We start from the raw sequence: 144,179 nt of genomic DNA, 5'->3' as shown, positions 1-144,179 counted from the left end.
AGGAAATTGAGTTATTTTTTTCTGTCTGACCACAGTGCTCTCTGCTAACACCTCTGTCTGTGTCAGGAACTGCCCAGAGTAGGAGAAAATCCCCATAGCAAACATCTCCTGCTCTGGACAGCTCCTGACACGGACAGAGGTGTCAGCAGTGAGCACTGTGGTCAGATAGAAAAGAACAACTCAACTTCCTCACTAGTATATAGCAGCTGATAAATACCCCTTTAAGCATGAAAAAAATAGAGCAATAGGGAGTCACATCAGAAATGAGTGTGGTAATAGAAGTATAGGGGATATGAATTTATATTAATTGAGGTTATTACTGAGGGTGTTTGTGTACTGATTGGGAAATAATATAAAGTGAATATATAAATAGCAAATGTAATAAAGTAGGAAGTACATAAATGTAAGGAATGTCAGAGTAAAAAGTATTGATAAAAATACAGATGAGCTATGAGTGTAAATAAACTACAGGAGAAAAGAACATTAATCAATATAAATTGATAAAAGTAGGGAAAGGGATACAAATGTAAAAAACAGTACAGGAAAAAAGCACATGCAGTAAGATAAATCATACATAAAAGGTAAGTAAGGAAATTATATAATGAATAACCTATATACAGTGGGGCAAAACGTATTTAGTCAGTCACCAATTGTGCAAGTTCTCCCAATTAAAAAGATGAGAAAGGCCTGTAATTGTCATCACAGGTAAACCTCAACTATGAGAGACAGAATGAGAAGAAGAAAAAAAATCCATAAAATCACATTGTCTGATTTTTAAAGAATTTGCAAATTATGGTAGAAAATAAGTATTTGGTCACCTACAAACAAGCAAGATTCCTGTCTCTCACAGACCTGTAACTTCTTCTTATAGAGTCTCCTCTGTCTTCCACTCGTTACCTGTATTAATGGCACCTGTTTGAACTTGTTATCAGTATAAAAGACACCTGTCCACAACCTCAAACAGTCACACTCCAAACTCCACTATGGCCAAGACGAAAGAGCTGTCGAAGGACACAAAAAACAAAACTGTAGACCTGCACTAGGCTAGGAAAACTGAATTTGAATCTGAATCAGCTTGATGTGAAGAAATCAACTGTGGGAGCAATTATTAGAAAATGGAAGACATACAAGACCACTGATAATCTCCCTCGATCTGGGGATTCATGCAAGATCTCACCCAGTGGTGTCCACATTAGGGATGAGCGAATAGAATCTGACAAATCCAAATTTGTAAAAAATTTCAGGAAAAATTTGATTTGCAACGAACGTGAATATCTCCGCGATTCACTTCATTTAACTCCATTTAGTGCGGTCCAGGCTCCAGGGCATCTAAAATGGTGGATCCACATGTGGGGACATGGGGCAAGGAATCCTGGGAAGGCAGGAAAAAGGGTAGGTGGGATGACCCTGAATCACATGCAGCCTGCAGCCAGCCAGCCACCCATGTCAGTAGCCAGCCACCCATGTCATGTCACAGCCCTATATAATGGGCAGACATCTTGCGGCCATTCACTTCAGCCTTTTATTGCAGAGAGATAGAGAGGGGCAGACAGCACTGTTTGTTGCACAGAAAAGCATTTTTCCAGCAGTGATTCACCTCTCAGTCACATCAGCGTTCTGTTGCAAAGAGAGAGGGACAGAGAGTAGTGTGTGTTGCACAGAAAAGCATTTTTACAGCAGTGATTCACCTCCCAGTCACTACAGTGTTCTATTACAGAGAAGGACTGAGAGCAGTGTGTTGCACAGAACAGCAGCGATTCACCTCAACCCCAAATCCTGCCTAGAAGCACGGATAGGGAAGGGAATGAGACTGAAAGGGTGCAATTTTGGGTGTAGTACACAGCGACTGTGTGCTGCAGCACTGGTGTGCACTGCTGGAGTTGTACACAAATACTTTTTTAAGCGTATCGGAGCGCATTGTCCTCCCCTCATAAGTGCATACCACGTACGTATATCTAAGTGGTGTAGTATTTTGTTCCTGTTAAAGTCTTAAGGGCCTAGATACTCTGAAAGGCCAGCCAAAAGTACACACTCGCTGGTGTTGTACACAAATAATGTTTAAAGCGTACTGGAGCGTTTTGTACTCCCTTCATATACGCACTAAGTATGTCAGGCAGAGAAATGCCACAGAGGAGTGGCAGAGGCCTAGATTCATCAGGCAGAGGTCACAGCACACTAGTGGTGAGGGGCAGCAAGAGTCGCAGCGAGAGGCCTGAGCTCCCGGTATCAGCTAGCGATCGTGTCTCGACCAGCAACCCATCTGCCATCATCGATTGGTTACACGGTCATCCACTTCATCACAAGTGACATCTGACACCCCCAGTCAACAGTCAGTGGATTCCTCAGACACAATCCTCAGTTGACATGGCCCGGGAGCAGTCCCTGTCCTCCCATTGCCTCTGTCCTAGGCTGTTCCCTCCCCCACAGAAGTATCTTATGCTGTGGGTTCAGCTCCACTATTTAGTGAGGAAGATCTAGAGGACAGTCAGCAACTACTGCCAGCCAAGAGGTGGAGGAGACATCCGTCGCTTCCTCCGCTAAGTGGGCAAGTAGTGATAGGAGAGTGGTGTGGGAGGTGGTGTTGCGAGCGTTCAGGCTCCTGAAGCAGACACTATTGAGGAACCTGAGGAGATCAGTGACGTGCAGACACAACTCGATGATAATGAAGCCGATCCCACTTGGGAGCTGGGTGCAGAAGGGGCTTCATCATCATCAAGAGAAGAGGGCTGCAGGTTGCCTGTGAGGCAGCAGCTGAGCCAGCAAGGTGGTAGCATGGTTGACAGTCAGAAGTGGAAAGTCTGGAGCCAAACGTGCCCTGGGTAGATCACCTGCTTCGTGGCATCCTACTTTCCCAGGAGGTAGTGAAACGGGTTCCTGGAGTCGGCAGCAGTAGCAGTCAGTCAGTGTGGACTGTTGGTGGGAAAATCAGCTACTCGGCGGTGGTTTTTAATCAAGCATCCGGAGAAGGTTAACATGGCCACATGCAAGATGTGTCGGCAGAAGGTGAAGCGTGGCCAGGGTCCAAATGTTGGCACCACGGCCCTGCGTCAATATATGCAGCCACCAACTCCATGCTGTGTTATTCAGTCACTATATGGTCTCCTCATGCTGCCGCCAACTCCAGGCTGTCATTAAGCCACCATATGTTCTCCTCATGCTGCCGTTACCTCCATGCTGTGTCATTAAGCCACTATATGGTCTCCTCATGCTGCCGCCAACTCCATGCTGTGTCATTCAGTCATTATATGGTCTCCTCATGCTACCGCCAACTCCAGGCTGTGTCATTAAGCCACCGTATGCTCTCCACATGCTGCTGTTACCTCCATGCTGTGTCATTCAGCCACTATATGGTCTCCTCATGCTGCCGCCACCTCCACGCTGTGTCATTCAGCCACTATATGGTCTCCTCATACTGATGCCACCTCCTGGCTCTGTCATTGTGCCGCTCTACGACAGTGATTCTAATAGCCACGCCTCTGATCTTCATGTCATAGTGAATAACAGAATTATTTCACTAACCCAGCACACACACTATGCGTGTTACAGCAAGGAAAAGTGTTCTACACCTCTATTGAGGCTCTCTGTAGGACAGAAATAGCCATTTTTAATAGCGATTCACCGCAAATAAATTCATACCGAAACAAATTTTTGGGGAAAATTCAGCGAATCGGCCGAATCAAATTTTGTAGTCAAAAGGATGACAAGAAAGGTTAGCAAAAATCGAAGAACCACACCGGGGGGGGGGGGGGGGGGGGTTGGGGGATGGGACCTGGTAACTGCAGAGGGCTGGGAACAAAGTAACAAAGGCTACCATCAGTAACACACTATGCCGCCAGGGACTCAAATCATGCAGTGCCAGACTTGTCCCCTGCTTAGGAGAGGTTCCTGTGTGGGGCCAGCCTTTTTTGGGTAACACTTGCCAAGCAGGAAATTAATAATGCAAGAGTAGGGCCTTACAGGGGAAGTTTTTACGCCCACCGGTTACTATGGACCATATGTTTTTTTCCTTCAAAATTTTAGCGGTATTTGCATCACATCAATACTTGGTGGTACAGGTGGCACATGGTGCTCTTGACACACCTTTCCTTTTGTTTGATTTTTAAAAAAAAATGGGGTCCATATATTTTATCCAGAGCATATTATTAACCCCTTAAGGACCCATGACGTACTTCATGTGTCCGCTCCCGTTCTATAACACGGGGCCACGGCGTGGTCACGTGTCATAGCGGTTCGGGCCAGGCCTCTAACAACGGCCAGGACCCGTGGCTAATAGCGCGCAGCACTGATCGTGGTGCCGCGTGCTATTAACCCTTTAGACGCGGTGTTCAAAGTTGAACACCATGTCTAAAGTGAAATTAAGACAATGCCAGTTAGCTCAGGGAGCTGTTCGGGATCGCCGCGGCGAAATCGTGGCATCCCGAACAGCTTACATGACAGCCGGAGGGTCCCTACCTGCCTCCATGCTGTCCGATCGCCGAATGACTGCTGAGTGCCTGAGATCCAGACATGAGCAGTCAAGCGTCAGAATCATCGATCAGTAATTTCTTATGAGAAACCACTGATCAATGTAAAAGATCAGTGTGTGCAGTGTTATAGCCCCCAATGGGAGCTTTAACATTGCAAAAAAAAGTGAAAAAATTGTGAAAAAAGATCATTTAACACCGTCCCTAATAAAAGTTTGAATCACCCCCCCCCCCCTCTTTTCCCATAAAAAAAAAACTGTGTAAATAAAAATAAACATATGTGGTATTGGTGCGTGCGGAAATGTCTGAATTATAAAAATATATTTTTAATTAAACCGCATTGGCGTACACGCAAAAAAAAATGAATAAAAAGCGATAAATAAGTCCTATCAATGCAAAAAAAGGTACCGCTAAAAACGTCAGATCGTGACGCAAAAAATTATCCCTCATACCGCCCCATACTCGGAAAAATAAAAAAGTTATAGGAGTCAGAAGATGACAATTTTAAAAGTATGAATTTTTTCCAGAAGTGCGACAAAATAAAACCTATAAAAGTAGGGTATCATTTTAATCATATGGGCCTACAGAATAAAGAGAAGGTGTCTTGTTTACCGAAAAATGTACTGCATAAAAACAGAATCCCCCAAAAGTTACAAAATGGTGTTTTTTTTTTTTTGGCTCACAATGATTTTTTTTCAGTTTCGCAGTACATTTTTGGGTAAAATGACTGACATCATTACAAAGTAGAATTGGTGTCGCAAAAATAAGCCATCATATGGATTTTTAGGTGCAAAATTGAAAGAGTTATGATTTTTTAAAGGTAAGGAGGAAAAAACGAAAAAGCAAAAACAGAAAAAACGTTAAGGGGTTTAAAGTTAAAGGAGTACTCAGGTGGAAAACTTTTTTTTTTTTTTTTTTTTTAAATCAACTGGTGCCAGAAAGATAAACAGGTTTGTAAATTACTTCTATTAAAAAATCTTAATCCTTCCTGTACTCATTAGCTGCTGAATACTACAGAGCAAATTACTTTCTTTTTGGAACACTGAGCTCTCTGCTGACATCACGAGCACAGTGCTCTCTGCTGACATCTCCGTCCATTTAAGGAACTTTCCAGAGTAGAAGAAAATCCCCATAGCAAACATATACTGCTCTGTTATGGAATCTCAACAATTTGAAATTGTTGATGAAAATATGATCCAAATCATGGTTGACCACTCGGTCACAAAATATGTGCAATCTGCGGTCCATTCCGCTATGTCCAATATTCCTGAGGTAATTGCAAAATCTGTTGCCATAGCGATATCTTCTAAAATGTCTCCTAAACAAAAAACATCTACCCCCTCAGATCAATTCTGGTCTGCTGATAAGTCCACTTCAAAGTTGGCTGAGGGATGGAAAAGATCGGGGAAAGTCTCCCATAAAAGACAAAGACCTACCGGTCCTTCTCCTAAGAAGCATCTCAAGAAATCCAAGCATTCTACGGACCAGGTTTGTTCAAAGGCTTTTTCTAAAAGAAAAATTACTGATGCTGAATTAGGGCATCCTATACCCTCTACCCACGAGGAGTTTGATAAGAGATGGGTTTCTGAAATTCCCCACAGGGTAAAACCAGATTAATTTGTTGAGTCCTCAGAGGAATTTGAATCTCTACACCATGGAGACTCCTCTGATTATGAGGATATTTCAGAGGATGATAATTTTATTGAAGGAGATGTAAAATCTATTATCCTAGATTGTTCTGGAACTCCATTCTTCGATCCTGGGAATATCAAGCACCCCAGGTCTGGTGAATGGATGCCACTGCCACAGGTGGCTAAATATTTAAATATGTGGCTTAAAAAAACCTTAGACAGACCCACTAGGAGTAAATTAGGGGCTGAATGCCCTCGTCCCACTCTACCTTATAATCTTTGCCATATTCCCGATATAGACCTCACTTTAAACACTTAAGTACCTAGGGCGCATGGATACGCCTTGACGTCCTGGTACTTAAGGACCCAGGGCGTATCCATACGCTGTGGGAATTTCGGTCCCCGCCGCGCGCCGGGCGGGTACCGGGCCGGGGTGACTGCTGATATCAATCATACGGGTCTATGGTGACCCGGAATAGAAGGGGGATCGTGGTTGTCTAAGACACCCACGATCCCCCTGTAGGCATAGGAGTGAGGTGGCAGGGTTGTCACCCCTCCTATCCCTGCTATTGGTCTACTATTGATCGTCAGAGGCAACGACCAATAGCAGACCGGGGGCGGGGGGCTAACTTTCGTTTTCCCTGTCCTGCCCACCCACAATAGGTGGGGCAGAACGGGGAACCGAAGGGGACCTTGCGCCGACGTCCACTTACCCGTCCTGAGGCTGCGGCGACGTTGATCGGCGGGTGGCGTGACGTGCGTCTGAAGAGGACGGCTCCCGGGATCCTACGGAAGCCGGTAAGTTGATCTGGAGGGCTACAGTCTGACACTGTGGTCTCTAACTGTAGCCCTCCAGATGTTGCAAAACTACAACTCCCAGCATGCCCAGACAGCTGTTTGGGCATGCTGGAATATGTAGTTTTGCAACAGCTGGAGGGCTGCAGTTTGAGACCACTATACAGTGGTCTCTAAACTATATCCCTCCAGATCTTGCAAAACTACAACTCCTAGCATGCCCACATAGCTGTTTGTTGTCTGGGCATGCTGGGAGTTGTAGTTTTGCAACACCTGGAGGTCCACAGTTTGGAGATCACTGTGCACTGGTCTAAAAACTGTAGCTCTCCAGATGTTGCAAAACTGCAAATCCCAGCATGCCCAGAAAGCAAACAGCTGTCTCGGCATGCTGGGAGTTGTAGTTGGGTACCTCCAGCTTTTGCAGAACTACATCTCCCAGCATGCCCTTCGGTGATTAGTACATGCTGGGAGTTGTAGTTTTGCAACAGCTGGACGTACACTGGTTGGAAAATACTGAGTTAGGTAACAGAACCTAACTGAAGGTTTTCCAACCAGTGTGCCTCCAGCTGTTGCAAAAGTACAACTCCCAGCATGCACGGTCTGTCAGTACATGCTGGGAGTTGTAGTTTTGAAACAGCTGGAGATTTGCCCCCCCATGTGAATGTACAGGGTACATTCACATGGACAGGTTCACAGTAAATTTCCTGCTACAAGTTTGGGCTGCGGCAAATTTTTCGCCGCAGTGCGTAACACGCCAGTGTGAATGTACCCTAAAAACACCACACTACACTAACACATAATAAAGGGTAAAACACTACATATACACCCCCTTACACTGTCCCCCCAATAAAAATTAAAAACGTCTTGTACGGCAGGGTTTCCAAAACAGAGCCTCCAGCTGTTGCAAAACAACAACTCCCAGCATTTCTGGACAGCCACTGACTGTCCAGGCATGCTGGGAGTTTAGCAACAGCTGGAGGCACCCTGTTTGGGAATCACTGGTGTAGAATACTTCTATGTCCACCCCTATGCAATCCCTAATTTAGTCCTCAAATGCGCATGGCGCTCTCTCACTTCGGAGCCCTGCCGTATTTCAAGGAAACAGTTTAGGGCCATATATGGGGTATTGCCGTACTCGGGAGAAATTGCACTACAAATTTTGGGGGTCTTTTTTTCCTTTTACTGCTTGTGAAAAGGAAAAGTTGGGGGCTACACCAGCCTGTTAGTGTAAAAAATAAAAAAAATTACACTAACAAGCTGGTGTTGCCCCATACTTTTTATTTCCACAAACGGTAAAAGGAAAAAAAGACTCCCAAAATTTGTAACGCAAATTCTCCTGAGTACGAAAATACCCTAGATGTGGGCGTAAAATGCTCTGCGGACGCACAACAAGGCTCAGGAATGAGAGTGCACCATGTACATTTGAGGCCTAAATTGGTGATTTGCACAGGGGTGGCTGATTTTACAGCGGTTCTGACAAACGCAAAAAAAAAAAATACCCACATGTGACCCCATTTTGGAAACCACACCCCTCACCGAACGTGACAAGGGGTATAGTGAGCCTAAACAACCCACAGGTGTTTGACGAATTTTCATTAAAGTTGGATGGGAAAATGAAAAAAATTATATTTTTTCACTAAAATGCTGGTGTTACCCTAAATTTTTCATTTTCACAAGGGAAAATAGGAAAAAAGACCCCCAAATTTGTAACCCCATCTCTTCTGAGTAAGAACATACCCCATATGTGAATTTAAAGTGCTCTGCGGGCGAAATACAATGCTCAGAAGAGAAGGAGCGCCATTGGGATTTTGTAGAGAAAATTTGAATTGAAGGCCACATGTGTTTACAAAGCCCCCATAGTGCCAGAACAATGGACCCCCGACACATGTGACCCCATTTTGGAAACTACACCCCTCACGTAATGTAATAAGGGGTACATTGAGAATTTAAGCCTCACAGGTGTCTGACAGATTTTTGGAACAGTGGTCCGTAAAAATGAAAAATTTAATTTTTCATTTGCACAGCCCACTGTTCCAAAGATCTATGGGGTGTAAATACTCACTTCACCCCTTATTAAATTCTGTGAGGGGTGTAGTTTCCAAAATGGGGTCACATGTGGGGGGTCCACTGTTCTGGCACCACGGGGGGCTTTGTAAACGCACATGGCCCCTGACTACCATTCCAAACGAATTCTCTTTCCAAAAGCTCAATGGTGCTCCTCCTCTTCTGAGCATTGTAGTTCGCCAGCAGAGCATTTTACGTCCTAACATGGGGTATTTCCATACTCAGAAGAAATGGGGTTACAAATTTTAGGGGTAATTTTCTCCTATTATCCCTTGTAAAAATTTAACATTTAAGGGAAAAACAGCATTTTAGTAAAAAAAAAAATTTTTTTCATTTACACATCCAACTTTAACGAAAAGTCGTCAAACACCTGTGGGGTGTTAAGGTTCAGCGGACCCCTTGTTACGTTCCTTGAGGGGTGTAGTTTCCAAAATAGTATGCCATGTGGGTATTTTTTGCTGTTCTGGCACCACAGGGGCTTCCTAAATGTGACATGTCCCCAAAAAACCATTTCAGCAAAAGTTGCTTTCAAAAAGCCAAATGTGACTCCTTCTCTTCTGAGCATTGTAGTTCACCCGCAAAGCATTTTACGTCCTAACATGGGGTATTTCCATACTCAGAAGAGATGGGGTTACAAATTTGGGGGGGGAATTTTCTCCCATTACCCTTTGTAAAAATGGTAAATTTGGGGGAAAACTGCACTTTAGTGTGAATTTTTTTTTCCATTTACACATCCGATTTTAACGAAAAGTTGTCAAACACCTGTGGGGTGTTAAGGCTAACTGGACCCCTTGTTACGTGCCTTGGGGGGTGTAGTTTCCAAAATGGTATGCCATGTGGTGTTTTCTGCTGTTCTGGCACCATAGGGGCTTTCTAAATGTGACATGCCCCCCAAAAACCATTTCAGAAAAATTCACTCTCCAAAATCCCATTGTCGCTCCTTCCCTTCTGTGCCCTATACTGCGCCCACCAACACTTGACATACACATATGAGGTATTTCCTTACTCGAGAGAAATTGGGTTACAAATTTTGGGGGCTTTTTCTCCTATTACCACTTGTAAAAATTCAAAAACTGGGTCTACAAGAACATGCGAGTGTAAAAAATGAAGATTTTGAATTTTCTCCTTCACTTTGCTGCTATTTCTGTGAAACACCTAAAGGGTTAACACACTTACTGAATGTCATTTTGAATACTTTGAGGGGTGCAGTTTTTATAATGAGGTCCTTTGTGGGTTATTTCTAATATAAAGGCCCTTCACATCCACTTCAAAACTGAACTGGTCCCTGAAAAATTCCAAATTTGAAAATTTTGCGAAAAATTTGAAAATTGCTGCTGAACTTTGAAGCCCTCTGATGTCTTCCAAAAGTAAAAACATGTCAACTTTATGATGCAAACATAAAGTAGACATATTGCATATGTGAATCAATGTATAATTTATTTGGAATATCCATTTTCCTTATAAGCAGAGAGCTTCAAAGTTAAAAAAATGCAACATTTTCAATTTTTTCATAACATTTTTGAATTTTTCACCAAGAAATGATGCAAGTATCGTCAAAATTTTACCACTAACATAAAGTAGAATATGTCAAGAAAAAACAATCTTGGAATCAGAATGAAAGGTAAAAGCATCCCAGAATTATTAATGCTTGAAGTGACAGTGGTCAGATGTTCAAAAAATGGCCGGGTCCTTAAGGTATATTTGGGCTGGGTCCTTAAGGGGTTAATAAAATTCTTAAACAAATCAGGGAAAAATCCCAAGAAGGGAGTGGATAGGTCCTTTAGAACTATTCAGGATAGGTTCTTAGACCTCTTAGGTCCTTTGACAACATTTTTTGATTTTTCAGAAAAATCTATGACTTCTGATGCCCCTATTGATCTGCCTACTTTTAAAGGTTGGGCTCAAAGATCCATTTGCATTATTGGTAGTGTTAATGCCACCATATGTACAGAACGAACGTAAGAGGTGAATCCTTATGAAACTAGACCCTCAGACCCCCAACACTTAGCCACTACTGAACCTGATTCTCCCACTGACGGTCTCCTTTTTGGGGACTCTTTTATTAAGGAGATAAATAGTTTATTCTCCTGCCTAGATATAGCACAATCCTCTTTGAGGAAAGTCTTCCAAAATCGTGTTTTTGGCAAGGCTGGGAAGAGAAGGGGCTAACTTCCAAGCCGTCCATTTCAAGAGGAACAATATTCCCAAGCCCCTCCCAGAGTTGAAAGATTTAACCCCATTTCCAATCCCTTCCAACCTCCCCCCTTTTTTTCCAATAGGAGACGACCATGGAGGGCGAGAGGACACCGAGGATATCCGAGATCCCGGCCTCACACAGGTAAGTGTCCTACATCCATTTTCTTCAAAAATTCCATTGGAAGGACGGTTAGCAAAGTTTTTTCCCAATTTGGGCTACTATAACATCAGACATTCATTTGGATTCTGAATACAATTCGGGGATTTCAAATAGAATTCATATTTCCCCCTGTTCAATTCCATTCTCCTCAACCATTAAAATTCTCCAAAGAAAACCAATGTCTCATAGACAAAGAAATCATGGAACTATGTTTCAAGAACGCTATTGTCCAAGTCCCTCTACATAAGCCAGGTTATATAAGCAACCTGTTCTTGGTGCAAAAGAAAGACAGTGGATTTCGCCTTGTTATAAATTTAAAAACTCTAAACAATTTAGTTTATTACCGTCATTTCAAGATGGAAGGCATCTTCTAAGAGATATCTTATTACCAAATGATTGGCTAGCCAAAATAGATCTCAAAGATGCCGTCCTCATGGTGCCTATGCACCAAAACTCTCAACCTTAACTCCAGTTTCTATGGAAGGTGTAACGAGGTGTGCTCCGGCCGGACATACTGTCCGTGAGCGCATCTTTCCCCGTGTGTCTGCTCCCGGCGGGGCTGGGATTCGCATCGCGGGACACGCCCGCATGAGAGTCCCAGCCTGTCACTCACCTCCGTCCCTGGCCTCTGTCCCTCAGCTCCGAGGCAAGTACCCCCGCCTCCTAGTGCGCCGGAGCTTTGAAATTTAAAGGGCCAGTGCGCCCATTATTAATGTTAGCACCTGTATCTGTGTTATAAGTTTTTGCTCCTCCCTAGTACCCCTGCCGGATCTTTGTTTGCCATGCTCCCCGGAGCGCTAGCGGCGTTTCTCTCATTGCAGCGACCCGCTGACCGGGAGTGCTGCACTGACACTGCCGGCGGGGATGCGATTCGCATAGCGGGACGTGCCCGCTCGCGAATCGCATCCCAAGTCACTCACCTGTCCCAGCCCCCGGCTGTCATGTCCTGGCGCGCGCGGCTCCGCTCCTTAGGGCGCGCGCGCGCCAGCTCTCTAAGATTTAAAGGGCCAGTGCACCAATGATTGGTGCCTGGCCCAATCAGCCTAATTAGCTTCCACCTGCTCCCTGGCTACATTACCTCACTTCCCCTGCACTTCCTTGCCGGATCTTGTTGCCTTGTGCCAGTGAAAGCGTTTAGTGTTGTCCAAAGCCTGTGTTCCAGACCTTATGCTATTCCATTTGACTACGAACCTTGCCGCCTGCCCCGACCTTCTGCTACGTCTGACCTTGCCTCTGCCTAGTCATTCTGTCCCACGCCTTCTCAGCAGTCAGCGAGGTTGAGCCGTTGCCGGTGGATACGACCTGGTTGCTACCGCCGCAGCAAGACCATCCCGCTTTGTGGCGGGCTCTGGTGAATACCAGTAGCATCTTAGAACCGGTCCACCGACACGGTCCACGCCAATCCCTCGCTGACACAGAGGATCCATATCCAGCTAGCCGAATCGTGACACATGCGCCTTAGACAAAGCAGTCCTTGTAATTCCTTGCCATGTACCAGACCTTTGTATTCCGTGACCCGACCGTGTTTCTAGCCGCCAGCCTATTGACCTTCTGCTACCCTACTGACTACGCTCCTGTGCCACCTGCCCTGACCTCTAGCCTGTCTATTCCTTTGGTGCCATGCTTTTCCTCAGCCGCCTGTGTGGTTGAGTCGTGCCAGGGGTAGCGACCTGGGTGTCGCCTGCCGCAGCAAGTCCAATCCGCCTTGCGACGGGCTCTGGTGAAAAGCAGAGGCCCCTTAGACTCCGCTCCCTGGCACGGTCCACGTCATCTGCCCCACAGGTCCAGCAGATCCACTACATCACCTGTTCCAGATTAATGTGGTATTACGGATCTACTACTCCCTGGGTACCTGCCATCTACGGTGAGTCTCACAGAAGGGTCTCAAATGGCAATTCACTAGTCTCCCCATCGGCCTTTTTCCGCACCTTGGTGCTCCACAAAACTCCTCAAACCTGATAATATATCTGGACAACATTCTTATTATGGCTCAGACTTTAAATCTTATTCATTTACACATACAATGGACTCTGGCCCTCCTAACCAACCTAGGTTTCATCATAAATACAGACAAATCAATTATTTCCCCTTCAAAAGAAATATAATTCTTAAGATTCTTAATCAACACTCAACTTACGACTCTCAGTCTTCCCCAAGGAGACTCAGGACGATTCACAAAGAAATACACTCAATATTGACCAAGAACTTGGTATCACTTCGTACCATAGCCCGTGTAATAGGTCTTCTCTCCACCTCCATTCAGGCCATTTTCCCTGCCCCTCTCCATTACAGAGCTCTCCAACGTCTCAGAGCTCAACAACTAAGAGACGGTTTAGGTTACTCAGACAAAGTAACTCTTTCTCCAGAGACCAGAGAGGAACTTCAATGGTGGTTGCCTCACATTCTTGCCTGGAACAGAAAGACTACTTTCCACTCAGTTCTGGATTTGATCATGGAATCAGATGCCAGCCTTATAGGCTGGGGAGCAAGATGCGGCTTTTCATCTACAGGAGGCAAATGGTCTTCAGAAGAATCTTCCCTTCATATCAATTATCTGGAACTCCTTGTAGGATTCTTTGCCCTCAAGAGTTTTATTTAGGACAGATCCCATTGTTGTGTCCTTCTGAGAATGGAAAACATCTCAGCGGTTAAACACATAAATCGCTTAGGAGGTACAAAATTAGAACGTCTAATCAATATCACCAAATAAATTTGGCAATATTGTCTAGACAAAAATATGTTACAAGCAGAATACCTCCCAGGTCTTTCCAACACGATCGCGGATTGGAACTCTCGTCATCTCACCGACTCCAGCGATTGGAAATTGGATCCTCACATTTTTTCTTGCATCAATACTTTATAAGGTCCTCTTCATCTGGACCTTTTCACTTCCTGTTTGAATCACCAAATCCCTCATTTCTTCAGTTGGCATCCAGATCTGAAAGCAGAAGGGATAGACGCACTTTTACAAATGTGGCCTTCGAATCACCTTTACGCGTTTCCTCCTTTCTCTTTAGTTACAAGAGTTCTTCTATTAATCTAATCCCAGAAATTTACAGTAGTCTTAATAACCCCTTGGTGGCCAACAGTCTTGGCTTCCCCAAATTCTGAACATGCTCATAGACTTTGCTTGGATTCTACCATCTAATCTTTCAATCCTTCAAGACCCAGTTGGGAATCCCCACCCTCTTTAACGTCCAATCTATTGACTCTAATAGCCTGGCATGTTTCGGGTCGTCCAGATCTGATCCAATCCTTTCTCAATGGGCCAGAAGTATCCTTGAGGAAGCTTGGGCCCCAGGTACCAGATCTGCTTCCAGATCAGCCTGGAAAATGTGGTCTGATTGGTGTTTGAAACGGGATTTGTATCCCAAAAATGCACCTATAACTCACATCCCAAAATATTTTATGCAAATTTTTTGATAAAGGTAGGGCATATAGAACCATTAATGTATATCGCTCGGCTATTTCCTTATACCACTCTCCTATCCTTTACATTCCTGTCAGTAAACATCCTCTAGTTTGTAAACTTCTAAAAGGCATCAAATTTAGACGTCCCTTTTTTCCCAAATACCATTCTACATGGGACGTTAATAAAGTTTTTTCTCTTTATGAATCCTGGGGAGATATCATGAAGGCAGCTGATTGGTCTTCCGAATCCCCCTTCAAAACATTTTATTTTAGACCAGAACCTCATGTGTCCATGGTGGTAATTTAATAACCTTATTAATTTATTTCATAATATGATATTATTTTATTCTATAATTTTATTGTCTTTCTCCATTGTTCATGATTCTTATAGTAATTTGTATAATATTAGCTTTAAATGTGCATAAATGGGAAGTCTCCTGTCTTGTCAAAAAATTGGAGATTTTCCTAGTCTCTATGAAAGAAAATATAGATTTTATTAAAGACAGGAGACAAGCATTTATCCCTCCCCCTGTTCTTGTCCCAACCCAATACTATTAATGCCTTTTCTTCTCGTTCAGCATGAATTCTTCTGAAAAATACTTCAGCTTTACATGGTCTCTTTTCACATCTCCTAGACCTTCTACAGTTGGTTATTTTCTTCTTCCATATTAGTTGAAGATATGTTCTTCTATCAAGTTACTCGACTCAAGATGTTCTTATGTGTCCTGTTTTATTATCCTTGCACCAAAAAAGAGAAAGTTTATCCATGGCCTGCTCCTTTTATGACCTCTGCTATTCATTAATTGGCTATTGTTACCATGCCTAATATACATATTACCAGTTTTTCTTTCAAAATACCTATTGTAAATTGGCTGCTATTTAAAGTAGTAAAGAAGAGTTTGCACAAATCCTTGTCTCCTGTCTTTAATAAAATCTATATTTTCCGTTATAGAGACTAGGAAAATCTCAAATTATTATAGGCTAAAATAAATAAAATAGCCTGTGTTAAAAATGTAATCTGCACAATATCAATGTTGGCTCTTCCTGACAGCTGCAACACCACTCTTGATGACTGTATACAAATAACTGACGTTTGAAGTTGCCATGTTGTGTTCGGTTTTCCAGTTACATTTTCTAAAGGATTCAATAACCTGAGTCGTGTCCCTGAGATGTTTTGTTTTTTGGACATGTGATTGTATAAATCAGACACTGACTCCCATGCTGCACTCTACTATGGCAGCCTTGAATATTCCCACACCCCCACTCTGGTAACAAAGATAACATTGGCCTGCTGTTATTGGAAAAACTGTTTCTTCACCTCAATGCCATCTATTCTCTTCCCTGCCTTCTCTGCTTTTGAAGTATATTGTGTCCATATCTATTCCCCCTCTATTCTCTAAGTTCCTGGATCTACCAATCACCCTGTACCCCCATTACTGACCCCTTCACTTCCTGGCTACAACATTTTCTCTCATTGGACATCCCCACTATCATCATGGGTGACATCAACATCCCCATCAACACATCCCAGTCAGCCACCTCTAAACTTTAAACATTAACCTCCTACTTTGGATTATCACAGTGGTCCACCACAGCCAGACACAAAGAGGGTAACATATTTGTCCTTATTTTCAACTTTCTATGTTCCATATCTAACCTCTGGGCCTGGGCACACCAATCTGATAAAACAAATAAGGCAACATTCTAGGGCTACAGGGTGGCTCTCCAAAAGACTGCAGGCATACCAGCATGCACTCCTCACTTTCAAGACTGCACTTACTTCTGCTAAACATGGCTACTTCACTACTGTAAGTTCTTCTCTATCCCATAATACTAGGTAACTCATTATGACCGTTAACTCCCTTCTCTAAACAGTAAGTAGGGTCCACCTGTCTGCAAGTTCTTTTCAGTACAAATACACCTGTTCTGAGAAGGTCTCAGGGTTTGTTAAAGAGCATTACTGAACAAACAGTAGCATAAACACCAAGGAGCTCACTAAACAGGTCAGGTATAATGTTGTAAAAATGAGAAGTAAAAGTGCTATAAAGACCATCATCAGAAAATGGAAAGAATAAGCACAATCGCAAACCTACCAAGCAAAGGATATCTACCTAAACTCACAAGCCAGGCAAGGAGAAATTAATCAGAGAGACAACATAGAGGCCCATGGTAACTCTGGAGGAGCTGCAAAGATGAATAGCTAAGGTGGGAAAATATATCCACAGGACAACGATTAGTTTTGTACTTCACAAATCTGGCCTTTATGGAAAAGTGGCAAGAAAAAAAGTAATTGTTGAAAGTGAGCCGCAAGAAATCCCATTTAGAGTTTGCCATAAGCCATGTGGAAGTATTGATTCATGGGGTTAATAGTGAGGAATTCAACAGATGTAAAATGTCACTATTGTTAATGTCACAATAAAAGGTTTTTTGACCAAAGTACTATGCATGTTGTGTTGATGAAATGTTAAAAGTCTATTTAAGTCTTTTTGAATTTCTGTGTGTTATAGTAGCATAAAGTCCAAGGGGGATGAATATTTATGCAAGACACTATCTTTTTTCTTTCCCTCCAGCTTTCTAAAACTCAGCATGGAGAAATCAGAATTCATTATTTTGCAGAAAGTTCATTAACTTAAATATTATTCAGAAATATTGGGCAGACTAGATGGGCTGAATGGTTCTTGTTCACCAATATAGTCAAGGTTTTTCCCTTATTTACTGATTCTCAACTCCTCTTTTAGATTGTATGCCCTTGCGGGAAGGGCCCTCTCTCCCTCTACATCAGTGTGGTTAATATGATATGAAACATTTTAACCCTTTTCACATTTACAACGCCCTGTAACTAAGAGCACTTTAAAAATAAATAATAAGGCTTTTAACCCCTTAAGGACTCAGGGTTTTTCCGTTTTTGCTATTTCATTTTGTCCTCATCACTTTCTAAAAATCATAACCCTTTCAATTTTGCACCTAAAATTCCATATTATGGCTTATTTTTTGCGCCACCAATTCTACTTTGCAGTGACGTTAGTCATCTTATCAAAAAATCCACGGCCAAACGGAAAAATAGATTCATTGTGCTACAAAATTGAAGAAAAAATGTCATTTTGTAACTTTTGGGGGCTTCTGTTTCTACGCAGTGCATTTTTGGGTAAAAATGACACCTTATCTTTATTCTGTAGGTCCATACGGTTAAAATGATACCCTATTTATATAGGTTTGATTTTGTCGTACTTCTGAAAAAAATCATAACTACATGCAGGAAATTTATATGTTTAAAATTGTCATCTTCTGACCCCTATAACTTTTTTATTTTTCCATGTACAGGCTGGTATGAGGGCTCATTTTTTGCACCGTGTTCTGAAGTTTTTATCGGTACCATTTTTGCATTGATCTGACTTTTTGATCGCTATAAAAAGTGACCAAAAATACGCTATTTTGGAGTTTGGAATTTTTTTGCACGCCATTGACCGTACGGTTTAATTAACTATATATTTTTGTAGTTCGGAAATTTACGCACGCGGCGATACCACATATGTTTATTTTTATTTACACAGTTTTTTTTATGGGAAAAGGGGGGGATTCAAACTTTTATTAGGGAATCGGTTAAATGACCTTTATTAACTTTTTGTTTCACTTTTTTTTGCAGTGTTATGGCTCCCATAGTGGGCTATAACACTGCAAACACTGATCTTTTACCCAGATCCCTGCAAAGCCATAGCTTTGCATGGATCAGCGTAATAGGGGGTTGATTGCTCTGCATCTGTCACGATTCGGCTTACAGGTTGTGGATCCTCTGTGTCAGCGAGGGATTGGCGTGGACCGTGCTGGTGGACCGGTTCTAAGAGGCTACTGGTGTTCACCAGAGCCCGCCGCAAAGCGGGATGGTCTTGCTGCGGCAGTAGCAACCAGGTTGTATCCACTAGCAACGGCTCAACCTCGCTGACTGCTGAGAAGGCGTGGGACAGAAGGACTAGGCAGAGGCAAGGTCAGACGTAGCAGAAGGTCGGGGCAGGCGGCAAGGTTCGTAGTCAAGATGGATAGCAGGAGTTCAGGTAACACAGGCTTTGGACAACACTAAACGCTTTCACTGGCACAAGGCAACAAGATCCGGCAAGGGAGTGCAGGGGAAGTGATGTGATATAGCCAGGGAGCAGGTGGAAGCCAATTAAGCTAATTGGGCCAGGCACCAATCATTAGTGCACTGGCCCTTTAAGTCTCAGAGAGCTGGCGCGCGCGCGCCCTAGAGAGCGGAGCCGCGCGCGCCAGCACATGACAGCAGGGGACCGGGACGGGTAAGTGACTTGGGATGCGATTCGCGAGCAGGCGCGTCCCGCTGTGCGAATCGCATCCCCGACGGCCATGTCAGTGCAGCGCTCCCGGTCAGCGGGACTGACCGGGGCGCTGCAGGGAGAGAGACGCCGTGAGCGCTCCGGGGAGGAGCAGGGACCCGGAGTGCTCGGCGTAACAGTACCCCCCCCCTTAGGTCTCCCCCTTTTTTTGTCCGACAACTGCTTTACCTGGGACGAGGACACCGGGAGTGAATGGAGGGTTTCCTCAAAGGCAGGCAGTACAGCAGGAGTGGGAATGGGGAGGGAGGGCAGAGGGTGAAGCTTGGCACGGGGCAGTGTGCACCAGGACGGGGGCCATGAGGAGGCACTGAGGCTTGCCTGACGGGACTGGGAGGGGGGGAGAGGCATTTCTTATGGCAAGCAGAGTCCCAGTTCTTGATCTCCCCGGTGGTCCAGTCAAGGGTGGGAGAATGAAGCCGGAGCCATGGCAGACCGAGGAGGACCTCAGAGGTACAGTTGGGAAGGACGAAGAATTCAATCATTTCGTGATGGGGTCCAATACACATTAAGAGGGGTTTTGTGCGGTAACGCACGGTGCAATCCAATCTGACTCCGTTGACCGCGGAAATGTAGAGCGGCTTGACGAGACGGGTCACAGGGATGCAGAATTTATTCACCAAAGACTCCAAAATAAAATTCCCAGAGGCACCAGAGTCCAAGCAGGCCACGGCTGAGAGGGAGGAGTTGGCAGAAGGAGAGATCCGCACGGGCACCGTGAGACGTGGAGAAGCAGATTTTGAACCAAGAGATGCCACACCCACGTGAGCTGGGTGCGTGCGTGCGTTTCCTAGACGTGGAGGACGAATAGGGCAATCCACCAAGAAATGCTCGGTACTGGCACAGTACAGACAAAGATTTTCTTCCCTACGGCGATTCCTCTCTTCCTGGGCCGGTTGAGACCGATCCACTTGAATGGCCTCCTCGGCGGGAGGCCCAGGCGTAGATTGCAAAGGATACTGTGGGAGAGGTGCCCATAGATCTAAGTCTTTTTCCTGACGGAGCTCCTGATGTCTCTCAGAAAAACGCATGTCAATGCGTGTGGCCAAATGGATAAGTTCTTGCAGGTTGGCAGGAATCTCTCGTGCGGCCAGCACATCCTTGATGCTACTGGATAGGCCTTTTTTAAAGGTCGCGCAGAGAGCCTCGTTATTCCATGATAATTCGGAAGCAAGTGTACGAAATTGGATGGCGTACTCGCCCACTGAAGAATTACCCTGGACCAGGTTCAGCAGGGCAGTCTCGGCAGAAGAAGCTCGGGCTGGTTCCTCGAAGACACTACGGACTTCAGCGAAGAAGGACTGGACTGTGGCTGTGGCAGGATCATTGCGGTCCCAGAGCGGTGTGGCCCAAGACAAGGCCTTTCCTGAAAGAAGACTCACTACGAACGCCACCTTAGACCGTTCTGTAGGAAACAAGTCCGACAACATCTCCATATGCAGGGAACATTGAGACAAAAATCCACGGCAGAGTCTAGAGTCCCCATCAAATTTGTCCGGCAGGGACAAATGGAGGCTAGGAGCGGCCACTCGCTGCGGAGGAGGTGCAGGAGCTGGCGGAGGAGATGGTTGCTGCTGTAGCAGAGGCAGAAGTTGCTGTAACATGGCGGTCAACTGCGACAGCTGCTGTCCTTGTTGGGCAATCTGCTGCGATTGCTGAGCGACCACCGTGGGAAGGTCAGCGAGACTTGGCAGCGGCACCTCAGCGGGATCCATGGCCGGATCTACTGTCACGATTCGGCTTACAGGTTGTGGATCCTCTGTGTCAGCGAGGGATTGGCGTGGACCGTGCTGGTGGACCGGTTCTAAGAGGCTACTGGTGTTCACCAGAGCCCGCCGCAAAGCGGGATGGTCTTGCTGCGGCAGTAGCAACCAGGTCGTATCCACTAGCAACGGCTCAACCTCGCTGACTGCTGAGAAGGCGTGGGACAGAAGGACTAGGCAGAGGCAAGGTCAGACGTAGCAGAAGGTCGGGGCAGGCGGCAAGGTTCGTAGTCAAGATGGATAGCAGGAGTTCAGGTAACACAGGCTTTGGACAACACTAAACGCTTTCACTGGCACAAGGCAACAAGATCCGGCAAGGGAGTGCAGGGGAAGTGATGTGATATAGCCAGGGAGCAGGTGGAAGCCAATTAAGCTAATTGGGCCAGGCACCAATCATTGGTGCACTGGCCCTTTAAGTCTCAGAGAGCTGGCGCGCGCGCGCCCTAGAGAGCGGAGCCGCGCGCGCCAGCACATGACAGCAGGGGACCGGGACGGGTAAGTGACTTGGGATGCGATTCGCGAGCGGGCGCGTCCCGCTGTGCGAATCGCATCCCCAACGGCCATGTCAGTGCAGCGCTCCCGGTCAGCGGGACTGACCGGGGCGCTGCAGGGAGAGAGACGCCGTGAGCGCTCCGGGGAGGAGCAGGGACCCGGAGCGCTCGGCGTAACAGCATCCTTAAGAGGTTACAATGATACTCTACTTATATAGGCTTAATTTTGTATTACTTCTGAAAAAAATCCTAACTACATGCAGAAAAATGTATACGTTTAAAATTGTCATCTTCTGACCCCTATACTTTTTTTTTATTTTTCTGTGAACGGGACGGTGTGAGGGCTCATTTTTTGCACCTTGATCTGACTTTTTAATTGTTTTTTATTAATTTTTTCATGATATAATAAGTGACCAAAAATACGCTATTTTGGACTTTGGATTTTTTTTGTGCGTACGCCATTGAACGTGTGGTTTAATTAACATATATACTCGAGTATAAGCCGAGTTTTTCAGCACCATTTTTCGTGCCGAAAACATCCCCCTCGGCTTATACTCGAGTGATGGGGGAAAAAAATCGCAGGCATACCGGTGGGGGTGGTGAGGGGATGAGCCGGGTCGTCCATCGTTGCCAATCTATGCTGCAGGGACCGTCCGATTTCCAGTGGGGAGGGTGAGTCGGTTCGGGCCATCCATCTTGACCGAGAGGCCCTCTTCTCCACTCCGGGCCGGCCCTGGACTAGTGACGCTGCATTGACGCTGCCGTGCAGGGATATCCGGGTGCAGCAGACATCTGTGACATCAGGGGCGTCCCGAAACGGCTCACCCTCCCCACTGGAAGTCGGAATGGTCCCTGCAGCAACGTTGGACGGCTGCTAGGGAAGGACCAACAGAGCTGCAACTGGGGAGGTGAGTAGAGAACAAGAGAGGTGGGTCTAGATGAGGACAGGGGGGTATGAGAGGGTCTCGATGATGAAAGGGGGTATGAGGGGGATCTGGATAATGATAGGGGGGCAAGGGGGATCTGTATGATGGGGATGAGGGGGGTCTGGATGATGACAGTGGGAGTCGGGATGATATCAGAGGAGAGCGGGATGATGACATGGGGAGAATGATGTATTTCCCACCCTAGGCTTATACTCAAGTCAATAGGTTTTCCTGGGTTATTGGATGAAATTAGGGGCCTCGGCTTATATTTGGGTCGGCTAACACTCGAGTATATACGGTAACAATATATTTTTATAGTTCGGACATTTCTACACATGGCGATGCCACATATGTTTATTTTTATTTACACAGTTTTGTTTTTTTTTAATGGGAAAAGGGGGTGATTCTTACTTTTATTAGGGAAGGGGTTAAATGATCTTTATTAACTTTTTTTCACACTTTTTTTTTTGCAGTGTTAAAGCCCCCTCTAGTGGCTATAGCACTGCACATACTGATCTTATACACAGATCACCCCCATGCATTAACATGGAGATGATCAGTGTAATCAGTGGTTGATTGCTCAAGCCTGGATTTCAGGCTTGGAGCAATCAATCGCCGATCGAAGCAGGTAAGGCACCCTCCACTCACGTTCTAGCTGATCGAGACATCGCAATTTCACCGCAATGGTTCCGATCAGCCCGACTGAGCTGATGGGAGTGTATTTTTGTTACTTTAGACACGGTGATCAACATTGAATGCCACATCTAAAGGGTTCTTAGCACGCGGCACAATGATTGGTGCCACACACTATTAGCCCAGGGTCCCGGCTTTCATTAGCCGCGGGGACCGACCCGATATGACCCCGCGTTATATACCGGGACTGGGTGCAGGGCGTACATGTACACCCTCCATCCTCAAGAGGTTAATCCCCTAGGGGGACTTGAAGTGCAATAAAAAATGTTAATAATGCAATAAAAGTTTTAATAAATTACACCGTTTTCACATAAAAAAAAACAAAATAATTTTTGTCACCTCACATTGCACAAAACATGTAATTTAAAGCAATCAAAAAGTTTCATATAGTCCTAAATGGTAGTTAAAGTGGTCTGTATAAGGTGATGCAATGCAATAACTAGAATTTTTTGTTTAGGTAGTGAAACATAACAAAAACTATATAAATTGGGTATCACTGTAATCGTACTAACCCGTACAAAAAAAATTACTGCACAGGAAATCTACCCTGTAAGTAATTTTTTTCTGGCTTCATATTACACTTTATGATAAAATGGTAGGTGCCATTTAAAAGTACACTGTCTCCCACAAAAAGCCCCATAGGGCTTTAGCAAAATAAAAGTGTTATGACTTCTAGAGATGAGGAGGAAAACACAAAAACTGAAAACTTGTTGCATCCTTTAGGGGTAAAAAAACAAATAACAAACTTTAATATTGTATATATTAAATGAATATTTTATGGCATAATGAGGAGTGCCATTGGTCCCTCAAAAAAACAAGCCCTGATATGGCTCTGTTGATGAAAAAGTAAAAGAGTTATGACTCTTTCAATGCAAGGAGGAAAACCACAAAAAGTCAAAAACTGAAAATAGGGATTAAAAACAGTTTACAAACTTGTCATCAGGTGCACCTAACAGCTTAACCAAGTCCTATGTAAAATATTACCTTTCACTCTATTATTTCCTTTTTCAAGGCAGGAGTTATAAAGTTCAAAAGACTACACTTATGTTTCTTTTTTCCTTCCTTATGTACTTTGCCTATCTTATTTAATCGATCATCGTTGATGAATATTTGTCTGCAGAATGCATAAATTATTTCTTTAGAGTTTCTTAAATAGACTATACCATACATGAATTGTGTCTTACTTCCTTAGTATTCATTACTAATGTATAAAGGTCATAGTTTACGTCATTAAGACAGTGTTTGTTATAAAGGGGTTTTCCCACAATATACAATCCGGTAAAGTCCAGCAGTTAGAGCACTAAAGATGGCTTGAGGAAAAGGACTGCCACACCTAGTAGTTAGATTGTTGTCCTATCAATTTATATAGTGGAAAGACACCTCTAGACATGTCTGGCATATCTTCAAGCAGTTTTAGAGCCGTAACTTTTTTCGTTTCTTGACAAAGCAATATGATAACTTTTTTTTTTTTTTTTTGTGGGATGTTTCATTTTAATTGTACGATTTTTTTAAATATAAAATAAAATTAAACAGACCTTAAAGAAAACACAAAAATGAGAAACAAAGGCAAAGCCATCAAAAAGGAGGTAACAGGCATCATGGCCAGAACAGTCCCCCCTCCCTCCAATAAGTATGCAGTCCCCGTAATGGGTGTCAGGAAGAGAGCAATAAACAATGCACTCAGAGATGGCAAAGTCCCCAATTACGCAGCAGTCCACATTGAAGTCGTCAGCAGATCCCAAAAGGCAGAAGTGACAACAGTATACCCCCTTCTCCTTTACATGGGCAGCAAAGCGCTTAACAACCCCCCCCCCCTCCCCTGAACCACGCTCGAGCTCTGTAGTACCTCCTCTGACCCCCAGGGGATCCCACAAGGAATAAAAGTTTCAAAAGAGAGCAAACAAATCATATTAAGAATCAGGTAAGCGCAGGTAAGGGGAGTGGACAAGATACCTGGCGCATGCACCCTAGCCGTGAGGCCATCATATAGTCCTGCAATGAAAGCGTTAAATCTACCTTCAATCCCAAATTTGGTCAGCACCAGTCTCAGCCAGTCCCACCGGACATTATCAAATGCTTTCTCAGCATCCAGAGTAAGCAAGGCGGGGTGGGAGTCAGGCTGGAATGGCTCTGAGCACCATCCATAGCTTCCAGTACCTTCCAAATGTTTGTGACCGCCGATCGGGTTTAAACAAAAACCACCTGATGGGCACCTATAAGGGAAGGCAAAAACGTTGCTAAACAACCCACTAGGATTTTGGAAAGTAATTTCACATCCTGGTTGATCAGAGAGATGGGGCGATAGGAACCAGGATCCAAGGGGTCCCTGCCGGGCTTATGGAGTACCTTAATGTAAGCCAGTTTTGCCGCAGGAGATAGCATGCCAGTACACAAAACCTCATTAAAGTACGCTGTCAAAAGGGGCACCACTTGATCCACTAAGGGTTTGTAGAATTCACCAGGGTAACCATCCAGTCCCGGCACCTTCCGATTGGACAGAGACCCACCACCACCTCCTCCGCCGTCACATCTGCATTGAGCACCTGATGCTGTTCATTCGACAATGTCAGTAGGGCCAGTCACTCCAGAAACTGCTGTCCCTCATCAGTTGGAGCAGTGGGGGGGGGGGGGGGGGGGAGATACAGAGCAGCATGCTAAAACATGTGCAGGCACGAAGGACCCCTTTGCCACCCTTGCAAGAATGTGACCTACCATCCTGAAATAGATTGGCTTCAAAGTGGGACCTATAAATCCTTTCTTTTCTATCTAACCAAAGTTCGTAGGACGAGTTTGCTTCCTGCCATCAAAGTTTATGTTCCTGAGTAAGGGAGTCTAAAAACCGAGAATAGGCTTCTGATAAAGCTGCTCTCGCCGTTGCATGAGCCTCCTGAGTCTTACGTTTAATTGTGTTGCTATAAGATAAAATCTTACCAAGGAATCACTACTTTTGCTGTTTCCCAGTAAAGGGAGGGATTGTCGATATGTGCTGGATTATCAGTCTGAAACTCCAGCCACCAACCCCTGAGAAGACTCAAGAAAGGTTCATCCTTCATGAGATAAAGCGGGAATTGCCACAAGTAATCGGAACCCTTGGGGCACGAGGGTAGAAGCTCCAGAGCCACCGGTGCATGATCCGAAATGATCAGATTCAGATCCAGAGCCAACGTACCCAAACGAGAGTACAAAAGGGGACTAACCAGGAAATAATCAATGCGCAACCAAGAGCTGTGTACATGTGAGAAGTGTGTGTACTCACGACCATCTGGGTGAAGGTGACGCCAAGAGTCCAGCAGTTCTGTTTGCGCCAAGAAAGGGGCATGCACATTATATATGATATATATTGCAATTATAGTCTAACTCTACATGAGATAAGCACCCTTCCTCATCCTGTTCATGTGAGAGTATGTGATGTGAAAAAGACATGAATAAGTGTCAATACTGCAGATTTTTCCTTCCACTGCTGAACTGCCTAAAACCCTGCCAACACAAAGTTTCGGCATCCCCTGAAAGTCCTGTTCCACCACATGCGTTTCCTGTAGGAGGACTATGTCAGGTCGTAGACGTTTTAGAAAACTCAGAAACTTCAGGGTCTTCTGGGGGGAGCGCAGTCCCTTAACATTCTACATAATACCTTACACATAATGTAGGGGAAGCCCCTGGGGGTATAGGAGGAGGATAAGGGCACAGTAGAGGTCAGTGGACAAAAGAAAGGCGAAAGCAGACAGGAAGAAAACAAACACGAGGAGGTGAGGAGAAGCCAACCAAAGAAATTTGTAAATGCCAAGGAAAGAAAGACAAGCCAGGACTGTGTACTGTGACAGAGAGCAATGAGGGGGAAGGGAAACTACCCTAGAGAAAACAACACTCCAAACCGTGAACATAACACTTGAAAAAAAGACATAAACCCCAGGACAGAACAACGCCCAAGGTGTATTCAAGGCAACTGTGGTTTGGGTAATGGACTTCACTTTTTTCAGGCATGTGTGTGACCAAGAACCTCAACCTCGGACCCCCTTCCTGACCAGGCAGCAAATAAGTGGGCTTACAGTAGGAAAAAAACAGTGGGCACTCAGGGAACAGGGCGGGTAGGAAAACAAAATCAGAGATGGGAACCTCTGGAGAACCGGCAGCCAACACATAACCTAGAATAAGCCAGGACCCTCCTTCCGCTAGCCCGGGTATCAGGATGATAATAAACTAAAGTAACTAGGGTACAGTTACACAACATCCATACAGAAATCAAATACCCCTTGGAGCTAAATATACAGCATTAACAAAAACATCCGGGATTCCCAAAAACATCCATGGGGAAAAAAAATGTCAGCATCCAAGAAACGGAATACTCAGTCTGGAGAGGATGATCTGCTTCTTCTACTCCTGCTACACCTCCCTGCTGACTTGCAATGCTTGCTGAAGTCACACCAAGATCTGTGAAGGCTCCCCGTGCGCCTTGATGAATGAGAAGTGGGGGTCACCCTGGATACATGGAGATAGAGAGTGTAATGGAGGGGAGTGGGTACAACGAGTTGGTTCTCTCAGAATGTCCTGAAGGGCTGCTTCCGCAGCAGCTGGGGTCTGGTATGAAGAAAAGGAGCCAACAGGAAGAAACACATTCAAAGTGGCAGGATACTGGAGCTGGAAATGTTTCTTTGCTTTGAACAGCTCAGTGCAGACTTTACCAGAAGCTCTCCTGCGCTTGGCGACATCAACAGAGAAGTCCTCAAATAGCAATATTTTCTTGTTACGAAAAGTGAGTGGCCAAGTCCGTTTGCGGCAAGCTCTCAGGATCTCCACTTTCAAATTGTTGGATTAAAATGACAAAGTGACTTGCCTCGGACAGGAGACATCTGCCTGTGGGGAACGAGAGGCTGCAGCAGCTGAGGGGGGTCAACACAAGCAATGTGCTCTTTCCACTCTGCATTTGTGTTGAAGGCCTAGAGCTTTGGGTATGTCGCTTTCACAGAAATCTTGTAAGTCAGACTAAAGGAGAGACTCACTGACCCCTATTAGACAGAGATTGTTCCTGCATGAATGGTTTTCCAGATCCTCCAACTTCTCACTAACATAACATAGATCCGTTTCAGTTTGGCAGAGCCGGGTGGCCAGGCTGCTATTCTCATCCTCCAGGATGACAATTCTCTGTTCAACTTCATCAAGACGCCTGGCCTGGGAACCCAGATCAGTTTGAAACTGTGTTAACGTAGAGCGCATGGTATTTTCCAGGATTAGCTGTACAGTAGGGGTGATCAACTAGACAAAATCTGCCGCTAAATACTGGAGATCCATGGGGGAAGACACGGAAATCTCCTGGGCACCCGCCAAGGTAAGTATCGGAGGGAGAGCAGCCTTAGGGGGAGCCCATCTTCAGGGGTAGACAGAGGCTGGCTATTAGCAATTTCCATGATCACTGTCTGGGCTTGTGCAGCTTGTGAATGTATGGAGCTAGAAACCAGAGCCATAGAAGTAGCAGTGGTGGCAGGGGGTACCACTGCAGGCGTGCCCCAACTCAGGGACCCTTTGTTTAAGTAGCGTTCCATGCCGGTAGGAGCAGGGGGAGTAAGGCACAGCTGAGAAAATTAACCCCCTTCTGGTGGGCACAGCCAAACACTTGAACACTCACAGGGAACAGAGATGTGGCTCCTTACATCCTGTATCCCCTAGGGCAAAGCTGGGCAGGAAAAGTAGGGGAGAAGGCAATGGTGGCAGCAAAACATGAAAGCCCCTTCACCCACATCCAGCTATGGCGCTGCTGTGACAGATATGCCATCCCTGTCAGCTTCCAGTGCTCCTGCCCATGGCAGGGAGCGTGCAGGGGAGTGCTTGTTGCAGCGCTACACGCACTGACCTTAAATGGCTGCCCCTGTGAGGTAGGCGGCAGCCCCGTATAATATGAGGTTGCCAGTCAGTGTCCATGGAGTGATGGCCCCGGCAAGGAGTAAAACCCCTGAACTCACCACTGCTGCCGATATACTGGAAGTTTCGGGGAGAGATGCGCCCAGGGCCACCTAGCTGGCTGCAGTGCTACACGCGCTCTGTGAAGATGGCATCAGCCAGGATGTGTGCTGGAGCCGGGAGGTGCAGGTCCTCCAGGGCTCCGACACCTTACAGAAGATCGGGACCTCAGCAGAAGTCCCGGACAGGTAGGCAGCGGGTCAGAGGCCCGGTACAATGCGGGTATGAGGTCAAGGGTATCGGAGCTCCGTCTTGCTGCTCCTTACATGCCCGCGCCCGAACTTGAAGTCCTTAATTGTACCATTTTGAGAGAAAATTTTATGTGTTAAATAACTATTATTATTATATGATGTAATGTACATTTCAAGGTGGGGGAATCTGATTTAGTATGGGGATTGCTATTTATTGGGACAGGCCAAAAATGCTTGTTACGTTAGTCATATGTAGATGTACGCCTGTTTAGCGGCTAAGGCAAGCTTAAATGGCTTCTTAGACAAAGGGAAGTGAGAGAGATGGAGAAGATAAATAAAGGGGTCTAGAGCGACCAACACACCCAGAGCATCATATATCAATCTTTGCACTTTCTTCCAGTATTCCGCTATGAGAGGGCAGGACCAGGATATATGGAACACCATACCCAGTCCCACCCCACAACGCCAGCATTGAGGAAGGATGTCCAGGTTCAGTCTTTTCAACAGTTCTGGAGTATGATACCAGCCCATAATGAATTTATACTGGGTTTGCTTATAGGTGGTACAAATTTAAGTCTTAGAGGCCCTCTCCCAAATAACCGCACTGGGGAAGGGTAATGGGAGTGTTGAGAGCCTCCTCCCAATGACCCATGTAGCGATATGAAGGTGGTACTCCCTCAGGAGGCTGAAGAAGCAAGGAGTAGATGTCAGAGGGAAGGCCCCTCACCTGAGGTCCACCACGGCATAATCTTTTGAATCCAATAGGCATAGAGACTACCGTGGAGCCAGTCATGGATGATATATAATGCCCCAACTGCAGATAGTGAAAGCGTTCAGACGAGGGAAGATTCCAACGAGTCCTCAATTGTTCAAAGGGCAGAAGAGAACTTGAGAGAGGGTCTGCGACATCTGCCCAATAGAAAAGGCCCCGAGATCCCCACTCACGAACCATGGCAGAAGACAGACCAAAAGGAAAGTCAGGAATAAAGGAAAGAATGTAGAGAAAAGGAAGGAGAGAACAGTATAAATTTCACGGAGCAGTACCCCCCAAACATATTTAGAGAATCTCATGGCGCCCAGAAGAGGGGATAAATAGATAGTAGATGCCAGAGGGGACCAAAGAAGTGTATTAGGGTGGATGGGGGCTAACCAAAACCTTTCCAACTCCATCCAACGGCTGTATGCATGGTAAGAAGACCATGCCGCAAGATGGCGCAGGTAGGCGGCCCAATAATATTTTATCACATCTGGGACCGCTAGACCCCCGAACGCCCTACCTGCCATCATAACAGACAGGGTGGGTCGATGCCTCTTCCCATGCCAAATGAAACGAAAAATAGCTGAAAAGAGCGAGGGGCAGACATCGGCACACGAGTCGTCAACGTTTCGAAAAAATAGTGGAGTTTCGGAAGGTTTGTCATTTTCATCAGTATCATTTTAATCGTATTGAGCCAGAGAATAAAGAAAACAAGTAATTTTTACCGTAAAGTGCAAAATAAGTAATGTCATTACAAAGTACAAATGGTCACACAAAAAACAAGCCTTATATGTGTCTGTGAATAGAAATATAAAAGTAATGGATTTTAGAAGGCGAGAAGGAAAAACGAATATGCAAAAATAAAATTGGCTGTGTCCTTAAAGCGTACCCGTCAGATCCAACAAAAAAATTTTTTTAATACATCACTCAGTATTAAATCCTGACCGTGTACATCTAATTTTTATGTGTCTTGCACCTTTATTTATTTTTTTTTTTATTGGACTTTAAATTTAGCTCACTAGTCTGAATTCCTCTCAAAGGGAGGGGGCATGGCCTCACTGTGCAGTTCTCCGCCACCTCCCTCAGTATGCTGTCTGCTCACATCTCCTCTAGCATTAGCAAAACTACAACTCCCAGCTTGTCCTCACTGACAGTAGCGGGACACAAGCAGACAGTGGGAGGATTTTTCCTCAAGCTGTGAGCCCTGCATTCACAGATGTCATTCAAGAAAGTGGGTCCATGATGCATGGACACAGCAGGATAAGCATGTGACCAAGCAGGCAGGGGGGACAGTTGTTTGACTCCTTTTTTCAGTATAAAATACTGAAAATTTTCTAATGAAAGCAACTGCAAAACCTATTGGTTGTGCGTGCTTTACAACATATCAAAAGTATTTGTATCTGACAGTGTCCATTTAAGGCCAAAATGGGCTGTGTCCTTATGTGGTCAAAGGGATACTTCGTTGAAAAAAATATTTTTTTCAAATCAACTGGTGCAAGAAAGTTAAACAATTTGTAAATTACTTCTATTTAAAAATCTTAATCCTTAAAGTATTTATCAGCTGCTGTATGATCCACAGGAAGTTCTTTTCGTTTTGAATTTCCTTTCTGTCTGAACACAATGCTCTCTGCTGACACCTCTGTCTGTGTAAGGAACTGTCCAGAGCAGGAGAGGTTTGCTATGGGGATTTGCTCCTTCTCTGGACAGTTCCTGACATGGACAGAGGTGTCAGAAGAGAGCACTGTGGTAAGATTGGAAAGAACTCCTGTTACGCCGAGCGCTCCGGGTCCCCGCTCCTCCCCGGAGCGCTCGCTACACTCCTCTCACTGCAGCGCTCCGGTCGGTTCCACGGACCCGGGGCGCTGCGATACCGCCTCTGGCCGGGATGCGATTCGCGATGCGGGTAGCGCCCGCTCGCGATGCGCACCCCGGCTCCCGTACCTGACTCGCTCTCCGTCAGTTCTGTCCCGGCGCGCGCGGCCCCGCTCCCTAGGGCGCGCGCGCGCCGGGTCTTTGCGATTTAAAGGGCCACTGCGCCGCTGATTGGCGCAGTGGTTCCAATTAGTGTTTACACCTGTGCACTTCCCTATATCACCTCACTTCCCCTTCACTCCCTCGCCGGATCTTGTTGCCTTAGTGCCAGTGAAAGCGTTTCCTTGTGTGTTCCTAGCCTGTGTTCCAGACCTCCTGCCGTTGCCCCTGACTACGATCCTTGCTGCCTGCCCCGACCTTCTGCTACGTCCGACCTTGCTTCTGTCTACTCCCTTGTACCGCGCCTATCTTCAGCAGCCAGAGAGGTTGAGCCGTTGCTAGGGGATACGACCTGGTCACTACCGCCGCAGCAAGACCATCCCGCTTTGCGGCGGGCTCTGGTGAAAACCAGTAGTGACTTAGAACCGATCCTCTAGCACGGTCCACGCCAATCCCTCTCTGGCACAGAGGATCCACTACCTGCCAGCCGGCATCGTGACAGTAGATCCGGCCATGGATCCCGCTGAAGTTCCTCTGCCAGTTGTCGCTGACCTCACCACGGTGGTCGCCCAGCAGTCACAACAGATAGCGCAACAAGGCCAACAGCTGTCTCAACTGACTGTTATGCTACAACAGTTACTACCACAGCTCCAGCAATCATCTCCTCCGCCAGCTCCTGTACCTCCTCCGCAGCGAGTGGCCGCTTCTGGACTACGACTATCCTTGCCGGATAAATTTGATGGGGACTCTAAGTTTTGCCGTGGCTTCCTTTCCCAATGTTCATTACACTTGGAGATGATGTCGGACCAGTTCCCCACTGAAAGGTCTAAGGTGGCTTTCGTAGTCAGCCTGCTGTCTGGAAAAGCCCTGGCTTGGGCCACACCGCTCTGGGACCGCAATGACCCCGTCACTGCCTCTGTACACTCCTTCTTCTCGGAAATTCGAAGTGTCTTTGAGGAACCTGCCCGAGCCTCTTCTGCTGAGACTGCCCTGTTGAACCTGGTCCAGGGTAATTCTTCCGTTGGCGAGTATGCCGTACAATTCCGTACTCTTGCTTCTGAATTATCCTGGAACAATGAGGCCCTCTGCGCGACCTTTAAAAAAGGCCTATCCAGCAACATTAAAGATGTTCTGGCCGCACGAGAAATGCCTGCTAATCTTCATGAACTTATTCACCTAGCCACTCGCATTGACATGCGTTTTTCCGAAAGGCGTCAGGAGCTCCGCCAAGATATGGACTCTGTTCGCACGAGGCGTTTCTTCTCCTCGGCTCCTCTCTCCTCTGGTTCCCTGCAATCTGTTCCTGTGCCTCCCGCCGTGGAGGCTATGCAGGTCGACCGGTCTCGCCTGACATCTCAAGAGAGGACACGACGCCGCATGGAGAACCTCTGCCTGTACTGTGCTAGTACCGAACACTTCCTGAGGGATTGTCCTATCCGCCCTCCCCGCCTGGAAAAACGTACGCTGACTCCGCGCAAAGGTGAGACAATCCTTGATGTCTACTCTGCTTCTCCACGTCTTACTGTGCCTGTGCGGATGTCTGCCTCTGCCTTCTCCTTCTCTTCTGTGGCCTTATTGGACTCTGGATCTGCAGGAAATTTTATTTTGGCCTCCCTCGTCAACAGGTTCAACATCCCAGTGACCAGTCTCACCAGACCCCTTTACATCAATTGTATAAACAATGAAAGATTGGACTGTTCCATACGTTTCCGCACGGAGCCCCTTCTAATGAGCATCGGATCTCATCAAGAGAGGATTGAACTTTTGGTCCTCCCCAATTGCACCTCGGAAATTCTCCTTGGACTTCCCTGGCTTCAACTTCATTCCCCAACCCTGGATTGGTCCACTGGGGAGATCAAGAGTTGGGGGCCCTCTTGTTCCAAGGACTGTCTAAAACCGGTTCCCAGTAACCCTTGCCGTGACTCTGTGCTTCCTCCAGTAACCGGTCTCCCTAAGGCCTATATGGACTTCGCGGATGTTTTCTGCAAAAAACAAGCGGAGACTCTACCTCCTCACAGGCCTTATGATTGTCCTATCGACCTCCTCCCGGGCACTACTCCACCCCGGGGCAGAATTTATCCTCTCTCTGCCCCAGAGACTCTTGCCATGTCTGAATACGTCCAGGAGAATCTAAAAAAGGGCTTTATCCGTAAATCCTCCTCTCCTGCCGGAGCCGGATTTTTCTTTGTATCCAAAAAAGATGGCTCTCTACGTCCTTGCATTGACTACCGCGGACTTAATAAAATCACGGTTAAGAACCGCTACCCCTTACCCCTCATCTCTGAACTCTTTGATCGCCTCCAAGGTGCCCACATCTTTACTAAATTGGACTTAAGAGGCGCCTATAACCTCATCCGCATCAGAGAGGGGGATGAGTGGAAAACAGCATTTAACACCAGAGATGGACACTTTGAGTATCTGGTCATGCCCTTTGGCCTGTGCAACGCCCCTGCTGTCTTCCAAGACTTTGTTAATGAAATTTTTCGTGATCTGTTATACTCCTGTGTTGTTGTATATCTTGATGATATCCTAATTTTTTCGGCCAATCTAGAAGAACACCGCCAGCATGTCCGTATGGTTCTTCAGAGACTTCGTGACAATCAACTCTATGCTAAAATTGAGAAATGTCTGTTTGAATGCCAATCTCTTCCTTTTCTAGGATACTTGGTCTCTGGCCAGGGACTACAAATGGACCCAGATAAACTCTCTGCCGTCTTAGATTGGCCACGCCCCTCCGGACTCCGTGCCATCCAACGTTTTTTGGGGTTCGCCAATTATTACAGGCAATTTATTCCACATTTTTCTACCATTGTGGCTCCTATTGTGGCTTTAACCAAAAAAAATGCCGATCCCAAGTCTTGGCCTCCTCAAGCGGAAGACGCCTTTAAACGACTCAAGTCTGCCTTCTCTTCGGCTCCCGTGCTCTCCAGACCTGACCCATCTAAACCCTTCCTATTGGAGGTTGATGCCTCCTCAGTGGGAGCTGGAGCTGTCCTTCTACAAAAAAACTCTTCCGGGCATGCTGTTACTTGTGGTTTTTTTTCTAGGACCTTCTCTCCGGCGGAGAGGAACTACTCCATCGGGGATCGAGAGCTTCTAGCCATTAAATTAGCACTTGAGGAATGGAGGCATCTGCTGGAGGGATCAAGATTTCCAGTTATTATTTACACCGATCACAAGAACCTCTCCTACCTCCAGTCTGCCCAACGGCTGAATCCTCGTCAGGCCAGGTGGTCTCTGTTCTTTGCCCGATTTAATTTTGAAATTCACTTTCGGCCTGCTGATAAGAACATTAGGGCCGATGCTCTCTCTCGTTCCTCAGATGCTTCTGAAATTGAACTCTCTCCTCAACACATCATTCCTCCTGACTGCCTGATTTCCACTTCTCCTGCCTCCATCAGGCAAACTCCTCCAGGAAAGACCTTTGTTTCTCCACGCCAACGCCTCGGAATCCTCAAATGGGGTCACTCCTCCCATCTCGCAGGTCATGCGGGCATCAAGAAATCTGTGCAACTCATCTCTCGCTTCTATTGGTGGCCGACTCTAGAGACTGATGTGGTGGACTTTGTGCGAGCCTGCACTATCTGTGCCCGGGATAAGACTCCTCGCCAGAAGCCCGCTGGTTTTCTTCTTCCTCTGCCTGTCCCCGAACAACCTTGGTCTCTGATTGGTATGGATTTTATTACTGACTTACCCCCATCCCATGGCAACACTGTTATTTGGGTGGTCGTTGATCGATTCTCCAAAATGGCACATTTCATCCCTCTTCCTGGTCTTCCTTCAGCGCCTCAGTTGGCTAAACAATTTTTTGTACACATTTTTCGTCTTCACGGGTTGCCTACGCAGATCGTCTCGGATAGAGGCGTCCAATTTGTGTCTAAATTCTGGAGGGCTCTCTGTAAACAACTCAAGATTAAATTAAATTTTTCTTCTGCATACCATCCTCAATCCAATGGACAAGTAGAAAGAATTAACCAGATCTTGGGTGACTATTTACGACATTTTGTTTCCTCCCGCCAGGATGACTGGGCAGATCTTCTACCTTGGGCCGAATTCTCGTATAATTTCAGAATCTCTGAATCTTCCTCCAAATCCCCGTTTTTCGTGGTGTACGGCCGTCACCCTCTTCCCCCCCTCCCCACCCCCTTGCCCTCTGGTCTGCCCGCTGTGGATGAAATTTCTCGTGATCTTTCCATCATATGGAGAGAGACCCAAAATTCTCTCTTACAGGCTTCTTCACGCATGAAGAGATTCGCGGATAAGAAAAGAAGAGCTCCTCCCATTTTTTCCCCTGGAGACAAGGTATGGCTCTCCGCCAAATATGTCCGCTTCCGTGTCCCTAGCTATAAGTTGGGACCACGCTATCTTGGTCCTTTCAAGATTTTGCGCCAGATTAATCCTGTCTCTTACAAACTTCTTCTTCCTCCTTCTCTTCGTATTCCTAATGCCTTTCATGTTTCTCTTCTTAAACCACTTATCATTAACCGTTTCTCTCCCAAATCTGTTCCCCCCACTCCTGTCTCCGGCTCCTCGGACATCTTCTCCGTCAAAGAAGTTTTAGCTTCTAAAAAGGTCAGAGGGAAAACCTTCTTTTTAGTGGATTGGGAGGGTTGTGGTCCAGAAGAGAGGTCCTGGGAACCTGAGGACAATATCCTGGACAAAAGTCTGGTCCTCAGGTTCTCAGGCTCCAAGAAGAGGGGGAGACCCAAGGGGGGGGGTACTGTTACGCCGAGCGCTCCGGGTCCCCGCTCCTCCCCGGAGCGCTCGCTACACTCCTCTCACTGCAGCGCTCCGGTCGGTTCCACGGACCCGGGGCGCTGCGATACCGCCTCTGGCCGGGATGCGATTCGCGATGCGGGTAGCGCCCGCTCGCGATGCGCACCCCGGCTCCCGTACCTGACTCGCTCTCCGTCAGTTCTGTCCCGGCGCGCGCGGCCCCGCTCCCTAGGGCGCGCGCGCGCCGGGTCTTTGCGATTTAAAGGGCCACTGCGCCGCTGATTGGCGCAGTGGTTCCAATTAGTGTTTACACCTGTGCACTTCCCTATATCACCTCACTTCCCCTTCACTCCCTCGCCGGATCTTGTTGCCTTAGTGCCAGTGAAAGCGTTTCCTTGTGTGTTCCTAGCCTGTGTTCCAGACCTCCTGCCGTTGCCCCTGACTACGATCCTTGCTGCCTGCCCCGACCTTCTGCTACGTCCGACCTTGCTTCTGTCTACTCCCTTGTACCGCGCCTATCTTCAGCAGCCAGAGAGGTTGAGCCGTTGCTAGGGGATACGACCTGGTCACTACCGCCGCAGCAAGACCATCCCGCTTTGCGGCGGGCTCTGGTGAAAACCAGTAGTGACTTAGAACCGATCCTCTAGCACGGTCCACGCCAATCCCTCTCTGGCACAGAGGATCCACTACCTGCCAGCCGGCATCGTGACAACTCCTCTTTAGTATACAGCAGCTGAAGTACTGAAAGGCTTAAGATTTTTAAATAGAAGTAATTTACAAATCTGTTTAACTATCTAGCACCAGTTGATTTGAAAACATTTGTAAACCTTTGAGGGCCATTTCATATGGCAATATTTATTTAACCCCTTAACGACCACGGACGTAAATGTACGTCCTGGTTTGGCAGGACTTCCCGCACCAGGACGTACATTTACGTCCTGTGTATGACCGCGAGCATCGGAAGGGTGCTCGCGTCATACACGGCAGGTTCTGGTTGCTAGCAGCAGCCGGGGACCCGCCGGTAATGGCCGACATACGCAATTGTGCGGATGTTGGCCATTAACCCCTCCGATGCCGTGATCAATACAGATCACGGCATCTGCGGCATTGCGGCACTTTGATTGGATGATCGGATCTCCCGCAGCGCTGCATGACAGCCGGAGGTCCCCTCACCTAGCTCCGGCTGTCTCCTGGGGTCTTCGATCGAGCAGACCAGAGCAGAAGATCACCAATAATACTGAGCAGTGTTGTGTCCTATGTATAGCACTGCACAGTATTAGCAATATTTGCTATAGATAGTCCCCTATGGGGACATAAAAAGTGTAAAATCAAAGTTGAAAAATGTAAAAATAAAAAGTAAAAAAAGTGAAAAATCCCCTTCCCCAATAAAAATGAAAATTGTCCGTTTTTCCCATTTCACCCCCAAAAAGCGTAAACATTTTTTTTTAATAAACATATTTGGTATCGCCGCGTGCGTAAATGTCCGAACCGTCAAAATATGATGTTAATAATCCCGTACGGTGAATGGCGTAAACGTAAAAATTTACCAATCCTGCTTTTTTGTCAAATTTTATTCAAAAAAAATTAATAAAAAATGATCTAAAAGTTTTATATATGCAAATGTATCTAAAAAAAAATTACAGATAATGGCGCAAAAAATGAGCCCTCATATCGCCCTATATATGGAAAAATGAAAAAGTTATAGGTGGTCAAGATAGGCGATTTTGTACAAAAAGTTTTAGATTTTTTTAAGCGGTACAAAAATATTAAAGTATCTTGCCATGGGTATCATTTTAATTGTATTGACCCACAGAATAAAGAACTCATATCATTTTTACCGTAAAGTGTACAGTGTGAAAACAAAACCCTCCAAAATGTGCAAAATTTTGGTTTTCATGAAAATTTCCTCCCTAAAAATTTTTTTTTTTGTGTTCGCCGTACATTTTATGGTAAAATGAGAGGTTTCATTACAAAGTACAATTGGTCACGCAAAAAAATAAGCCCTTATATGGGTCTGTACATGGAAATGTAAAGGAGTTATGGATTTTAGAAGGCGAGGAGGAAAAAACGAAAACGCAAAAATAAAATTGGCCTGGTCCTTGAGGTGAAAATGGGCTTGGTCATTAAGGGGTTAAGTAACCTATATCAGAATTTGTAATCTAAGCCCAGGAGTGGGCCCAGAAGGCAGAAGAGTTTTTTTCTTTATTTGTATATCCTACTCTTGGTTACAGATAGGTTACTGTTACTGTTTACACTGTGCTTGGTTGGGCACACTTGACATATGCATCAGAAAAGAAAGCTCTGGCATATGCTGAACATCATTGATGTGATAGAGGTTAAAAGAGTCAATTTTAGCCTCTAAAGTATAGTATGCCCTGGAATAACTTTTTTTTTAACTGCACTTTTCAAGATAGTGGGCCACTGCAAAAAAAAAAAAAAAAAAAAATGTATACAACATTGCATACTATTTTGTACATTATGGGCTATGGCTAACATTTACCACTATATGGGTAAACAATGGCATACATCGGAGGTATATGTTAGGGGGAATACTCCTGATGTATACTATACCTCTAAGGTACAGATGCTGATACGAAATACTCACCAAAATATGGTAAAAGGACAAAACTCCCTGACTCCTGTAAGAGGAGTCAACTCTCCAGGGTGCCTAATGTCCTGACTAAAGACCTCTCCTGGTTTCTGCCATCCTCTTCACATCTGGGCACCCCCACCTACCAGGGGCGGACACAGACAGCAGTGGGCCGCTGTGCAAAGAATGTGCCTGCCCCCCCCCCCCATATGTCTATTGTTCAGGAACCCCCCCCCCACTGCTATTAACCCCCCCCCGCTCTCATTACCCCCCCTGCTCCTTGCATTCACCTCATCCTGCCCCTCCTTCCATTCACCCTCCACTTCTATTACCCCCCCTCATGCTTCCATTCCCCCCTCACTGCTTCCATTGACCCCCCTGCTCTTTCTTCCATTCACCACTCCTGCCCCTGCTTCCATTCACCCCCCCCTTGCTTGCATTCACCCCCCACTTCCATTATCCCCTGCTCCTTCCATTCTCCCCATCCTGCCCCTCCTTCCATTCACCCCAATGCTTCCACTACCCCCCTGCACACATTAACCCCTCCTGCTCCATCCTTCCCCCCCTGTGCTTCCATTCCACCCACTGCGCTTCCATTAACCCCCCTGCTTCTTTCATTCACCCCATCCTGCCCCCCATTCCATTATCCTCCCTGCTTCCATTAACCCTCCCTGCTTCCATTAACCCCCCTCCCCCGCTTCCATTAACCCCCTCCCCATGCTTCCATTACACATACACCCCCACTTCCCTTAACCCCCCTACTTCCATTAACCCCCCCTGCTCGTTCCATTCACCCCATCCTGCCCCTCTTTCCATTCTCTCCCCCTGCGCTTCCATTACACACACACACACCTCCATTAACCCCCACCCCCCTGCTTTCATTACAATCCGCCCCTGCTTCCATTAACCCCCTGCTCCTATAATTTAGGTAGATAGATAGATATGAGATAGATAGATAGATAGATAGATATGGGATAGATAGATAGATAGATATGGGATAGATAGATAGATAGATAGATATGGGATAGATAAATAGATAGATATGACATAGATCAGTGTTTTCCAGCCAGGGTGTCTCCAGCTGTTGCAAAACTACAACTCCCAGCATGTCTGGACTGTAGTTTTGCAACAGCTGCAGGCACCATGGTAGGGAAACACTGATCTATGCCCAGTCCACCTATCTATCTATATATCACAGTGTTTACCAACCAGTGTGTCTCCAGCTGTTGCAAAACTACGACTCCCAGCATGCCTGGACAGCCAAAGGCTGTCCTGGCATGCTGGGAGTTGTAGTCTTGCAACATGTAGGCACTTTTGTTGAGAAACACCGCAAACTTGCAAAGCCCTAACCTGCTCATCTTTATAAAGCTACCTACTGTTCACACAGCCCACGGCCCTCAAAGCAGTGTAACCCGAGACAGGGGCCACATGATGATGGGGATGAAGAGGAGCTGAGGCAGTTGTTCCTCATGAAGTTATCGGGGGATGAAGCACGGCCTGATGCAGAGACAGGTCAGAGGGCTTGGAGCTGACTTCCTGCCTGTGCGGGGCACGTCTACTCCCACCAGCCCCTCTGCTCTTACAGCGACAGTTACACTAACGGGGGGGGGGGCCTCCCTCTCAAGGCCCGGACCCAGCGTAGCGATACCTCTATAGCTATGCCACTGGCGGTGGGCCCCCTTACTTGCTGGGCCCTTGTGCAGTTGAACCTGCTGCACATATGGTTTGTCCGCCCCTGCCACCTACAATGTTATATATTCTGTATGAGAATATGTGTGGAACCACAAGCACCCTGTTATTTTCACCAGCTCAAACTGTAAACTTCGGTGTGCATTTTTTTCTGCCTCAGATTAAAATTTCTTGTTGCAGAAAATAAACAATTGACATAACATTGAAACCATGTCAAAATCTGCAGCAATAACGAGTACATACAATACATGGCAGAAATGCCTGAGATTTATGCTGCGTATTTAACCAACAGAAAAATGTGCTGTGTGAACATTTATATCTGCATGTTCTGCAGGGGACCTGCTATGGAGGAGACTGAATTAGTTTAGGGGGTCTGCTTGGTGTCTGTATTACTTTTGGGGGTCTGCTTTGGTGTCTATATTAGGTTAGGGAGTCTATATTAGTTTATCATGCATGCTCTGATGTCTATTTTTAGTATAGGGCATCTGTACTACTTGAAAGGGAACTACTCTGATGTCAGCATTAGTTCAGAAAATCTGCTCTTGGGTATTAGTTTAGGGTATCTGTATTCATTTAGGGGTCTGCTATAGGGTCTTTATTAGTTTAGGGTGTCTGGTCTAGTGTCTGTATTAGTTTAGGGGGTTTGCTCTGGAGTCTGTATTAGTTTATGATGTCTGCTCTGGGATCTGTATTAGTTTATGAGGTCTGCTCTGGAGTCTGTATTAGTTTATGAGGTCTGCTCTGGGGTCTGTATTAGTTTATGAAGTCTGCTCTGGGGGTCTGTATTAGTTTAGGAGGTTTATTCTGGGGTCTGTATTAGTTTATGAGGTCTGCTCTGAGAGTATGTATTAATTTATGAGGTCTGCTCTGGGAGTCTGTATTAGTTTAGGGGGTCTGTATTAGATTAGGAGGTCTGCTCTGGGGGGTCTGTATTAGTTTATCAGGTCTGCTCTGGGGTCTGTATTAGTTTATGAGGTCTGCTCTGGGGTCTGTATTTGTTTATGAGGTCTGCTCTGGAGTCTGTATTAGTTTATAAGGTCTGCCCTGGGGGTCTGTATTAGTTCATGAGGTCTAATCTGGGGTCTGTATTAGTTTATGAGGTCTGCTCTGGGGGTCTGTATTAGTTACGGGGGTTTACTCTGGGGACTTTATTAGTTTATGAGGTCTGCTCTGGGGTCTGTATTAGTTTATGAGGTCTGCTCTGGGGTCTGTATTAGTTTATGAGGTCTGCTCTGGGGTCTGTATTAGTTTATGAGGTCTGCTCTGGGGGTCTGTATTAGTTTATGAGGTCTGCTATGGGGGTCTGTATTAGTTAAGGGGATTTAGTCTGGGGTCTGTATTAGTTTATGAGGTCTGCTCTGGGAGTATGTATTAGTTTATGAGGTCTGCTCTGGGGGCCTGTATTAGTTTAGGTGGTCTGTTCTTGGGTCTGTATTGGTTTAGGGGGTCTGTTCTGGGGTCTGTATTAGTTCACGAGGTCTGTTCTCGGGGTCTGTATTAGTTTATGAGGTCTGCTCTGGGGTCTGTATTAGTTTAGGAGGTTTATTCTGGGGTCTGTATTAGTTTTTGAGGTCTGCTCTGAGAGTATGTATTAGTTTATGAGGTATTCATTTAGGGGTCTGCTATATGGTCTTTATTAGTTTAGGGTGTCTGGTCTAGTGTCTGTATTAGTTTAGGGGGTTTGCTCTGGAGTCTGTATTAGTTTATGATGTCTGCTCTGGGATCTGTATTAGTTTATTAGGTCTGTTCTGGGGTCTGTATTAGTTTATGAGGTCTGCTCTGGGGTCTGTATTAGTTTATGAAGTCTGCTCTGGGGGGTCTGTATTAGTTTAGGAGGTTTATTCTGGGGTCTGTATTAGTTTATGAGGTCTGCTCTGAGAGTATGTATTAGTTTATGAGGTCTGCTCTGGGAGTCTGTATTAGTTTAGGGGGTCTGTATTAGATTAGGAGGTCTGCTCTGGGGGTCTGTATTAGTTTATCAGGTCTGCTCTGGGGTCTGTATTAGTTTCTAAGGTCTGCTTTGGGGGTCTGTTTTAGTTTATGAGGTCTGCCCTGGGGGTCTGTATTAGTTTATGAGGTCTGCTCTGGGGTCTGCATTAGTTTATGAGGTCTGCTCTGGGGATCTGTTTTAGTTTATGAGGTCTGCTCTGGGGTCTGTATTAGTTTATGAGGTCTGCATTAGTTTATGAGGTCTGCTCTGGGGTCTGTATTTGTTTATGAGGTCTGCTCTGCAGTCTGTATTAGTTTATAAGGTCTACCCTGGGGGTCTGTATTAGTTTATGAGGTCTGTTCTGGGGTCTTTATTAGTTTATGGGGTCTGTTCTGGGGTCTGTATTAGTTCATGAGGTCTGATCTGGGGTCTGTATTAGTTTATGAGGTCTGCTCTGGGGGTCTGTATTAGTTACGGGGGTTTACTCTGGGGTCTGTATTAGTTTATGAGGTCTGCTCTTTGAGTACCGTATATAATCGAGTATAAGCCGACCCGAGTATAAGCCGAGACCCCTAATTTCAACCCAAAATCCCAGGAAAAGTTATTGACTCGAGTATAAGCCTAGGGTGGGAAATACATCATCCCCCCCTGTCATCATCCAGACCCGTCATTAACATCCTCATCATCATCACCGCCTGTCATCATCCAGACCCTCATCATCATCACCTGTCATCATCCCCTTGTCATCATCCCACACATCCCCCCTTCATCATCCCCTTGTCATCATCCCCACCCCCCTTCATCATCCCCTTGTCATCATCCCCACCCCCCTTCATCATCCCCTTGTAATCATCCCACCCCCCCCCTTCATCATCCCCTTGTCATCATCCCCACCCCCCTTCATCATCCCACACTCCCCCCTTCATCATCCTCTTGTCATCATCCCACACCCCCCCTTCATCATCCTCTTCTCATCATCCGCCCGCAGTGGTCTTCAACCTGCGGACCTCCAGAGGTTTCAAAACTACAACTCCCAGCAAGCCCGGGCAGCCATCGGCTGTCCGGGCTTGCTGGGAGTTGTAGTTTTGAAACCTACGGAGGTCCGCAGGTTGAAGACCACTGCGGCCTTCGACATCATCCAGCCCCCTCTCACCCCCTTTAGTTCTGTACAGTACTCACCTCCGCTTGGCGCTGGTCCGGTGCTGCAGGACTGTCCGGAGATGAGGTGGTCCGGTGGGATAGTGGTTCCGGGCTGTTATCTTCGAGTATATACGGTATGTATTAGTTTATGAGGTCTGCTCTGGGGGCCTGTATTAGTTTAGGTGGTCTGTTCTTGGGTCTGTATTGGTTTAGGGGGTCTGTTCTGGGGTCTGTATTAGTTCATGAGGTCTGCTCTTGGGGTGTGTATTAGTTTATAAGATCTGCTCTGGGGTCTGTATTAGTTTATGAAGTCTGCTCTGGGGGTCTGTATTAGTTTAGGAGGTTTATTCTGGGGTCTGTATTAGTTTATGAGGTCTGCTCTGAGAGTATGTATTAGTTTATGAGGTCTGCTCTGGGATTCTGTATTAGTTTAGTGGGTCTGTATTAGATTAGGAGGTCTGCTCTGGGGTCTGTATTAGTTTATCAGGTCTGCTCTGGGGTCTGTATTAGTTTATGAGGTCTGCTCTGGGGTCTGTATTAGTTTATGAGGTCTGCTCTGGAGTCTGTATTAGTTTATAAGGTCTGCTCTGGGGGTCTGTATTAGTTTATGAGGTCTGACCTGGGGGTCTGTATTAGTTTATGAGGTCTGCTCTGGGATCTGTTTTAGTTAAGGGGATTTACTCTGGGGTCTGTATTAGTTTATGAGGTCTGCTCTGGGAGTATGTATTAGTTTATGAGGTCTGCTCTGGGGGCCTGTATTAGTTTAGGAGGTTTATTCTGGGGTCTGTATTAATTTATGAGGTCTGCTCTGGGATTCTGTATTAGTTTAGTGGGTCTGTATTAGATTAGGAGGTCTGCTCTGGGGTCTGTATTAGTTTATCAGGTCTGCTCTGGGGTCTGTATTAGTTTATGAGGTCTGCTCTGGGGTCTGTATTAGTTTATGAGGTCTGCTCTGGAGTCTGTATTAGTTTATAAGGTCTGCTCTGGGGGTCTGTATTAGTTTATGAGGTCTGCCCTGGGGGTCTGTATTAGTTTATGAGGTCTGCTCTGGGAGTATGTATTTGTTTATGAGGTCTGCTCTGGGGGCCTGTATTAGTTTAGGTGGTCTGTACTTGGGTCTGTATTGGTTTAGGGGGTCTGTTCTGGGGTCTGTATTAGTTCACGAGGTCTGCTCTCTGGGTCCGTATTAGTTTATGAGGTCTGCTCTGGGGTCTGTATTAGTTTATGAGGTCTGTTCTTGGGTCTGTATTGGTTTAGGGGGTCTGTTCTGGGGTCTGTATTAGTTCAACAAAATAAACAACAACAAAAATAGCCTTCAAAAAATACAAATCTGATGGGTCAGCTATAACATTTAAACAGTACAAGGAGCTTAATAAAATATGTAAAATGTAATAAAAACAGCAAAATGAGAGACAGGTGGCCAAAGAAAGCAAAACTAATCCTAAATATTTTTTTTAGATATATAAATGCAAAAAAACCAAGGACAGAGCATGTAGGACCCCTTAATAATGATAATGGGGAGGTTGTCTCAGGCGATCAAGAAAAAGCGGAGCTACTGAATGGGTTCTTTAGTTCTGTATACACTATGGAAAAAGGAGCTGACATTGGCCAGGTCAGTGCTGGTAACACATCATGTAATGTACTGAACTGGCTTAATGTAGAGATGGTACAAGGTAAGTTAAGTGATATAAATGTAAGCAAATCCCCAGGGCCGGATGGACTACACCCAAGAGTTCTTACAGAGGTAAGTTCAGTAATATCTGTACCCCTGTTCATGATATTTAGAGATTCTCTGGTGTCTGGTATTGTGCCAAGGGACTGGAGCAAGGCGAATGTGGTGCCAATCTTCAAAAAGGGCTCTAGGTCTTCCCCAGGAAACTATAGACCGGTGAGTTTAATGTGCATTGTGGGTAAATTGTTTGAAGGACTTATAAGGGATTACATACAGGAATACATAGGGGATAATTGTATTATAAGTGATAGCCAGCATGGGTTTACTAAGGATAGAAGTTGTCAAACCAATCTAATTTGCTTTTATGAAGAGGTGAGTAGAAGCCTTGACAGAGGAATGGCTGTGGATATAGTGTTTCTGGATTTTGCTAAAGCGTTTGATACTGTTCCTCATAGACATCTGACAGGTAAGTTAAGGTCTTTGGGTTTGGAAATTTTAGTTTGTAACTGGATTGAACACTGGCTCATGGATCGTACCCAGAGAGTGGTGGTCAATTATTCGTACTCTGATTGGTCCCCGGTAATTAGTGGTGTACCCCAAGGTTCAGTACTGGGCCCGCTGTTGTTTAATTTATTTCTCAATGATATAGAGGATGGTATTAACAGCTCTGTTTCTATCTTTGCAGATGACACCAAGCTTTGTAGCACGGTACAGTCTATAGAGGATGTGCATAAGTTACAAGATGACTTGGATAGACTAAGTGTCTGGGCATCCACTTGGCAAATGAGGTTCAATGTGGATAAATGTAAAGTTATGCATCTGGGTACTAATAACCTGCATGCGTCGTATGTCTTAGGGGGGATTAAACTGTCAGAGTCACTGGTAGAGAAGGATCTGGGTGTACTTGTAGATCACAGACTACAGAATAGCATGCAATGTCAGGATGCTGCTTCCAAAGCCGGCAGGATATTGTCATGTATCAAAAGAGGCATGGACTCAAGGGACAGGGACATAATACTCCCCCTTTATAAAGCATTGGTACGGCCTCACCTGGAATATGCTGTTCAGTTTTGGGCACCTGTCCATAAAAGGGACACTGCGGAGTTGGAAAGGGTGCAGAGACGCGCGACTAAACTAATATGGGGCATGGAACATCTTAGCTATGAGGAGCGATTAAAGAAGTTACAATTGTTTAGTCTTGAGAAGAGACGTTTAAGGGGGGATATGATAAACGTATATAAGTATATTAATGGCCCATACAAAAAATATGGAGAAAAACTGTTCCAGGTTAAACCCCCCAAAGGACGAGGGGGCACTCCCTCCGTCTGGAGAAGAAAAAGTTTAGTCTCAAGGGGCGACACGCCTTCTTTACCGTGAGGACTGTGAATTTATGGAACGGTCTACCTCAGGAACTGGTCACAGCAGGAACAATTAACAGCTTTAAAACAGGATTAGATAAATTCATGGAACAAAATAACATTAATGCTTATGAAGAAATATAAAATCCCATCCCTTCCCCAATATCGCGCCACACCCCTACCCCTTAATTCCCTGGTTGAACTTGATGGACATATGTCTTTTTTCGACCGTACTAACTATGTAACTATGTAACGAGGTCTGCTCTGGGGGTCTGTATTAGTTTATGAGGTCTGCTCTGGGGTCTGTATTAGTTTAGGGGTCTGCTCTGGAGTCTGTATTAGTTTATGAGGTCTGCTCTGGGAGTATGTATTAGTTTATGAGGTCTGCTCTGGGGTCTGTATTAGATAATGAGGTCTGCATTAGTTTATGAGGTCTGCTCTGGGGTCTGTATTAGTTTATGATGTCTGCTCTGGAGTCTGTATTAGTTTATAAGGTCTGCTCTGGGGTCTGTATTAGTTTATGAGCACTGCTCTGGAGTCTGTATTAGTTTAGGGGGTCTGCTCTGGGAGTATGTATTAGTTTACGAGGTCTGCTCTGGGGGTCTGTATTAGTTTAATAGGTCTGCTCTGGGGTCGTTATTAGTTTATGAGGTCTGTTCTGGAGTCTGTATTAGTTTATGAGTCCTGCTCTGGGGTCTGTATTAGGTTATCAGGTCTGCTCTGGGGGGTCTATATTAGTTTATCAGGTCTGCTCTGGGGGTCTGTATTAGTTTATGAGGTCTGCACTGGAGTCTGTATTAGTTTATGAGGTCTGCTCTGGGAGTATGTATTAGTTTATCAGGTCTGCTCTGGGGTCTGTATTAGATAATGAGGTCTGCATTAGTTTATGAGGTCTGCTCTGGAGTCTGTATTAGTTTATAAGGTCTGCTCTGGGGTCTGTATTAGTTTATGAGGTCTGTTCTTGGGTCTGCCTTGGTTTAGGGGGTCAGCTCTGGGGTCTGTATTAGTTCACGAGGTCTGCTCTGGGGGTCTGTATTAGTTAATGGGTCTGCTCTGGGGGTCTGTATTAGTTTATAGGGTCTGCTCTGGGGTCTGTATTAGTTTATGAGGTCTGTTCTTGGGTCTACATTGGTTTAGGGGGCCTTTTCTGGGGTCTGTATTAGTTCACGGGGTCTGCTCTGGGGGTCTGCATTAGTTTATGAGCACTGCTCTGGAGTCTGTATTAGTTTAGGGGGTCTGCTCTGGGAGTATGTATTAGTTTACGAGGTCTGCTCTGGGGGTCTGTATTAGTTTAATAGGTCTGCTCTGAGGTCTTTATTAGTTTATGAGGTCTGTTCTGGAGTCTGTATTAGTTTATGAGTCCTACTCTGGGGTCTGTATTAGTTTATCAGGTCTGCTCTGGGGGGTCTATATTAGTTTATCAGGTCTGCTCTGGGGGTCTGTATTAGTTTATGAGGTCCGCTCTGGGGGTCTGTATTAGTTTATGAGGTCTGCTCTGGGGTCTGTATTAGTTTATTAGGTCTGCTCTGGGGTCTGTATTAGTTTATGAGGTCTGCTCTGGGGTCTGTATTAGTTTATGAAGTCTGCTCTGGGGGTCTGTATTAGTTTATGAGATCTTCTCTGGGGTCTGTACTAGTTTAGGGGGTTTATTCTGGGGTCTGTATTGGTTTATGAGGTCTGCTCTGAGAGTATGTATTAGTTTATGAGGTCTGCTCTGGGGGTCTGTATTAGTTTAGGGGGTCTGTATTAGATTAGGAGGTCTGCTCTGGGGGTCTGTATTAGTTTATCAGGCCTACTCTGGGGTCTGTATTAGTTTATGAGGTCTGCTCTGGAGTCTGTATTAGTCTATAAGGTCTGCCCTGGGGGTCTGTATTAGTTTATGAGGTCTGTTCTGTGGTCTGTATTAGTTTAGGGGGTCTGTTCTGGGGTCTCTATTAGTTCATGAGGTCTGCTCTGGGGGGTCTGTATTAGTTTATGAGGTCTGCTCTGGGGTCTGTATTAGTTTATCAGGTCTGCTCTGGGGGTCTGTTTTAGTTTATGAGGTCTGCTCTGGGGTACGTATTAGTTTATGAGGTCTGCATTAGTTTATGAGGTCTGCTCTGGGGTCTGAATTAGTTTATGAGGTCTGCTCTGGAGTCTGTATTAGTTTAACAGGTCTGCCCTGGGGGTCTGTATTAGTTTATGAGGTCTGTTCTGGGGTCGGTATTAGTTTAGGGGGTCTGTTCTGGGGTCTGTATTAGTTCATGAGGTCTGCTCTGGGGGTCTGTATTAGTTTATGAGGTCTGCTCTGGTGTCTGTATTAGTTTATGAGGTCTGCTCTGGAGGTCTGTTTTAGTTTATGAGGTCTGCTCTGGGGTCTGTATTAGTTTATGAGGTCTGCATTAGTTTATGAGGTCTGCCCTGGGGTCTGTATTAGTTTATGAGGTCTGCTCTGGAGTCTGTATTAGTTTATATGGTCTGCCCTGGGGGTCTGTATTAGTTTAAGAGGTCTGTTCTGGGGTCTGTATTAGTTTACGGGGTCTGTTCTGGGGTCTGTATTAGTTCATGAGGTCTGCTCTGGGGTCTTTATTAGTTTATGAGGTCTGCTCTGGAGTCTGAATTAGTTTATAAGGTCTGCCCTGGGGGTCTGTATTAGTTTATGAGGTCTGTTATGGGGTCTGTATTAGTTTATGAGGTCTGTTATGGGGTCTGTATTAGTTTACGGGGTCTGCTCTGGGGTCTGTATTCGTTTATGAGGCCTGCTCTGGGGTGCGTATTAGTTTATGAGGTCTGCATTAGTTTATGAGGTCTGCTCTGGGGTCTGAATTAGTTTATGAGGTCTGCTCTGGAGTCTGTATTAGTTTAACAGGTCTGCCCTGGGGGTCTGTATTAGTTTATGAGGTCTGTTCTGGGGTCTGTATTAGTTTAGGGGGTCTGTTCTGGGGTCTGTATTAGTTCATGAGGTCTGCTCTGGGGGTCTGTATTAGTTTATGAGGTCTGCTCTGGGGTCTGTATTAGTTTATCAGGTCTGCTCTGGAGGTCTGTTTTAGTTTATGAGGTCTGCTCTGGGGTCTGTATTAGTTTAAGAGGTCTGCATTAGTTTATGAGGTCTGCATTAGTTTAAGAGGTCTGCTCTGGGGTCTGTATTAGTTTATGAGGTCTGCTCTGGAGTCTGTATTAGTTTATATGGTCTGCCCTGGGGGTCTGTATTAGTTTAAGAGGTCTGTTCTGGGGTCTGTATTAGTTTACCGGGTCTGTTCTGGGGTCTGTATTAGTTCATGAGGTCTGCTCTGGGGTCTGTATTAGTTAATGAGGTCTGCTCTGGAGTCAGAATTAGTTTATAAGGTCTGCCCTGGGGGTCTGTATTAGTTTATGAGGTCTGTTATGGGTCTGTATTAGTTTACGGGGTCTGCTCTGGGGTCTGTATTAGTTTATGAGGCCTGCTCTGGCGTCTGTATTAGTTTATGAGGTCTGCTCTGGGAGTATGTATTAGTTTATGTGGTCTGTTCTTGGGTCTGTATTGGTTTAGGGGCTCTGTTCTGGGGTCTCTATTAGTTCACGAGGTCTGCTCTTGGGGTCTGTATTAGTTATGAGGTCTGCTCTGGGGGTCTGTATTAGTTTATGAGGTCTGCTCTGGGGTCTGTATTAGTTTATGAGGTCTGTTCTTGGGTCTGTATTGGTTTAGGGGCTCTGTTCTGGGGTCTGTATTAGTTCACGAGGTCTGCTCTTGGGGTCTGTATTAGTTTATGAGGTCCGCTCTGGGGTCTGTATTAGTTTATGAAGTCTGCTCCGGGAGTCTGTATTAGTTTATGAGATCTGCTCTGGGTTCTGAATTAGTTTATGAGGTCTGCTCTGGGGGTCTATATTAGATTATGAGGTCTGCTCTGGGGTCTGTATTAGTTTATGAGGTCTGCTCTGTAGTCTGTATTAGTTTAATAGGTCTGCTCTGGGGTCTGTATTAGTTTATGATGTCTGTTCTGGGGGTCTGTATTAGTTTATAAGGTCTGCTCTGGGGTCTGCATTAGTTTATGATGTTTGCTCTGGGGTCTGTATTAGTTTATGAGGTCTACTCTGGGGGTCTGTATTAGTTAAGAGGGTTTACTCTGGGGTCTGTATTAGTTTATGATGTCTACTCTGGGGTCTGTATTAGTTTATGAGGTCTGCTCTGGGGTCTGTATTAGTTTATGATGTCTGCTCTGGGGGGTCTGTATTAGTTTATGAGGTCTGCTCTGGAGTCTGTATTAGTTTAATACGTCTGCTCTGGGGGTCTGTATTAGTCTATGAGGTCTGCTCTGGGGGGTCTGTACTAGTTTATGAGGTCTGCTCTGGGGTCTGTATTAGTTTATGAGGTCTGCTCTGGGGTCTGTATTAGTTTATGAGGTCTGCTCTGGGGGTCTGTATTAGTTAAGGGGGTTTACTCTGGGGTCTGTATTAGTTTATGAGGTCTGCTCTGGGAGTATTTATTAGTTTATGTGGTCTGTTCTTGGGTCTGTATTGGTTTAGGGGCTCTGTTCTGGGGTCTCTATTAGTTCACGAGGTCTGCTCTTGGGGTCTGTATTAGTTATGAGGTCTGCTCTGGGGGTCTGTATTAGTTTATGAGGTCTGCTCTGGGGTCTGTATTAGTTTATGAGGTCTGTTCTTGGGTCTGTATTGGTTTAGGGGCTCTGTTCTGGGGTCTGTATTAGTTCACGAGGTCTGCTCTTGGGGTCTGTATTAGTTTATGAGGTCCGCTCTGGGGTCTGTATTAGTTTATGAAGTCTGCTCCGGGAGTCTGTATTAGTTTATGAGATCTGCTCTGGGTTCTGAATTAGTTTATGAGGTCTGCTCTGGGGGTCTATATTAGATTATGAGGTCTGCTCTGGGGTCTGTATTAGTTTATGAGGTCTGCTCTGGAGTCTGTATTAGTTTAATAGGTCTGCTCTGGGGTCTGTATTAGTTTATGATGTCTGCTCTGGGGGGTCTGTATTAGTTTATAAGGTCTGCTCTGGGGTCTGCATTAGTTTATGATGTTTGCTCTGGGGTCTGTATTAGTTTATGAGGTCTACTCTGGGGGTCTGTATTAGTTAAGAGGGTTTACTCTGGGGTCTGTATTAGTTTATGATGTCTACTCTGGGGTCTGTATTAGTTTATGAGGTCTGCTCTGGGGTCTGTATTAGTTTATGAGGTCTGCTCTGGGGGGTCTGTATTAGTTTATGAGGTCTGCTCTGGAGTCTGTATTAGTTTAATACGTCTGCTCTGGGGGTCTGTATTAGTCTATGAGGTCTGCTCTGGGGGGTCTGTACTAGTTTATGAGGTCTGCTCTAGGGTCTGTATTAGTTTATGAGGTCTGCTCTGGGGTCTGTATTAGTTTATGAGGTCTGCTCTGGGGGTCTGTATTAGTTAAGGGGGTTTACTCTGGGGTCTGTATTAGTTTATGAGGTCTGCTCTGGGAGTATTTATTAGTTTATGAGGTCTGCTCTGGGGGGTCTTTATTAGTTTAGGTGGTCTGTTCTTGGGTCTGTATTGGTTTAGGGGCTCTGTTCTGAAGTCTGTATTAGTTCACGAGGTCTGCTCTTGGGGTCTGTATTAGTTATAAGGTCTGCTCTGGGGGTCTGTATTAGTTTATGAGGTCTGCTCTGGGGTCTGTATTAGGTTATGAGGTCTGTTCTTGGGTCTGTATTGGTTTAGGGGGTCTGTTCTGGGGTCTGTATTAGTTTATGAGGTCTGCTCTGGAGTCTGTATTAGTTTAATATGTCTGCTCTGGGGGTCTGTATTAGTTTATGAGGTCTGCTCTGGGGTCTGTATTAGTTTATGAGGTCTGCTCTGGAGTCTGTATTAGTGTAATATGTCTGCTCTGGGGGTCTGTATAAGTTTATGAGGTCTGCTCTGGGGGTCTATATTAGATTATGAGGTCTGCTCTGGGGTCTGTATTAGTTCATGAGGTCTGCTCTGGAGTCTGTGTTAGTTTAATATGTCTGCTCTGGGGGTCTGTATAAGTTTATGAGGTCTGCTCTGGGGGTCTGTATTAGTTTATGAGGTCTGCTCTGCGGTCTGTATTAGTTTATGAGGTCTGCTCTGTGGGTCTGTATTAGTTTATGAGCATTGCTCTGGAGTCTGTATTAGTTTAGGTGGATTGCTCTGGGAGTGTGTATTAGTTTACGAGGTCTGCTCTGGGGGTCTGTATTAGTTTAATAGGTCTGCTCTGGGGTCTTTATTAGTTTATGAGGTCTGCTTTGGAGTCTGTATTAGTTTATGAGGCCTGCTCTGGGGTCTGTATTAGTTTATGAGGTCTGCTCTGGGGTCTGTATTAGTTTATGAGGTCTGCTCTGGGGGGTCTTTATTAGTTAAGGGGGTTTACTCTGAGGTCTGTATTAGTTTATGAGGTCTGCTCTGGGAGTATGTATTAGTTTATGAGGTCTGCTCTGGGGGGTCTGTATTAGTTTAGGTGGTCTGTTCTTGGGTCTGTATTTGTTTAGGGGCTCTGTTCTGGGGTCTGTATTAGTTCACAAGGTCTGCTCTTGGGGTCTGTATTAGTTATGAGGTCTGCTCTGGGGGTCTGTATTAGTTTATGAGGTCTGCTTTGGGGTCTGTATTAGTTTATGAGATATGTTCTTAGGTCTGTATTGGTTTAGGGGGTCTGTTCTGGGGTCTGTATTAGTTCACAAGGTCTGCTCTGGGGGTCTGTATTAGTTATGAGGTCTGCTCTGGGGGTCTATATTAGTTTATAAGGTCTGCTCTGGGGTCTGTATTAGGTTATGAGGTCTGTTCTTGGGTCTGTATTGGTTTAGGGGGGCTGTTCTGGGGTCTGTATTAGTTCACAAGGTCTGCTCTGGGGGTCTGTATTAGTTTATGAGGTCTGCTCTGGGGTCTGTATTAGTTTATGAGGTCTGCTCTGGAGTCTGTATTAGTTTATGAGGTCTGCTCTGGGGGTCTGTATAAGTTTATGAGGTCTGCTCTGGGGGTCTATATTAGATTATGAGGTCTGCTCTGGGGTCTGTATTAGTTCATGAGGTCTGCTCTGGAGTCTGTATTAGTTTAATATGTCTGCTCTGGGGGTCTGTATTAGTTTATGAGGTCTGCTCTGGGGTCTGTATTAGTTTATGAGGTCTGCTCTGTGGGTCTGTATTAGTTTATGAGCATTGCTCTGGAGTCTGTATTAGTTTAGGTGGATTGCTCTGGGAGTGTGTATTAGTTTACGAGGTCTGCTCTGGGGGTCTGTATTAGTTTAATAGGTCTGCTCTGGGGTCTTTATTAGTTCATGAGGTCTGCTTTGGAGTCTGTATTAGTTTATGAGGCCTGCTCTGGGGTCTGTATTAGTTTATGAGGTCTGCTCTGGGGTCTGTATTAGTTTATGAGGTCTGCTCTGGGGGGTCTTTATTAGTTAAGGGGGTTTACTCTGAGGTCTGTATTAGTTTATGAGGTCTGCTCTGGGAGTATGTATTAGTTTATGAGGTCTGCTCTGGGGGGTCTGTATTAGTTTAGGTGGTCTGTTCTTGGGTCTGTATTGGTTTAGAGGCTCTGTTCTGGGGTCTGTATTAGTTCACGAGGTCTGCTCTTGGGGTCTGTATTAGTTATGAGGTCTGCTCTGGGGGTCTGTATTAGTTTATGAGGTCTGCTTTGGGGTCTGTATTAGTTTATGAGATCTGTTCTTGGGTCTGTATTGGTTTAGGGGGTCTGTTCTGGGGTCTGTATTAGTTCACAAGGTCTGCTCTGGGGGTCTGTATTAGTTATGAGGTCTGCTCTGGGGGTCTATATTAGTTTATAAGGTCTGCTCTGGGGTCTGTATTAGGTTATGAGGTCTGTTCTTGGGTCTGTATTGGTTTAGGGGGTCTGTTCTGGGGCCTGTATTGGTTTAGGGGGTCTGTTCTGGGGTCTGTATTAGTTCACAAGGTCTGCTCTGGGGGGCTGTATTAGTTTATGAGGTCTGCTCTGGGGTCTGTATTAGTTTATGAGGTCTGCTCTGGAGTCTGTATTAGTTTAATACGTCTGCTCTGGGGGTCTGTATAAGTTTATGAGGTCTGCTCTGGGGGTCTATATTAGATTATAAGGTCTGCTCTGGGGTCTGTGTTAGTTCATGAGGTCTGCTCTGGAGTCTGTATTAGTTTAATATGTCTGCTCTGGGGGTCTGTATAAGTTTATGAGGTCTGCTCTGGGGGTCTGTATTAGTTTATGAGGTCTGCTCTGGGGTCTGTATTACGGTAGTTTATGAGGTCTGCTCTGGGGGTCTGTATTAGTTTATGAGCATTGCTCTGGAGTCTGTATTAGTTTAGGTGGATTGCTCTGGGAGTGTGTATTAGTTTACGAGGTCTGCTCTGGGGGTCTGTATTAGTTTATGAGGTCTGCTTTGGAGTCTGTATTAGTTTATGAGGCCTGCTCTGGGGTCTGTATTAGTTTATGAGGTCTGTTCTGGGGTCTGTATTAGTTTATGAGGTCTGCTCTGGGGTCTGTATTAGTTTATGAGGTCTGCTCTGGGGGGTCTTTATTAGTTAAGGGGGTTTACTCTGGGGTCTGTATTAGTTTATCAGGTCTGCTCTGGGAGTATGCATTAGTTTATGAGGTCTGCTCTGGGGGGTCTGTATTGGTTTAGGTGGTCTGTTCTTGGGTCTGTATTGGTTTAGGGGCTCTGCTCTTGGGGTCTGTATTAGTTATGAGGTCTGCTCTGGGGGTCTGTATTAGTTTATGAGGTCTGCTTTGGGGTCTGTATTAGTTTATGAGATCTGTTCTTGGGTCTGTATTGGTTTAGGGGGTCTGTTCTGGGGTCTATATTAGTTTACAAGGTCTGCTCTGGGGGTCTGTATTAGTTATGAGGTCTGCTCTGGGGGTCTATATTAGTTTATAAGGTCTGCTCTGGGGTCTGTATTAGTTTATGAGGTCTGCTCTGGGAGTATGTATTAGTTTATGAGGTCTGCTCTGGGGTCTGTATTAGTTAATGAGGTCTGCATTAGTTTATGAGGTCTGCTCTGGGGTCTGTATTAGTTTATGAGGTCTGCTCTGGAGTTTGTATTAGTTTATATGGTCTGCTCTGGGGTCTGAATTAGTTTATGAGGTCTGTTCTTGGGTCTGCATTGGTTTAGGGGGTCTGTTCTGGAGTCTGTATTAGTTTATGAGGTCTGCTCTGGGGGGTCTGTATTAGTTTATGAGGTCTGCTCTGGGGGTCTGCATTAGTTTATGAGGTCTGCTCTGTGGTCTGTATTAGTTTATGAGGTCTGTTCTGGGGGTCTGTATTAGTTTAGGGGTCTGTTCTGGGGTCTGTATTAGTTTAGAGGGTCTGTTCTGGGGTCTGTATTAGTTTAGGTGGTCTGTTCTGGGGTCTGTATTAGTTTATGAGGTCTGCTCTGGGGTCTGCATTAGTTTATGAGGTCTACTGTGGGGTCTGTATTAGTTTATGAGGTCTGCTCTGGGGTCTGTATTAGTTTAGGAGTCTGTTTTGGGGTCTGTATTGGTTTGGAGGGTCTGTTCTGGGCTCTGTTGGTCTGCATTATTTTATGAGGTCTGCTCTGTGGTCCATATTAGTTTATGAGGTCTGCTCTGGGGGTCTATAAGTTTATGAGGTCTGCTCTGGGGGTCTGTGTTAGTTTTGGTGGTCTGCATTAGTTTAGGGAGTCTTTATTAGGCTGGGTTCACCCCACATCTTTGCAATACAGTTCCCGTATAAGGTTTTTGATAAAAAACGTGTACAAAGTTTAAAACCGCATACGGCTGGAAATATTATGTCCGGTTGTTCTTTAAGAAAAAAAGGTATTCGTTTTTGACTTTTCATTCCATTAAGAATAAAGTTCCACTTGTTTGACTGAAATTCCAAGAAAAAACTATGCGAAGTCAAAAACTGTATGGTGAAACCCGCATGGAACCATATGTACGGTTTCCATTGACTCCCAATGTATACATTTCAATACGGTTTTTCACCCGGACTAAAAACCGTGGTAGGCTACGGTTTTGGGTACGGGAAAAAACTGAGAAAACCGTACAGGAGGCAAAACGGACACATCTTTTGGCATACAGTTTTCAATACGGTTCTCAAATTGAAATCGTATATGGGAACTGTTTTGCAAAAACGTCGTGTGAACCCAGATTTAGTCTACGGGGTTCTGCTGTGGGGTCTATAAAGCTGCTCATATCTACTACATGTGGCATGTGCTCTGTAAATGGTAAAAGCTTTCCACCTTGACCCTGAGAGATGCCAGCTCTCCACACAGGAGCTTCCCTCTCCGTCATCACACCTTCCTGACTCATCCCCCACAAGCCTATTTCCTCATGCCTCTGTGGTTACGTGCACATAGGGCTGATGTGTCTGCTTCATACAAAGCTGCTCAGTAAAGTTTTGTTGAAGGGGAGGAGAAAAAACAAACAAACACCCAGTGGGAATCCGGCCAGGCGAGGGTAGAAGGAAGTGAAGGAGCCGCAGCCTGAGTCCTGAGGTGTGTAGTGCTAGGTGTGTGGAGGAGGCGCCATTGGCTGCTGTGCTCCTGTATACTGAAGGCGTCACAATGATCTCCTCAGGTGAAGAGCTGGCCTGTCACTATGCTGCCCATTACAATGCACAGTGGCTCCAGCCTGTACAGCAGTGTCCCCAATCCTGCAGCTTGCCACTTGATGTGGAACTACGACTCCCAGCATGTCCTGGCATGGGAGTTGTAGTTTTGCAGCAGCTGTAGAGCTGCAGTAATGCCACCATTTCTCTGGTTCTTGTTCCTATTTTCTATTAGTTCTCTGACACTACAGAGCATAGGACTTAGGATTTCTCTTGGGCTGTGTTCACATTGTGTTTACAGTGGAGTATATGTAAGAGATGTATGTGTGGAAATACAGCTGATGTATGTGTCTGCAGGATGCCTGTGTATGGAATAATGCACTAGGCTCTATACCAGCGGTCTTCAACTTGCAGACCTCCAGATGTTGCAAAACTACAACTCCCAGCATGCACGGACAGCCAACGGCTGTCCGTGCATGCTGGGAGTTGTAGTTTTGCAACATCTGGAGGTCCACAGGTTGAAGACCACTGCTCTATATGGTTAACCTCTTTCTGTCTTATTCCACTGATTTTAGGCAATGTTTGAATTTTTTTAATTTTTTTTTAACTCTTCTTCTAAGGCTGGGTTCACACCACGTTTTGTTGAATACGGTTCCCGTATACGGCTGGGAGGAGGGGGCGGGGCTTAATCGCGGCACCCGCACTCAGCCGTATTCGGGAAGCGTATTTAATGCATGTCTATGAGCCGACCGGAGTGAACCGCAGCCTCCGGTCGGCTTCGTTTTCAGCCGTATGCGGTTTCCCGACTGCAGGCAAAAACGTGGTCGACCGCCTAAGGCTGCATTCACATCTCGTTTTTGTAATTCGGTTCCTGTATCCGGTTTCAGTGTAAAGACCGTATGGAACCGTATTGCAAAACGTATGTATAGACATGTCAATGAAAACCGTACGCCAAACGTAGCATCCGGTTGTGTACGTTTTGCATCACTTACGGTTTTAGCCGTTTTTTTCCCCATACACAATACCGTATTCTACGACGGTTTTATGTCCGGGTGAAAAACCGGATACAACCCATATACATTTTTTTTAATGGTGGTCTATGGGAACCGTACTGAACCGTATGTATGTACGGTTCCAGCCGGTTTGCACAATACGGTTTTGCAGTTTGCACATGCGCCGTGCATGCCGAAAGTTCTTCCCAAAAATAGAACTTTATTTAATTAAGGACAAACATAAAACTGTATCCGTTTATATATTTTTTTAAATGTATTAAACAGTATGCAACCGGACATCCGTTTTCAAACCGTATACGGTTTAAAACCGCACAGAGGTATATACGGTTGTATACGGTTCGGTCCAGTTTTGAGACTTACGTTTGTTTTACAATTAACCTGATACGGGAAGCGTATTGCAAAAACGAGATGTGAATGCAGCATAAGGCTAGGTTTACACTGCAGAATTTCTAGCGGCGCTAGGACCGAGCAGACTGCATTGCTGCCCCCCACAGATTGCAATACATTTCTGGGTGGATCTTTTGGGAGATCTGCTCAGAAATGCATTGCCATCTATGGGGATGGGGCCGCCGGCTCGATCTCCGGCAGAAATTCTGCCCAGATATTCCACAGTGTGAACCTAGTCTAAGAGTTGTATGGGGACTTATGTTTTGCAGGAGAAGTTGTACTTTGTATTAGCGCCCATCTTTTTACCATAAAATGTACTGTAAAACTGTTATCTCTGATATGTGAGTCAGTATGGTTACAGTGATACTGAGCTTATATCCTTGTTTTATGTTTTACTACTTACAAAAATGGCACTTTGTATTAAATAAAATAAAAAAAAATGTTATCACTGTATTTTGACCCCTATAACTTTATTATTCTGTCTACGGAGATGTGGTAGGGCCCATTTATTGAACAGGGTGCTGTAGATTTTGTTGCTTCTATCTGGGATTTATGAGACTTTTTGGTCACTTTTTATTCCATATGGGATCCACATTTTGTATTTCCCTGACAAAACACTGCACAGTACCACTTCTCTTTCCCTTTATTGTAATTGCACAGTACTACTTTTATTTCTCGGCATAGACACTGCACAATTCTATTACTACTAGACACTGAAAAGTTAGGGCACGTTCACACTGAGGAATTGTAGTTAGGGTTCTGCGGTGTGAACCCCTAACATTGGTGTAAATGCGTCTTCAGCGGACCCGTTCACAATGCAGAATTTCAGTGCTGACAATTTCGCTGCTGAAATTAATTCATGCAAAGAAGGACTGTTCATTCTTTGCGCGGAATTCCACATCTCAGCCTGTATAGTATATAAACCATGCACAGTACCACTTCTTCTCTTCTGTATTTTTGGTGCAATCTTGTTATATATTTATGGACACTGCACAGTACAACTTCTCTTGCTCTGTACAGTGGTCCCTCAACATACAATGGTAATCCGTTCCAAACGGACCATCGTTTGTTGAAACCATCGTATGTTGAGGGATCCGTGCAATGTAAAGTATAGGACAGTGGTCTTCAACCTGCGGACCTCCAGATGTTGCAAAACTACAACACCCAGCATGCCCGGACAGCCAACGGCTGTCCGGGCATGCTGGGAGTTGTAGTTTCGCAACATCTGGAGGTCCGCAGGTTGAAGACCACTGGCATAGGAATTTGTACTCACCTGTCCCCTCCGCTCCGGACCATCACCGCTCGTCACCGCTGCCCGGGATGTTGCCGTCCATCGCTGTCGCCGCGTCCCCGAGGTGTCGCCGACGCTCCTGTAAGGCCTCTGCTTCCCTGGCAACTGCGCTCTCCGTCGACGCCATCACGTCGCTATGCACGCCGCTCCTATTGGATGACGGGACGACGTGCGCAGTGACGCGATGACGACGATGGAGAGCGCCGATGATGCAGAGGATCCCAAAGAGGACGCGCCGGAGCCCCGAGGACAAGTAAGTGATCGTCACCGGAGCTCACGGCACACCATAAACAGCTATCCAGTGGCAGCTGAAGAAGTCTGCGCTGCCGGATAGCCGTTTATGCGATGGCCCCGACATAAAAAAGCATCGTATGTTGATGCTGCCTTCAACATGTGATGGCCTCTGAGAGGCCATCGTATGTTGAAATGATCGTATGTCGAGGGGTCACTGTATATAAACAATGCACATCATTACTTCTAAACTGTATGTAGACACTGCACAGTATCACTTTTGTTTGCCTTTATTGTAACTGCACAGTACTTCAGATATTTCTCTGTATAGACACTGCAAAGTTCTATTTTTCTTTCTAGGTATACACACTGGACAGTACTACATCTATTGTTCTATTTACAGATACTGCACAATACCACTTCTATTGGCCTGTATATAGACACTGCACAGTAAGGTTAGGCTAACACAGCCAATGCACTCTAACCCATTAAAGGGGTAGTCCAGAGGTGAAAAATGTATCCCCTATCCTAAGGATAGGGGATAAGTTTCAGATTGCAGGGGGTCCGACCGCTTGGGCCCCAGCTCGATGGCCAGATAGTAGGTGTCGACCACCGCACGAAGTGGCGGCCGACATGCCCCCTCAATACAACTCTATGGCAGAGCCGGAGATTGCCGAAGGCAGCGCTCCGGCTCTGCCATAGAGTTGTATTGAGGGGGCGTGTCCACCGCCGCTTCGTGCGGTGGTCAACACACCCCCTTCCTGCGGGCCGTCGGGGCCCCGTACAGGAGATCGCTGGGGGTTCCTTAGGATAGGGGATACGTTTTTCACCACTGGATATATCCTTTAAGGGTAGGATCACACGTGCCATATTTTGCTGCATATTTTCTTACCCATTGACTTCAATTGGTAGGAAATTACACAGCAGCAAAATATGGCACGTGTGACCCTAAGGGTGCGTTCACACTGGGCAATTGAAGTTGAATCTCGGAATCATTCTGGGCGCCGTCGCCATTGAGGGCTATGGAGAGCTGGCGGTCTTCTGCGCAAAAATTGAATGTGTTCCTCTTTTGTGCGGAACAATTTCAGAGGCGGAATTGTCCGCCACTGCAATTGCTCAGTGTGAACGAGTCTCACGGAAGACCCATTCACACTGATGTTAAAGTTTACTTGTCAGAATTCCACAAGGTATTAAGTAGTGTTAACGAACCCTAAGGGTACGTTCACATGGGCGGATTCTGGTGCGGATTTTCAGATGCTTATTTTCTACTGCTTTTTTTTTTTTTTTTTTTTTTTTTCTGCTGCTTATTTTTTTGCTGCTAAGTCAATGATAAAACAGGCAGCAGAAAATAAAGAGCAACAGATCAGCTGCAGAAAATACACAGCAAATGTCGCCCGTGTGAACGTACCCTAGGAGTCAGTTCACATGTGCATATTTTCTGCTGCAGATTTTATACCCATTAAAGTTAATGGGCAGAAAAATCTGCTACAGCACATCTGCTGCAGATCTGCAGCAGAAAATACGCACATGTGAACTGACCATAGGGTACGTTGGCACTGGCGGATCACCTGCGGAATTTACGCAGCATATTTGCTGTGGAAAATCCACAGCGTATTTTGCAACCATTGACTTCAATGGATCCGAAGGGAAATCTGTAAATCTGCCTCCATTGCGGAACTTTCTGCTGACCCATTAAAGGGGTACTCCGGTGGAAAACTTTTTTTTTTTTTTTTTTTAAATCAACTGGTGCCAGAAAGTTAAACAGATATGTGAATTACTTCTATGAAAAAATCTAAATCCTTCCAGTACTTATTAACTGCTGAATACTACAGAGGAAATTCTTTTCTTTTTGGAACACAGAGCTCTCTGCTGACATCACAAGCACAGTGCTCTCTGCTGACATCTCTGTTCATTTTCAGAACTGTCCAGAGTAGAAGAAAATCCCCATAGCAAACGTATGCTGCAAACAGCTATCACGCCCCTAGGCTTGCATTGAGGGGCGGAGCGTGACATCACACGGGGGGGGGGAGCGTGACGTCACACGCCGCCGGCCCTGTAGTCGCCGGTAATCAGTCCCGGAGCGAACACGCTCCAGGGACTGATTACAAAAGGGGTGCAGCGTGCATGATCCCAGGGGTCCCCAGCGGCAGGACTCCCGCGATCAGGCATCTTATCCCCTATCCTTTGGATAGGGGATAAGATGTGTAAGCACCGGAGTACCCCTTTAAACTCAATGGAAGCAAAATCCATGGTGGATTTTCTGCAACAAATACACTGCGGAAATTCTGCAGGTAATCCGCCCATGTGAACTACCCTTAGGGTGCGTTCACACTCTAGTAGCTAGTAGCGAGTTTCCTGCTGCGGGAAACCTACCACGGATTTAAATGGGTCAGCGGACAGTCCGCAAATCTGACACTATTGCAAACTGTTTGTGGACCCATTTAAATCAATGGTAGCGTAACTCGCCGCGGGTGACCCACTGCTAGTAATAGCGTGTGAACGCACCCTGAGGGTGTATCTGTTCTTATTCTGTATTTATGGATACTGCACAGTACAACTTCTCTGTATATAAACAATGCAAAGTACCAATTATCTTGTGATGTATGCTGGGTGAAGCTCTCAGTATCTGCTCTTATTCTGTAAGTATAGACACTGCACAGCACCACTCTTCACCACTACTTATACGCTGTAGTTATTTGGGGACGTTAATATATTTTGGGATGTGGGGTCTGTACCTTGTTTGGGGGGTCTGTGGTTTGTAATTTTCTCTGTTTTGTGGTCTGTTATGGGCTCTGATCTAAGGCTGTGTTCAATGGGATAGAGTACTGTGCAGATTTGCTCTCACAGCAGTATTTAAAGGGGTACTCTGCTGGAAAACCTTATCTTTTAAAGGGGTACTCTGCTGGAAAACATTTTTCTTTTAAATCAACTGGTGCCAGATTTGTAAATTACTTCTATTAACCCCTTAAGAACTCGGCATTTTTCCGTTTTTGCATTTTCATTTTTTCCTCATCACCTTCTAAAAATCATAACTCTTTCAATTTTGCACATAAAATTCCATATGTGGCTTATTGTTTGCGCCACCAATTCTACTTTGCAGTGACATTAGTCATTTCTCCCAAAAATCCACGGCCAAATGGAAAAAAAATTCATTGTGCGACAAAATTGAAGAAAAAATTTCATTTTGTAACTTTTGGGGGCTTCCGTTTCTACGCAGTGCATTGTTTGGTAAACATTACACCTTATTTTAATTCTCTAGGTCCATACGGTTAAAATGATACCCTACTTATATAGGTTTGATTTTGTCATACTTCTGAAAAAAATCATAACTATATGCAGGAAAATTTCTACGTTTAAAATTGTCATTTTCTGACCCCTATAACTTTTTTATTTTTCCGCGTACAGGGCGGTATGAGGACTCATTTTTTGCGCTGTGATCTGAAGTTTTTATTGGTACCATTTTTGTATTGATCTGACCTTTTGATCGCTTTTTATTCATTTTTTTATGATATAAAAAGTGACCAAAAATACGCTATGTTAGACTTTGGATTTTTTTTGCGCGTACGCCATTGACCGTGCGGTTTAATTAACGATATATTTTTATAGTTCAGATATACCACATATGTTTATTTAAATTTTTATTTACCCAGTTTTTTTTTTTTTTATGGGAAAAGGGGGGTGATTCAAACTTTTATTAGGGAAGGGTTAAATGATTTTTGCAGTGTTAAAGCTCCCATAGGGACCTATAACACTGCACACACTGATCTTTTACCCTGATCCCTGCAAAGCCATAGCTTTGCATGGATCAGCGAGATAGGGGCTCGATTGCTCAAGCCTGAAGCTCAGGCTTGGAGCAATCAAATGCAGATCGGACTTGACGGAGTAAGGTAAGGGGGTCTCCGCTCGCGTCCTAGCTGATCGGGACATTGCGATTTTATTGCGATGTCCCGATCAGCCCGACTGAGCTGCAGGGAAGCGTTTACTTTCACTTTCAGACACGGCGGTCAACTTTGATCGCCGCGTCTGAAGGGTTAATAGCACGCGGCACAACAATTCGTGTTGCGCGCTATTAGCCCAGGTTCCTGGCTATGACTAGCAGCTGAGACCAACCCGGTGTGATGCGAGGTCACGGCGTGACGCTGTTTTAAACACCGAGACCGGGCTCAGGGCGTACAGGTACGCCCTGAGTCCTTAAGAGGTTAAAAAATCTTAATCCTTCCAGTACTTATCAGTTGCTGTATACTACAGAGGAAGTTCTTTTAGAATCTTTCTGTCTGACCACACTGCTCTCTTCCATGTCAGGAACTGTCCAGATCCGGACAGGTTTGCTATGGGGATTTGCTCCTATTCTGGACAGTTCCTAAAATGGACAGAGGTTTCAGCAGAGAGCACTGTGGTCAGGCAGAAAGGAATTTCAAAAAGAAAAGACCTTCCTGCGGAGAATACAGCAGCTGATAAGTACTGGAAGGATTAAGATTTTTTAATAGAAGTAATTTACAAATCTGTTTAACTTTCTGGCACCAGTTGATTTAAAAAAAAAAAAAAAAAAAAAAAAAATGTTTTCCAGCAGAGTATCCCTTTAAAGCGTAAGGGCCTATTCACACAGCAGAATTTCCGCTTGCGGATTTCCACCTCAAATTAAAGCCCATAGACTTCTATGGAATTTTGCACTCCCATTCACACTTCCGAGTATCCATCCGCTTGCTATTTGTCAACTCAGCAACTTTTCATCTAGACAGGTTTTGATAAATCTTCCCATTGTGTTTACATTGCAGCATATGCCAAAGGTATATGTGTGGAAATACGGCTGACGTCTGCCTCTGATTTATGTGTCTGCAGGATGCCTGTGTATAGATTAATGCTTATGACTGCACTATTCTATATGGTTAACCACTCCCTGCCTGACTTTAGGCAATGGGGTTTTTGTTTTTAACTCTTTGCTTTCTATGGCTGCATTCACATCTCGTTTTTGCAATACGGTTCCTGTATCAGTTTTTTTTGTAAAAAAAAAAAAGTGTGTCTCAAAACCGGACCGAACCGTATACAACTGTGTACAACCGTATATACCTCTGTACTGTTTTAAACCATATACAGTTTGAAAACTGATGTCCGGTTGCATATGGTTTAATACGTTTTTTGAAAGGAAAAAAAACGGATACGGTTTTATGTTTGTCCTTAATTTAAATAAAGCTGCTCTTGTTCTATTTGTGTGAAGAACTTTCGGTGTGCACTGCGCAAACTGCAAAACCGTATTGTGCGAACCGTCTGGAACCGCCGTACGCACATACTATTCTGTACGGTTCCTATTGACCACCATTTAAAAAAAACGTATATGGGTTGTATCCGGTTTTTCACCTGGACATAAAACTGTAGTAAAGAAAGGATTAGAAAAAAAACGGAACCTGAGGATGCCAATCTGAGGAAAGAGGATATACCCTCCAAAACGCGTCATTGGAAGTTTGTTAATAAATATAGTGTCTCCTGGCAATTTTCTCTGACAGATTGGTGCTTGAATGGTCTGGATTCTGCGATCAGCGCCTACACAAAGGTTCCGTTTTTCCTACTCCTTTACTTGCATGGGAGAAGATCCTATACTTTCCTATTGGACCTTGGGCTTTGCAGTTCTCTCCTTTTCCACATCTGGTACCTTAAAAGGATGACATGCCTGTTTTATGACAAATTTAAAGAGCCCTCGCTGCTCCAGTCTCGGCTGGGACCATGGTGTCTAGGATAACACACGAGGCGCTGTCCTCTCTCCTGTCTTTTTTTTTCTCCCTCCATAGATAAAACCGTAGTAGACTACGGTTTTGTGTACGGGAAAAAAAACGGATAAAACTGTAAATGACCGGATGCTACTTTTGGCGCATGGTTTTCAATGACATGTCTATACATACGGTTTGCAATATGGTTCCATGCGGTTTTTACTCTGAAACCGGATACGGGAACCGTATTGCAAAAACGAGATGTGAATGCAGCCTGAGGGTGCGATCACACGGAGTAATTCAAGAGGAATTTACTCGAGTAATTCCTCTTGAATTTTCCTCTCCAAATGAATGCACATCTCCTCTGCCCATTGACTTTAATGTTATTTCTGCTGTCCTGTTCACACTGCGGAAATTCTGCTAGCAGAATTCCGACGCTGAATTCCGTTCCACTTGAAGAAAGAACATGGTAAAAAAAAATTCTGCCCGACTTCGTTTTCGCCTGCAATTTGCACGGAAATGGCTGAAAAACCCTTCACTTCTTTCTCCCCCATTTCCACGCGCAATTCTGTGCAAATTGGGCGCAAATTTTCCGCGATTTTCGCACGGAAATAAAATTATTTTTTCCGCCCATAAATTTTTCACCGTGAATTACTCTTTATTTACTCCGTGTGAACGCACCCTTAGTTGTATGAGGGCTTATGTTTTGCAGGACAAGTTGTACTTTTTCATGCACCCATTATTTTACCACAAAAAGATGTGTGTATCACCCTGTAGGGTAGTGTTTCCCAACCAGGGCGCCTCCAGCTGTTGCAAAACTACAACTCCCAGCATGCCCGGACAGCCTCCGGCTGTCCGGGCAAGCTGGGAGTTGTAGTTTTGCAACAGCTGGAGGCGCCCTGGTTGGGAAACACTGCTGTAGGGGCTAGCAGGGTGCAAGCCGAGCATTATACTACTGGAAGTTACAACCTTATGTTTATAATGTACTAATAAATGATATTGCACAGAGGATTACAGTAATAGACAGGAGCTGATAACATGAAAGCACATTATCTAAATTCACAGGTTAGGTTTTTCTTTGAAGTTATGAACTGAGATATTATCTGAAGTAAAGAAGGACTTCTAACGAGGACCGTGTTTTACACTTTGATGAAATGTTTATCAGTATTTTTGGCAAAATAGAACAGATTATCTCTAAATATTAATACACTGCTTTTCTAAACAATATTTATTTATTTTCCTACTAAGCAGAAAATAATGATCTTCTCTTTTTCAGAGCCAGGGTCAAAAGCTGAAGCCAAATCTGACAAACGGGAGGCTCAGATCAAACTTTAACCCGACTCTTTGATGTGGAGCAAAAAACAAGTGCAACAGATCAAGTGAGGGCTCATTTACTGCGAGACCATCTGGAGAGAACTATGGCAGCCACAGAGCTGGGTCAGGCTGTGAATAACCTGTCTGTTGTTGTCCATAAAGTTGGAGATCTTCGCTTGGTAAGCTGTTAACCACTTATGGAACTTGTGCAAGAGATATTAGTTGTTCCTCATACTGTATTCATTTAACTATGTGATTTATTTCCTTCGTCAGTATTTGCATACGTATTATTGTGCATTAGTACTTCTTGTACTTTTTGTATGTTTGTCACGCACAGAGGATCTACCTTCAAGAATTTCCCTTTATCCTGCGAGTACAGGAAAGTAAATGACTAATACTATTCAGCCATCTGCATAGAATCCATTAAAAGGTGTGAACCAGGATACGTGTCCAAAGTCCTTGTCCCCTTGAGACGATCATCTTGTAACTATTTCCTGCTTTGAGTTTTCAAAGCAGTTCCCCAACTTAAAGGGAAAATGAAAGCAGCGTCACCCACTAACTTGCTGTTAATTTCTGTTCATAGTCTTTTTTTCCTTATTTTTGTAGGTGCTGCAGTTCCCGATATATTGGTAAATGAGGCTCTTGGCGCACTGGGGGCATTTCTTAGCCTTGAGGTGCACTGGTTTTACTTCCTGACCAGTCCCTAATTCGCGCCTCATAATGAACATATAAGTACAGGGTGGGCCATTTATATGGATACACCTTAATAAAATAAGAATGGTTGGTGATATTAACTTCCTGTTTGTGGCACATTAGTATATGTGAGGGGGGGAAACTTTTCAAGATGGGTGGGGACCATGGCGGCCATTTTGAAGTTGGCCATTTTGAATTCAACTTTTGTTTTTTCAATAGGAAGAGGGTCATGTGACACATCAAGCTTATTGGGAATTTCACAAGAAAAACAATGATGTGCTTGGTTTTAACATAACTTTTTTCTTTCATGAGTTATTTACAAGTTTCTGACCACTTATAAAATGTGTTCAATGTGCTGCCCATTGCTTTGGATTGTCAATGCAACCCTCTTCTCCCACTCTTCACACACTGATAGCAACACCACAGGAGAAATGCTAGCACAGGCTTCCGTAGTTTCAGGTGCTGCACATCTCGTATCTTCACAGCATAGACAATTGCCTTCAGATGACCCCAAAGATAAAAGTCTAAGGGGGGCAGATCGGGAGACCTTGGGGGCCATTCACCTGGCCCACGACGACCAATCCACTTTCCAGGAAACTGTTCATCTAGGAATGCTTGGACCTGACACCCATAATGTGGTGGTGCACCACACTAACCTACTGCATCTTGCTGGAAAAACTCAGGGAACGTGCCAGCTTCAGTGCATGAAGAGGGAAACACATAATCATGTAGCAATTTCACATATCCAGTGGCCTTGAGGTTTCCATGGATGAAGAATGGCCCCACTATCTTTGTACCCCATATACCACACCATGTCATCAATTTTTGTGTTCCAACAGTCTTGGAGGGATCTATCCAATGTGGGTTAGTGTCAGACCAATTGCGGTGGTTTTGTTTGTTACCTTCACCATTCACATAAAAGTTTGCCTCTTCACTGAACAAAATCTTCTGTGTAAACTGAGGGTCCTGTTCCAATTTTGGTTTTGCCCATTCTGCAGCATCTGAAACTACAGATACTGGAAGCCTGTGCTAGCATTTCTCCTGTGGTGTTGCTATCAGTGTGTGAAGAGTGGGAGAAGAGGGTTGCATTGACAATCCAAAGCAATGGGCAGCACATTGAACACATTTTATAAGTGGTCAGAAACTTGTAAATAACTCATGAAAGAATAAAGTTACGTTGAAACTAGGGATCGACCGATTATCGGTTTGGCCGATATTATCGGCCGATAATCACGATTTTGGGCATTATCGTATCGGCAATTACCTTGCCGATAATCTGATAATGCCCCGCACCGCGACCGGGCCTCCCACGACCCGCCGCACCGCCCCGGCCCCATTGCCTCCCCCATCCCCGGTTTTATAATTACCTGTTCCCGGGGTCCACGCTACTTCTTGCTCCTGCTGCGTCCTGCGTTACGCTGTGAGCAATGACTGCTCAGGAGGCAGATGTAGAGTGGACCCCGGGCCCCGGGAACAGGTAATTATAAAACCGGGGATGGGGGAGGCAATGGGGGTGCGGTGGGGTGGTAGGAGGCGCGGAGCGGTGGTGGTTGGGGGGGGCCCGGTCGCGGTGGCGGTGATAGGACTCAGGAGCACCCCCGGACAGGCAGGGGGAGAGAAGCGGGTGGCAGCGGCAGTCTATGGCACCGCAAAAGCCGCTGCAGTTCATTGATTTAAAGCACCCGCTTTAAATCAGTGATCTACACTGGGGGATAAATAGCCGATAACTTATACCGGAATATCGGTATATCGGTATAAGTTATTGGCTATTGGCCCTAACCTCCACAGATTATCGGTATCGGCCCTAAAAAAAAAACTATATCGGTCGATCACTAGTTAAAACCAAGCACATCATTGTTTTTCTTGTGAAATTCCCAATAAGTTTGAGGTGTCACATGACCCTCTTCCTATAAAAGAAACAAAAGTTGAATTAAAATGGCCGACTTCAAAATGGCCGCCATGGTCACCACTCATCTTGAAAAGTTTCCCCCCTCACACATACTTATGTGCCACAAACAGAAAGTTAATTTCACCAACCATTCCCATTTTATTAAGGTGTATCCATATAAATGGCCCACCCTGTGTGTGTGTGTATAATATATATATATATATATATATATATATATATATATATGTATATATATATTGTAAAAGTATCAGAAAGTATTACTTTACTGAGAGAGTAGTGGATGCATGGAATAGCCTTCCTGCAGAAGTGGTAGCTGCAAATACAGTGAAGGAGTTTACCCTTCCAGTACTTTTTAGCAGCTGTATGCTACAGAGGAAATTATTTTCTTTTTGAACTTTTTTGTCTTGTCCACAGTGCTCTCTGCTGACACCTGATGCCCGTATCAGGAACTGTCCAGAACACGAGAAAATCCCCATTGCAAACCTATGCTGCTCTGGACAGTTCCTGACACGGACAGAGGTGTCAGCAGAGAGCACTGTGGACAAGACAAAAAAGAAATTCAAAAATAAAAGACTTTCTCGTTCAGCTCCATTGGGGGACACAGGAACTGTGGGTATATTTTGCTGCCACTAGGAGGCTGACACTAGGCATAACAAAAAAAAGTCGGCTATGTTGCATACAGCTGCTAAAAAGTACTTGAAGGGTAAAGATTTTTTAAATGGAAGTCATTTACAAATCTGGTTAACTTTCTGGCACCAGTTGATTTAAAAGAAAAAGGTTTTCCACCCGAGTACCCCTTTAAACATGCATGGGATAGGCATAAGGCTATCCTTCATATAAGATAGGGCCAGGGACTATTGATAGGATTCAGATTATTGGGCAGACTAGATGGGCCAAATGGTTCTTATCTGCCGACACATTCTATGTTTTCTATGTTTTTCTATACACTCCTCCCTCTGAACATAGCTGCTATGTGCTGAGATACTGTGCATGTGTGCAGGGATCTCCAGCATGTCCAGTTTGGACTGTGCACGTGCAGGATCTCGCCACACAGTAGCTTTGTGCAGAGTATGAAAATGCATTAGAGTCCGTGAATGGGTGACCAGCTGGGAAGTAAAAGCAATAACCTTGGGGCTAGGCAATGCCTCTAGTGCACCAAGAGCCTAATATACATATTTAACATTTTTAACAATATGTCAGGAACAGGAACACCTAGGAAGATAAGTTAACCCACTGTACTAACAGGCAGTACCAGTAGGTTAGTGTTGGTGTTCCTGCTCTCAGTTTCACGATTTTATACACAATAAAAAAAAATATATATCCTTATTATAAAGGAAAGCATTCGATCATAATGCCCTGATTTACCAATCTACATGAACACAAAAGATGTCTGATTTTCTCTTAACTAATCACAGCTCAGCTTTCATTTTCATAGACCTCATGAAGATATGAATGTTTTAGGAAAACTAGACTGTTTCTGTTCTCAGACAGATTGGGAAATCTAGGCCAATGTTTGTTAACACATCTCATCCCCCCTGGTTAGATATTAGTAGTCACTTTGTGATCATTGACTTTATTTGTAATAATTGACTTTGTTCAAATGTTGATTCTGCAAGTAATTTTGATAAGGAATTTTTAGCATCTTGAATTTGTTTTTGTATGTTTGATGTTTTCTGAAAAAAGTCATTTGAATAGCTACTGTCATTTAATGTAAGTCTATGGGACCAGCTTGTTCCCATAGATAGTGGGGGAAAAAAGCACCCACCGCACGCTTCTCTGCCCACTTGTTCTAGCGATTGGTCGGGGTCTGAGTGTTTAGACCCAGACTATTCAAAACCTTTGACATGCCACTAGGACGTATGAAAAGTTTTTTTAAAGGAGTAGTCCAGTGGTGACCTGTGGTGAACAACTTATTCCCTATCCTAAGGATAGGGGATAAGTTGCAGATTGCGGGGGGGTCCGACCGCTGGGGTCCCCTGTGATCTCCTGTACGGAGCCCCGACAGCCCGGGGGAAGGGGGCGTGTCGACCTCCGCACGAAGCAGCGGCCGACACGCCCCCTCAATACAACTCTATGGCAGAGCCGGAGCGCTGCCTTTGGCAATCTCTGGCTCTGCCATAGAGATGTATTGAGGGGGCGTGTCGGCCGCCGCTTCCTGCGGGGGTCGACACCCGCTATCTGGCTGGAGAGCCTGGCCCCTGTACAGAGAGATCGCAGGGGGCCCCAGCGGTCGGACCCCCTGCGATCTCAAACTTATCCCCTATCCTTAGGATAGGGGATAAGTTTTTCACCACTGGACTACCCCTTTAAAGAAACTTTTTTGCCCTAAGGGATTATCCCAACTCACAAAGTTATCCACTATGAACCAAAGGAGGTGTTCAGATGCTGATCAGCTGTCCATCCATTCTCTATGGGGCTTCTGAACATTGCCAAGAGCTGAGCTGTAGATATTGGATACCTTTGCAAGATGAGAATACCCATTTAAGGCACAGCTGTGGAAGCAGTTTTGACAAAAGAGACCATATGCCGCACGGATATTTGTTGCTCTAAGGCTTAGCAATATGACTGGCGTGTGCCATTTTGTATCCTATTCTAAATAATGGTCAAGATCAATGCTTGCTTCTGTTAATAGAAACATTTGTTTCCATCGAGAGGGGGGGGGGGGGGGGGGGAGGTGCATAAAAAAAATCCTGAACATGCTAAGCACACAGGTGTAGGGCTCAGTACAATAGAGAACACTAAGGATGCTTCAGAAGTGCGCAGAGCACCGCGGTGCACGGTGCACAGAGCCCTGCTTGTCCAGCCTTCACTTCCTGTATTTTGTCTCTGCACAGATAAACACAGACAATAGCTGCAGAGGCAAGTGTTTTTTTTTTTTTTTTACCCAAAAATATTTTTTTTTTACAAATATACATAAAATGTTTTATCAACGTTATATAAAAGTTTTTTTTTTTTTTTTTTTTTTTTTTACAAATGACATGTCACAGATTTCATCCTATTTGTATTGGACAGTGGTAAACCTGTGTCAAGAACTCTGACAAATCCACGTGTACACCTGATACATAAGCACTGTGTTGTACTTTGTTGCAGATTTCTTCACAGATAATCTGCAACAAATCCGCCACCTCAGAATTTGGCCATTGGTGTTTATAGTTTTTTTTTTCAGGATTCAGTCTTTTTAATAGGTTTTTTTCCACATTAAAGTACAGAAACAGAAAAACTGTGACGAATATTTCACAACCTAAAACTATGGGGGAGATTTATCAAAACCTGTCCATAGGAAAAGTTGCTGAGTTGCCCATAGCAACCAATCAGATTGCTTCTTTCATTTTGGAAAGGCCTCTGAAAAATGAAAGAAGTGATCTGATTGGTTGCTATGGGCAACTCAGCAACTTTTCCTCTGGACAGGTTTTGATAAATCTCCCCCCTTTGGGTTTATTCCTCAAAGATTCCTGAAAAAAGTTTTAATGCAAAGTGATCAAAAAGTCGTATATGCACTGAAGTGATACTATTGAAAAATACAGATCATGGTGCAAAAAACGAGCCCTCATACAGGCCCGTATACAGAAAAATAAAGTTATAAGGTACTCTGTAACAATATAGACTGATATATTGATATAGTCTTTATCGTTATAACTTCTTAACTGAATTAGTTTCTCTTATTTTTGGATGCTAGGAAAATCGCCCAGTTCCTGAACCTGGTCCAAATGGTGAGTGATGTTTCCTATGAAATGATATATGAATACTAGTGGAAGGTTATTTTATTTAGTGGATTTATATGGTGGATATACCCACACATCATATTATGTGAATGATATACCTTTTATACCAGTGTTCTTTCATTATGCCCTGACAGACGAAATTTTTGAACAGCTGGAAAGTCACGTGTTTGGGAACACTGCTTTAGACTAAAGTTTCTCCTCATTGCACATAATTGTCACTTATTAATTTAGTCCTTTGTCGCTGTACAAATCCCACATTAGAGAGTACAGTATATATATATATATATATAATATATATGTTTTAACTTGTTAAGGACCAAAGGGGGAACCTGTTTGCCTTCGGCATTTCTAGTCACTGCCGGGCGGTGATCGGAATGGAATGACAGCTGTTATCTATCAGCAGCCATCTCGGCACATCGCTAGAGAATTCTGATTGGCGAATCATGTTTTTTCGGGGTTAATCGGGTCTCTGGTGACCTAATCGCCCGGATGCCCAGTTTGCTGTCTGGGCATGCTGGGATTTGTAGTTTTGCAAGATCTCTAGGGCCACAGTTTGGGGATCACTGTGCAGTGGTCTCTAAACTGTGGCCCTTCAGAAATTGCAAAACTACGACACGTAGCATGTCCAGACAGTCGTTTGCTGTCTGGGCGTGCTGGGCTTTGTAGTTTTGCAAGTTCTCGAGGGCCACTGTTTGGAATTCACTGTCTCCAAACATGTACTGACAGACCGTGCATGCTGGGAGTTGTAGTTTTTCTACAGCTGGAGGCACACTGGTGGGGAAACACTGAGTTAGTCTGTTAGCTAATTTGGTGTTTCTCCACCAGCGTGCCTCCAGCTGTGGCAAAGCAACAACTCCCAGCATTCACGGTCTGTCAGTTCATTCTGAGAGTTGTAGTTTTGAAACAGCTGGAGGTTTGCCACCCTTCCCCCCATGTGAATGTACAGGGTACACTTACACAGGTGGGGGTTTATAGTGAGTTTTCCCCTGCAAGTGTGAGCTGCGGAAAATTTTCACCGCAGCTCAAACTCCCAGTGGGAAACTCACTGTAAATCCCCACCCATGTGACCGTACCCTAAAAACACTACACTACACAAAATAAAGAGCAAAAAACTACATATACACACCCTTACACAGTTACCCCCGCCCCCCCCCCCCCCTAATAAAAATATAAAAGTTTCGTACGGCACTGTTTCCAAAACAGAGCCTCCAGCTGTTGCAAAACAACAACTCCCAACAATGCCAGACAGGCATTGACTGTCCAGGCATGCTGGAAGTTTTGCAACGGCTGGAGGTGCCCTGTTTGGGAAACACTGCCGTATGGTATTCTTGGTAGAGGAGACACGTACCATGCTTGCATCCGGATCCGTCCCTTTGCAAATCCCTAATTTAGGCCTCAAATTGGCATGGTGCTCTTTCACTCTGGAGCCCTGTCATATTTCAAGGCAACAGTTTAGTGCCACATATGGGGTATTCAGGGGTGTGGAAATTTAATTAAAAAAACTACTTGTCCACAGGACTAAAACGGAGCAAAATCTACTTGTCCCTCATGATGATCATCTTGTCCGGGCCAATTTTCGCTTTTATACTCTAATTTTTTTCTCCTCGCCCTATAATAGCCATAACTAACTACTATGATTATACCTTTTGAATTTTTCCATAACATATGCTTCGAAACAAAAAATATTGAAGTGAAATTGAAATTGTAAAAAATAATGTAGCAAATTTGTTGGTTTTCTTTTCTACTCCATTTACCTTGTGGTTGAGCTAACATGTTATTTTGATACTTTAGGCCGGCCTGATTACAGCAATACCAGATTTGTATAGTTTCCGTCATGTTTTAGTTATATTAAATTGCCATTTCCTGACCCCTGTAGCTTTTTTTTTTCTTTCTTCCTGCATACGAGGCTCTATAAGGGCAAATTTTTTGCGCCATAATTAGTTTTTTGTATCTGTACCATTTTGGTATTGATCTGACTTTTTAATCACTTTTTTAACTTTTTTCTGGGATATTATAAAAATTGCAATTCTGTGGTTTTGGTATATATTTTTTTTACATTTGTCATTTACCGTACGGGATACATAATGTTATATTTTAATAGGTCGTACAATTACGTACGCATCGATAGCAAATATGTTTATCTTTATTATGATTACCGTATTTATCGGCATATAACACGCACTTTTTAGGCTAAAATTTTTAGCCTAAAGTCTGTGTGCGTGTTATACGCCGATACACCCCCAGGAAAGGCAGGGGGAGAGAGGCCGTCGCTGCCCGCTTCTCTCCCCCTGCCTTTCCTGGGGTCTAGAGCGCTGCTGTCGGCCCTTCTCACTCCCTGATTATCGGCGCCGCTGCCCGTTCTGTCCCCCTGACTATCGGTGCCGGCGCCGATAGCCAGGGGGAGAGAAGCGGCGCCGACAGCCAGGGGGAGAGAAGGGGCAGCGGCACCCATTGCCGGCGCCGCTGCCCCATTGCCTCCCCCCATCCCCGGTGGCATAATTACCTGAGTCGGGTCCGCGCTGCTGCAGGCCTCCGGCGTGCGTCCCCGGCGTCGTTGCTATGCGCTGAACGGCGCGGCGCATGACGTCAGTGCGCCGCGCCGTGCATAGCAACGACGCTGGGGACGCACGACGGAGGCCTGCAGCTTTTTTTTTTTTTTTACACTTTATTAATCCCTTAGGGGACTTTTAGGAGGTGTCAGGCCCAAGGCCTGATTATTAAAATCCTATATGTGTATTATAAGTTATGACTGTGTGTAATGGATTGTCCAGGACATGGGTGAGAGGTCATTCGGACGGTGTGTCCTTTTGTGTATTGCATTTTATTGGGGGTCTGGCTGTTTGTTTGTATCTCCTTTTAAGTCAGGGGCTCTTTTGAAGCAGCAGGATGTAAGGGAAACTCTGGTCCCATCATATAATCAACCAGAGAAGAGGGCCAGGAACAGAGATGCCCCCTGGTGGGATCAGCGGGGAGGGGGGAATGGAGTCTCCCTCCAAAAAGGCAGGTATATAATATTTAACAATGCTATATTCGGGGTGTTCAATGCTGTGCAACAAGCTGACAAGACCATCCTAAGAACAGCTGGAACTCACTCTCATGGACTGCTATATCATTATGCTGTAAGAACTTCATCTGTTGTTTTCTGAACTTGCCTTGCAAAACTCTTTTATATATTTTTATACCTGTATGTCATTTGTTTCTGTATTTTTATATAGTCAGCACTGTGATACCTTTTATCAGATTAAATGTTTAATTAATCAGCTCTGGTCTTTGATCTCTAAATATATGAGCTCACCTTTCTGAAGGCAGCTCTGGTGGAAACACGTTTATCTCAGGGTTAATTTGGTGACTTGCTGGGACTAGTAGTGGATACCCAGAGGTCTGGCGGCTTTAACCCTTGCACCATCACACTCTCTCTAGCGTCTTAGCTGGACCGATAGGGTGTGATCGTGACAACTGGTGGCAGCGTTGGTATATATTTAGAGATTTTTAGTGCTTGCCGGATTTTACCTGTAAGGAAATCTTAGCACTAAAAAGAAATTGCATACATATTCTTGTGTGTAAATTCCAAAGACAGAGCTCAGTGCTGGTTTAAAAGACATACAAAAAGAGTGCAAGATAGTTCTGTCCTCCCCATCTCCTGTTTTACCTCCTCTGTCTCATCTCGGAAATATGGAGGCATATCGCAAGCAGTCCAAGCCTGCACTGGAGCTAATGTGCCAAGAAAAGGACATCCCTACTGCAGGAAAGAACAAGGAACAACTCATTGCTGATCTTGTGGAGTATGATGCCCGTGCAGAAGAGCGGAGTGACATGAGACAAAGTCCTGCAGCTAGAACTGCCATCCAAGGACTGATATCTCCTGGGGAATACAACATTACTCCCCTTCAGGACAGTACTCCACATGAGGCCTTGGACTCTTATATGCGGACTGCCTTACAACACCTTGGAAATGTGGATGCCAATATGAAACTCCAACTGCTTCTCCAGTACCAAACTGCAGAGAGAGAGGCACAGATATGAGCTGCAGAGAGAGGCACAGATATGAGCTGCAGAGAGAGGCACAGATACGAGCTGCAGAGAGAGTGGCGTCAGAAAGAGAGGCCCAACAGAGGCATGAACTGGAGGTTCTGAGGCTGAGAGGGGTTGCTTCATCCGCACGGAGTGATGTGCAGGATCAAGGAGACCACAAACCCCGCTTGGAACATTTCCCCATGTTGGAGAAAGATGGTGATCTGGATGTGTTCCTGAGGGGATTTGAAAAGGTTTGCCGACAAATCCATCTACCTAAGGAACAGTGGGGACGATATCTAACCCCACGGCTGCGAGGGAAAGCTCTGGATGTTTTTGCTTCGCTTCCCTCTGAAAGTGACCAGGACTATGAGGCAACAAAATCTGCCCTGCTAAAAAGTTTTAATCTGACTCCAGAGACTTATCGGAAAAGATTCAGGACTTTGCAACAAAGCGCCACAGAAAGCTGCACTGAACATGGTGTGCGGGCACGAGTCCGGAGCCCACTCCATACACTCCTCTGAGCGCCACCGTGCTTGTCGGGGGCTTTCAGGTCCGGCCCTACTTGCCCGAAGCAGGGCTAAGGGCCTGAAAAATTCACCTGCTCGGTGCCCAGAACTGCATGTCCCGGGCGTCGGGCGATAGGAATTCCACATCTGGGTATTTACGTTCTTGGGAGAAATTGCAGTACAAATTTGGGGGGGGGGGGGGGGGGGGGGTGGCTTTTTCTCATTTAACCCCTTATGAAAAGGAAGAGTATGTTGCCCCATACTTTTCATTTTAACAAGAGGTAAAAGGAGAAAAAGACCCCCAAAATTTGTAACACTCCATATGAGGACGTGCTCTGCGGGGGAAAATTTTTATCTTTTTCACTAAAATGCTGGTGTTACGCCAAATTTTTCATTTTCACAAGGGGTAATAGGAGAGAAATCTGCCCAAAATGTGTAACCCCATTTCTTATGAGTAAGGAAATACCCCATATGTGGACGTAAAGTTCTCTGTGGGCGCACTACAATGCTCAGAAGAGAAGGAGCAAAATTTGGTTTTTGGAGAGAGAATTTGGCTGGAGTTGAAGGCCATCTGTGTTTACAAAACCCCCATGCTGCCAGAACAGTGTATCCCATTTTGGAAACTTCACCCTTCAAGGAGCATAACAAGGGGTGCAGTGATAATTTACACCCTACAGGTGTCTGACAATTTTTTTTGAACAGTGGCCGGCAAGCCTCCTGCATGGGAGAGCCACGGCAGAGCCATAGCCCTGTGCAGGAGATCGTGCCAGCGGTCATACCCCTCGCGATCAAACACTTATCTCATCCTGTGGATAGGGGATAAGTTGTCTTTTTTGCAGATGTCCTTTAATGGTGCTCCTTCTCTTCTGAGCTCTGTGGTGCTCCTGCAGAGCACTTTACATCCACATATGGGATATTTTGGGGACATTTTCTCCTACTACCCGTTGTGAAAATTAAAAGTTAGAGGAAACCCCAGCATTTTAGTGAAAAAAATAAATTTGTCATTATCACGTCCTACTTTAACCCCTTAAGGACCAAGGGTTTTTTCGTTTTTGCATTTTCGTTTTTTCCTCCTTGCCTTTAAAAAATCATAACTCAATTTTCAATTTTGCACCTAAAAATCCATATGATGGCTTAGTTTTTGCGCCACCAATTCTACTTTGTAATGACTTCAGTCATTTTGCCCAAAAATCTACGGCGAAATGGAAAAAAAATCATTGTGAAACAAAATAGAAAAAAAAAAAAACGCCGTTTTGTAACTTTTGGGGGCTTCCGTTTCTACATAGTGCATTTTTCGGTAAAAATGACACCTTATCTTTATTCCGTAGGTCCATACGATTAAAATGATACAATACTTATATAGGTTTGATTTTGTCGTACTTCTGAAAAAATCATAACTACATGCAGGAAAATTAATATGTTTTAATTGTCATCTTCTGACCCCTGTAACTTTTTTATTTTTCCGCGTATGGGGCGGTATGAGGGCTCATTTTTTGCGCCGTGATCTGAAGTTTTTAGCGGTACCATTTTTGCATTGATAGGACTTTATTAATTTTTTCATGATATAAAAAGTGACCAAAAATGCACTATTTTGGACTTTGGAATTTTTTTTGCGCGTACGCCATTGACCGTGCGGTTTAATTAACGATATATTTTTATAATTCTGACATTTCTGCACGCGGTGATACCATATATGTTTATTTTTATTTACACTTTTTTTTATGGGAAAAGGGGGGTGATTCAAACTTTTAATAGGGAAGGGGTTAAATGATCTTTATTCACTTTTTTTTTTTTTTTTGCACTTTGGGACCTATAACACTGCACACACTGATCTTTTACATTGATCACTGGTTTCTCATAGGAAACCAGTGATCGATTATTCTGCCGCTTGACTGCTCATGCCTGGATCTCAGGCACTGAGCAGTCATTTGGCGATTGGACAGTGAGGAGGCAGGTAGGGGCCCTCCCACTGTCCTGTAAGCTGTTCAGGATGCCGCGATTTCGCCACGGCTATCCCAAACAGCTCCCTGAGCTAACCGACATGCTTTCACTTTCACTTTAGACGCGGCGTTCAACTTTGAACACCGCGTCTAAAGGGTTAATAGCGCGCGGCACCGCGATCAATGCCGCGCGCTATTAGCCACGGGTCCCCGTCATTGTTAATGGCCGGGCCCGACCCGCTATGACTCGGGGCCACGCCGTGGCCCCGCGTTATAGATTGGGAGTGGACACATGACGTACCGGTACGTCATGTGTCCTTAAGGGGTTAATAAAGGTTTGTCAATCACCTGTGGGGTGTTAAGGCTCACTGTACCCCTTGTTACGTTCCTTGAGTGGTGTAGTTTCCCAAATAATGTGCCATGTGGTCTTTTTTTGCTGTTCTGGCACCATAGGGGCTTCCTAAATGTGACATGCCCCCCAAAAACCTCTCCAAAAGCCCAATATCGCTCCTTCCCTTCTGAGTCCTCTAGTGCACCCACAGAGCACTTTACATCCACATATGAGATATTTGCTTACTCGAGAGAAATTGGGTAACAAATTTTGGTGGGCCTTTTACCCCTTGTAAAAATGGAAAAAAATGGGTAGGTGTAAAAAATGAAGATTTTGAATTTTCTCCTCCACTTTGCTGCTATTCCTGTGAAACACCTAAGGCAGGGGTACTCAACTACCTGTACCTAAATATAATGCTGTCAAACACCATGCCCCTGACATAATACTGCCATACACCCTGTTTCTGAGTATAATTCTGCCATTTAAGCCTGCCCCCTATATGAACTGTGCTACAATGCCGTCCTCCCCCCATATGAACTGTGCCATGATGCCTCCCCCACCCATATAAACTGTGCCTGCCCCCCATGTGAGCTCTCCACCTGGTGCAAAACTACAACTCCCATCATGCAGACAGAAGAGTATGATGGCAGCTGTCGTTGTGAAACAACTGTAGAGTTAAAGGTTGGGAAAAACCTGTAATATGCTTACTTCCAGGGCTAGACTGGGAGAAAAATAAGGTCGGGCATTTTAGACTATGCAGACCATTTTTTTTACAGTGGGAGTCGCAGCAGTTCGACACCCATTAAAATAAAATGAGCTGCATGCATTAAAATCACCTCGGTTTAAGTGGCTCTCCAGCTGTTACAAAGCTTCAGGCATTATGGGAGTTGTAGTTTTGTAACAGTTGGACAACCACAGATTGAGGTACAGTGTCACCGATGATCAATGCAGAAATTACAAGTGACTCCAGCTCTGATGGGGCACCGTCGGTAAAATAAACAATTGTTTACTGACTCACAGGAGACGTCTTCTCTATTGTCTTTACTTTTTTCTTCATCTGGTCTTTGTCTTCTTTCAGCTCCATCTTCTTTTCAGAGTCTGATGCCTGCACAGCATTGGTTACTTTGTTAATAAAATAATACTGCCAGACACTGTTTCCTCTGTTTGTCAAATTCCCACCCCTGAACTCCCCCTAGATCCATGTTCCCCTCCTCCTGCAGACCCCTAAGGACTTCTTTACACTGTGCTGGGGGAATTCTAATGTGGCGGTTCTACAGAGCAGCAGAAAACAATTGGACTGCTGCAAGCAGATTTCTGGCGGAGAAATGTCCTCAATGTGGATGGCCCCCTTAGTCCTCCTGCAGACTCCTCTGCCCCCCAAGAACCCTGCATCATTTATCTTTACACTTTTCTGTCCCCCCAGACCCCTCTGTCCCCTTCTGCCTTAACACTCCCCACCCGAATCATTCATCTCCCCCCCCCCCCCCGAAGACGCCTGCATCATTCATCTTTACACTCCCCCAAGACAAGACCCCTGCATCATTTATCTTCTCCTCCCCCAAGACCACTGCATCATTAACCTTTCCCCCCAAAGACGCCTGCATCATTCATCCCCCCCAAGACACCTGCATCATTCATCCCCCCCCCCCAAGACCAGATCCCTGCATCATTCATCTCCCCCCCCCCCCCCCCAAGACCAGGCCCCTGCATCATTCACCTCCCCCCACCCCAAGACCCCTGCAGCATTAATTTCTCCCACCCCACAACCCCTGCAGCATTCATTCCCCCCAAGACCAGACCCCAACATCATTCATCTCTCCCCCCCCCAAAGACCAGACCCCTGCATCATTCATCTCCCCCCCCCCCCCCAAGACTAGACCCCTGCATCATTCATCCTTCCCCCCCCAAGACCAGACCCCTGCACAATTCACCCCCCCAAGACCAGACCCCTGCACAATTCACCCCCCAAGACCAGAACCCTGCATCATTCACCCCCCCCCCCCCCCAAGACCCCTGCAGCATTAATTTCCCCCACCCCACCCCAAGACCGCTGCATTGAGTACTGCTGACCTAAGGGGTTAACAAACTTTCTGAATGTCATTTTGAATACTTTGAGGGGTGCAGTTTTTATAATCGGGTCCATTATCGGGTATTTCTAACATAAAGAACTAGAGATGAGCAAATTTTTTATAAAATTTGATTTGGCCGATTCGCGGTCGGTCCGAATTTATTCACAGTGAATAGCTATTAAAAACGGCTACAGAGAGCCTCAATAGGCGTGTAGAACATGTGCTGTGTTAGTGAAATAATACTCTCTTTCAGTATGACTTTCAGATTACAGCTGTCGGTATTAGAATCACTGCCACACAGCAGCACAATGACAGAGCCTGGTGATTGGTAATTTCCGTTGTCGGTCACCATGGTTCCCATTTCCAGTTTTCGTGAAGTGAGCCATGATTCGATTTCTTGATGAATGACTTTTAGCATTTCCTCCCCTGTGTGACTCCGTTCGCCAAGGCAAACCATGTGAAGAACAGTGTGACATCGCTGTGCCCTGCACACATGGTATGCTGGAGGGGCACTGAGACTTGTGCGTGTAGTGAATGCTGAGGACACGGGAGGATGAGGAGGCGGAGTCACACTGCCACAGGACCAATGGCCTGAGTGTGGAGGCGGAAGCGGTGGGACCTGTCCAAGTTGCTGTTGTGGCTGTGCAGGAATCACATTCACTCAGTGGGCCGTAAAGGACATGTATTGTCCCTGACCGTAGTTACAGCTCCACATGTTGGCGCTGCCGTGCACTTTGGTACACTTTGGTAGAGTGGGGTGGTGGGTGTTAATACCAGTACCCAGTGATGAAGGTGGGTGAAAGAAAAAGAACTTTGCATCAGACGTGTGGCATCAGGTGAGTGGCAGGGTCAGAATAGTAGCTGAGGCAGATAGGCAAAAGACAACGTGTTGGTGTGCACAAGAAAGTATTGAGGATATGCATTATGTAAAACTTAACTCTTAATATTATTCTTAGGATGACATATATGGACCCACATTTTTTGTGAAATCTAACAAAAGTAAAGGTGTGCAAAAAACACCATGTGCCACCTACACCACCAAATATTGATGGGAAGCAAAGAACTCTAAAAAGGGTGGCCCCACACAGGAACCTTTCCCTATTTCCACCTAAAAACACTGACATTTCCCAGGGTTTTTAGTTGGAAATAGGGAGAGGTTCCTGTGTGGGGCCGCCCTTTTTAGGACAAGTAACACTTGCCTCCAAAAGGTGGAAGGGAACAACGTATTGTCCAATGTAGCAGGTGGGGGTAAAAACTTCCCCTTCATGCCCTACTCTCGCCCAATTAATTGCCTTTTTGGCAAGTGTTACTCACCCTAAAAAGGGTGGCACCACACAGGAACCTCTCCCTATTTCCAACTAAAAACCCTGGGAAATGGCAGTATTTTAGGTGGAAATAGGGAGAGGTTCCTGTGTGGGGCCACGCTTTTTTAGGGCGAGTAACACTTGCCAGTAAGGGAATTAATAGTGAGAGAGTAGGGCCTTACAGGGGAAGTTTTTATCCCCATCTGTTAAAATGGACTATACGTTGTTCCCTTCCACCTTTTAGAGGTCTTTGCATTGCATCAATACTTTGTGGTGTATGTGGCACATGGTGTTTTTTGCACACCTTTCCTTTTGTTAGATTTCAAAAGATTTCTGGGCCCATATATTTTATCCTAAGAAAAGTTAAGTTTTAGCTAACGCATATTTTCAATACTTACTTGTGTTGTAATGCGGAGGAATTTCTGTAACTGGGGACCAGCACCTTAACTATGTTTTACAGTATCCATGGAAGCACAATGAGAGAGCCTGGAGGTGGTAGCATCAGCATGAGGAGACCATATGGCGGCACAATGAGAGCCTGGAGGTGGCAGCATCAGCATGAGGAGACCATATGGCAGCACAATGAGAGCCTGGAGGTGGCAGCATCAGCATGAGGAGACCATATGGCAGCACAATGACAGAGCCTGGAGGTGGCAGCAGCAGCATGAGGGCCATGCCAACCGAGGATTAAGTATGAGGAACCCACAGACTGTTGACTGGGGGCGTAGGATGTCACTTGGGATGAAGTGGACGACCGAATGAACCGATCGATCACGGCTGCTGGTTTAGACACGACTGCTAGCTGACACCGGGAGCTCAGACCTCTCGCTGCGACTACTGCTGCCACACGCCTCTACTCTGCTGCGACCTCTGCCTGTGCATGATGAATTTAGGCCTCTGCTACTCCTCTGTGCACGTCCTGGCACTTCTCTGCCTGACATACTTTATACACCAGCTGAGTGTGTATATGTTACACTTATGAGGAGGAGGACAATGCGCTCCACTACGCTTACAACTGTATTAGACTACAGAAACAAGTGTGTAGTTTTGTCTGGCATTTCACAGTAACTAGGCCCAAATTAGTTTAATAGGAAAATATATGAAGGACACCACGTAGGTGTACTTAGAGTAAACACTCATGTGAGGTGGACAATACGCTCCATTACAAACTGTATAAGGCTACAGAAACAAGGGTGTAGCTTTGACTGGCCTTTCACAGTAACTAGGCCCAAATTAGTTTCACAGGAAAAAAAAACATACACCACCTATGTACGCACAGGTTACACTTATAAGAGGACAATAAGCTCTACTACGCAACCTGTATTAGGCACTGTAATCAGGTGACCATGGCTTTTCATGCTCACCCTAACTGGTCCCTGTTAGCTTTACAGTTGTTGTACGCCTAACTGCAGCAGTACAGAATCACTGTGTAGTAGAGCCCAGTACAGTTTTATTAGGCAGTCATAGCAGGTGACAATGGATTTTAGTGCTCAGACTAACTGGCCCCAATAAGCTTTAGAGTTGCTGTACACCACTCCAGCAGTAGTCTCTTTATATTACACCCAAAAGTGTACTTTCTCTCTCCCTTCTCTGTCAGTGCTATTCTGCAGTGATTTTGGCTTGTGCTGAATCACTGCTGTCAAGCTGTTTTCTATGCAACGCACACTCTGCTCTATCTCTCCCTGCAATAAAATGTTCTCTCTGGAATAAAACGTTGCAATGCCTGACCGCAAAATGGCTGCCGATTTATATAGGGCTGTGACCTCACAGAGGTGGCCGGCTGCTGATAGGCTGCATGCTGCATGTTATTCAGGGTCATCCCGCCTTCCCAGAGTTCCTTGACCCATGTCCTCACATGTGGATCTTCCATTTTAGATGCCCCGGAGCCTGGACCGCACAAAATGGAGTTTAATGAAGCGATTTGTGCAAACTAATTGCCCCAATATTCAGATTCGTTGCGAAGCAAATCTTTCCTGAAATTCTTATCAAATTTTGATTAATCAGATTTGATTCGCTCATCCCTAATAAAGACCCTAAAATTCACTTCAAACAGATCCCTAAAAAATTCAGATTTTAAAATTTTCATGAAAAATTGCTGCTAAACTTTGAAGCCCTCTATGGTCTTCAAAAATCAAAAACATGTCAACTTTATGCCAACATAAAGGAGACATATTGTATATGTGAATCAATATATAATTTATTTGGCATGTTCATTTTCCTTACACTCAGAGAGCTTCAAAGTTAGAATAATGCAAAATGTTAAAATTTTTCATGAAAGTTTCGTATTGATGAAAATTTACCACTAACATAAAGTAGAATATGTCAGGAAAAAACTGTCTCGGAATCAAATTCATAAGTTAAAGCATCACAGAGTTATTAATGCTTAAAGTGATAGTGGTCAGATTAGCAAAAAATGCTTTGGTCCTTAAAGGGGTACTCTGTTGCTCAGCGTTTAGAACAAACTGCTCCGAACGCTGGAGCCGGCCCTGGGAGCTTGTGACTTCATAGCCCCGCCCCCTCAATGCAAGACTTGCATTGAGGGGGCAGGGCTATGACGTCATGCTCAAGCGTTCGGAACAGTTTGTTCCAAACGCTGAGCAGCGGAGTACCCCTTTAAGTTCAAAATGGGCTTGCTCCCCAAGGAATCAATACCACAGAAAGGCATGTCGACATATACATAAAGTATGCAACAAATGGTAGAAAACAGCAGATTGCACTCACCCATGGGAGGTAAAACGATTTCTTTATTTGATGCTTGTTAAAACATGTGGAGATAGGGATAGAGAGATGACTGACCGGCCAAGGCGAGGCAGCGCTCCTTTCGAGGTTCAACCCGCTTTCTCAAGCCTGCTACTCGTCAGAAAGAGGTAAGACAGGTAGAAGGGAAGGGGAGAAGAAGAAAGAGGAAGGGAGAAAGAGGGGGGAGGAGGAGAACAAGGGAAGAAGTGAGGGAGGAGAAAGGGAAGGAAAAAAAAGATAGGAAAACAAGAAAGGAATAGATAAAATATAACAATGCAAAATACAAATAATTCAGAGGATAAGCAAACAACAACTACCGTATTTTTCGCCGTATAAGACGCACTTTTTCTTCCCCAAAACGTGGGGGGAAAAGTTGGTGCGTCTTATACGGCGAATATACGCCCGAGGCTGCTGAGGGCGAGAGCGGGAAGTCAGCTGTAAGTACAGAGGCTGCGGCGGTGCGGTACAGCGCTGACTACCCGCTCCCCACCCGCAGCAGCCTCATGACCCCCGGTGAATTTTTCACCTCTCACCGGCTATGTTTATTGCCCTACGCCTGGAACATACAGTTCTGGGTGCCGGGCAAGTGAATTACTAATAACTGTATACTAAAAACCAGGGGGCCTCCAGCTGTTCTGAAACTACAACTACCAGCATGCCCGGACCGGCAAAGGCTGTCTGGGCATGCTGGTAGTTGTAGTTTCACAACAGCTGGAGGCCCCCTGGTTTTTAATATACAGTATTCGTTTTTACCTGCTCTGGCCGCCCCCGCCTGCAGCCGCACACAGGAGCCGGCCCGGGCAGATAAAATCATAGGTTTTCCTATGCCGGACATCCCTATGTCCCGAAAAATCTTTTCAGGACATAAGGATGTCCGCGGGTCACTCACCATTCCCCGGCCGATGCGCGTCCTCCTCCGGTCCTCCTGCGATCCTCTGCCTCTCTATGGTTGTGCGCACGGGACCTCAGTGACGTCCCGTGCGTACAACCATAGAGGTGCCGGAGGACCGGAGGAAGACGCACGCCGACCGGGGCCTGGTGAGTGACCGGCGGTGTGTAATCTTCAGCGTTCCGGTCACCGCTCCTCCGGTCCCGGCACCTACTGCTATGGTCCATAGGCCATAGCAGTAGATGTGACACTGGGCCAGAGGAGCAGTGACCGGAACACTGTGGGGGCAGCACACAGAGATACAGCCTCCAGCCATACACTGTATATGGCTTGAAGCTGTATGTCTGTGGGGGGGAGCTGCCTACTATTGCGGGGGAACTATACTGCCAGCCATTGTGGGGGAACTATACTGCCAACCATTGTGGGGGAACTATACTGCCAACCATTGTGGAGGGGGGGGGGGGAGCTGCCTACCATTTTGGAGGGGGGGGAAGCTGCCTACCATTGTGGGGGAACTATACTGCCAACTATTGTGGGGGGGGGAGCTGCCAGTGCCTACCATTGTGGGGGAACTATACTGCCAACTATTGTGGGGAAACTATACTGCCAACCATTGTGGGGGAACTATACAGCCAACTATTGTGGGGGAACTATACTGCCAACCATTGTGGGGGGGAGGGGGGAGGAGCTGCCTACCATTGTGGGGGAACTATACTGCCAACTATTGTGGGGGAACTATACTGCCAACCATTGTGGGGGGGAGGGGGGAGGAGCTGCCTACCATTGTGGGGGAACTATACTGCCAATTATTGTGGGGGAACTATACTGCCAATCATTGTGGGGGGGAGGGGGAGGGGGAAGGGGAAGGAGCTGCGTACCGTTGTGGGGGAACTATACTGCCAACTATTGTGGGGGGGGGGGATGAGGGAGGAGCTGCCTACCATTGTGGGGGAACTATACTGCCAACTATTGTGGGGGAACTATACTGATATAAAATATTTTACTACAGTATTTGGTTCAGAATCTTTTTTTTCTAGATTTTCCTCCTTTAAAATTGGGTGCGTCTTATATGCCGGAGCGTCTTATATGGCGAAAAATACGGTAGGTAAGAAAGGTGTTCAGTTAGTTTCTTTCATTCCAACCTAAATTGCCTAAGGCATTAGTACGTGCGATCCAAATGGCCTCGCATCTACGGAGGGCATTAACCCTATCGTGTCCTTTATCTATGTGCTCCAGGCCAATGAATTTGAGAGCGCTTTGGTCGCTATTGTGCACAGTTCTAATGTGTTCTATCATTCTGCTTGCTCCTGTTCCTGTGACGATAGAACGAAGATGTTCACGGTTCCTTGTGAAGACACATCTAATAGTGGATCCAATGTAAAAACAGCATCAATCGCAATACAGTCCGTATACCACAAATTTCGATCTACAGCAGATGAATTGTTTAATATGTGCCTCATATCCTCCTATTCTGTGAAAGGCAGTTTTTTTGGTACGGGCACAGTAGGGACAATTACCACAGGGGAAGTTCCCTATAGGTTGTATATCTGTTAGCCAGTTTTTACTCTTTTTTTCATCTTTTTTCTGGGGTGAGAAAGTGCTTGACACTAAGACGTTTTTAATAGTTTTACTTCGCTTGAATGCGATGATAGGTCCGGAAGGAAAATATAACCTATCACCAAATTTGAGAGCACCAAAGCGCTCTCAAATTAATTGGCCTGGAGCACATAGATAAAGGACACGATAGGGTTAATGCCCTCCGTAGATGCAAGGCCATTTGGATCGCACGTACTAATGCCTTAGGTAATTTAGGTTGGAATGAAAGAAACGAACTGAACGCCTTTCTTACCTAGTTGTTGTTTGCTCTGAATTATTTGTATTTTGCATTGTTATATTTTATCTATTCCTTTCTTGTTTTCCTATCTTTTTTTTCCTTCCCTTCCCCTCCCTTTCTCCTCCCTCACTTCTTCCCTTGTTCTCCTCCTCCCCCCTCTATCTCCCTCCCTCTCTCTTTCTCCCCCTCCTCTATTCCCCCTCTCTTCTAGCTGTCTTACCTCTTTCTGCACGTTACGTCACCCGCAGCGCCAGGTAAAAGGGCGCACAGGTGTGACGAGTAGCAGGCTTGAGAAAGCGGGTTGAACCGCGAAAGGAGCGCTGCCTCGCCTCGGTCGGTCAGTCAGCTAACGCTGACCGCATCTCTCTACCCCTACCTCCACATGTTTTAACAAGCATCGAATAAAGAAATCTTTTTACCTCGGATGGGTGAGTGCAATCTGCTGTTTTCTACCATTTGTTGCATACAATATTTCTGGACTTATGATTAGCACCCCCAGGAGTGTTTCCTATCTCTGCGCCTCTCCACTCCACATAGCAGTTAATTAACACCTGCTTACCTGCATTGGTGCCAGCCCTGTCTTTCTCAGCCATAGTATATACATAAAGTACATTTACTTTGTACTGAAAGTAGTTTTCACTTTGTCCAGTCACAACAGCACCACATGAGATTGCCCCCTATCTGCATAAGAACAGGAAGCACAAGAGAGGTTAAAAGGGCCCCTCCCTCCATAGTCCCTCAGTGTTTCCTGTTCCTATGGAACAGTGGTGCAGAGAGGTCTGTTCCTTTTTTCCAGGCGGGCTGCGTATGGTGGAGTCCAGGCGGGGAGAGTCGGTCACCTCAGGCCTCCCTCTCTCATACCCCACACCGGGTCATGGCCTGTTGTGGAGGTACCTCTCTGGTCCCGCATTCGGTCCTCTGCGGCGCTCCGGGAGTTTATGCAGGGGACCCGGTTTGTATCGGCCGGCTTTGGGTGCTCCAGCTCCCCTGGCTGCTTCCGGGTTTCTGGCGGGGTCGCACGCGTTCTGTGGCATTGCGCGTGCGTATGACGCGCCTTGCGTGTACATGTGGCGCGGTGTACACGTGCGTTACCCTGGATTGGCTGAAGCCCTGAAGTCCCTCCTCCAAGATATGGTGCCCACCGGAAAACACCAAGAGGAGGCGGGCGCCAAATTTAAAAAACCTAGGCATATGAGGAAGTCTCAGGTCTATCCACATCCTATGTCATCATGGATAGTTCGGTCGCTGCCCGCTCGGCATCTCTAGAGCGCACAGGACCCGGCAACCCGGTAAGTAACTGACCCAGTGGGGGTTTCACATACTGCTTTTTTTTTGGGGGGGGGGGGGGGGAATATTGTGTTTTTCCCTGTTCTTATGGGTTTCCTTCTCTCCTTTAGGGAGACAAGGAGGCCCCAAAGAAACCTAGGGATAAGGAGTCTGAGGTTAAACCTAATAAATGTGGGATCTGCGCTATTATCTTACATGAAGGATATAATAAGCCGCTGTGTAAAGCCTGTACGGATAAATTAATCCAGCAGGAATCCCCGTCTTTTTTGGAGGAACTTCGCTCTATTATAAAAACTGAAGTTGAATCTTATGTTGCTGCTGCTCTGCCAAAAGCTCAGTTAATAGAGCCATCTACATCGGTAGATCCATTTCTTATGCCGGATCTTCCCTCTCTTTCGGATCCTCCTCCATCAAAAAGACGAAAAACTACAGTGTTAATAAATTCTGATTCAGATTCTGAAGTTGACATTGTTTCCATGGGTTCTAATTCTCAAGAAGAAGAAGTCATTGAACCTTGTTCTCAAAGGAGTGATAAGAAGAAATTTTAGTTAATGCTGTCAGAAATGCAATGAACATTCCTGAAACTGAGGAACCTACCTCTATCCAAGACCACATGTTTGCGGGCCTTTAAACCTAAAAAACAACAGGCGTTCACTGTCCATGACAACATTAGGGATCTAATCTTGGAAGAGTGGAAAGAACCAGAGAAAAGGTTGTTGTTTTCCAAAGAGTTTTGTTCTAGATTTCAGTTTAGTGAAGAAGATACGAAACTATGGAATGATGTTCCAAAACTTGATGTTCAAGTGTCTAAGGTGGTGAAGAAAACATCCTTACCTTTTGAGGACAGCTTTCAGCTAAAAGATGGGGACAGCTCTCAGCTAAAAGATCCCTTAGACCGTAAGATGGATGGGTTGTTAAAAAAATTGTGGGATGCTTCCTCTGCTCAGATCAACCCCAATATTGCAGCCACTACAGTAGCAAGATCCCTGTTTATTTGGCTAGAACAACTAGAAAACTATATTTTAAGTAAAACTTCTAGAGAAGAAATTTTAGAATCCGTTCCTATGTTAAAATTAGCTAAGGCTTTCTTAGTAGATGCCTCGACTGAATCGGTCAGAATGTCCTCCAGATCGGCTGCTCTGTCCAATTCAGTCAGGCGAGCCTTATGGCTCAAAAAATGGCAAGGGGACCCTTCTTCCAAAAGTAAACTTTGCGGTATTCCTTTCCAGGGTAATTCTAAGTTTGGCCCAGTGTTAGATAAAATTCTGGAGCAAGCTGCAGATAAGAAAAAGGTCCTTCCAGAAGAAAAATCTTTGTTCCTTTCCCAAAAACAAGCAGTATAAAGGGAAAACGGGTAGATGAAGTTTTTGCTCAACCCTTCTTCAAACACTTCCGTTAAAAAAACAACCATGACGGTCTTCAGGTGGGGGGAAGGCTCACTCGATTTTGTCGCCAGTGGGCGAACATATAAAAAAATCTATTTATTCTGAGCTCTCTGGAGTTTGGCTTCAGAATCGAGTTTGCCTTCCCTCCTCCTCATAGATTCTGCATTACAGATCTAGGATCAGAAAATGCAAACATGAGGCTCAGCTCAAGTATAAAAGATCTGTTATCCCTGGGGGCTATTATACCAGTTCCTCAGCAAGAACAAGGCCTAGGTCATTATTCCAACTTATTCCTAGTCCCAAAGCCCAATGGTTCCTTCAGAACCATTATAAATTTGAAGGGTTTAAACAGATGTATTACCTACAAAAAATTCAAAATGGAAACTTTAAAATCTGCTATTCCACTAATCCAAAAAAAACTCCTGGATGGCGACAATAGATTTAAAGGACGCTTACTTCCACATTACAAGCTACGAGCCTCATCAGAAATATTTCTGGTTTGCAATTCGGTTAAACAAGGAAGTCTACCATTTCCAATTCAAAGCTCTACCCTTTTGAATATCCTCGGCTCTAAGAATATTTACAAAGGTCATGGTAGAGGTTGTAGCCTTCCTAAGATTAGAACGGATCCCCATCATTCCCTACTTAGACGACCTATTAATTACTGCAAATTCTCATCACCTATTGTCTCTTCAGGTCCAGCAGACAGTATCATGCTTTGCAAGACCTTGGCTGGATAATACATTTCCAGAAATCGGATCTCTCTCCCTCCAGAACCAAGAGATTCCTAGGCATGACCCTGGATTCAGAGGTACAAAAAACCTTTCTTCCAGGGGAAAAAATATCCTTCATTCAGGAGAAATTAAAAAAAGGTGATGAGAAGTAAATCTGTCACTCTAAGGGAAGCCATGTCAATACTGGGGTCAATGACTTCCTGTATGCCTGCGGTACCCTGGTGCCAGAGTCATTCCTGAAGACCTGGGATTGCTCTCGGTTATCTCTAGAGAAAAAGATGACAATTCCCCTTACTGTAAAGAAATCACTAAAGTGTTGGCTAGAGAAAGAAAATCTTCAAGTCGGGATTTCTCTTCCATCCATCTCCATAACTACAGATGCCAGTCTTTGGGGATGGGGAGCGATAGTGAAAGATAGTAGGAAATGAGACAAGAGAGGAACTGCACCACTATTGCACTGAAAGTCCGTGGCAGGAATCGCTAGCAAGGCTGGTGGTAGTACATGATACCGGGGGTGCAAATAAAGGAAATAAGGATATTCAAATGTATGGCAAGGAGAAAATAAAGCTTCAGCACTCACCCAGATTGTAGAATCCTTTTATTGTCAGTATAGCATCAGCATAGTGGTCCGCTGGCTGGTGGTGGGGAGGGTAAGAGAGGAAGACGCAGCTGGGGCTGCGGGGAAGCAGGCGACTAGTTTTGCGGAGATAACTCTTCTACTGGCCTTACCTCATGTTGCCCAGCGCGCATAATTTTGTAAAAGATCTTCATCTACAGGGTGCATGGTGCCCAGAAACCTGAACCTATTCCTCAAATTATCGGGAGCTAAAAGCAATATTCAAAGCTTTAAGAGCTTCAAACGATCTAGTGAAGGGCCTTCATGTAAAGATCTACTCAGACATTACTACAGCAGTGGCCTTCATCAATCATCAGGGGGGGGACAAGGCACACACCCCTAAAAATTCTAGCAGAGAAGATTTTTCTTTGGTCAGAAAAAAATGTGTCATCCCTTTCTGCAGTACACCTAAAGGGAGTGGACAATCCTTCAGCCAATTTTCTGAGCCGCCATATCCTGGATCCAGGAGAATGGTCCCTGAATACTCAAGTTTTTCTCTCCCTGACTCATTCTTGGGGTCTTCCAGAGATAGACCTTTTTGCGTCCAGAAAAAATCAGAAGGTACAACGGTTCTTCTCTCTCAACCCCAGAGAGCACCCAGAAGGGGTGGATGCTCTACAACAGACATGGTCATTCCACCTAGCTTATGCATTTCCACCAATTCCTCTGATCATGAGAGCTCTCCAGAAGGTGAGATTAGGAAGAGGAAAGTTCATCTTCATAGCTCCGTTGTGGCCAAAAAGATGCTGCTTCAGTCTTCTGAAAGATCTTGCCATAGCAGAACCCATTCTTCTTCCTCATAGGGACTATCTGTTGTCCCAGGGCCCTCTATTTCACAAAAACCTAGAAAATCTCCAACTGGCAGCCTGGCTATTGAGCGGTTTGTGTTAGAACAAAAAGGGTCTCTCTAGAAAGGTGATTGACACTCTTCTAAAAAGTAAAAAGGATTCCACCTGTTCTATCTACCTTAAACAGTGGAACAAGTTTCTGTCTTGGTGTAGCTCTTCTCCTCCGGATCTACTTAACCCTGATAGTCCTAGAATATTAGATTTCCTACAGGATGGCTTCGATCTGGGGTTGTCCCTGAGTACACTAAAGGTCCAAGCAGCAGCCCTTGGCTGTTTCTTTGATGTTAGCATTGCTGAAAACAAATGGGTAAAAAAGTTTTTTTCAGCAATTTCCAAAATACGACAGAAAATCTCTAACCTATCTTCCCCATGGAACTTAAATATTGTCTTATCTCTAACTAAAGATCCCTTTGAGCCTTTGTCTGATTCATCCATCAGGTTCCATACATGGAAAACTGTTTTTCTTGTGGCAATAACATCTGCCCAAAGAGTAAGTGAAATCCAAGCTCTATCTATAGATTATCCTTACCTAAGGTACCTAATTGTACTAGAAGATAATGTGGTGTCCCGGTAGCGCATCCTATCCGGTACCTTTGTGTATAGGTCCCCATAGCCAGAGTCCCTAGGACGTGCGGGTCCTTATTGTCTAGTCCACCCCTAGTCACCTCTCATCTAGGTATTAGTTGTCTAGTAATCATTTAGGATTTATATATAAAGGATTGTATAAATGTATCTAAATAGTTAATTACCTGTACGGAGCGTAGTAGGACCTGCGGGTCACGTGATCAGGTAAACTCTATGGTTTTATGCTTAAGGACCTTTGGACGTCCCTGTGACGTATTCTACCCATCACTCCTTGTAACAGTGAGTGACAGTTAATTGGACCAGTAAAAACAATCCCGCCCCTGCCCATATAAGGGAGTGGTGGCCATTGCTCACTCTCTTTCCTCGTGGGCTGCTGATGGAGAAGGATCTGCGCTGCTGTCATCAGTGAGTTTAGGCCTGAGCCTTGCAGCGACGGCTGATATTGTCTAAATTGTGACTGTATCAATCCCTAATCACTCTGCAAGATCACCGGACCTTATCTATCCCCTAAATCCGGATGGATCTCCGCAATTTTCCCTAATTCAGAGACTTTTATGAGAAGTCAAGGTCCGCAACAACTGTCAGTCATTGCACTAGATAGAGACTGTATTCCTGAGACAGTTACTGTTCATTGGATGTACCGCAAGCTTTTAAGTAAAGTTATCCAAGTTCAAGTATCTTGTTGACCTTCAGTCATTTTATGCATGCACCTATCGTTACTGGGAAGGGTGGCGATAGGCCGGAGAATTACCTCAGCATACTAGCCCGCAGCCTGGCGTCACGAATACAGGGTTAACATTAACCCCTCATATACCGAAACAACACCCCAGCTACCATACACACCTCCAAGGGCTACCACAATAAGATTATTTTAAAATATAATCCTGCTTTTCTCCCAAAAGTGGTATCCAACTTTCACATCTCAGGACATAATTCTTCCGTCTTTCTGTGCCAGCCCTAAAAATAGTAAGGAGGAAGAATTCCATAAACTGGATGTTAGGACAGATCTAGAGACCACTAGACCCTGGAGAAAAGATTCTAATCTCTTTGTTCAGTATCAAGGACCAAATAGAGGGAAGAAGGTTTAAAAAAAACTGAATCTCCAGATGGCTTAAGTCTGCAATCAGTCAATCATATACTTCTGCAGGTCAAGAAGTTCCAGTAGGCATCAAAGCTCATTCCACTAGGCTGCTTCAGTCTCATGGTCCTCTCCGCACACTTTCTTCAAGCATTAAAAGCAGGATATAGCCTCTTCTCAAGACCTTGGATTTGGCTGAAAGGTGCTGCAGGCTGTGGTCCCTCCCTAAATCTACACTTATCTGGTATGTCTCATGTGGTGCTGTTGTGACTGGACGTAGTGAAAAGTAGGAATTATGACTTACCGATAATTCGGTTTTCATGAGTCCATCACGACAGCACCTATATTTTCCCACATTATCTTAACCCCATTATCTTAACATTGCTCTCTTGGTAATTTATAAACACTGAAGGAGTATGGATGGAGGGGCCCTTTTAACCTCTCTTGTGCTTCCTGTTCCTATGCAGATAGGGGGCAATCTCATGTGGTGCTGTGGTGATGGACTCATGAAAATTGAATTATTGGTAAGTCACAATTCCTACTTTACTAGTGACCATGTTCAGTCTGTTTCCAAATGTATGCATTTATTTAGCTGGACTCAAAAGCACAGAAGACCCCATATTTGACTCTGCAAAATAAAGGATATGTTCAGGAAATGGACTGAACATAGTCACTAGGGGAGATTTATCAAAACCTGTCCAGAGGAAAAGTTGCCTAGTTGCCCATAGCAACCAATCAAATTGCTTCTTTCATTTTGCAGAGGCCTTGTTAACTCCTCAAGGACCCTTGACGTATGCGTACGTCATGACACCCTGGTACTTAAGGACCCATGACGTACGCGGGCTCGGACTGGGGTGCCTGCTGAAATCATTCAGCAGGCATCCCGTGCAAATGCCCAGGAGGGTCATCAGAACCCCCCCAATGTCGGCGATCGCAAATCGCAGGTGAACTCACACTTGCGATTCCGGGTCATACGGGTCTATGGTGACCCGGAAAATAAGGGGGATCAGGGTTGTCCAAGACATCCACGATCCCCCTGAAGGAATAGGAGCGAGGTGGCAGGGGTGCCACCCCTCCTATCCCTGCTAATGGTCGTCAAGAAGCGACTACCAATAGCAGATCGGAGGCAGGGGGTTAACTTTCGGTTTCCCCATCCTGCCCGCCCACAATAGACGGGACAGAATGGGGAACCGACAGTGGACCGGCACCGAAGATCCGCTTACCCATCCGACGCCAGCCGGCGACGGGGGGTGGCGATGTCGTGTGGCTGGCTCCCTGGATCCCATGTAAGCCGGTGAGTTGCCTAGCAACATCTGGGGGGCTATAGATTGACACCACTATACAGTGATCTCTAAACTGTGGCCCTCCAGATGTTGACAGCTATTTACTGTATGGACATGCTGGGATTTGCAGTTTTGCTGTAGCTGGAGGGCCACAGTTTGGAGATCACTGTGCAGTAGTCTCTAAACTGTAGCCCTCCAGATGTTGCAAAACTGCAAATCCCAGGATGCCCAAACAGCAAACAGCTGGGAGTTGTAGTTGCGTACCTCCAGCTGTTGCATAACTACATATCCCAGCATGCACTTCGGCAATCAGTACATGTTGGGAGATGTAGTTTTTCAACAGCTGGAGGCACACTGGTTGGAAAATACTGAGTTAGGTAACAGAACCTAACTGAAGGTTTTCCAACCTGTGTGCCTCCAGCTGTTGAAAAAGTACAACTCCCAGCATACACGGTCTGTCAGTACATGCTGGGAGATGCAGCTGGAGATTTGCCCCCCCCCCCCCCATGTGAATGTACAGGGTACACTCACACTGGTGGGTTTACAGTAAGTTTCTTGCTTATCCCCCATATGTGGGATAAAGTGCTCTGCGGGCGAACTACAATGCTCAGAAGAGAAGGAGCACCATTGGGCTTTCAAAGAGAAAATTTGTGTTTACAAAGCCCCCCTGGTGCCAGAAAAATGGACCCCATTTTGGAAACTACACCCCTCATGTAATGTAATAAGGGGTACTGTGAGCATTTACTCCCCACAGGTGTCTGACAGATTTTTGGTACTGTGGTCCGTGAAAATTAAAAATGTAACAGCCCACTGTTTGCACAGCCCACTGTTCCAAAGATCTGTCAAATGCCAGTGGGGTGTAAATACTCACTGCACCCCTTATTAAATTCTGTGAGGGGTGTAGTTTCCAAAATGGGGTTACATATTGGGGGGGGGGGGGTTCCACTGTTCTGGCACCACGGGGGGCTTTGTAAACGCACATGGCCCCTGACTTCCATTCCAAACAAATTCACTCTCCAAAAGCTCAATGGCGCTCCTCCTCTTCTGAGCATTGTAGTTCGCCAGAAGAGCACTTGATGTCCACACATGGGGTATTTCCATACTCAAAAGAGATGGGGTTACAACTTTTGGTAGGCATTTTCTCCTATTACCCCTTGTAAAAAATTTAAGTTTGGGGGAAAACTAGCATTTTAGTAAAAAAAAATAAAATAAAAAATCATTTACACGTCCAACTTTAACGAAAAGTCGTCAAACACCTGTGGGGTGTTAAGGCTCACTGTACCCCTTGTTACATTCCTTGAGGGGTGTAGTTTCCAAAATAGTATGCCATGTGTTTTTTTTTTTTTTGTTTTTTTTTGTTCTGGCACCATAGGGGCTTCTTAAATGTGACATGCCCCCCAAAAACTTTTCAGAAAAACTTACTCTCCATAATCCCACTGTCGCTCTTTCCCTTCTGAGCCCTCTAGTGCACTTGACATACTCACAGAGCACTTGACATACTCATATGAGGTATTTCCTTACTCGAGGGAAATTGGGTTACACATTTTAGGAAGATTTCTCTCCTTCTACCCTTTGTAAAAATTCAAAAACTGGGTCTACATGAACACGCCAGTGTAAAAAATGAAGATTTTTAATTTTCTCCTTCAATTTGTTGCTATTCCTGTGAAACACCTACAGGGTTAACAAATCTTTTGAATGTCATTTTGGATACTTTGAGGGGTGCAGTTTTTATAATGGGGTCATTTGTGGGGTATTTCTAATAGGAAGGCCCTTCAAATCCACTTCAAACCTGAAATGGTCCATGAAAAATTCCGATTTTGAAAATGTTATGAAAAATTGGAAAATTGCTGCTGAACTTTGAAGCCCTCTGATGTCTTCCAAAAGTAAAAACATGTCATCTTTATGATGCAAACATAAAGTAGACATATTGTATTTGTGAATCAAAATATAATTTAATTGGAATGTCTATTTTCCTTACAAGCAGAGAGCTTCAAAGTTCGAAAAATGCAAAATTTTCAATTTTTTTCATTAAATTTTGGATTTTTTCACCAAGAAATGGTGTAAGTATCGACAAAATTTTACCCCTAACATAAAGTAGAATATGTCACAAAAAAACAGTCTCGGAATCAGAATGAAAGGTAAAAGCATCCCAGAGTTATTAATGCTTAAAGTGAAAGTGGTCAGATGTGCAAAAAACGCTCTGGTCCTACAGTGGAAATTGGCCTGGTCCTTAAGGGGTTAAAAATGTCCTCTTCTGACCCCTATAACTTTTATATTTTTCCGCATATGGTGATGTATGAGGGCTCATTTTTTACGCCGTGATATTAAGTTTTTATTGATCGGACTTTTTGATAACTTTTTATTCATTTTTTTTGTATAAAAAGTGACCAAAAAATACGCTATTTTTGACTTTCCAATTTTTTTACGTCTACGCCATTGACCGTGTGGTTTAATTAACAATATATTTTTATAGTTTGGATATTTACGCACACGGCGATACCACATATGTTTATATTTTAAATTTTCCATTTTTTTTTTTTTTAATGGGAAAAAGGGGGGGGGATTCTGACTTTTATTAGGGAAGGGGTTAAATCACATTTATTAACACTTTATTTTCACTTTATTTTAATTTTTTTTGCAATGTTATAGCCTAGAGGGCTATAACATTGCACACACTGATTTTCTACACTGATCACTGCCATGCAATAGCATGATCCAGTGTTATCACCGCTCGACTGCTCCTGCCTGGATCTCAGGCACGGAGCAGTCGTTTGGCAATCAGACACGCAGGAAGCAGGTAGGGATCCTCCTCGCATCCTGCAAGCTGTTCGAGATGCCACAATTTCACAGCGGTGGTCCCGAACGTCACTGCTGAGCTGCCGGGAAGGTTTCGGTTTCACTTCAGATGTGGCGATCAACTTTGATCGCCGCATATGAAGGGTTAATATCGGGCATCACTGCAATCGGTGATGTCCGGTAATAGCCGCGGGTCCCGGCCGTTGATGGCCGCTGGGACCGACCTAATATGACGCGGGGACGTAAATATATGTCCTGCATCGTTAAGGGGTTAAACAGCTGGTAAGTACTGGAAGGATTAAAAATGTTTAATAGAAGTAATTTACAAATCCTTTTAACATTTTGGAGCCAGTTGATATGAAAAAAAACAGAGAACCCCTTTAATCCTTTAAGGACTCAGCCCATTTTGGCCTTAATTTTTACGTTTTCATTTTTTCCTCCTCGCCTTCTAAAAATCATAACTCTTTTATATTTTCATCCACAGACTAGTATGAGGGCTTGTTTTTTGTGCGACCAGTTGTCCTTTGTAATGACATAACTCATTATATCCTAAAATGTATTGCGCAACCAAAAAACACTATTTTTGTGGGGAAATTAAAAAGAAAAACGCAATTTTGCTAATTTTGGAAGGTTTTGTTTTCACGCCGTACAATTTACGGTAAAAATGACGTGTGTTCTTTATTCTGAGGGTCAATACGATTAAAATGATACCCATTATTATGTACTTTTCTATTATTGTTGCGCTTAAAAAAAATCACAATTTTTTAACCCAATTAGAACGTTTATAATCCCTTTATTTTGATGACCTCTAACTTTTTTATTTTTCCGTATAAGCGGCGGTATGAGGGCTCATATTTTGCGCCATGATCTTTACTTTTTTTTGATACCACATTTGCATATAGAAAACTTGTAATACATTTTTTATAATTTTTATTTAATAAAATGTATTAAAAAATGCAGCAATTTTGGATTTCTTTTTTTTACGTTCGCCGTTCACCGTATGGGATCATTAACATTTTATTTTAATAGTTCGGACATTTACGCACGCGGCGATACCAAATATGTGTATTAAATTTATTTTTTACGCTTTTTGGGGGTAAAATAGGAAAAAACTGACGTTTTACTTTTTTATTGGGGAGGGGATTTTTCAAATTTTTTTTTACTTTTACATTTTTTTTTTTTTTTTTTTTTTTTTTTACACTTGAATAGTTCCCATAGGGGACTATTCATAGCAATAATCATGATTGCTAATACTGATCTGTTCTATGTATAGGACATAGAACAGAGCAGTGTTATCGGCGATCTTCTGTTCTGGTCTGCTCAATCTCAGACCAGAGCAGGAGACGCCGGAAGGAGGAAGGTGAGGGGACCTCCGTGCGGTGTTCTGAATGATAGGATCCCCGCAGCACTGCGGGCGATCCGATCATTCATTGAAATCGCGCACTGCCGCAGATGCCGATATCTGTATTGATCCCGGCACCTGAGGGGTTAATGGCGGGCGTCGGCCGTTGCCGGCGGGTCCCTGGCTGCGATCAGCAGCCGGGATCAGCCGCGCATGACACGGGCATCGCTCCGATGCCCGCGGTTATGCACAGGACGTAAATGTACGTCCTGGTGCGTTAAGTACCACCGCACCAGGACGTACATTTACGTCCTGCGTCCTTAAGGGGTTAAAAGAGAAAATCCCCAAATGTCTCAAAATTGTGGTTTTCTTTTCAATTTCCCCCAACAAATATTTTTTGGTTGCGCTATACATTTTACATTAAAATGAAAGGTATCATCACAAGGTACAATTGTGTCTGTCTTGGCACAATGACCTGCCTGCTCAGTCATTAAGTGTATCTATTGCAGTCACTAAAATGGTATTTCTAACTTGCTTCTGACTTTTTCTCCCAGTTAACCTCAGATTTCTGGGTTTTACAGTATTGCTTTTATAAATCACTGATTGTTTAGAGACCTGCAGATGTTAACATATTTTTAATACCATGTATTTGCAGAGGTTTTGCTGCGGATGCATTCAGTTGGAATATGTGGGTCAGATGTACACTACTGGCAACATGGTCGCATTGGTGATTTTATAGTGAAAAAACCTATGGTTCTTGGACATGAAGCCTCGGGGACAGTGGTAAAAGTGGGATCCTCAGTGACTCATCTGAAAGCAGGTACACAACAATCATGGCTGGTCACATAAGCTGTACAGGTTTGTTACTAAAAGTATTCTGCATGCCTTCACACTGTCTTTGAAATACTAAACAGAGGACTCAATCTGTCCTAAAGATTTATGGCACACTATATTAAAACATTTGAAGGGCATCTGTCATCAGTTTCATGCTGTCTAAACTGGGCAACTAGGCAGCATGCAAATGACAGGCTCTCATATTACATCGGTATATGATTAATCTGAAACGCTATGCAATAGTTATATCATAATTATAAAACAGGCTGGGAACCGGATCCGAGAAGAAATGTAAAGTAGTGAGTGCACAGTCTGTATAACAGTGTGTATACCCCTAAGTGGATATGTCCAAATTGGGCCCAAACTGTCAATACATTTTGTGTAGCCACCATTATATTACAACACTATCTTAAACCTCTTGGACATGGAGGTCACCAGAGCTTCACAGGTTGCAATTGGATTCCTCTTCCACTCCTCCATGACAACATCAGCAGGTGGATGTTCGAGATCTTGTGCTTCCCCACCTTTCATGTGAGGATGCCCCACAGATGCTCTATAGGGTTTAGGTCTGGAGACATGCTGTCAGCACAAAAGAACCATTCGGCCCATTTTTTCTGCCTGATATTCTGAAAACTATTGATAGTCTCTGACCATATCTTACATAAAGGATAGCCTTATTCCTATCCCATGCATACTTAAAGCGTACCTGTCATAGTGCCAAAAAAAAAAAAAAGGGGGGATATGTTATTCAGTATCTAATTCTGATACATATAATTTTTATGTGTCTACATATCCCTAACAAATAGTATTTACATGTTGCTCATTGTTTTTTTCTTCTTGCCTTGTGGAGGGGGCGTGTCCATCTCTCTCCCTCACTGTGATGACTCATCTTCTCTGAGTCTGGGAGCAGCCTGACAGTCTGCAAATCACTGCACAATAGTTTTTATGCATACATTTTCTATCTGTTCCTAGTAAAGCTGAATGTTAATCAACGTAGCTGTCACTATGTGTGTCATTCAGCTTTCACAGACTCCTGAATGTCTGATCAGCTTCTTTGTCACTCATGAGTCAAAGAAAGCTTTGGCTGTTCGAGCATGCTGGAAGTTGTAGTTTTGTAACAGCTGTTGCAAACTACAACTCCCAGCATGCCCACACATCCTTTGCCTGTAGTTTTGCAAAAGCTGAAGGCACACAGCTGGAGAATGCACAGCTCTAAAACAAGAGTTTTTCAAAGATTGTACCCCCAGCTGTTACAAAACTACAACTCCCATAATGGGAGTTGTAGTTTAGGAACAGCTGCAGTGGTGCAGCAGTGATCTCCTATACTGGATACCAACACACTTTACAGCCGGTATTCAGTATGCTGCAAAATACAGAGTAGTCTGTCTGCATAAAGATAGATGACCCCTAGTGTCAGCTATTTTTTTATTTTTTTAATAAAATAAAAAAAAATAATGATAAATGTATATTTAAGAAAGTCCTCTCATCAGTAGTACTACAAAATATAAAAAGTTTTTCATAATGACAGTGCCTCTTAAAACTCCTTTACTACTTCTTCTACAGTTCATCACTTTTACTGTCAACTTCTTTAACTTTCCAATGAACTGCAGCTGCCCAGTTCAAGCAGCACTCATGTAGCCCCAGACCATGACACTCCCATCACCATTCATGTCTGTAGACAAGACACTTTTCTTTGTACTCCTTATCTGGTTGGCACCACACACACTTGACACCATCTAAACCACATAAGTTTATCTTGGTCTCATCAGACCACAGGTCATGGTTCCAGTAATCAATGTCCTTAGCCTACTTTTCTACAGCAAACTGTTTGTGGGCTTTCTTTTGCATTATCTTTAGTAGAGGCTTCCTTCTGGGACAACAGCCATGCAGACCAGTATGTGGTGTACGGTCTGAGCACGGACAGGCTGACCCCCCACCTTTTCAATTTCTGCAGCAATGCTGGCAGCACTCATAACATCTATTTCCCAAAGGCAACCTCTGAATATGAGTATATGAGCATGTGCGCTGAACTTCTTTTGTCTACCATAGTAAGACCTGTTTTGAGTGAAACCTATCCTGTAAAACTGCTGTATGGTCTTGCCCACACACCGTGCAGCAGCTCAGTTTCAGGGTCTTAACAATCTTCTTATAGCCTAGAACAAAGAACAGAGGCGCTCCATAGCGTAAAAACATCAAAGCAGTGGTGCGGACAATGGTAGAGACCGATTACCACAGTTGGTTGTGTGACCTCATACACAACAATGGGACACATGTATGAAGCAAAAGGTGGACGTTCCTATCTGCAGCCTTCCCGTTATTTTACATGGAGAGATACAACTTGGACTTCAGGAGAGGGCACAGGATCATTCAAGTCGATGTGGTAGTTCCTTTCAGCACCTAATGATCCTGTGCCCTCTCCTCAAGTCTGAGTTGTATCTCTTCTTATAGCCTAGGCCATCTTAATGTAGGGCAACAATTCTTTTTTTTTCAGATCCTCAGTGAGGTATTAGAGAGTGTGGGAGCAATAACACCAAATTTAAGACACCAGCTCGGTATTTACACCTTAGACTTTGTAACACTAATGAGTCACATCACAAAAATGTAAGACACTGTATGGTTACCATTCATTAACACTCCCACAGGACTTTTACATAACTTTCCGAAACCCAAAGTTAAGATTTTGCCCAGTCATGCAGTGAACAGAGGATGGAATTGTATCTCCCTAATGTAACCATTCAGGATTCTGGAAAAGCTGGGTGACAGACCTTGTGTGAGCAATAGCTATGGTTAAATTAGATGTCACCCAGCATTCCCAGAACTGCTGAACACAAAACATCTTTACATAACAGAACAACCTTGTTTATGTTCTGTACCTATATTTAATAGTGATACTAATATTTATTTTGGAGGAAACTGCTCTAATAATATAAAGGTTTGGTTTGTTTTCTTCAGATGTTGTCAATTAATATGGCTTTTGTGATGTCCGATCCACTGTAAATGTTTGTTAGACTTGTGAAGACATGTTGAAGATTTTGTATATATATGGACATTGCAGGTGACAGAGTGGCCATTGAACCAGGAGTTCCAAGAGAAAATGATGAGTTCTGCAAAAACGGGCGCTATAACCTGTCTCCCACTATTTTTTTCTGTGCCACACCACCTGATGATGGGAATTTATGTAGATACTACACACACAACGCCAGCTTTTGCTATAAGTAAGAAACATATTAATTTGTTGTTTTTTTTTTTGCATGTTTTAACAACTATTTGACACATGCATGCATCAACACTAAGGCAGTGATTTCCAATCTTAATGTCCTTAATACCGCACCCTAGGTACATCTGCTAGACCGACCGCCCAGTGATATAGGAGTATTAGACCAGCCCAGGAGCAATTACAGAGCCCTGCTTATGGCTTCTTATAACCAATCTATGTACATTGGGGTACAGGCCATGCTTGTAATTACTACTGGGAAGGGGATAGGTAGGAGATGTGTGAGCTGTGATTACTGCTGTGGAAAGGGCTTCAGTGGGAGGGATTAGAGATGACATGTGAGCCATATATGTTATTACAGAGGGGGTGCATGGGTTGTGAGCCATGCATGTGCGTACTGAGGGAGTACATGATATGTGAGCCATGCATGTGCATACTGAGAAGGTACATGATATGTGAGCCATGCATGTGCATACTGAGAAGGTGCATGAGATTGAGACATGCTTGTGCATATTGAGAAGGTGCATGATGTGTGAGCCATGCTTGTGAATACTGAGAAGATGCATTAGATGTGAGCCATGCATGTGCATACTGAGAAGGTGCATGATATGTGAGACATGCATGTGCATACTGAGAAGGTGCATGATATGAGAGCCATGCATGTGCATACTGAGAAGATACATTAGATGTTAGCCATGCATGAGCATACTGAGAAGGTGCATGATATGTGAGCCATGCATGTGCATACTGAGAAGGTGCATGATATGTGAGCCATGCATGTGCATACTGAGAAGATGCATTAGATGTTAGCCATGCATGAGCATACTGAGAAGGTGCATGAGATGTGAGACATGCATGTGCATATTGAGAAGATGCATTAGATGTGAGGCATGCATGTGCATATTGAGAAGGTGCACGAAATGTGAGCAATGAATGTGCATACTTAGAAGATGCATTAGATGTGAGCCATGCATGTGCATAGTGAGAAGGTGTATGATATGTGAGACATGCATGTGCATACTGAGAAGGCACATGAGATGTGAGCCATGCATGTGCATATTGAGAAGGTGCATGATATGTGAGCCATGCATGTGCATACTGAGAAGGCACATTAGATGTGAGCCATGCATGTGCATATTGAGAAGGTGCATGATATGTGAGCCATGCATGTGCATACTGAGAAGGTGCATGAGATGTGAGACATGCATGTGCATATTGAGAAGGTGCATGATATGTGAGCCATACATGTGCATATTGAGAAGGTGCATGATATGTGAGCCATGCATGTGCATATTAAGAAGGTGCATGATATGTGAGCCATCCATGTGCGTACTGAGAAGGTGCATTAGATGTGAGCCATGCATGTGATTATTGCTTTTACCCTGTAAGTGATTAATACAGGGAAAGGGAAATGAGTTGTGCACCCACAAAGCTGCCTAGCAGAGAAGCCTGCCAGAGAAGAGTACAGGACTGCTGTAATGATTACTGTGAGGGGGGATCTAATTGTGAGTCCTGAATGTGATTACTGCAGCTGAAATAAAATGTGAGACCTGAATGTGGTAATGGCTGAAGTGGTGAAATATGTGTCCTGACTGTGATTACTGCTCCGTGGTCGTGAGGCTTCAGACACGGAGCCTCCAGCACTGTGTGCAGCTGAAAAGGTGGGTAGAGCTGGGCGGTATGACCAAATATGTGTATCACGGTATTTTTGTAACTTATGGCGGTTCCACGGTATATAACTGTATTTCTTTCACCCCCCCAAATCATGTGACCCGCGAGCGCTGTTCTGCTCCCCCCCCCCCTCCAAATCATGTGACTTGCCAGCGCTGTTCTGCTCCCCCCATATTAATGATCAGCCCAGCGGGGTAATACTGACATATGTCACCCGCAAGCGCTGCCCTCCTTCTCTTTGTTGGGGACCGTAGGCGATGGAACTCTATACTGTACGCCAGTGGTCTCCAACCTGCGGACCTCCAGATGTTGCAAAACTACAACTCCCAGCATGCTCAGACAGCCAACAGCTGTCCGGACATGCTCGGAGTTGTAGTTTTGCAACAGCTGGAGGTCTGCAGGTTTGAGACCAATGCTGTACGCTGTATCCCTCTGCCCGGGATGCAAAAGATAAAGAAAATAAACTTTAACTTACCTACGTCGGCCTCGCGCTGTTTCTTGGGACTGGAACGTCGGACAGCGTCAGCCTATCACCGGCCGGAGCGATGTCCAGCCATGACAGTGGGCTCAGCATTCCACTGTTCGACGTTCCCGTCCCCAGCGTAAGGCCGACGTATGTAAGTTAAAGTTTATTTTCTTTATCTTTTGCAGCCCGGGCGTAGGGATACAGCATACAGCAGTGGTCTCAAACCTGCGGACCTCCAGCTGTTGCAAAACTACAACTCCCAGCATGCCCAGACAGCCATTGGCTGTCCGGGCATGCTGGGAGTTATGGTTTTGCAACATCTGGAGGTCCAAAGGTTGGAGACCACTGGCATACAGTATAGAGTTCCAGCGCTTGCGGCCCCCAACAAAGAGGAGGAGGGCAGTGCTTGTGGGTGACATGTGAGTAGTACCTCGCTGGGCTGATCATTTATTGGGGGGTAGCAGAACAGCGCTGGCGGGTAACTCATGATTAGTTCCCCAATGTGGAGACAGCGCTGCGCTGATAATTCATTCCCAAGGGGGAGGTGCCAAACCGGTATTGCGGTATAGGAAAAATTCATATCGTGCCGCACAACAATTTCGGTATTCGGTATGAACCGGTATACCGCCCAGTCCTAAAGGTGGGTGCTGCATGAGAGATTGCGGGGGTCCCCAGCGACGGGACCCCTGCGGTCAGACATCTTATCCCCTATTCTTTGATAGGGGATAAATTGTCTTAGGGCTGGAGTACCCCTTTAATTCAGGTACAAAATAGTAGAAAGTATCATTCATAAATTGTTTTAAATTCTCAGGGCTGTCCTGGAGCTTCAAAGGTTGGAAAACACTGCTTTAAGGTCTCTTCTTTTCTGCTCTTTAAAGTTCTAAATTCATCTAGGTTTTTTAATTTTATAAATCTGAAGAGTTATCGTTTCTTGCCTAATATAATTTCATTCCTTTTTTTTTTTTTTTTTTTTTTTTTTTATATAAAACTTTCCTTAATACAGATTAATAGCAATCTAATAATGTCACTCAGTTTTAGGGGGAAACAGACTTTACATTAATTTTAGCAGAGAGAGATCAAAATATGTTCAGATAGTTTTTTTATTTTATTTGGGAGATAACAATTGTGATGGGGAAGGACCTGTTCTATATTAAAGGAAATGCAATGAAAGGTGCTTTATTAAATCCAGTAGTACAAGAATACTACTGGATTCTGACGCATTTTGGATTACTCACCCTTGGTCATAGTGCATGTTATGATTACAAAGAAGTGCAGTAAATACTCATACAAAATGATCAGTGGCTTCAGAACAATTAGATAAAATAAGATCTGGAATGGTATCACAAACAAATGGCTCAGACATGGGAACAGCACCATAAATACAAATGCATATCATAATTTACATATACTAAAAGGGGATATCCAGTGTACCTTACATTTCTGTATATGCAATATCCCATCTAACATATAAACAAGTAAATATAGGCAATACAGAAGGCAACACAGAAATAAATAGATGAAAGTACTGGAACATATCTATATAAAATAAGGCAAAAATTGCTGAAAGAAAATGCACTCTGATTCCCCCCTTTTAGCTTCAGAATATTAATATGTGAAATTTAGGTCCTGGCATAGATTAAAGGAAAACTCATGCCCGCGGTTATGCACAGGACGTAAATGTACGTCCTGGTGCGTTAAGTACCACCTCACCAGGACGTACATTTACGTCCTGTGTCTTTAAGGGGTTAAAAGGGTACTCTGGTGGGAAAAAAAATTTCATATCAACTGGTGCCAGAAAGTTAAACAGATATGTAAATTACTTCTATTAAGAAATATCTTAACCCTTCCAGTACTTATCTACTGTATACTACAGAGAAAACTGTGCAGTTCTTTCCAGTCATCCAGTCATATACTACAGTGCTCTCTGCTGCCACCTCTGTCAGTGTTAGGAACTGTCCAGAGCTGGAGAGGTTTTCTATGGGGATTTGCTTCTACTCTGGACAGTTCATGACACGGACAAAGGTGGCAGCGCTGGTCAGACAGGAAAGTGCTATACAACTTCCTCTGTAGCATACAGCAGCTGATAATTACTGGAAGGATTAAGATTTTTAAATAGAAGTGATTTACAAATCTGTTAAACTTTCTGGCACCAGGCGGGCGTCCGCCATTAACCCCTCAGGTGCCGGGATCAATACAGATCCCGGCATCTGCAGCAGTGCGCGATTTGAATGGATGATCGGATCGCCCGCAGCGCTGCTGCGGGGATCCAATCATTCAGAACGCCGCACGGAGGTCCCCTCTCCTTCCTCCGTCCGGCTCCCGGCGTCTCCTGGTCTGTGATCGAGCAGACCAGAGCAGAAGATCACTGAAAACACTGATCTGTTCTATGTCCTATACATAGAACAGATCAGTATTAGCAATCATGGTATTGCTATGAATAGTCCCCTATGGGGACTATTCAAGTGTAAAAAAAAATGTAAAAGTAAAAGTAAAAAAAAGTGAAAAATCCCCTCCCCCAATTAAAAAGTAAAACGTCCGTTTTTTCCTATTTTACCCCCAAAAAGCGTAATTTTTTTTTATAGACATATTTGGTATCGCCGCGTGTGTAAATGTCCGAACTATTAAAATAAAATGTTAATGATCCCGTACGGTGAACGGCGTGAACGAAAAAAAAAAAAAAAAAAACGTCCCAAATTCCTACTTTTTTAATACATTTTATAAAAAAATTTTTTATAAAAAATGTATTAAAAGTTTTTTACATGCAAATGTGGTATCAAAAAAAGTACAGATCATGGCGCAAAAAATGAGCCCCCATACCACCGTTTATACGGAAAAATAAAAAAGTTAGAGGTCATCAAAATAAAGGGATTATAAACGTACTAATTGGGTTAAAAAGTTTGTGATTTTTTTTAAGCGCAACAATAATATAAAAGTATGTAATAATGGGTATCATTTTAATCGTATTGACCCTCAGAATAAAGAACACACGTCATTTTTACCATAAATTGTACCTTCCAAAATTAGCAAAATTGCGTTTTTCGTTTTAATTTCCCCACAAAAATAGTGTTTTTTGGTTGCGCCATACATTTTATGATATAATGAGTTATGTCATTGCAAAGGACAACTGGTCGCGCAAAAAACAAGCCCACATACTAGTCTGTGGATGAAAATATAAAAGAGTTATGATTTTTAGAAGGCGAGGAGGAAAAAATGAAAACGTAAAAATTAAATTGTCTGAGTCCTTAAGGCCAAAATGGGCTGAGTCCTTAAGGGGTTAAGGCCTTTGGGCTGCCTGGCTTCCAGCCTAAACATCAAAGATATATCCCTTTTGAGCAGGAGACAACGAAGATTCTCTATGTCCATATGACAGATGTGTCTCCCTGATGTTGCTCCCTGAAATGGCGTGAGAGCGAGGACACGACATTAGGCAAGTGTTCTAGATGTACCGCCAACAGCTGACCTGATTCTATACATCATTTGAGAGGCAAGGTGGAGCCTTGTGCTCAGATACTGTGTGGCCAGGATTCAAGGTGAAACCAATTCACTCATTTAGAAATTTATTGAGAAACCCCATTATTACACTGCTCCAAAATATATGTTGGTCCAGTTTTGCCACAATTCTAGTAAAAATGTCACGTACAGTGCTTGAATTGTCATTGTACAGTATTGGTGTCGTTCTGTCGCAACATTTGTACTTCATGAAAGTGTACCTGAAAAATTGTGTCCATACCATTCCCCCAATAAATAAGTTATCTATCTCCCCATGTCAATTTCCCCTCAAAGTTCTCCCTCTTCTTTTGTAGTCACAGTCATAGTCCCAGCCCACCTACATAAGCTTATTGGCCAACACCTCCATTTTGTTCAGGGTTGGTTGAAAACAGAAATGTAGGTAAATATATCTTTTTTTTTTTCTTCTAAATTAATGTGTTTTTTATTTTTCATTGCTTGTTCCAGGCTTCCGGACAATGTAACATTTGAAGAAGGTGCCCTGATAGAACCTCTCTCTGTTGGAATCCATGCCTGCAGACGAGCTGGAGTTACACTTGGGAGCAAAGTGTTTATTTGTGGTGCAGGTACAACTATAAGAAATTTTCCAGGCCTTTTTGGTGATGACCTATCTTTTGAAGTGAATGGGAGACAAGCTGCAGTTACTCAGAGCCACCCCTATACAATGAAGAGTGCAGGACTTCTGGCCTCATTCACTGTATAGTGTGGGGGGAACAGCGGATTGGCAAGGGCCGGTGCCAGTTGTTGGCATCCCATTCATCAGCGATTAATGACCTATATTGTGGTTAAGACACGGACTAAAAAGTCCCAGAAAGCCCTCTTAAAGCTTAGTGTTTTACCAGGGTGTTACTTTTATTTGTTTTTAAAGAATAAAGTTTTGATGTCCCTCTTCCATCTACCTTTTCATATTTGTATTGAGCATATACATCTAACATAAAAAACTATTTTTTAAATAGTCTCCATTAAAAATCATCTTCTATGTTGTATCTACATCTCCAGCGATGACCTACGTATCCACAGTCCCCATGTGTAGTCTAATCCTGCAGTTTGTTTACCTTCCATCTATCCTCTACTTCTTTCCAACATACTTTTAACCCCTTAATGACGCAGGACGTAAATGTGCGTCTTGGTGAGTTGGTATTTAATGCACCAGGACGTACATTTACGTCCTATACATAACCGAGAGCATCGGAGCGATGCTCGTGTCATGCGCGGCAGGTCCCGGCTGCTGATAGCAGCCAGGGACCCGCCGGTAATGGCCGACATCCGCCATTAACCCCTCCGATGCCCTGATCAATACTGCGGTGATCCGATCATCCAGAATGGCAGACGGAGGTTCCCTCACCTGCCACCGCTGCCTTCCAAGGGTCTGCGATCGAGCAGACCAGAGCAGAAGATGACCGATAATACTGATCAGTGCTATTTCCTATGCATAGCACTGAACAGTATTAGCAATCGAATAACTGCTTTAAATAGTCCCCTATGGGGACTATTAAATTGTAAAAATGAAAGTTAAAAAAAAAAAAAAAAAAAAAAGTGAAAAACCCCTAATAAAAACATAAATTTTCCCTATGTCACCCCCAAAAAGTGTTAAAAAATAATAATCATTTTATATACATATTTGGTATTGTCGTGTGCGTAAATATCCAAACTATAAAAATATAATGTTAATGATACCGTACAGTGAACGGGGTTAACGTAAAAAAGAAGTCCAAACTTGCTGCATTTTTTTTATAACATTTTATTTCCCCAAAAAATTTATAAAAAATGTATTAAAAGTTTTATATAAGCAAATATGGTATCAATAAAAAGTACAGATCTCGGTGCAAAAAATGAGCCCTCATACCTCCGCTTAGACGGAAAAATGAAAAAGTTATAGGTCTTCAAAATAGGTGGATTTTAAACATACTAATTTGGTTAAAAAGTTTGCGATTTTTTTTTCAGAACAACAGTAATAGAAAAGTACATTATCATGGGTATCATTTTAATCGCATTGACCCAAAGAATACAGACCGTAAATTGTATGGTGTGAAAACGAAACCTTCCAAAATTTGATAAATTATGGTTTTCTTTTTAATTTCCTCACACATAGTATTTTTTTGGTTGCGCCATACATTTTATGGTAAAGTGAGTGATGGCATTACAACGGACAACTGGTCGCGCAAAGAACAAGCCCTCATACTAGTCTATGGATAAAAATATAAAAGAGTTATGATTTTTTGAAGGCGAGGAGGAAAAAACAAAATCGTAAATGGGCTGAGTCCTTAAGGGGTTAAAGGAGCAATAGTACTGCTTGTTTGTGGAATCAGAATTAAAAGTCATTGTTTGTAGTCTGTTGTCATAGAGGCACATAGTTCTCCATGAGTACTGTAGAGACACAATGGGGGAGATTTATCAAACTGTGTGAGAGCAAAATTAGAGTGATTTTCCCACAGCAACCAATCACAGCTTCGCTAACAAGCTCTGGTAAAGTGAAACCTGAGCTGTGATTGGTTGCTGTGGGAAAATCACTCCACTTTTTCTCTCACACAGTTTGATAAATCTGTGCCAATGTGTTTCTATAGATTTTAATTTAAAGGGGTTTTCTGGTTAGGGGGTGTTTGTAAATATCTGAGCCGGGCTGCACTGAAAATAAAAAAGCACTATACTTATCCAGCATGCTCCAGCACCACTGGCGGTTTCCAGAGAGCCTGGTCTCTACATGGTCCTCATCTTAACTGCTTGTCTGCTCAACATAGACAGTATAAAGATCTGTAAATTCCTGTCTACCCAGAACATCAGCAGAACTATTTAAGAAGCGGGTAGGCCACTCAGCAAACTGACAGTGGTGCTGGAGGAGCAGGCCTGGTAAGTATACAGTGGTTATTTTCAATGCAAACCCAGCCACATATTTAAAAATACCTCCTGCCTGGACAACCCTTTTTTGCCCCTTTTTCTAAATTTTTGCTATTTTGATTTTAGTTGCACTGGAATAAGAAAAAGAAGGGTTGTTTTTAATCCATACTCTGTCAGTAGTCCTTGTAAAATTTGTATAAACTTAATTCCTTAAAGGAAAACTGTCAGCTTTCTTCCCCCGCACTGATCAGTTTAATGCTTACCGTGCCCGGATCCGCCGCACCGTTCGGCCTTAATCTTCTAATTTTGGTATATTCAAATGAGGTACTAACTGCCACTCTGATGTCAGTGCCGGGCCGCAGTGCCACGCAGCTCGTCAATATTACTCCCCTCTCTCTTCATTACAGAGCGGGGAGAAGAGGGAGAGGCAGAGGGAGGGGAGGCATATTGATGAGCAGGGTGGTGCTGCGGCCCGTCACTGACGTCAGAGTGCCAGTTTGCACCTCATTTGAATATACCGAAAATAGAAGATTACGGCCGAACGGCGCGCGGGTCCGGGCAAGGTAAGGATCAAACTGATCAGCATCCCCTGCACTACCAGCCAATACCTCAGGTTAGTGCAGGGGGCGATAGCTGACAGTTTTCCTTTAATAACTTAAATTATATAAAGCAAAAAAAAAAACATACATGCCATTTTATTTGTCTATAAATGAATACCCAGCATGTTGTTAAAAAGTCCCAGATAATTTACTTTCATGGGTGCCTTCAGGAAATTTTGCATTATGCCCTTAACCTCTTAAGGACACGGGCTTTTTAACCTTGACAACACAGCCTATTTTAATTTAATTTTTTTCCCTTATTCTTCTCGCCTTTTAACACCATAACTCTTTTTTATTTTTCCATCCATATAGACATATGAGGGCTTGTTTTTGCGGACCAATTGTACTTTGCAATAGCACCTTTCATTTTACCATAAAATGTATTGTAAAGCTGGAAAAAAAAAAAAATGCAATTTCCCCCCACGACAGCACCCATGAGATTATCTCCTCCTCCTGATTGGGACAGGAAAAAACACTGAGAGGTTAAATTCCCCACCCCTTCCTGTCCACACCAGTGTTTTTTCCAGTCCACACCAGTGTTTTTTCCTGTCCACACCAGTGTTTTTTCCTGTCCCAGTCAGGGAAGGAGCTGAGAGGTGCAGGGGGGGTTTCTGACTCTCCTGCATGAAGAAATGCAGGTCCTTACCGGGGCCTTGCGGACTCGGGGTGTGAGCATAGCACACCCCCTGTCTTTTTCTCCCCGTGGTCCGGTCCTCTCTGTAGGTCCGCTCCGGGAGCATGGAGGCGGAGGGATACCACGGGAGCACCGTATAGTGTACGGGTCTCTGTACGGGTCTCTTTACGGTCTCCTTCAGCGGTCTCTGCCTTTAGCGAGGAGTTCTCTCCTCGCGCAAGCGCTTCTAGTTTATTTTTCTTCCGGCCGGGGATGCTGGCGTCTGACGTCACTTCCGGCCGCGCTCGGGCGGGGAATTTGAATCTGAAGACCGGCTTTTTTCCTATAAGAAGCCCCTTTCCCAGATGGAAGCTGCTCTAACTGATTCCAGCGTTGGAAAATACAAGGTTGCATCATGAGCTCACCTGCAAAAGTTCCAGATCCTCCAGTGATCCCAGGATCCGTGAGTATTGAGGGCCTATGGGTTCGCCCTGGCCTATCTTCATTGCATGGTGTTTTATCACTCTCTTCCTTGTACTTGCAGGGAGACAAGGATTCTGCAGGTTCTTTGGTTAAACCGAAAAAATCAAAACCTAAGAAATGCTATATGGAGTTTCCTGAATCTGCTTCTAAACCTTTGTGTAAATCATGTATTGCGTCAGTAGTAAAAGATGACTCTCCAACTCTTATGCAAGAAATTGAATCCATGATTCATTCAGAGATACACTCTGCATTGGCCTCTTTTACACCTGTTACCCCTGTGGCTCCTACTACTTCGGTTAATGCCTCAGCTGTAAAAAATACTAAAATGGTGTCTTTTTCGGATTTTGAAGAAAGTGTATCTCCAGAATTGGAAGAAGGAGAATTTGTGGAAAATCCTCATGAAGAGGAAGATTCCTCTTTGAAAAAATTCTTGTTTAATTCTGATGATATAGAATCCTTAATTAAGTCTGTCCGTACTACCTTGAATTTAGAGGAAGTTCAGGAGACTAAGTCTATACAGGATGACCTTTTTGGAGGCCTAGGAGACAGGAAACCCTGTACTTTCCCTGTTCATACAAATTTGCATAAAATTATTAAAGATGAATGGGCTAAGCCAGAAAGAATGCCTTTATTCCTAGGGGTCTAAAAAGGTGTTATCCCTTTGATGTTACAGACTCTACTACCTGGGACATGATACCATTAGTAGATATCCCGTTTGCTAAAGTTGCAAAGCGTACCTCTCTGCCTTTCGAGGATGCTACACAACTTAAAGATCCAATGGATAGAAAGGCAGAGAGTTTGCTTAAAAGGTCCCAGGAGGCTGCTTCCTCACTGTTAAGGCCTAGTATAGCCTCTACCTGTGTAGCCAGGACTTTAGGAGTTTGGTTAGACCAGTTGGAATACCACCTCCAGTCTGATACCTCTAAGGACCAGATTTTGGAATCCTTACCTCTGCTTAAGATCGCATCTAATTTTTTATCTGATTCCTCTGCAGAATCGGTAAAACTTGCTTCTCGTACTGCTGTTTTGTCCACTACCACTAGGCGTGTACTGTGGTTAAAATCTTGGTCGGGAGACATGACTTCAAAAAGTAAACTCTGCTCCCTTCCTTTTCATGGAAAATTTTTGTTTGGTCCAGAGTTGGATTCTATTCTGGAAAAAGGATTGCCCTTAGATAAGGTCCAACCTAAAAAGTCTCCTTTTCGTCTTTTTTCCCAATCAGACCATTCCTTCAGAGGAGGTAAAGGGAAAACAGGACGTTGGTCTTACAGGAAGGGCAGTAGGAGTAGAAATATCTTTACTAACCCCGGTCAGTCCTCTTCCAACCCTAAGCAAGACGCCAGGCCAGTGGGGGCAAGGCTTTCCCATTTTGCCTCGGTTTAGGAGTCACTAATTCCCAATCCCTGGATAGTAGAGATAATATCTCAGGGCCTCCGGGTCGAGTTGTCATCACCTCCCCCTCCAAGGTATGTTGTTACTCAGCAGAGTAAAAAAAAATTAGAAATTGGTTCTCAAGGGTGTTCGGGACCTTTTCTCCCTGGATGCTATCCAGGAGGTTCCTCTCCTTCAGAGGGGCCTAGGTCATTATTCTTCCCTGTTTTTGGTTTCCAAACCAAACGGGAAGTTCCGTACAATTATAAACCTGAAACCCCTGAACAAATTTGTGGTTTACAAAAAATTCAAGATGGAAACTGTGAAGTCTGCAGTTCAGTTAATAAAGGAGGGGGCGGTGATGGCGACTATTGATCTTTGCGATGCATATTACCACATTCCCATCCATTCAAATTCCCAAAAATATTTAAGATTTGCCATCCAGTGGGGGTCCAGGGTCTGCCACTTTGTCTATCTCCCATTCGGCCTGTCATCTGCGCCTCGAATTTTCACAAAGTCTTAGCAGAGGTGGTTGCCCTTCTCAGGAAGGAGTCTATTCTAATTATCCCTTATCTAGACGACATACTGATAGCGGCGGACTCAGTTCCTCAACTGGAACTTCATTTACAGAGAGCTATATTTGTTCTCCAGAAGTTGGGTTGGATCCTAAATCTAGACAAATCAGATCTTATTCCCAGTCAGAGGAAAAATTTCCTAGGTACCCTTTTGGATTCAAGGATCCAGACCTCCTTTCTTCCGGATTCCAAAAGGGTATTGCTGCAGGCATTAGTCTCCAGGTTTCTAAGCCTCCATTCCTGTACAATCAGGACAGCAATGTCCACTCTAGGTCATATGACATCATGCATCCAATCAGTAGCTTGGGCTCAGTTTCACTCCAGGCCTCTACAAAAGTGGATCCTAGCCATTTGGGACAAGCCTCAGAAAGCTTTAGACAGAAGAGTGATAATTACCACTCAAGTAAAAACCCATCTAAGATGGTGGACATTCAAGAAGAATATAGAGAAGGGAGTAAGTTGGTTTCCGTCAAACCAGTTACTCATAACAACGGATGCTAGTGCAGCAGGATGGGGTGCTCACTCAGAGTCTCGAGTAGTCCAAGGGAAATTGGATCCTCAGACAGCAAGAAAATCTTCCAACTTCAGAGAGCTACTGGCAATATGGATGACACTCCAAGAGTTGGAGGAGATCTGCAGAAATCGCTATATCCTCATTTACTCGGACAACATGACTGCAGTGGCCTTTATAAGGCGTCAGGAAGGTCCAAGATACACAGCTCTCCAGTCAATTTTGCATCAAATATTTTCTTGGGCAGAAAACAGGGTGCTTTCTATCTCAGCAGTCCATCTCAAAGGGGTCTGGAACTTGGAGGCGGACTTCCTGAGCAGACACACATTAGACCCAGGGGAATGGTCTCTAGCTCCGTGGGCATTCAGGAGGATTACGGAGAGATGGGGTGTTCCTCAAATTGATCTGTTTGCAACCAAGAGAAATCACAAGGTGGATCTATTCTATTCCCTAAATCCAAGGGACTCTCTGCTAGCAGTAGATGCATTAGCTCAGGATTGGACATTCAGTATGGGATACGCATTTCCTCCCCTGCCGCTAATATCTCGGGTCCTTCAGAAGCTAATGAACTATCATTGCATTCTAATCCTAGTAGCTCCATACTGGCCAAAGAGGAGCTGGTTCTCTCTATTAAAGACTCTGGCTGTAGAGGATCCCATCTGCCTTCCTCTTCAAAAGGATCTGAAACCTCAGCTTGACAGCATGGAAATTGAAAAGTCCAATCTGCTGAAGGAAGATTTCTCTGAAAAGGTAGTAAATACCCTTCTATCTAGCCGTAAAGATACTACCTGTAGAATCTATACTAAAACCTGGAAGAAATTTATCTCTTGGTGTGGGGATTCTTTTTCTATCAACACTCCGGTGATTCCTAAAATTCAAGACTTCCTTCAGCAGGGATTTGATTTAGGTCTTTCACCTAGTACCCTCAAAGTACAGGTTTCTGCTCTCAGTGTCATGTAAAATTGGCTGATAACGTGGATTTCAAGGTTTATTAAAGCGTCCAGCAGACTCAGACCTATGACTTTAAATATCTGTCCTTAGTGGAATTTAAATAGAGTTCTAGGCTCTTCCTTTGGATCCCTTTGAGCCTCTGGATTCTATTTCTGAAAATGTTTTAACTCTCAAAGCTATATTTTTAATCGCCATCACTACAGCTAGGTGAGATCCAGGTTCTTTCTATCCGAGAGCCTTATATCAGAATTTTGGATGACAAAATCATTTTTAAGCTTGATCCTAACTTCCTCCCTAAGGTTGTCTCTACCTTCATAGATCACATGATATTGTGGTTCCATCCTCCTGTTCAGATCCAAAAAATGACTTAGAAAAATCATATAGTCTTTTGGATGTTATAAGAGCTGTCCTCATCTACATTAAAAGAACTAGTAAGTGGAGGAAGGATGACAATCTGTTTATTCAGTTTGCTGGCCCTAATAGAGGAAAGAAAGCCTCTAGTAGTTCTATAGCCAGATGGATTAAGACCGCAATTTCAGAAGCTTATGTGACCAGAGGAAAAGCCCCTCCTAGACAATTGAAGGCCCATTCTACTAGAGCAATTTCCTCATCATGGGCAGAGAGAGCTGAAGCTTCTGTAGAACAGATTTGCAAAGCTGCCACTTGGAAAAACCTTCATACCTTTTCCAGACATTATAGAGTTCACATTTTGTCTTCTGAGGATATGGCCTTTGGACGTAAAGTTCTCAGTGCTGTAGTCCCTCTCTAATAAATTCTTTGGTATTTCTCATGGGTGCTGTCGTGGAGACGTGGGGGGAAATGTGAATTATACTCACCGATAATTCCTTTTCTGGAAGTCTCCACGACCGCACCCATACATCCCGCCCTTTGGTTTTTTTATTATAGTGTTTTTTGGTGCACTTTTTTCATTTCCTTTGGTGTTCTTTATAAATACACTGGTGTGGACAGGAAGGGGTGGGGAATTTAACCTCTCAGTGTTTTTTCCTGTCCCAATCAGGAGGAGGAGATAATCTCACGGGTGCTGTCGTGGAGACTTGCAGAAAAGGAATTATCGGTGAGTATAATTCACCATTTTCTACTTTTAGTTTTGTTTTTTGTTTTCTGTAGGCCCCCTCAGTACTCCCATATCTAGTAAGCCCTCTCTGTGCCTCCATATATATATTTGTAGACCCCCCCAGTATATGGCTGCAGGCAGTATGTCTGTGCTACCTTGCTTTTGTGTGCCAACCACTGTAGTAGGTCCTTCCCTGGACCAGAGGAACGGGGAAGGACCTACTGCAATGACCTATCACAGTAGGTCCCTAGACTGTAGGAGCAGTGGTTGGAGCGCCGAAGGTGTCATGCCTGTCACTTACCATCCTGGCTGGCCTGCACATCCTGCTGTTTGTTTGTTTGTTCTACTTCTTCAGACTCAGACTTGTACAATATGAAAAAGAAATAAAACAGACAAAAGCGCAAAGGACATGTGCCGTTACTCCGATAGTACAGAGATAAATGGAAGCAGCAGTAAGGATAACCGCTCACCTGAGGGTGTTATGCTTAGAGCACAACACCTATTGATGCTTGTAACCCAATGATAGGGTGAGAAGTCGGGAAGCAGCCTGGATCCTACCCGTCTCTGTGTTCCACAGTAGCGGTCGGGGAAATCAGCGTTAGAAACTGCAACTTGCAGAGGATGAAAACCAGGACCCTCTTGGCGCTCACCCGATGAAAGAATTAGCCGTGGAGGACAGTGGATAAAATATTCAACATTACTTTAATCAGCGCTAAAGACTACGCGTTTCAAGGGGTGGGACCCCCTCTTCATCAGGTCATCTGATAGGATAGATGTCATACACGTCATATATATACGGGGGAAAAGCCCGCAAAACAATATATTAATAAATTCAAATATACAAATAGCATATGTAAAATCGCAGAATAACAATAATCATGATATACACCCTTTATGGATGAAAGGTGTTTTCAAGTACAGATAAAATATCATTATAAGAAAAATAATAAAAATAAAACATGTGGACCCATTCCTCTTGGAGTCTCTTGATCTAACATAGTTAGCTAATAGGTATGCGATGGCTAAAGAGCAAAAACACAGGGCTGCTTACCAAAGACGGCACAGCACACATCGTGGCCAAGACAGGGATGGGAGACGACCCGCAGCCAAAAAAACGGCCCAGCCGCAGCAAGAGGGCCATCGCCAAGCCGAGGAAAAAACAAACACCGGCTGCTCCAGCCGACACACACATCCACGGTAGGCGACATAAATATTGTGTCAAGTCGGTCGCTCTCATCCAGCGAGCTCATATCAACATACATACATATAGAAAACCGATAATGCTATTAAAAAAGGTAGTACAAAAATTCCCACAAAATATCCAATTTAGACATAAAAACAAAATAATAACTGATGATTATTAGATTCTAGACGCTCAATGGGGTGAATAGTAGTTTTAACAGACAAGTTCAGTAATCTCATTCAAGCCGAACGGTTGCAGGGAATGTAATGTATAGATCCAATACATTTCCTTACGGCATAGAACCTCAAATCGATTCGGTACTGATATTGGAATATGTTCAATTGGCATAATTGTAATTAAATTAGATTCTTCTAATTTATGTGTTAGTGCAATATGACGTGAAAGACCATGTTGTAAAAACCCTTTTTTAATATTGTTGCGATGTTGATTCAAACGTAGATGTAGTTGTTGGCTTGTACGTCCAACATATTGTCTGCCGCATTTGCAGGTTATTAAATAGATGGTAAAGGAAGTTTGACAATCCATATGGGTTTTTATGGGATATTTCTCTCCAGTGTGGATACTTGAAAAGCTGGTGCTCCCATGGTTGATCGACCGGCAGCACAGGCATCTAGATTTGCCGCATTTGAACACTCCTTTCTTGGCTAAAGAGCCGGAGGTCCTAATTGGATTTATAGTCGATGTAAGTTTATTTCTGCGACTCGGGGCAATAATGTTGCGCAGGGAAGGGGCCCTACGGAAAGTGATGCTAGGTTTATTGGGTAGTGTTTTTCCCAAATAGGGATCTGATCTTAAAATTCCCCAATGTTTCTGAAGGATCTTCTTAATCAAAAAATGTCCTCCTGAATAGGTGGTAATGAAATTATTCCTGTATTTTTGTCCCCCTGATATCAACGGTGGATTAATAGAACTTGATTCAGACACTGAGTCGGATGTGATTTCGGACGAGGGAAGGCAATCGTCTTGGGTAAGATTTAATGCTCGAAAATATGCATTTTTAATAAGTTCATTTGGGTAACCTTTTTCCAGGAACCGGTGTCTTAAACTTTTTGCTTGTTTCTTAAAAGTTGAAAGATTGGTACAGTTCTTCCTTATACGTCGGAACTGTCCATAAGGAATATTAACTTTCCATTTATGATAATGTCCACTGGAAAAAGGCATGTAACTATTGGAATCTACCGGCTTAAAATACGTTTCTGTAGTTATCTCTCTACCGGTGTGTGAGATGGAAAGATCTAAAAACTCGATGGAAATGGTGGAATAATTCGGAGTTAGAGTTATACCTCAATTGTTGCTATTTATGTATTTGTGTCGGGGTGCCTCTCCATAGGACAAACAAATCGTCTATATATCTTTTATACATCACTACATGCTTTTGAAAAAGGGGGTTGGATCTAATCCAGGTGTCCTCAAAAACCCCCATAAAAAGGTTTGCGTACTAGGGGGCCATTCGGGTCCCCATCGCCGTGCCTTTCTTTTGGTGGAAGGTTCCGCCATTGAAAATAAAAAAAATTATTTTTCAAAATTAATTCCAGACACTGTAACAAAAAAGGAATCTGCTCACGTGTCATGTCAGAATCATTCTCTAAAAATGATCGGGTACTAGATATACCTAGATCATGATCTATATTGCTATAGAGAGCGGTGACGTCCATAATTAGAAAGATCATGTTATCCTCTCATAGATGATTTTTCAGGAGGAGGATAAGATCGTCCGAGTTTTTCAAATAACTCGGAAGTTTTTGTACGTGTGGTTGCAGAATCAAGTTAAGATATTGCGAGATGTTACTCGTTGGGCTATTAATCCCAGAGATTATCGGTAGACCTGGGGGGTGGGTAGCGTTCTTGTGAACTTTGGGAAGATGGTAATAGAAAGGAACACTGGGATTCTGAATGTATAAAAATTTCTTTTTTTTTTGTGATCAGATTCCTACTAAAACTGTCATTTATCAGATTAAGAATAGTTTTCTGGAGTTGTGGGAATGGATCCCCACTGGTTCTCTCGTAATAGATGGGATCTCCCAAAATCTTGAATGCTTCCTTCTCATAATCCACAAAATCTTGGATGACAATCCCCCCTCCTTTGTCCGAATTATAATATCTGTGTTTTCTTTGATTCTTTTCAGAGCCATCTTTTCTTTCTTAGTTAGGAGCCCTTCTTTGGAGTGTGGTGGAATCACTGTCGGGAATTTTCGAATTTCATTTGCCACAAGTTCGTGGCAATTACGACAGTTCCGACGTATAAGGAAGAACTGTACCAATCTTTCAACTTTTAAGAAACAAGTAAAAAGTTTAAGACACCGGTTCCTGGAAAAAGGTTACCCAAATGAACTTATTAAAAATGCATATTTTCGAGCATTAAATCTTACCCAAGACGATTGCCTTCCCTCGTCCGAAATCACATCCGACTCAGTGTCTGAATCAAGTTCTATTAATCCACCATTGATATCAGGGGGACAAAAATACAGGAATAATTTCATTACCACCTATTCAGGAGGACATTTTTTGATTAAGAAGATCCTTCAGAAACATTGGGGAATTTTAAGATCAGATCCCTATTTGGGAAAAACACTACCCAATAAACCTGGCATCACTTTCCGTAGGGCCCCTTCCCTGCGCAACATTATTGCCCCGAGTCGCAGAAATAAACTTACATCGACTATAAATCCAATTAGGACCTCCGGCTCTTTAGCCAAGAAAGGAGTGTTCAAATGCGGCAAATCTAGATGCCTGTGCTGCCGGTCGATCAACCATGGGAGCACCAGCTTTTCAAGTACCCACACTGGAGAGAAATATCCCATAAAAACCCATATGGATTGTCAAACTTCCTTTACCATCTATTTAATAACCTGCAAATGCGGCAGACAATATGTTGGACGTACAAGCCAACAACTACATCTACGTTTGAATCAACATCGCAACAATATTAAAAAAGGGTTTTTACAACATGGTCTTTCACGTCATATTGCACTAACACATAAATTAGAAGAATCTAATTTAATTACAATTATGCCAATTGAACATATTCCAATATCAGTACCGAATCGATTTGAGGTTCTATGCCGTAAGGAAATGTATTGGATCTATACATTACATTCCCTGCAACCGTTCGGCTTGAATGAGATTACTGAACTTGTCTGTTAAAACTACTATTCACCCCATTGAGCGTCTAGAATCTAATAATCATCAGTTATTATTTTGTTTTTATGTCTAAATTGGATATTTTGTGGGAATTTTTGTACTACCTTTTTTAATAGCATTATCGGTTTTCTATATGTATGTATGTTGATATGAGCTCGCTGGATGAGAGCGACCGACTTGACACAATATTTATGTCGCCTACCGTGGATGTGTGTGTCGGCTGGAGCAGCCGGTGTTTGTTTTTTCCTCGGCTTGGCGATGGCCCTCTTGCTGCGGCTGGGCCGTTTTTTTGGCTGCGGGTCGTCTCCCATCCCTGTCTTGGCCACGATGTGTGCTGTGCCGTCTTTGGTAAGCAGCCCTGTGTTTTTGCTCTTTAGCCATCGCATACCTATTAGCTAACTATGTTAGATCAAGAGACTCCAAGAGGAATGGGTCCACATGTTTTATTTTTATTATTTTTCTTATAATGATATTTTATCCGTACTTGAAAACACCTTTCATCCATAAAGGGTGTATATCATGATTATTGTTATTCTGCGATTTTACATATGCTATTTGTATATTTGAATTTATTAATATATTGTTTTGCGGGCTTTTCCCCCGTATATATATGACGTGTATGACATCTATCCTATCAGATGACCTGATGAAGAGGGGGTCCCACCCCTTGAAACGCGTAGTCTTTAGCGCTGAGTAAAGTAATGTTGAATATTTTATCCACTGTCCTCCACGGCTAATTCTTTCATCAGGTGAGCGCCAAGAGGGTCCTAGTTTTCAACCTCTGCAAGTTGCAGTTTCTAACCCTGACTTCTTCAGACTCGGCACCTGGAACGTCATTGAAGTGCCTGAGTGCACTAAGTTTTGGCAGCCACTGCATATTCAAAGTGGCGGAGGGAAAAACCAGGACAGCCCTGTGTACCGAAAGTTCCTTTCTGGACACAGGGACAGCAGTCCCAATAACAGGACAACCCTGATAAAACTGTGACTGGTCACCATGCCTATAAACAGACTTCATCTGATCCTCAGTAAAACAAAAACATGGTTACTGTTTGTTTGTCTGTTTATCCTTTTTTGCATAAAGATAAACCTATACTAACTGCATTATACTTTTCTTTCTTCTGGATGCTGTTTTGATTGCTTCTTGATATATGTATATTTTTGTTACATTTTTTTTTTTTTTTATTGTTTAAAATCTTTTTAGGACCTATTGGCCTTGTTTCTCTAATTGTCGCAAAGATGATGGGAGCGTCCCAAGTAGTTATAAGTGGTAAGAAAGTAAAAGTAGTGTTTTCATATTTGTATTCATCTACTTATTTAAGCATTACTATCATTCTAAAATACTTTTGACATGTTGCATGGACATTTATTCCATGATCAGACCACACAAGCAGGTTTTAGAAATTGTTCTTAGAGCTGCCTCTGTGGAAAATTGTGGTTCCCATTAAAGTCATGTTAATATGTTCACTTCTGTTAATGTATATTTTTGTTATAGGACTACAACTGTCAGCTTGTGTTTTTTTTTATTTTTTATTTATGTTTTGTTGGATTTTATTTATGGCTTTCTCAAACTTTGCTTTTAACTTGGTCACACTTCTTTCTTACCAATGCTCATGCTTATAAAAAAAATTCCCTCAGATTTATCACCGTCAAGACTAATAAAAGCCAAAGAAGTGGGAGCAGATTTTATTTTGCAAGTTGCCAAAGAGACCCCTCAGCAGACTGCTCAGAAAGTTGAAGAGTTATTAGGATGCATGCCTGAGATCACTATTGAATGCACTGGGGCTGAAGTTTGTGTACAAACAGGAATCTATGTAAGTAGTTGCAAATTCATTTTGAGAATTTTAACTAGCATTTTGCTGCATGGCGTACATTACCAAGGCTTGTTTGTGCTCCTTATTCATTTTTTTATTACTCAACATGTATAATGGCAGATTCTTGCTTAGGACTGTTGGCATTACTAATCTTTTGAAGGTTCACAACCCTAAGTGCATAATTCATGTACAACTTTGGTAGGGCGTCACCATCTCATGCATTATGATAACATCATTTCATCACGACTGGAATGCGATACCAGTTAAGTAATAATACAGGTTTTATATTGAAATATATTTGTATATGTTGTTTCTAGGCAACGACACAACACCTCAATGTGTCATGGTAGAGGGCACAAGATTTATTTGGTTAATAAAATGTTGTACTTAAAGCAAATTGGAGATGGCCATTAATTTTTGGTCAATATTACCATGAGGGTCATTCGTAAGGGCAATACATTACACCTAGTTTAATCTCAGCTGATAAAAATGTTAGTCATGAAGTCAATATTACTTCCAAAGAAATTCTACTTCCAAAGAACTAGAACATGAAATGCATCATAAAAAAAATAAGCGTGACCTTATTGCTTTATCACCATAGCACTTTTACTCTTCAAACCCATAAGAATGTATATATTTTAGGACTAGTGCTAGCAGTGTAGTGTTTTTTCACCTCGTTGGTTGCTTCAGGAATTATTATTATTTATTATTTTATTTTATTTTAATTATTTATTATAATGCTTTAGCCGATATTTTTGCTTTATCAGTCAAAGTTTATTTCATCTGTATGTTTTGCCAACCATCTACAAATTCCTGCACATCCTGTAGAAATGGGGAAGCTTTATTCCAGTGTCCATGGAAAAAAAAAGTTATCGCATGCAGGATTTTCTATGAATCTGGAGGAGCTTTTGTTGGATATCATGAATGTATTTATCCTCATTTTACAGTTCATTCTAAATATTACTTGTAGCTTATAGACCATAGCCTATTCCTATCAGAAACAGCCACACTTATTGGGGGGGGAATGAGCTCCTAGAATCCTTCTCTGTTATCCTTCTCCAGCACCTCATTGGATTCTTCTAGGCCTGAAGAACCTTTTTGGTGTCCCTTTTTCCCAGTTTTGGTCCCTGGAGACTTCCTTGCTGATTGTTTTGTGGGTACCATTGTGTACCATTCCTTTTTGTGTCCATGTCAGCCCTCTGAATCTCTACTACCCTGCCACCTGCTCGGTTCTAACACTGGTGTCCTGTGCATAAAGTCCTGCAGTGTCCTAATGACTGCCCTGTAACTGTTTCAGCTGCTGGCGCTCATGGGGCCTGCCACATGGTCCCGCATCTTCAAGTGGATCCTGCTGCATCAGTCTGTGTTACTCTTGCTTAAACACCCCACTGTTCTTCTAATCTCGCTGCCTCTTCTGAGACCCTTCTTATGTTTTACTTGTAGCCATGAGAGGGTACCCATACTGGCAAATTGAAGGATGCTAATACTCAGAGCACGGAAGGCTTAGAGAGTACCCCTCATTACAATCCTCCCAGTACACTGCCCCATCATGATAAACCACCCCCTGCCTTTATTTTTATTATTTGTTAATTTTCTACCTTGATATTGCTCTGTATTTTCTGCTCAGCCTCAGGTTCAGGTTCACAGGCTGGTAAGGGGCATTACCCAGGAGGTGTGACATCATCTGAAGTCATACAGGGGAGAACCTCTTCCCCCACTCTGCAACCTACAGCAAACGGCTGTTGGTTGCAGACTGCACTCCAGACTGCATTTCCTGTGTTTGGACTTCTGCCAGGCCAGCAGGAGTCCAATGTCTATGCAAAAGATGGGTGGGGGGGTAAATGTGCTCTTGACAAGTAGGGAGACACCTAGTGGCAGCCTTTTTTAAACACACATACATTTTTTTTAACCTGTTGGGGACGAAGGGCGTATGGATACGCCCTTGCGTCCTGGTACTTAAGGACGAAGGGCGTATCCATACGCCCGTGGGAATTTCGGTCTCCGGCATCAGCAGGCACCCCGTGCAAATGTCCAGGGGGGTCATTAGACCCCCCCCATGTCGGTTATCGGCGCAAATCGCAAGTGAATTCACACTTGCGATTTGTGCCGATTCCGGGTCATTACGGGTCTATGGTGACCCGGAATAGAAGGGCGATCGCGGTTGTCTAAGACAACTACGATCCCCCTGAAGGCAATTTTTCATTTGCACAGTCCACTGTTCCAAAGATCTGTCAAACGCCAGTGGGGTGTAAATACTCACTGCACCCCTTATTAAATTCTGTGAGGGGTGTAGTTTCCAAAATGGGGTCACATGTGGGGGGGGTCCACTGTTCTGGCACCACAGGGGGCTTTGTAAACGCACATGGCCCCTGACTACCATTCCAAACGAATTCTCTTTCCAAAAGCTCAATGGCGCTCCTTCTCTTCTGAGCATTGTAGTTCACCTGCAGCATTTTACATCCTAACATGGGGTATTTCCATACTCAGAAGAGATGGGGTTACAAATTTTGGGGGGCATTCTCTCCCATAACACTTTGTAAAACTGGTAAATGGGAAAAAAAAATGCACGTTAGTGAAAAAATTTTTTTTTCATTTACACATCCCATTTTAACGAAAAGTCATCAAACACCTGCGTGGTGTTAAGGCTCACTGGACCCCTTGTTACGTGCCTTGAGGGGTGTAGTTTCCATGTGGGGATTTCTGCTGTTCTGGCACCATAGGGGCTTCACAAATGTGATATACCCCCCAAAAACCATTTCAGCAAAACTCGCTCTCCAAAATCCCATCGTTGCTCCTTCCCTTCTGAGCCCTCTACTGCGCCCGCCGAACACTCGACATACACATGTGAGGTATTTCGATACTCGAGAGAAATTGGGTTACAAATTTTGGGGAGCTTTTTCTCCTATTACCACTTGTAAAAATTCAAACACAAGAACATGCGAGTGTAAAAAATTTAGATTTTGAATTTTCTCCTTCACTTTGCTGCTATGCCTGTGAAACACCTAAAGGGTTAACAAACTTACTGAATGTCATTTTGGATACTTTGAGGGGTGCAGTTTTTATAATTGGGTCATTTGTGGGGTATTTCTCATTTGAAGGCACTTCAAATCCACTTCAAACTGAACTGGTCCCTGAAAAATTCCGATTTTGAACATTTTGTGAAAAATTGGAAAATTGCTGCTGAACTTTGAAGCCCTCTGATGTCGTCCAAAAGTAAAAACATGTCAACTTTATGATGCAAATATAAAGTAGACATATTGTATTTGTGAATCAATATATAATGTATTTGGAATGTCTATTTTCCTTACAAACAGAGAGCTTCAAAGTTAGAAAAATGCAACATTTTCAAATTTTTCATCAAATTTTGAAATTTTTTACCAAGAATTGATGCAAGTATCGACAAAAATTTACCACTACCATAAAGTAGAATATGTCACGAAAAAACAGTCTCGGAATCAAATTTATAAGTAAAAGCATCCCAGAGTTATTAATGCTTAAAGTGACAGTGGTCAGATTTGAAAAAAATACTCCCGTCCTTAGGGTCATAATGGGCTCCGTCCCCAAGGGGTTAAACAAAGTATATTAGATTTTTTTTTAAATTTACTATAAGAAGTGCAATAGCAAAAATTAGTTTTAATGAGAGTGCCCATTTAAAGGAAACCCCTTTATCTACTTTGGCCCATGGCTTTTGGTCTGCTGACAATCAAAGATAAATTGTGGCTGACTTAGTAGGCTTGCCAGAGGTAATGGCTCTGATCATGGCTATAAACGCATTTTTGAGTCTGCACATACGTCTGCCTCCCTGCCCTTCATCTTGGATGACGCAGAACGGTGAAAGTACTAACACACATTTTGTTGGGCGGCAACACAACAGCTGAATGATAAGATATATGCAACAGTTTCTTCATCATCTTGGTTTTCTTCTTTTTATTATTCCTTTGGAAGAAGTTTTCTTACAAGACAGGTGTTATGTTAAATCATTGCATGCAGAAGTTTCAACATTATCCGTTCCCAGGTCCCAGCACAACATTTCAGGGGCGGACCCCCTTAATCATGCAAGATGTTGAAGAAACAAACGTCTGTATCGGGAGTTATTCCCTAAGGGAATTTTTCTACTATTGCATATATCTTATTGGTTCAGCTGTTTAATTGCCATCCACCAAAATGTGTGTTACCTAAGATATCATTGTGGAGCAGAAGTAGAGCTCTGAAAAGCTTAGGCGACATATTATATATTTGTTTGGAGCTTTAGGACACAGATTGTGTTTACAAAGTACTAACACTTTCCTTCTAGAGGAGCAATCCTCCAGTCTAGGTGCTACTAGCCTACTCTAATGAAACTTGGGAATCTCAATATTCTTTGCCATGACCTAAAAAAAAAATCTCTACCTACTGTGACATTCCGTCTCAGAGATTAGCTCTGGGATCATCCTGGTCACTTGCCACGGGACACGTTTCCTCGCAATAACTTGCCAGACAACCGTTCTGCATACAAGTCTGGCACCTCGCCAGCTTTATTTGCACAGGATGCAGGTAAAACAAAACATATCTCAAGAACAAACCAAAGTCCTAGACCGTCTGGTCACTGACTACACATGGAAGCATTCCCTGACTACTATCTGGTGAGCTACCCTTAGCCAGCATAAAACATGTGCCCCTGCAACCTGTTTTACTCACAGTTCACACTATCACTTGGGCCACTCACAGCTCCAGCTGTGTGCTTCCTCAACAGGCCCCCTACAGCGACATGCTGTTTCCCAGGGAGAGACCCAACTATTCTGTTTCCTTTCCTTTTAAACACACTTCTCCTTTCTGATACCTCATTAATTAGGCCACAGGTGGAGGATTCTCCAGAGCTAGCAAGGGAAATACACCCTTTCCTTGCCACACTACCAAATATCCCCCCCCCTCCCCCTGCTCAGACCACCGGGAAGGAGCACTTGTATTCAAAAGGAAGAGTCCAACTGCCTTTCCTTTTCATTGAACAACTCCATCCAACAGGTTTTGAGGCACTTGGCTTCCTTCTTCAGCAGATTTTATCTGCACCACTTCAATGGTGCACCCTTCATTCATTCGCAACCGAGCTCAAGACTTTTGGTCTCCTTTGGACAAGGCAGATGCTCCAGGCCTTTGTCGTCTTCTGTCAACAGTATGACCATCGCCCGAACTTTACTGGTGGCCAACCGAGCCTGTATCACCCATTTGCAGGACTTCTAAGACATCCTCCACAATTTCAGGAGGCTTCCCTTTAATGCACCTGTCCATCTTCTCCTTGAGACGGACTCTTCTCCAAATTCTACTTCTGCTGACTTTCTCTGGTGTTTTCTGGAACTAATCCAGTGCCTCTCAGGGTTTCTACCACAACCCAGTCTTCTATCACAGTGACCTCTTTTTACGGACTCTGCTTTCTTATTAGCCCTTTCTTTAGGGACACCGACCTTCACAGGTTCATCTTTAGGCTGAGAACTCTTGGTTCCTTTAGGCCTTTTTTTTTTGCACCTTCAGATGTATCACTGACTTTACCTGCAGCTTCTTCACTTATCTCTGGTTTAACTTGTGCCTCAGAGAACTTCTCTGTCTCAGCATTTTCACCATCCAATGTCAATATCTCTGCAGCTTCAGAGGACTTCCCATATGATTTCACCTCAGCTTCAGAGGACTTCCCATATGGTTTCACCTCAGTCTCAGCTTCAGAGGACCTCTCATATGGCTTCTTCTCATGATCTTCAGACTCTGTTTCTTGACTCCATTGTTCAGACTCCGCCACTTTTAGAGAAAGCATCCCCGTCTCCAGTAGCTTTTGCCCCACAAGCAGTTTTTCTTCTTTTACATGGATGGCTTTGGCTTTGGCCTCAGTTTCCATCTGAGACACTTTTAACCTCTCGTTAGCTAGTTCTACTATAGCTTGGTCTCTGATTTTTTTTTAGGACCTTCATGTCCCCTTCCAGCTTTAAACTTTTCTGCTGCTCACTCTTGAGCTTAGCAGAGTTCAACTTCTCACTTTTCAGCAATTCTGTCAAGTTTTTGACAGTATCCTCCAGGGACAGCAGTTGTTCTCTCATCTGCTCATTGTCTTTATTCAGCTGCGCCATTTGGACACTTTCTGCTCATAGACTTTTAGCTGTGCCTCTTGTTCAGAGAGCTGAGTACCCAGTGAATCCAAGGCAGCTGCGTGAGACTTAGGGTGCGTTCCCACAGGGCGTATACGCAGCGTATTTGACGGTGCGCAAATTTTACGGCAGCAGCGGGAAATACGCTGCGTATCCCTTGCTCACTATACACACAGGGCTTTCCAGCGGCAGCCCTATGTGTGTAGTGAGTTTTGGAGGCGGGGCCGCGTGTCACAGTCATGCCAGCACATGGCCCCGCCTCCAAAACTCACTACACACATAGGGCTGCCGCCGCAAAGCCCTGTGTGTATAGTGAGCAAGGGATATGCAGCGTATTTCCCGCTGCTGCCGTAAAATTTGCGCAGCATCAAATATGCTGCATATACGCCCTGTGGGAACGCACCCTTAAAGGGGTAGTCCAGTGGTGAAAAACATATCCCCTATCCTAAGGATAGGGGATAAGTTTGAGATCGCGGGGGGTCCGACCGCTGGGGCCCCCTGCGATCTCTCTGTACAGGGCCCTGGCTCTCTAGCCAGATAGTGGGTGTCGACCCCTGCACGAAGCGGCGGCCGACACGCCCCCTCAATACATCTCTATGGCAGAGCCGGAGATTGCCGAAGGCAGCGCTTCGGCTCTGCCATAGAGTTGTATTGAGGGGGCGTGTCGGCCGCCGCTTCGTGTGGAGGTCGACACGCCCCCTTCCCGCAGGCTCTCGGTGCTCCGTACAGGAGATCGCAGGGGGACCCAGTGGTCGGACCCCCCGCAATCTGCAACTTATCCCCTATCCTTAAGATAGGGGATAAGTTGTTCACCACTGAGTCACCACTGGACTACTCCTTTAAGGTGCGTTTTGTTCTGCGCCTCCAGGCTCTGCACCTTTATGAGCCATTTCCACTTTCTCCTTCTCCAGCTCTTCCATGGCTACCAACCTAGCCTTGTGATAACTTTGTAGAGCCAGATATGCCTCACACAAGACATTCACTACTTCATCCTTGAATGAGATCTGCTTGGCTACACTCTCCAATTCTCTCACTTGCTGGTCACAAGATCCTGGGAGTGGGACAATTCATCCTGCAGAGCCGCAAACTCACTTTTGTGGCGCTCCATATCTTTCTGCAGCTGAAGCTTTGCTTCCTGCTCTTTATTCAAGTCTGCAAGCGTTTTTTCGTTCTCCTCTGTCAGGTGATGAACTTCTTCCTTTTGCGACAATTTAGCAGAAACCATCTGTAAGGTTTCTTCAAGGTTCTGGATCTGCTCCCTTTTTTTTTTACCAAGACCAGCTTGTTTTTTACGAGATCTCTTACTTACAGCGGTCTCCTTACGCTCGCTGCTGGACCTTGGGACATTCTCTTGTCCTCTGACAAGATCCTGTCTCTTCCTTCAAGCCAACTTGTTCCGACTCTTCTCCACCTTTAGGAGTTGTCTCCCCCTTTTCAACGGTCTTGGCCACTTGGGCTTCAGGTTAGTTCCCGGACAGTCTCTATGGACTGTCTCTCTGCTCACTGGCAGACTTCTCTTTCACTTCAACACGGTCTCTCTGTTGCCCAACAGAAAGGTCTAGGGCTCCTGGGTCTGCAATAACCTCTGGTCCAGTGGTTCGACCTTCCTGGTCACAATCCATCTCTGGTCCAGATGTCACATCTCCTTCACTCAGGACTCTGTGACAGTAAGCGCAGCCCCCAGCTCCACATGTACTCTCTTCAGTACTTCTGCATTATCCACAGACATCTCTGTAGCTTCTTTTCCGGTCACCTCTTCCAGATGACCGCGCAATTTCAACCCCCCTTTTGGCTCATCTTTATTCACAAGGTTCAGCATAGCTTCCTCTTTCTCAGTCTCAGTCACTTCTTCCAGGTGACAGCGCAACTCTAGCCCCACCTTGGGCTCATCTTCAGCTGGCAGATGGAACCCATGTTCCTGTACCTGATCCGTTTCTGTTTTTACTAAAGATTCTGTTTGTCAGAGGCACACTTGTCACTTGAGTCTCTGGATCCTCTTGGACTTGACTCACGGTCTGGTCTTCAGCTCCTCCAGCAGTCTGGCAGACCCCTATCTGACATACATCTAGTGACTGCTGACACTCCTCAGCCTCTGCTGAGTAACTCTCCACTAGTGTGCTGTGCAAGTAAAGTGTTGTGAGCCTATAAGGTGTACCTTCTCTAGTCACCTGACAGTCTTCCCATAATTGCTGAAAAAAAATGGAAAATCCGTCCCCAGTACTACATCATACTCCAAGGAGGGCCCTATTGCAACCTTGTGACTCACGGTACCATAGGGAGTAGAAAAACAGACATGAACAGTTTTTTAAATCCCCAAATATCTGCCTGCATAGACACTATGACAGGGTCCGGCTTTCTACAACTGGTCTTTACCAGACTTATTATACTCATATGCTCTAGAAAAAAAATAATCTTTTTACCATCGACTACCAACCAACCCAACACAGGTTTTCTTTTGTCCTGTCAGAGTTGGCAGCAGTACACATTACTTCATAAGACATGGGCATGGGTTTTTCACAAAAAAACATTGTCACATTGCACAGGTTCAGAATTTACAGGACAGTTCATAGCACTATGACCTAACTCATGCAAAGCATGTTTTGTAACTGCATGCAACATTTTCTGTTCACCAGACTTTAGTCCGATCTGCCGAGTGTCGACAGTCTCATCAGTCTTTGAGGGGTACCCCACCCTTACATGATTTTACAACTGGACATAGGTTGGAGCCACATTGAACATAGTTCACACAGTCAATTAGGGAAACACCACCCTCAGACTTAGCATTTTTATGTACAGTCCCATTATTCTTATGTACAGTCTCATAGGGGGAGATTTATCAAAACCTGTGCAAAGGAAAAGTTGTCCAGTTGCCCATATCAACCAATCAGCTTGCTTCTTTCATTTTTAACAAGGCCTCTGCAAAATGAAAGGGATCTGATTGGTTGCTATGGGCAACTGGGCAACTTTTCCTTTGCACAGGTTTTGATAAATCTCCCCCATAGTCTCTCAACACGGCCTCCATAACCCCTGGAACAGTCTTTCCAGAATCTCTTGCCGTCCAGTCAGTTAAGGGCTGGCGCTGGACACCTCTCACCAGCTTCTCCGCTGCAGAACATTGCTCCACTTGCTCTTTAAGTAGCTCTGAAACTTTAAATCCAGCATCACTGCAGCTTGGTTTACTCCAACTTGAGTCAGGTTCTCTGTTTTTACTTTCTCATAGTCCCATAAGATCTTTGGATCCAGTTCAGAATAAACTTTTTGAGCCTCTCCACCAATGAATCCAAACACCAAGTTTCCCCAGTGTGTCTTGGGCCATGCCTCATGCGTAGCAATCCTTTCAAACTCTGCAAATGTTGCTTCCTCTTGCACTGCAGCCATCTGCAGCAAAGCACTTATCAGGATATCCATCTTGCAACACTTCAAACCTTGCAAACACAGTCCTCTGCCGAAATGTCAGCCGCTTGCCAACAAAATGTTTCCGTTGCCCCTAGCAACGCCTTTATACACAGTCTCAAAAGTTCATTTGCACTCTGCAGGTGGCCTGTCCACCTGTCTCCTTACGTGAGAAAGAGCGCCCACTCGCTTGATGCGATCTGTTGCCCCTAGCAACAACTTCACCATAGGCTCAGTTCTGCTCTTGTACTCCACAGCTGGGCTCGTCCCACTGTCTCCTCTCTGACAGAGTACACCCTTGCAATATGCACGGTTGTTTTCTCTTGACAACAACTTCACTGCAACTCAACCACTGGTTGCTCCTAGCAATATTTTGCCCGCATCCTCCACCAAATGTGACATTCCTTCTCTGGGATTAGCTCTGGGATCGTCCTGGTCACTCGCCACGGGACACGTTTCCTCGCAATAATTTGCCAGACAACCGTTCAGCATACAAGTCTGGCACCTCGCCAGCTTTATTTACACAGGTTACAGGTAAAAAAAAAAAACATAACTCAGGAACAAACTAAAGTCCTAGACAGTCTGGTCACTGACTACTAACTGGTGAGCTACCCTCAGCCAGCATAAAACGTGTGCCTCTGCAACCTGTTTAACTCACAGTTCACACTGTCACTTGGGCAACTCACAGCTCTAGCTGTGTGCTTCATCAACAGGGCCCGAGTGTCTCCCCCTAGAGCGACATGCTGTTTCCCAGGGAGAGCCCCAACTATTCTGTATCCTTTCTTTTTATACACACTTCCCCTTTCTGATACCTCATTAATTAGGCCACAGGTGGAGGATTCTCCAGAGTTAGCAAGGGAAATACACCCTTTCCTTGCCACACTGCCACACTACGTGCAAGATCATCATTGCCTATCTTTTAAAAATGCTTCTCTATCCTTACTACCTCCTCTTTAGACCATAACTTCTTTCCTGCATGATCCTCTGCCATGGTCAAGAATTCTGGTCCATGCTAAATGTGTGGGCGAGACTGCGTAGATTAGTCCTGAGTTATGTGGCTTCATGGACATGCACCTGTCTATTAATAGCAGGAGTCTGATTGGATTCAGCCTTGGATCTTGAGAATTTCATTTGTTTTTTTGTCCTTCAAATGTCTAATGAGGTAGAGATATTTTATACCTATTTAACCTCTTCAGGAAACAGGGCGTATGGATAAGCCCTGCATTACGAGTCCTTAAGGACCGAGGGCGTATCCATACGCCCATGGAAATCCGGTCCCCACAGCTAGCCGGTTGGGGACCGGAGTCAGATGCCTGCTGAAATCATTCAGCAGGCACCCCGGCACATCGCCCTGAGACCCCCCCCCCATGTCGGCGATCGGAGAAAATCGCATGTAAATTCAGACATGCGATTTTCTCCAATTCCGGGCTGATCGGGTCTCTGGTGACCCGATCACCCGGAAAATAGGGCTGATTGGAGCTGTCAGCAAGAGCCCCGATCAGCCTAAGGCATAGGAGTGAGGTCGCAAAGCTGCGATCTCCTCCTACCCCCTGCCATTAGTCAGAACGGAGTTCTGACCAATGGCAGCGCAGGACAGGGGCTTGCCATGGGAAGAAGATGGAGGCCGTACCTGCAGGAGAAGATGCCTGGGGACCTGGGATCTTCGCTGGAGCCTGCTGGATCTTTGCTCAGGTAGGGAATCGACGGTGGGGGGGGGGGGGAATTGAAAGTGAAAGTAAAATGATCTTTACTGTGACAACCACTAGGAAGGCCAAACTGCAACTCCCAGCATGCCCAGACAGCCAAAGGCTGTCTTGGCATGCTGGGAGTTGTAGTTTTGCAACATCTGGAGGGTCACAGTTTGGAGACCACTGTTACAGTGGTGCCCAAATGGTAGCCCCCCCAGATGTTGCCAAACTACAACTCTCAGCATGCCTCGACTGCCCAGCATGATGCCAACATAAAGTGGACATATTTTATTTGTGAAGAAAAATAAAATGTATTTGGAGTATCCATTTTCCTTACAAGTAGAGAGCTTCAAAGTTAGAAAAATTCAAAATTTTCATGAAATTTGGGGATTTTTCACCAAAAAAGGATGCAAGTAACGCTGAAAATTGACCTCCAAGATAAAGTAGACTATGTCACGAAAAAACAATCTCAGAATCAGAATATTCGGTAAAAGCGTTTTCGCGTTATTAATTCGTAAAGTGACGGTGGTCAGAATTGCGAAAAAGGGCTCAGTCCTTAAGGTGAAAAAGGGCTGCATCCTTAAGGGATTAAGGTAATTTAACAAGTCTAAAACTGATCCTTTGCAAGGTGAAATTTACTTTTTTTCTTTCTGAACTTCCTTACCTCAGCTGCCTAGGGAAGCTGCAGAGCTGCAGACCCCTTTTGATGATGTGTGTGTGTTTTAACTGCTACAGTTTATGCTATTCTAGTATGCTATTGCTATTATGGTTTTTACTATTTCTAGTCCTTTGCTTTATCTGTATGTGACTTACTGGATTTGTACCTCTTTTGAGACACATTGTTTGGAGCACATGTTTACTACTGACATTGTAATAGTTTGGGTGGCATGTGAGATGATGGGTCTCTATAGACTGTTGGAGACTTGTGTATTACGTTAGGCTGGGCATGTTTTGTGTCCATTTCATACTTCTTGGTACCTCTATTGGGTTAGTAAGGAAGATATTGCTTAAACATGTAAAAAAAAAACTTGCTCAAATGTTAAATATCTGATTGAGAAAGACATAGCCAAACTTCCTTATATTTTATGAGCTTGTAAATGCTTTTCTTTTTGCAAATTTCCCCCTTAAAATGTATCTGATATTGCCTCATCGATTACACCCACATTACATTAGCTTAATAATCACGTAGATACACAACTAAATAAAGAACTGGTAACTGATAATCTGCACCAGTGGAGAAAATTGTGATTTGCTTAAGAATTCACTGTTACGTGTGCCAGGTACATGCCTTTATTTATCAGCACTTGAATATCTACTAGTGCAGTGATCTATTACTATCTCATATGTTCCTCAGGTAACATTAGATATTTTATGTCCATTGTGGGCAGTGGCTAAAGCTAAGTTTTTTTTTGCTTGTTTTTTTAACCCCTTAAGGACCAAGGACGTACCGGTACGTCCTTGGTCCTGCTCTTCTGATATAACGCGGGGTTACACAGTAACCCCGCGTCATATCACGGCGGGCCCGGCGTCATAGTGAAGCCGGGACCCGCCTCTAATAGCGCGCAGCGCCGATCGCGGCGCCGCGCGCTATTAACCCTTTAGCCGCGCGCTCAGAGCTGAGCCGCGCGGCTAAAAGTGAAAGTGAAAGTTCCCGACTAGCTCAGTCGAGCTGTTCGGGATAGCCGCGGCTAATCGCGGCATCCCGAACAGCTGACAGGACAGCGGGAGGGCCCCTTCCTGCCTCCTCGCTGTCCGATCGCCGAATGACTGCTCAGTGCCTGAGATCCAGGCATGAGCAGTCATGCGGCAGAATCGTTGATCACTGGTTTCTTATGAGAAACCAGTGATCAACATAGAAGATCAGTGTGGCAGTGTTATAGGTCCCTATGGGACCTATAACACTGCAAAAAAAAAGTGAAAAAAAAAGTGAATAAAGATCATTTAACTCCTCCCCTATTAAAAGTTTGAATCACCCCCCTTTTCCAATAAAAAAAAAAAACACAGTGTAAATAAAAATAAACATATGTGGTATCACCGCGTGCGGAAATGTCCGAATTATAAAAATTTATCATTAATTAAACCGCTCGGTCAATGGCGTGCGCGCAAAAAAATTCCAAAGTCCAAAATAGTGCATTTTTGGTCACTTTTTATATCATTTAAAAATTTAATAAGTCCTATCAATGCAAAAATGGTACCGTTAAAAACTTCAGATCACGGTGCAAAAAATTAGCCCTCATACCGCCCCATACACGGAAAAATAAAAAAGTTATAGGGGTCAGAAGATGACAATTTTAAACGTATTAATTTTCCTGCATGTAGTTATGATTTTTTCCAGAAGTCCGACAAAATCAAACCTATATAAGTAGGGTATCATTTTAATCGTATGGACCTACAGAATACATATCGGGTGTCATTTTTACCGAAAAATGTACTACGTAGAAACGGAAGCCCCCAAAAGTTACAAAACAGCGTTTTTTTTTTTCAATTTTGTCGCACAATGATTTTTTTTCCCGCTTCACCATAGATTTTTGGGCAAAATGAATGACGTCATTACAAAGTAGAATTGGTGGCGCAAAAAATAAGCCATCATATGGATTTTTAGGTGTAAATTTGAAAGAGTTATGATTTTTTAAAGGCAAGGAGCAAAAAACGAAAATGCAAAAACGGAAAAACCCCCGGTCCTTAAGGGGTTAAGGAGGCTTCCAGTCAACTGCAAAGAAATAAAGCCTAGGTTCACATGTAACAGAAATATGGGTTACTTGCATTACAGGGGATCAGATAAATAAAATGCTCATGCAAAAAGCTATTTTAAGCCATATTCACATATGTAATGCCATTTCTTTTGCTTTGGTGTGTCAGAAGAGCAGAGCAAGGAAAATATTTGTAGATTCGGAGCCCTTATGTGCCTATACCACAAACAGTATCTGAGAGGCCTCATTTGCTTTTTATGGAATCGGTGACTAAGAATCTTAACGGTCTTATCCAGGATTAAAAAAACATATATTTTTTGGTATTACCACTTGACTCCATTTACTTCAGTGGAACTTAGCCGCAACATATAACAACCTGAGGAGTTGAGTGGTGCTGTTTCTGGAAGAAAAAAGCTATGTATTCTTATCCTGGATAACCCATTTTAACAGAAGTACTGTCAAGAAACAAGAGCTTCAAATGAAGGCTTCCAAGAGCAATGTACTATAGAATAAAACCATGCAGCTGCTATGGGGCCCTTGGAGAGAGAGGCCCAGCCCCAGTTCATCCCATTTCTTTTTTCATTGGTATAAAATTGTGCATAACTCTCCAGTTATGCATTGCCAGCAAATTAACAGATGGAGATATTGAGTTAAGGCTCATGCGAATTCCCCAAATGATAAGGTTGTGTAGTTTCTAAGAAAGTCCTGTTCCTTTCAGCAGTGTTTAGGGAGAGTAAACGGCTGTTGATGTCTCTTTTAATCTACTTTTTCATCCACAGGCAACACGCTCTGGCGGGACTTTAATACTTGTTGGTATGGGTCCACCAATGGTCAATGTGCCTATTGTAAACGCTGCTGTGCGAGAGGTTGACATCAGGGGTATTTTCAGATACTGCAATACGTAAGTTCTAGTAACACAGTAAATACTAGAAACTACAGTAAGTGTATGATTTTTTTCTATGCAACTCTACAAACTGTATCTTTTTTATTTTTGCAGGTGGCCAATGGCTATATCTATGTTGGCATCTAAAAGAGTGAATGTGGCTCCTTTGGTTACACATCGCTTTCCCTTAGAAAATGCTCTAGAAGCATTTGAAACCACAATGAGAGGAGAAGGAGTGAAAGTTATGCTGAAATGTGACCAGTATGATCAGAACCCATAAAATAATTAATTCATATGTTTTTACATTTGAGGACATCTAGTAGTAATGTAATAAAAATGAAATGTATCTTGCATGTGATTGTAAAAGTGCATCATGCACACTTACTATTCTATAAAAAAAACTTAATGATTCCCACCGATCAAGTTTCCTTGTGTTACCAAACTGATAAAAACCCATGTAGTTTTGCAATATAAATGTAATAATCAAATGGCAGAATTTGACTTGCCTGTTAAATGGGGTTTTCCCAGCTCACAAAGTTACCCTCTTATCCCAAGGATAGTAGATAACTATCTGATCCCAGGAGGTCAGACTGCTGAGACCCCTCACGATCTAAAGAATGGGGACAAGAGTGCCCGGTTATTATGGACTGGCAAGGTGACGCATGCTAGCAGTCACGCCATTAATTTCCTATGGGATCGGCTGGAGAAAGGAAAGTCCAGCGTTCAGGTGTCTCTGTGGTTTCCATAGAAAATGAATGCTTTGGTGGCACACATGCATGACCTGCCACTCCATTATAATGGGAAACTTGGAGTATTGAGATTGTGGGTTGTTCCATATTTATCTTCTATCCTGTGGATGGCTTTGTGAGTTGGTAAACCACTTTTAAGCATATTTTTGTCATAATAAAGGTAATTGTGATTTCTTTCACAAAATGTTTTGCAATATTGCACCCAATAATGATCTATCAGTGCTATATTTGGCTAATTTTCAGGTGTGTGCTTTACCTTTACTCCATTAAGCTTACAGGCCGCAACCAGATTGCTGTTGTTACTATTAAAATAACACCCCCTTTGTGTCATTCAGGAAGTGTTTGCTTGAGTTCTAAGGAACAATAGGGTTGGGAAACAATAAATTGAGCTATGCAAAATGTTGGTTGGAAACATAAAAAGCTGTAATGATTAACAGAATGATGTCTTAACTTTAAAATGTGAATGGTTAACACATGTTTTTACTAACCGTATTTTATCTGTGTTTTATCTAACCTAGTCAATGTAGAGAAAGCAAGATTCATGCTTTTAATAAACTGTATAATGTCACATGAGGTGTAAATGATCGTGACAGTTCTGCTTCACGACATTACCATTGACTTGGTATTCGTAGAATCTAGATTTCTAGTTCAAACAGGGTTGCGCATTGAGATCAGCTTTTATTGTTGAGAGGCCCTCATAGATATTGGGATTTCAACAGCTTGCTGGTAGAGGATAAATGGTGTTGTCCGGACCCAAGAAATATGTGCTCACTGCTCTACTGGCTGGGATTCAGATTGTGTTTGTACAAGACTAGTGGGCCTGCTCTCCATTTTATTGATGTTTATGTCTATATGAGGAACTGGCAGTTTGTAGGAGACAAGATAGGTTTAAGATGTTGACCATGAGAGTTTGATCCAAAGGCTTTTTACATTGTGTGAATGGTAGGGATCTGCCACTTGCCAAGTGTAAGTTGTCTTTTTCTTCCTCCCGGATGCCTGTGTAATGGTGCTTTACCCGATTTAGTTCCATTTATATTTTAGTTAAACAAAATAAATCTCTATTGCATAAATACATGATGGATAGAAAAGAGTAAATAATTTTTCTGATTATTTTATTTGTCAATACACATTCATCAGCCCATAGAATACAATGAGGTAGCAAAGTCTGTATTCTACTCTTGTATTCACCAAAAGCAAATCTCTAATCTAGCAGTTTGATACAACCAGTACATACTAATGGTCAACGTGCAGAACCGATTGAATACCACAATCCGCTCACCTCCTGATGCATTCTATCGAGCTGTCAGTAATCTTCACACTTTCTTCATAGTGTGACAGAACAGAGCTTGGGGATATTGATAGACAGTAAACTTAACTTAGGCTGGGTTCACATCACGTTTTTGCCATTCTGTTTTCAATCCGTTTTTCTAAAGAAAACCGTATGGCAAAAAAACGGATGGAACAGTATGGGAAAAAGTAAACGGTATGCGTTTAGTGCATACAGTTCCGTCCGTTTTTATAGAAAAAAAAACATACGTTTTTGAAAATTTTGTCCATTTTTTATGGGAGGGGTCTTGGGTGGAGACTTTAGGATGCAAATGCGCATGTGCAAGGTGAAAACCGTATACGTTTTCCCGTGTTAAAAAAAGTATGCGATTGCAGTACGGTTTTTAAACTGGAGTCAAAACCGTGGTTGACCACGATTTTGTCTCCGGTTTAAAACCCATACTGCAACAGCATACGTTTTCTTTCAACATGGACGTCAATGGGAAGCGCACATGTATACGGTTCCATACGGGAAACCGTATACGGTTTTTACTTTGCACATGCGCATTTGCATCCTAAAGTCCCCACCCAAGACCCCTCCCATTAAAAATGGACAACATTTTCAAAAACATATGTTTTTTTTTTTCTATAAAAAGGACGGAACTGTATGCACTTTTAAAAACAGTATACTGTTTAAAAACGCATACGGTTGACTTTTTCCCATACTGTTCCATCCGTTTTTTTGCCATATGGTTTTCTTTAGAAAAACGGATTGAAAACAGTATGGCAAAAATGTGATGTGAACCCAGACTTAGGCTGGGTTCACACTATGTTTTTCAACTACGGTTCCCGCATATGTTTTCTATCAAAAACCGTATGGGAAAAAAACGGATGGAACCGTATGGGGAAAAAGTAAACCGTATGCGTTTTTAAACAGTATACTGTTTTTAAAAGTGCATACAGTTCCGTCAGTTTTTATAGAAAAAAAAACCATACGTTTTTGAAAATGTTGCCCATTTTTAACGGGAGGGGTCTTGGGTGGGGACTTTAGTATTCAAATGCGCATGTGCAAAGTAAAAACGTATAAGTTTTTCCCGTATGGAACCGTATACATGTGCGTTTCCCATTGACGTCCATGTTAAAAAAAACGTATGCGGTTGCAGTATGGTTTTTAAACTGGAGTCAAAACCGTGGTTGACCACGATTTTGTCTCCGGTTTAAAAACCGTACTGCAACCGCATACGTTTTTTTTTAACATGGACTTCAATGGGAAACGCACATGTATACGGTTCCATACGGGAAAAACGTATACGTTTTTACTTTGCACATGCGCATTTGAATCCTAAAGTCCCCACCCAAGACCCCT

The 144,179-nt window shown here is 44.2% G+C and overlaps 1 protein-coding gene across 2 annotated transcripts; it reads left to right on the top strand.

Annotated features, from left to right (window-relative positions):
* The first annotated feature begins 57,136 nt into the window (after positions 1-57,136).
* On the top strand, positions 57,137-142,960 carry SORD (sorbitol dehydrogenase). 2 transcript variants are annotated; one of them, XM_056572565.1, is made up of 10 exons: positions 57,137-57,278; positions 67,232-67,448; positions 73,548-73,581; positions 101,829-101,993; positions 105,063-105,222; positions 111,313-111,431; positions 125,425-125,490; positions 125,859-126,034; positions 140,695-140,816; positions 140,913-142,960. In XM_056572565.1, exons 2-10 carry the CDS (start codon positions 67,374-67,376, stop codon positions 141,076-141,078), a joined length of 1,083 nt encoding a protein of 360 aa, XP_056428540.1. In that variant the 5' UTR covers positions 57,137-57,278; positions 67,232-67,373; the 3' UTR covers positions 141,079-142,960. The 2 variants fall into 2 exon arrangements, with proteins under 2 accessions (XP_056428540.1, XP_056428541.1); XM_056572566.1 differs by having other exon boundaries at positions 57,252-57,360.
* Positions 142,961-144,179: the final 1,219 nt, after the last annotated feature.

The sequence above is a fragment of the Hyla sarda genome, chromosome 4 (genome assembly GCF_029499605.1).
Source record: "Hyla sarda isolate aHylSar1 chromosome 4, aHylSar1.hap1, whole genome shotgun sequence".
In the NCBI taxonomy this organism is placed as follows: Eukaryota; Metazoa; Chordata; class Amphibia; order Anura; family Hylidae; genus Hyla; species Hyla sarda.
The sequence above is the reverse complement of the archived record's forward strand: the minus strand, read 5'-3'. Positions and strand labels throughout refer to the sequence as shown.

Coding starts and splice junctions, on each gene's coding strand:
- SORD (XM_056572565.1), top strand. CDS start 67,374: ATGGCAGCCACAGAGCTGGGTCAGGCTGTGAATAACCTGTCTGTTGTT. Junction 105,223..111,312: donor AACGCCAGCTTTTGCTATAA/GTAAGAAACATA, acceptor TGCTTGTTCCAG/GCTTCCGGACAATGTAACAT. Junction 111,432..125,424: donor AGTGTTTATTTGTGGTGCAG/GTACAACTATAA, acceptor AAATCTTTTTAG/GACCTATTGGCCTTGTTTCT.